At 38.5% G+C, this 111,375-nt stretch overlaps 7 protein-coding genes and 3 long non-coding RNA genes across 15 annotated transcripts; 5 read left to right on the top strand and 5 right to left on the bottom strand.

Moving 5' to 3' along the window:
• Window positions 1-7,384: 7,384 nt before the first annotated feature.
• LOC143860286 (uncharacterized) lies at window positions 7,385-16,620 on the bottom strand. Of its 2 annotated transcripts, none has more exons than XR_013239660.1 (2): window positions 16,388-16,620; window positions 7,385-14,292 (listed from the first exon to the last, which is right to left on the bottom strand). It is a non-coding gene; the product is annotated as an uncharacterized LOC143860286 (long non-coding RNA). The 2 variants fall into 2 exon arrangements; XR_013239661.1 differs by lacking the exon at window positions 16,388-16,620 and adding an exon at window positions 14,429-16,378.
• Window positions 16,621-18,918: 2,298 nt separating this feature from the next.
• On the top strand, window positions 18,919-24,537 carry LOC143861971 (uncharacterized). Of its 2 annotated transcripts, none has more exons than XR_013240103.1 (3): window positions 18,919-19,136; window positions 19,274-19,365; window positions 24,013-24,534. It is a non-coding gene; the product is annotated as an uncharacterized LOC143861971 (long non-coding RNA). The 2 variants fall into 2 exon arrangements; XR_013240104.1 differs by having other exon boundaries at window positions 18,926-19,136; window positions 24,041-24,537.
• A 795-nt stretch (window positions 24,538-25,332) lies between these two features.
• Window positions 25,333-27,660, bottom strand: LOC143861970 (CBL-interacting protein kinase 5-like). Its single transcript, XM_077372955.1, has 2 exons — window positions 27,505-27,660; window positions 25,333-27,047 (listed from the first exon to the last, which is right to left on the bottom strand). Exon 2 carries the CDS (start codon window positions 26,951-26,953, stop codon window positions 25,586-25,588), a length of 1,368 nt encoding a protein of 455 aa, XP_077229070.1. The 5' UTR covers window positions 26,954-27,047; window positions 27,505-27,660; the 3' UTR covers window positions 25,333-25,585.
• A 2,950-nt stretch (window positions 27,661-30,610) lies between these two features.
• On the bottom strand, window positions 30,611-32,972 carry LOC143860242 (CBL-interacting protein kinase 5-like). Its single transcript, XM_077370808.1, has 2 exons — window positions 32,781-32,972; window positions 30,611-32,323 (listed from the first exon to the last, which is right to left on the bottom strand). The coding sequence occupies exon 2, from the start codon at window positions 32,227-32,229 to the stop codon at window positions 30,868-30,870; it is 1,362 nt and encodes a 453-aa protein (XP_077226923.1). The 5' UTR covers window positions 32,230-32,323; window positions 32,781-32,972; the 3' UTR covers window positions 30,611-30,867.
• Window positions 32,973-41,658: 8,686 nt separating this feature from the next.
• Window positions 41,659-42,294, bottom strand: LOC143860261 (uncharacterized). The gene is made up of 2 exons (XR_013239652.1): window positions 41,997-42,294; window positions 41,659-41,909 (listed from the first exon to the last, which is right to left on the bottom strand). It is a non-coding gene; the product is annotated as an uncharacterized LOC143860261 (long non-coding RNA).
• A 2,724-nt stretch (window positions 42,295-45,018) lies between these two features.
• On the top strand, window positions 45,019-46,066 carry LOC143861838 (delay of germination protein). Its single transcript, XM_077372778.1, has one exon. The coding sequence runs from the start codon at window positions 45,105-45,107 to the stop codon at window positions 45,843-45,845; it is 741 nt and encodes a 246-aa protein (XP_077228893.1). The 5' UTR covers window positions 45,019-45,104; the 3' UTR covers window positions 45,846-46,066.
• Window positions 46,067-50,669: 4,603 nt separating this feature from the next.
• On the top strand, window positions 50,670-56,783 carry LOC143861207 (tubby-like F-box protein 10). Its single transcript, XM_077372143.1, has 4 exons — window positions 50,670-51,110; window positions 52,311-52,398; window positions 55,652-55,781; window positions 56,088-56,783. Exons 1-4 carry the CDS (start codon window positions 50,754-50,756, stop codon window positions 56,641-56,643), a joined length of 1,131 nt encoding a protein of 376 aa, XP_077228258.1. The 5' UTR covers window positions 50,670-50,753; the 3' UTR covers window positions 56,644-56,783.
• Window positions 56,784-58,536: 1,753 nt separating this feature from the next.
• LOC143860970 (multiprotein-bridging factor 1a-like) lies at window positions 58,537-65,455 on the bottom strand. Its single transcript, XM_077371844.1, has 4 exons — window positions 65,193-65,455; window positions 63,288-63,371; window positions 58,909-58,991; window positions 58,537-58,823 (listed from the first exon to the last, which is right to left on the bottom strand). The coding sequence occupies exons 1-4, from the start codon at window positions 65,332-65,334 to the stop codon at window positions 58,704-58,706; spliced, it is 429 nt and encodes a 142-aa protein (XP_077227959.1). The 5' UTR covers window positions 65,335-65,455; the 3' UTR covers window positions 58,537-58,703.
• A 4,612-nt stretch (window positions 65,456-70,067) lies between these two features.
• Window positions 70,068-87,394, top strand: LOC143861077 (plant cysteine oxidase 4-like). Of its 4 annotated transcripts, XM_077371970.1 has the most exons (7): window positions 70,079-70,235; window positions 71,190-71,325; window positions 71,441-71,574; window positions 81,460-81,623; window positions 82,064-82,211; window positions 86,784-86,987; window positions 87,083-87,394. In XM_077371970.1, the coding sequence occupies exons 3-7, from the start codon at window positions 71,475-71,477 to the stop codon at window positions 87,199-87,201; spliced, it is 735 nt and encodes a 244-aa protein (XP_077228085.1). In that variant the 5' UTR covers window positions 70,079-70,235; window positions 71,190-71,325; window positions 71,441-71,474; the 3' UTR covers window positions 87,202-87,394. The 4 variants fall into 4 exon arrangements, with proteins under 4 accessions (XP_077228083.1, XP_077228085.1, XP_077228084.1 ...); XM_077371969.1 differs by having other exon boundaries at window positions 71,190-71,574; XM_077371971.1 differs by lacking the exon at window positions 71,190-71,325 and having other exon boundaries at window positions 70,123-70,235.
• A 15,351-nt stretch (window positions 87,395-102,745) lies between these two features.
• On the top strand, window positions 102,746-105,908 carry LOC143862269 (uncharacterized). The gene is made up of 6 exons (XM_077373277.1): window positions 102,746-103,276; window positions 103,546-103,622; window positions 103,782-103,818; window positions 104,190-104,382; window positions 104,534-104,990; window positions 105,323-105,908. Exons 1-6 carry the CDS (start codon window positions 103,009-103,011, stop codon window positions 105,656-105,658), a joined length of 1,368 nt encoding a protein of 455 aa, XP_077229392.1. The 5' UTR covers window positions 102,746-103,008; the 3' UTR covers window positions 105,659-105,908.
• Window positions 105,909-111,375: the final 5,467 nt, after the last annotated feature.

The following is a 111,375-nucleotide window of genomic DNA, read 5'->3' as shown; positions in this document are numbered from 1 at the left end:
TGCCTTTCTAAAGTGGTAATGACATAGGAAGTCTCAACTCCCAAATCAATCCCTTTGGTGTTATTAGATATGCTCCCCATCCAAATCCAATTTGTAATCTTTGGGCCTACTGGGAATTGGTTAGATGCAAAGGAAGGTGCTAGTTGTTGCGTTAGAGAGCTCTCAGTTCTCACAAATCAGTCACCTCTCGAACATAGCCTGTTTTAATCCGAAAGGTTTTTTTTTTTTTTTTTTTTTGGGGAAAAGTAACGATTTTATTGATAACTGGAAGCATATTACAAGCAAGGCGACAATGCATCCCACCTATGTAACACTTTTACAGGAAAACACCCAGCCGAAAATATCCCAACCTTTTTCTTGCCCCTCCTGAAGGATATTAAGCCTAGCTAAACACATTATTAAGGAGCAGAAATTGTCGAAAGAAACTAGAAAACAGCAATGAAATATAAACCCCATCCGACCAGACCCTAAGGAGCCGTTTGGATACACGGATTTTAGAATCTTGGATTTTCTCAAAATCGTAGATGGGAGACAAGAGATGAAGGAGACCGACCGTTTCGTCTCTTTAGAATCTTGGATTATAAGTGAGAAATCCAGGTTTTAGAAATCTCCCCCATCCTGAGATTTCTAAAACCTGGGGAGATTTCTAAAACCTGGAAACAATGAAACATGGGATGATCTTCTGTACATAAAAAATTTGTCCGTGCAAAATTACAAATTTGCCTCATTTTCTTAAGTGGGCCCTACACCCTTAAAAAGGGGTCAAAATGTGAATGGTCCTACTTGAGCCCGAATGGGAGGCCCACTAAGTTGCAAGCCCGAGGGTTACCATTTCAAGTACAACCCATCACTACCAAATCTAAAAGAGGTAGTGAGACCCATAACCACTCACACGACTATGCAAAGTGGTTGTGGGTAGTTATCGATTAAGGAAGGAGTATATAAAGGCATTTCTTGTCATTTCTAAGGGGGATAGCAAAAAAAAAAGGCAAGCAAGGAAAGAAAGCAACATAAGGAAAAGCAAAGCAAGAGAACGCAAGAAGCAAAAAAAAAAAAAGAAGATCCAGAGAGGACATAAATCAAGAGAAGAAAAGCTCTCCATCGAACGAAGCAATCAAGTACTTGAAGAATTCTCTCCCACGAAGAACAAGTCACTACAAAAGGCCCTTCACCAAGATCTTCACAACCAATAAAGCACGAAGCCCGGGGTGAAGTTCGCACATCTTCAAACATCGAAGAACGAGAATCACTCCGCAAAAGCTTTCGTATTCAACACCGATCTTTGTTTTCAGCAATTTGATCATTAATCAGAGGATTGTAGAAAGTTGTACCATTTTTCATTTAATTACAAAAGGACAAATTCCTTTGTAATTTGTCCTCAAATTTTGTGTTAGTGAATTTATGCGAAATTTGCTGTCGACAGATCTCCTACTCTCTTGCTGACGGAAAGAAGGGCGAGAAATCAGAAAACAATAGCTGGTCTCCTTCTTCTCGTCTCCCATCTATGGTTGTGAGGAAATCCAAGATTCTAAAATCTGCGTATCCAAACGGCCCCTAAATCTGAAAGGATTTATACTTGCACTTGCACAGATAGTCCAGGTTTCAGGAGATGCAAGAATTTATGAGAAATCACATATGCCTATTCTCATCGACTTAAAGTTAAAAATTCTACTTAAGCTAGAACCATTCAAAAAGGTAATCCTCCAAAGTTGGGCTGCTGTTGAAACCCATTCTGAGACAACATAAACTGCAGCTATGGTAGCATGCTTTGCAAGGATGTGTTTGGATAAGCCCTTTTGATAGTATGATTATAATTCTTGGAGGTAGATTCTCATCTTCCAGGCATCTTCTCGCTCGTCAACTTCATAGCCCCACCAATGGTAAGCCTTGCGTGTTCAATACTAGCTTGTTGATCTGGCTATGCCTAAACTATTGATACCCCTGGTGTTATTCCAGTGGTCCACCCAAGTTGATTGCTTTGGCATGGAGGAAAAAAGATTGAAATCTTAAACAAGTCTGCAAGAAGTCTATCGTAAGAAGCAGTGCAGCCCAATCCTGATGTGTTTTTACAGTTAATCAGTGGCACATCAATATTATAAGAGATGTGCATGTCCTGGTTGCTTTTAATGAGCAACCATGTGAACTGTAACCAGTTGCACCCGAGTTCGTCTGGGGTTGTGTCCAGAACATGTGTCCAGAAAACCTTGGGGCTGGGTCCTCATAGCATTTCTTCTTCTTTACAAACTCGATCCAAGTCCTATTTATCGGCATCACCTCATTTTTGTCTGATTTATGCTCTTTTACCTTTTATTTTATGATGGTTACTGTTTGTGTTTATTTTAGACAACCGAAAGCCCCCTTTTATTTGATTTTATTTGCTATCTGTTCTCCAGACATTGGAGACAAGGAAAAGCTTATTTTTCCAACATTTTCAAACTTGAAGTAAGAAAAATTTATTATTCGCCATCCAAACTTCTAAAACAAATCAGCTGACCAACTGGAAACTTGCAGATAATTACTTTAGTATTGGAGATGAGAAGCTTGAGGAGAGTACATGCCAATGGAATCCCATGCTCATGAGAGAGAAAAGGCATGACCACGATGGTAGCAGTTTTGGAGCTATCTTGCAAACCATGCTCAACTACTAAAACACATGCTTAAGCTATGAAATTCAACAATAATAAAATTTCTTCGAGGAAATTTATGGAGAAAACGCTTGCAACATCGGTAGTCATTTCAATTCACTAATTTGCTGCTCACAGTATTTACTTAGCTGGAACAATTGTTCTGTGAAATGTTTTTGGCCTTACTAGAACATTCTCGAAAAAATGGAAAAAAAAAACATAGGGTTGGATAACTGATGGAGTTAAAAATCTACACTAAATGTCACCAAAAATCTACACGAATGGTTTACTCAAACTCGAACAAACCATAAAACTCTAAACACTGTTGAAATTCAAATAACTGTCAAAATGGAAAGCTTCCGATCTTGAGATTACTCCAATGTTGAGGAATCACGGAGAAAAAAAGCATGTGTGAAAAAATACAAAAACCACTTCCAATTAAGAATAGTAGAAGCAAAGAACAGAAAAACACCAAAAGAACAGAGGAAAAGAAAAGCAACTAGATTTATAGAATGGAAAATCTTGATAAAAGGATGAATGACCATAAACAGCAGTGTTTGCCACTGAGCTTATTACAACGGGAAGAATGGATATGATACATCTTCTCTGGAATGTTACACATTCTCATTATCTTAGAGATAGTCTTATCCCATACTGGAAACTCACTCAAATCTATAACCAATTCTTCTATCCCATTTCTGAACACATGAATAGACTCACAACAGACTGATTTCTGCCGTAATGTACCCTGTTTTGAACATCTGGGTTGCTGTTTTTGGAAGCTTTAAGAAGACGACATAACCAAAATTCTTGTAGTCCAAACTGATTCCTCCAGGAGTTTCAGTCTTGTTAAGCAAAGTTATCCTTAAAAAAAGCTGCAGTTGATTCGAATTATCAAAAGTTGATTGGCTTGCCTCCCTTTTGTTGGTTACTATTTTTTTTTTGCCTGGTAAAATCTATCATAAGGAAATAAGACATGGAGAGCTGCTGATTGAAAGACCAAGCAGCACGAATAAGAGATAGCAGAGAAAGGCTAGCCCAGAAGTACCCTCACATGAAGGTAAAGAAAATCTGAAGAGCACAGATTGACGTTGGTGCCAGTCGGTTAATCTTGAGATCTATAACATTACTCTCACATATGGATTGAACTAGAACCGGATTCCTTCTAGAACTGGTATGTATTTTTTTTTTGGAATGGTTCAGGATATGGAAATTTATGCTTATAGGATGAGAAATCCTTCTTGATTGAAGTGTGTGTTAGAACTGAATTCCTTTTAAGGAGGGGACGAGGCTGACACATCAGCGACCATGCAATGAATTAGGCCCTGTTCGTTTCAGATTGTGACAACTGACGGGGAGGGCCTCCCTATCAGTTGTCACAGTTGTGAAACGAACAGGGCCTAAACTAGGAGACATCCCTGGGAGTCTACAGGGATTTCAATTCTATATTGGCAACCAAACAATCGGTTGTCAAATTTGAATCGAACAGGGCCTTAACTTGGAGACATCGTTGGAGTCTACAGGGATTTCAATTCTATATTGGCAACCGAACAAGGAATTTTGCTGATGTGGCACCTAAATGCCAAGCAAAATCCCTAAGCCGAGGCTTTTGTGCAACCAACCACACCCTTGTGTATTTCAAATGGAAAATATGACAAATGGTTAAAGTGACTAAGGCCCTATTTGTTTTGGGTGTTGAGAACCGATTGTGAGTTCAAAACTGGTTATGCTACTCAAATTAGGCACTGTTTGTTCTGGATTGTGAGAGCCTATTGTGAGTCCAAAACCGATTATTGTAGTCCAATTATCAGTTTTGGACTAATAATCAGTTTCTCAAAATCCAAAACAAGCAAGGCCTAAATGTAATTTTGAGTCCAGCAACCAGTTTTGGTAGTCTTTGTACTTTGTAGGGAATTAGGAGGTGACATGGGGAAGAAAAGAGGGCGAATATATCTTTTCCCTTCCCTTCCTGAAAATAAAGTCTTTTTTAGGAAAGGATAAGCAGAAGGGGTGTAAATGCTGGGAGGGGGATTAACTTTGCACATTCGAAGATACCAAAACCCTCATGAAATTTCTTTAGTCGTGAGATTTTGTCTCGCTGTTTGGGTCCACAAAAGGCATTTTTTTTTTGGGAAAATTCTCAAAAAAATATGATTTTTATCTTAAAATCTCAAAAAAGGGTAAAGTTGGCTAATTTTTGGGGAAACGCATTCCTGGGAGTGTTTTTGGACGAAAATGACCTTTGCGTTGGTTTTTCCTCCAAGAAAGTAAGCAACAGTTCCCAATGCTTAACACCTAACATTTTTAACTTTTTATCTTCTTCTTACCTTCTTCTTCCCCACGCCCAAACAAAACTCCATTGTCTGTTTTAAAATTCCATTGCAGAGAAGTGAAACTCCCCTCTCCTAAAATCTAGCATTGGATCTCTTTATCTTTCTTTGGCTATCAAACCCATAAGCTTTTCTGGTAGGTCCATTGTGATACATTTGCATAGGTTTAACATGTTCCTTACAATGCTATGGTGTATTGTCATCATCTTGTTTATTTGTTAGGGATTTGTTATGGTTTTGTTTGGCATTTGTTATTGTCATCATCCTCTTTACAATGCTAAGATGTATTGTCATAATCACTCTATCTCTCTATTGCCCTCTATATTTCTATGTAGAGTAAACCCTGATGAAACTCATGTCTATACAATTACAACCACTATTTAAATTTGTAGAAGCAATATTTTGTTCTTGGAACCACTGTTGATATTTAGGAACTAATATTTAAACACTCACAAGCAACAATTATACATAGGAACCACTATTTACCATTATGTAGTGGTTCCGATGTATAAATAGTGGTTCCAAGGTATAAATGGTGGTTCCATAGTAGAAATATCGCTTCACACAATCTAATTGGGTGTCAATGTTGCAATAAACTTATGAACAATGAGTTAAATAGTTTTCTAAACACTCAGATGATATGGTGATTCATAGTTTAGATGGCCTAATACTTGTGAGAATGACTGTATTTATAGGGTTTTAGACACTCAGAAGCACTAATTATACCTAGGAACCACTAATTATACCTAGGAAGCACTATTTGCCATTATGTAGTGGTTCTAAGCTATAAATAGAGGTTCCAAGGTATAAATAGTGGTTCCAGAGTAGAAATATTGCTTCACACAATCTAATAATACTTCATTGGGTGTCAATGTTTTAATGAATTTATGAACAATGGGTTAAATAGTTTTCTAAACACTCGGATGTTATGATGGTTCATAGTTTAGATAGCCTAATACTTGTGAGAATGATTGTATTTATAGGGTTTTAAACACTCAGAAGCACTCATTATACCTAGGAACCACTAATTATACCTAGGAACCACTAATTATACTTAGGAACTACTATTTACCACTAGTAAAAGTGCACGTGCGTTACACGTGGGACTAAGGTATTTTACATGACAAACTGCTATTCATCATTTTTCAGAAAACATGCAAACTTCCCCAAATGAAAAGCCACAAAAGATGAATGAGAAGTCATGCTACCATTAAAACATCATCCAAATCAAATTCCAACCAACCAAGATGACGAACTAAAGCCATGTTGAAGAAGGAAAAAAAACCCATCCTATTCAACTTCTGTGTGTCTTAATGAAAAAAATCCTAATAGAACTTGGATCCGCCTAGAATCCAATGCTCTATGTGAGCTTTCTTTCTCAAGCATCAAGCATGTAATGCTTGAGTTACCTCATAGGCTCAGACAATGGCCCATAATAATTAAGAGGGAAGCCAATACAATAAAAGATATTTTGCAGCACATTTGCACTTCATGTCCCTGATTAGTTTGGTCTGGATCATTAGACGAGTGTTATTTATGTGCTATTTCATCTTCGTGGTAGAGCCCACAATTTTAATCGCTCCAATCATGCTGATATAATGCAATTAACCTAAACATGCACAAGTCTCTTAAAAAAGTCTCATCTCATAAAAAGAAAATGATTCTGCAAAACCCTTTATTTGCACACAATCTAGAAGAAGATATCTGAGGAATGCAATTCCATTAAAGTGAAAATATAAAAGATTTATTGGAGGCAGACCAAAAATAGAAGAGCTTTATGTCGTGTAAAACTTTGACAACTCAATATGATGGCCATTCACAAGGATCACTCTTCATAGGACCTGATTATAGGGATGTTACAGCCTTGTTTTAAAACACAATTTTTCTCAAAAAACCTTTGTTGTAGATCCAGGAAGAATCGATTCTAATTTTACAAATACAATGATGGTCATTCACAAAAAATGGCATTTCTTAAACCGGTCCCGATGGAGGAAATGAAACCAATATCCTCTATATAATTGTGTCCCACGACAATAATGTGTTGGTGTGATGTATACCGCCACAAAAATACTTAGCAGTTATGAAAAACATATGGGCAGTAAGGAATTCAATAAGGAAAAGAAACATCAAAAGTAAAACAAAAAGAAAGAAATTTCCAACGTTTACCGGCCATTCATGAGACAAAATGTGTCTTTAAAGAACTTTCCAACGTTTACCGGCCATTCATGAGACAAAATGTGTCTTTACACTAACCCTGCTTAGAGAAGTACAACTTCATTTCTATCACACCATTAGAGTAACCACTGAAATTACTGCCTGAAAAGTGCACAGAAGAATATTACGAATATTATTGTAAGCATGAGAGTTGGGGGTAGATCATTGGTTACACTTAATGAACACTCTCATCAAGTACAAGCAAGTAACATCAACTACAAGCAAAAAAACCTTCTCTTTAAACCAACAACATTTGAAATGTATTAATAAAATAGTTGAAATACATCAACAAAATAGAGAGCAGTTACAAGTTGTAAGCCATTTCTTTTGAAAGTTCCCTCTTCCTTCAATGCCGACCCCTACTCATTTCTGGGTTTAGAATACCTCTCCCTCTAACTTCACAGGAGTTAGAGGTTGTAAGCAATTTCTTTTGAAAGTTCCCTCTTCCTTCAATGCCAACCCCTACTCATTTCTGGGGTTAGAATACCTCTCCCTCTTAACTTCAGAGCTTGATGTTCACAAGACGGAAAAATAAGCAAATGATAGAAAGATGCAATAGAGCTATTAAAAAAAAGTGATATGCCATCATCATTAGTAAATTCCCTTTCTCACTTGCAATAAGCAACACACTAATGGAAATGCCCCCATGTAGCCTTCCTCAAATCGGCAAGCCTGATTAAAACCCACTTCACGATCACGCCTTTGACAATCTTTCGTCCAAAAAATATAGTGCATCTGAATCAGTGGATCAGATACGTTTCTTGGTAACCAAACACATCTTGATGGAAAGCATTTTCCACATCAGGCCATCCTAGTGGTTTTTCCAATTGGTGGTTTATTGGTTTCAAACTTCACCTAGAAAGCGCAGGGATCAGTAGGGGCCAAATCTCAGTGTGCCATCCTGGTGAACACAAAATTCTGATTCCATTCCCTCATCTAGTTTATTCTGATCTTACACAACTCAGGATGGACTCTTGAGCAATTCTAATCCTCTCGCAATGTGGATTGAAGTTGAAGTGCAGCAATCTGAATCCCAAAACTCTGCCCACGAATCTCAATTTCTGCTCTTCCCAGATCTTCTAAAATATTTTTTTGAGACGTGATCAAAGTTGCCAAATTATCTAACTCCAAATCGGGTTGAAGTTGAAGTTCAGCAATCTGAACCCCAAAACTCTGCCCACGAATCTCAATTCCTGCTCTTCCCAGATCTTCTAAAATATTTTTCTGAGATGTGATCAAAGTTGCCAAATTATCTAACTTCAAATCATGAGTTCGATAATTTTCTTCATACGGCCTCAATTGACGGGAGGCGTGGCTATAACCTTCTCGTTTTGCGTCAATACACAACCGAGTTCTTTCTTTGAAGCATCACTATAAATAGTGAATCATACTCCGTTAACAGGCAGTGTTAGGATGGGAGCTATAACTAAGCCTTGCCCTAGTTGCATTTAGTAAAACTTGTGGTATGAACTTGCATTGTGATATGAGTAACATGAGACTTTAAAGATGGGCTGAAAGACAAAGTACATTTCAATGGTAATAGATGGATCCCTAAAAGTAGATGAGGAAAAGACCAAGGATTGCGATTAGCTTCCATCTCCAAAAAAGAAAATCATGCAACACTTAGGCTAAAAAACTAATGTTGTTGAATTTAAGATATAAAATTCTTTAAAAAAAAAAATATCTAAAACTACCCGACCATATTTCGCTGGGAAAAAACTAAAGTTGTTCCTAAAACTTGAAATTAGGTGAAATCAAGAACATTTGCATTTGGCAAATGATAATTGATATTTTATCGGGCGGATGAAGAATGGTTGTGGAAATTAAGAGTATTTGAAGCAAAAATTGCAGAGGCTCTCCGCAGATGCCATATTTTGGAAGGTAAAATGAACATATAGAAAAATAGAAAAATATGCAGAATCAATTAATGATTTTTTGGTAACTTTGAAATATATCAATTGCATTTCCAATTATAAGGTAAGAGACCATGAACATGTTTTCAGTTACCATTGCTCCATTTGCATGTGTGGACCCCGATCCGAGGACGGTGCCGAGGGACGCGAGATCCCTCCTGCGATCCTCTAAGATCTCCACAACGTGAAGGAGAGCTCTACCAGGGAATTCTCGAAAGTGGTGCCACCCTCACAGCATAGCATGAGTGGCGATATAAAAGGAAAGAGATACATCCTGATCCGGAGCCAGAGCTCGAAACCAAGATATATCTGAAAATAACTCAGAGTCGCCATCCATGGACACGCCATGGAACCAAAACAAATGCTCTGTTTGCAATGGATAACCAGAGATACAAAAGGTCCGTGCCTGATGACGAATGGAGAAGGTCCGAAGAGCGCCCCCAATTCGCCCGAGTGCGAACAGTTGGTCTCTTATGCCATTTATTATTAACCTCGAAGAGTTTTGGGCAAAAATCATGTGAAATGGGAACAATCCTCAAGAGTCGTCTATCTAAACATGCATTTCCTGAGAATAGAAATAATAAACACATAAAAAATAAATGAAAGAGGTGCCACCTAAATATTGCTAGGTTGTGAGTGACATACCTAACTGGTGTCTAAGTTCTGGTGAACAAACACATGCATGTTACTGCTACAGGTATAAGGTTTGCACAAGAAAGTAAGAAAACACAACAAAATATACAATATAATAACACCACAAATCCTAAGACTCTAAACGATTTAGCCCGAGTCCTCGGATGGTCTGATATTCATCCAAAGAAGCCTACGTATCCCCGCCTCCACGAGAATCAAGGCAACGTAGTTCTTCGCACCTATTCTAAACTATGATGCCTAAGACACCTAGACCTCTATCTTAGACTCGATCTAAAAGACCGGACTAGTTCTTAAAGCTTATTGTACGATTATTTAAATTCCAGTGAATTATAGATTTTAGGACACCCTATATGCCCTAACTAAATGCATGTTAGCCCTAAGCTAATGCAGGTGGTTCCTACAACCTATGTGTAACTAGGCTGTGCGTCCTAAGGAAAACAATGGGATCGCTAACGTATCCAAGACCTAGTCATCAGTCGGCGATGTGAATCGCCAACTGACCGGACGGAGGCGCTCCTAGCTAGGACAAACTCCTAACTCTAACACAAACACACAACAAGCACACAACAAAAGACAAACTCCTAACTCTAAAACTCTCTATCTAGGACAAAGTCCTAACTCTAGAGGAAGATCTTTTTGAAAACCAGGTTTTAAAGTTGTTTATTCAAAAAAAGGTTTAAAATGCTATTTGCAAAAGTTTGGCTGGACTTGGGATAAAAATCCCGAGCTGCACTACGTACCTCGTGAGAGAGGATCAAGCCAACGTAGTTCGAAAGCAAACTTTCTTAACTACGCACAAAATGTTTTAAATTTTCAAATGTTGTTAATGCTTTCAGATTTTAAAAATGAGTTAACACCCTTTCAGTTAGAGGGGATCCAATAGAAGAGCCTCAATCCCCATCATATCGCGGTAGAGTATTACAGAGGGAAACGGGATCCCTAAAGCCTAAGGGGGGAAGAAATCAAAACGGGGGAACTAAAGTCCCAAGGAAAAGAACAATCTCAAAGAGACGAAAATAAAACTAACGAGCTCTAATCAATCTCCAAAGGAGACGATATCTAACCCGCGAGAGAAAACCCTAAACAAACGATAGATGAAAAAGCTTCCTAAACAAAAGGGGACCGACAAGAACTCTATAAGAAAATCTATTAAACGACCAGTCACTTAGAAAGGGTCCTAACTGGCTAAACACTCTAAGAGGAGAGAATCCCTTAATCTACGAAAACTCTAAGCCAGGAAGGGAAGAGATTGGCTCAAGAAACGTTCCATCGTCGCCACCTGAACCCGAGAGAGGTGTTCCCAAAATCGATGAGATCCTGAAATGCAAAGGGAATCCCGAGGAACGCGTAAAGAGTAAACCCGAAGAACTGAGGTAGATCTCGAATGATAAAGATGATCCTGAAAAACCTAAGAAACCGCGAGTAGGGGATGGTCACACAAACCTTACAAAGATCCTGAACGCTAAGGCAAAATCTATATGAGAGAAGAAAGAGAATTGGCCAGGGGCTTGTTGCTGACTTGTTCCATATGAAACGAAGTCGACTCAACAAGAAACACCACGATTGCAACCAATGCAAGGGACCTGCCGACAGCCGACTTGTTCCAAATAAAGTTAACTCGGCCTAAGCAATGGGATGTAGCTTGCGAATGAAATCAAAAGACTCAAGTCATGCATCCTCTTAAGGTGGGAGAGAAACAAAACCCTACACAAGTAATGTAACATCTCCAAAATAATACCGACAATTGGGTTGAGCCAAGCAAATGAGAATTTGATTCCTATATAAAAGGGTGCTATACAAGATTTGATATTCACAACACAAGTAGAATATATCCAACACTCATCCGCCCATCAGCCCAATCGAGAACTTGTCATTCAAGTACACCTAAAGCCCTTCGAATGACACTTACCACATGCGGGGTTCAGGAACACAGGCTATTCTTTCTATACAAGTCCTTTTTTGATAAAAGTCAATACTTTGAGAATTCAACTACCATGCAAACAAGATTAGACAATCAATATGCGAACAACATGGAGAACATGTTTAGCATAGCAGGCCGTTGGCATTACTCAAACAATTAGGCCACTTCCCACTGGATATTCAAATGTCACCCAAACAAGAAAATTTTGTCTCTGAAATGATTTACTTAAATGAACTCCTGATGGTCTGAAATGCCATCATTGACTCAACCATGGATACATTCTTGACTCGGTAAGCATAAAAACTACCAGCTGCATTGGAATTCAATAAGAGACATACACTCTAGAACTTCCAAATTCAGGGACATAATCATCACAATTAACACAAGACAAAAAAAAGAGGAGCGCTTTAGTAACCCAAAATACCAAACTACAAGCCTCTTCTAGAAATCCAGACACACATTCACAGATATCCACATCCAGAATCTACTAAAAAAAATAAAATTAAAGAAATTGGTAAGAACAATTTACCTTTGATTCTTGCAGTATCTTGATTTAAAATCACAGATTCAACCCACGCTTCATCGAAATAAATGAAATCTGCTGGTCGATGAATAGAGGATTGCAGATCGGAGTCGGATTTTCGCAAAAAATTGACAGAGGTTAGCGACGGAGAACGAAGATGGCACCGATAACCGGAGAAAATGGAAACGTGGTCTGTGGAAAGGATGGTGTACGGTGGGAAGATGGGGATTTTAAAAAAACAGGGGAATAGGTCAGATAAGTAATGGGTAATGGTGATGAGAAATTGAGATGGTGGAGGTGGGAAATGAGAAGGGAAATGAGGTCCGTTAATGGGTTTGAGATGGTTGAGAAGAGGATGGGTTTCTATCGGGGTTTTGAAGTGGGTTTCAATGGAGGTGGAAGATGGTGATGGTGGGGGTTGGTTGCAATGGAAGCAAGGGCGGAGGCGCGGCCGGATTCCGGTTGGAGGCGTGGCCGGAGAAGATGCGAAGAATAAAAATGGTCGGTGCCTCTTTCTCTCTCTCTCTGTGATTTTCCAGAAAATGGGTTTTTGCTAAAAACAAAAAAATGGTGGTGGAAGGAGAAGAAGAAGATTAAGAAGAAGGAGAAGGATGGTGGTGGTGGAGGGGAGTTGATGGTGGCCGGAGATGGGTTTGGGAGAAGAGAAGGGGTTTCGCCGGATTAATGGAGGGGAAATGAGGAGAGGGTTTAGATGATGGCCGGTTTTAATGGTGAAGAGGGTGGCGTTCGGAGGTGGCACGGCCGGAGTAGATGGAGGACCGGGGTTTAGATCTAGGGCTGAGATTGGTGGAGATGGTGGGAGTAGGGGGCTGCTATGGTGGTGGTGGAGTGAATATGGTAGAGGGAAATAAGAGGTATGATTGGAGGTGGGCGGCAATGACGGAGGTGGAAAGCCGGCACCGGCAACAATGAGGTTGGGGTATACAAACCCCAAACCTCTCTTCTCTGCAAATGCTCTCCTCCCTTTTCTTTTCAACGAAAATGGGATCACCCCCCACCTTTTTTCCACCCTAGTTCGGTTCCTTCTAATAAAAAGGGAAATGACATATTTTGCCCCCCATCTTCCTTGGACAGCCCCTACACTAGTGCATCTATGATTACTCTTTTTCCTATAGGGAGTGGCTTGAGGTAGAAAAAGGGGTTCACCAAAAGAGCATCATACATTATACCCCTTTTCTTCCCCTTCAACAGCCCCTATCTAAATATTTATAACTATTCTTTTAGTAAAAAATGGGGGTAAAAAAAATGGGGCCCACGCAAGAGTAGAGGTGGGGCAAATGCTCTTTTCCTTCTTGAAATATTATCGGCACAACCATGTTTTGATAAGTACACCAACCCAACTGTCTTTTCGTCTTTTGTTAGCTTGTGCGAGCTATTTTAGGCAATGTAATAACCTCTTAACAGCTCTTCAAATACTAAGACATAGCGAATTAGTGTAGATATCAAAAAGGTGGTGCGCGGATAAACATTAGAACTCGGGGAATTCAAATATGGGAGTGCCAATATTGAAACTCGGGGGATCTCGTAACTTTTTTCAAATTTTGGGAAAATGCAAGGGAAGCTTAGGGCTATCAAACAAAGGGTATGACTAGGGCCCAAGGATCATCTAAGCTATCCGGGTTTTCAAAAATTGCTTTGCAAACGAGGGAATTTTGGATTTTTCAGGTTTTTCCGCAGTTAATGCTCGATTCTTTGGGAATTTCGGGACTCGGATTTCAGGATTTATTCATTTTTGGTAAATTGGGGTCAGGTCAAAATGGGGTGTCTACAGCATGGTTTTAAGATCACTGTTCATTTGTATGATCCCATCGCTAGTATGAGAATCAATTGAGATGAAATGGGACTGGCTTTGAGTCTTGCTTAAGCTCTACACAAGTACCTCCTCCCTTTTAAAGCATGTATTATGCTTCAGTTTACACAAAAGGAAGAACATTATGAAGAGTCCATATATTCTGAAAAAGAAATTGACTCTCTACGGTATAAACCACAAAGGTAAAGTAAAAGTTGCAAACCTCTCGCCTTATACAGCAAGAACACCTACCATGACCTCACTATATCCAGCATTAAACTTTGTAGCAGTGGATCACATTATCTGCAGAAATAAATGAAACATTCAGAACTAAATACTAACTGTTGAAGTAGGTCATATTTTTAGTTTTAGAATTCAGTAATTTTATACATGACAAAGTAATATATAAGCATTGAAGCACTGAGCATCTAATACTCACCGTTCTCATCTCATCAAAGGTGGCACAAAATATATTGAGAAACAAAAGAATAACACATGCGAACTGGTGTTGATAATAACCCCACTTAAAGCCCATTATGTGAGTATACAAAAATCAATTAATCACCTAGTAGATTTATTGCTATATTATCTCTAAATTCAAAATAACGAAAGCATAAATTCGGATATCAAATGCCTCAAAATATAAAAGTAAAAACCAATTTTGAATTTTCTTAGATGATAAATCAGTCACCCAAAACCATTTCAATATGTTGATACATGGGGACATTCAAACCGGCGAGGGAGAAAGAGGGTTGTGTTAAGGGTTAGAAAAGGGAGCCCCGCAACGACGAGCAACCTTTCACATTACCTGTGATAATAATCCAACCAAAATTACCATAACACTTGGTAGATATTTAAGTACGGCAACATGCTTTTAGTGTCAGAGAGATTCTTCCTACAAAGAAATCTGCTCAGCAATATGGATACATAGTGCAGGAAAATGTGTAGGCCTAAAACTCATTTGGTCAGTACATTCTTTCATCAATTGAAATCTGTACATAGAATCAATAAATCAGATTTGAAAGTTTGAGTTATATGGGAGAATTGCATATGCATGATTCTTTATCTATGCAATCCCAAGTTGATCCCGATCATCTTAACCGCACAAATAAAAAGATGAAATAAGAGAATCCAAAACCTAAAAGATGTTCATTAAACATTAACCTTAATTAAATAAGAAGAGAATCTAATATCTGAAAGAGGTTCATTCAACATGTCTATAAACATTAAGTCGCCTAAATATATTAAATCTTAAGAGGAAAATGATTGTTTTGCTTGAGTACTTAACATCTGTAAAGCCTCATTAATAAAAGAATGATAACTTTCGGAACAAAAACACGTTGAAAGTTTCTCATGAGAATCGAAAACAAAGATGTTGCACATCATAGAATTGCATGAATGCCTATATCATCCCACAACTGAGTGTAGCTACAAAACTTCCAAACATGCCTAATTTCGTACGATATCTACATCTTATAATTAGAAGGGAACCCATGGAAAAGAAAGATTAATAGAAAAGATAACGGGGTTGCATATTGCATTGGCTTTGATGATAGGATAAAGGGTGGTAATATCAAATTGTAGCCTTTTCAATTTACATCTCATATGTTTCATGGAAGAAAGAAGACATAGATGGAAAGGAAAGTAGCATATGATGATGAGTATTCTTTTGACTCAGATGAAGAACTGGGGCCTAATCATCTTTTATATTTTGCTGAAACAGAGGAAAAAAAGAGAGGAATTATAATTTTCTATACAATTCACCTTATACAACCGTTAAAACAAATCCAAGAAAGTTCTTGCAACAAGAGGGGAAAAAAGAATATATCATTTTCCTAAAAGAACAAAATATAGTGGATATTGGATTGAAATTTCAAAAACTAAAGTAATTTCCCTTGCAATTTTAATTTTAAAACTGTTGAAAGAAACCCAATCTTTTCTCTACTGATTCCATCCAAGAAAGAACAGAGCTCAAGTACTCAAATAAAGGAGCCAAATATATCAAAAACCCACCACCCCGTATACATCTGGAATGAAAATTCAAAAACCAAAGTAATTTCTTTTTTTTACCCAACTTCTAAAAAATCTAAAACAAACCAACGCTATAAATATTATGCAGCAAAAGAAAGTAAATAAATAATGAAAAAGAATTGTAGATGATATCCTGTGCTACAAGTTAAACAGAGTCGGGTGTAATAAAACATCATTACATGTTTTGATGGAAGAAAGACAAAAGGGATTTCAAAGCATCTATTTTGAAACCAAAAAAACCCTAGAGAGGGAGAGAGACCAAGAGAGAAAGAGAGACAGAGAGACCGAGACAGAGAGGGAGAGAGATTGAGCGAGAGGGAGGGATTGAAAAGAAAAAAAATCGGAGAGAGAGAGAGAGAGAGCATACCTGGAAAAATATGTGGGAAAATTGCAGAACCCATGATATAGGAGAAACCCGGAAGGGAATGAGAAAGTAAAGAGGAATGATATTTTGAAATAATGAAATGAAACGATGATATTGAAGGCAGGCTAAAATACGCATGCTAGACAGTTGGCGAGATATAGATTAAAATTATAGACACGTATTGGATGACAGAGAAACCAAGAGCAAGCACAGGGAAACAACAGACCATGATAACACCTGGCTTACATGCCGCAAGTTTTTCGCACATGGCTTCCCAGGCAAAGCAACAACAAAAATGGCGAAATTGCCCTACAAAGATCGGGACATATGAGGAAGATTTACAAAACAAGGGCGGGGAATTAATGCAAAAGTTGGTTGACGAACTTATGTTGGTTTACGCTTTTAGAATAGTAAGGATTATGTAATGGTTCCAAGGTATAAATAGTGGTTCTAGTATTGCTTCACACAATCTAATAGTACTTCATTGTGTGTCAATGTTGCAATGAATTTATGAACAATGGGTTAAATAGTTGTCTAAAGACTCAGATCTTATGGTGGTTCATAGTTTAGATGGCCTAATACTTGTTTAAAAAGTTTAAATTGTGATTACAAAAAGTTATGCACTAAAAAACATTATAAAAAAGTGAAAATGAGTTTATTTATAGGGTTTTAAACTCTCAGAACCACTAATTATAGTGGTTCCAAGGTAGGGTTTTGTCGAGGGTGGGGAGTGGGAGGATTTAGGAGGGTTTTAGGGTTTTAGATGTAATTGATCTTAAGGTGATGGTGGAGGGAGGGGAGTGGAGGGATTTAGGGTCTGGGGAGGAAACACACGGTTGTAATTGGGGAGGGGGGGGGGGGGGGGGGGAGGTGTGGAAGTGGTCTTTATGGGGAGTGGTTTCCACAAACGACATTTGGTTTAAAAAAAAAATTGCAAAAAAACGGTCGACCTGCATATGTTTTTAACATGTCTGACGGGATGGTGGAAAGGTCGACCTGCAGGTTGATCCATAAATGCTTTTCCTACCTGTTTGGTCATATGGTGAAAAGATCGACCTACAGGTCAACCCATTAAGGCAAATTCACACCTGTTTGTGAATAAGGTAAAAAGGTCGACTTTCAGGTCGACCCATTAAGGCAAATTCGCACCTGTTTGTGAAGAAGGTAAAAAGATCGAATTAAGCCTTTGGTAAAATTCCATTGTATAGCCCCCTTCTAGAATGAATTCAACCTATTTTTTTCAAAATGGACTATACAGCCCATACCATAGGATGATCCAAACTGCCCAATTGATGAGCCACAATGTACATAGGTTGTGCCCCAAAAATCATTTTCATAGGATGATTCTAACCATCCAATCTAAAAAGGGACTTAGATTATGGAAACTTTTATAGATCAGACGGTTGGGATCATCTATGGAAATAATTTTTGGGGCAGAACCTATTTATGTTGTGGCCCATAAATTGGGGGGTTTGGATCATCCTATGGTGTGGGATGTATAGTCAATTTTGAAAAATATGAGGTGAATTTATCCATTTTGAAGTTTCCATAATCTAAGTCCATCTTTAGATCGGATGGTTAGAATCATCCTATGGAAATGAATTTTGGGGCACAACCTATTTACGTTGTGGCCCATCAATTGGGCGGTTTGGATCATCCTATGGTATGTGTCAATTTTGAAAAAAATGGGTTGAATTCTTCCTAGAAGGGGGCTATACAATGGAGTTTTACCAAAGGCAGTGAACTTTCAACACTTGGCGTGGGAAAGAAGAAGCTAAAAAAGGTGAAAAATAGTGTTTGTGAAATGCATTGGGATCCGTTTCTAAAAAAGGTGGTGGGAAAAGCAACTCAGGGGCATTCTTGTCTTAAAACATGCCGCGGGATGTGTTTCACCTTTTTTTGAGAATTTAGCCAACTGACCCTTTAAAAATCTCATTTTTTTTTTCAGAATTTTCCCTTTTTTTTTATCAAAAAAATCCACCAAAAAAATTCCATGGAAAGAGAAATTCCAGGGTCTAGCAAATTTTGAATTATGGAATCCAAGCATATTCAGAGCAAAAGGGTCCAGGGACTAGAGGTGGGGCCATCAATCGGTGGTTTATGTCATTAATGGCAGATCAGAGGGCTCTGCTTTGTTTGATTGGTAAAGATCTATAATTATATGTGGCGCCCTCCTCTTAAGCGGTCAGGACTCAGGAATTTTCAGCTCATAGGCCCAATTATCAATTAGGCCATTTTAGTTGGACTATTCTAATCCTCCGATTTACCGAAGACTTCACAAAAAATTATGAACAGTTGTCTTCCAATTTTCAGCCGTCCATTTAAAATTGCACAGATTGAATGCCAAGAATACAACGCGGTCCAAACTCCAAACAGGTAGATGGTTCGATCAATCTTGTCCTCAACATCTGCTCTTTAAATGGACGGCTGAAAATTGGAGATGGTTCGATCATCGAGCAAATGGCCCCACTTATTTGGCCCCCAGAAATGGTATATTCTTACCCTTTTCTTCCCTGGGCCAGTGGGCCACCACCTCTTAGTTTAAAAAGAGTAGACGTGAGAATTCGCTCGATGGGGGTGGCCGGGAAATAAAAGGGACAAGTATAACACTTCCGTAAAACAGCAGTGAGCGTCAAACCACCTCTTGTGGGCTAAAAACAATAGGGAAAATTAGTATTGGCAGTGAAAGTCATGGCAGGAGAAGAAATAGGGTGGAAGTTCGTTCGCTTATTCTCCTTCGTTGGTGCCGGAGGTATAATTTTTCTAATCTTTATCTTCTCATTTCCAATTTTCATATTAATCAAATCGTTCTCAATATTCATGTTTCTTCTTTCCATTTCTTATTCCTTTTAATGCAATCTCTACTCCGAACCTTCAATTATCTTTCAGTCATCTGCACCGCTGCGATCAATCTCTGGCGTGATCTCGAACGAAAGGCCGCTAATCAGGCTATCCAGGCGCCTGAAAAGCCTTCGGAAATGGTAAAGGAAGCAATCGAATCATAGTTAGGGTTTCGTTTTTTTGGAATGATATGGTTAGGGTTTTGTTTTTGTTCCTATATGTTTTTTTTTAATCCAACGTTGCTGTAATTCCTTTTAAATGTTGGAATTTGTGGTTTTCCTTCCATTATATTGTTATTGGAAAATTATTATGTGTATTTATTGATTTATGTGTTCTTATCATTAGAGAATCTGTCCTTCTGAGATTCCTCTAAGAGGCCGAGGGAAGAATTATTCTTTACATGGTTTCTTATTAGTTATAATTGATTTCATTATGGCATTCATTTCTAGGGATGAGAGTGTTATATCTGTCTATAACCTAGAGATTGGGCTATGCTAACTAGTAGAAGAAGTCCATTCGCTTGTAATTACTCGATATGGACACTTTTGAGGAACTGTTAGTCGTATATCTGAGACAATTCTTTCTATTTTTATTTCATTCTTCTGGTTCAACTCTGGTTCTATCGTTTACGATTTCAGTTTTCTTGTGTTTCGTGTCTTGTTTTCAAAACATTTACAAATCTGTTTCCACAACCATATTGCGTTCAAACATGATGTGGAGAGAATTTTGAATTTCAAAATTAAGGCATGGCTACTCTCTTAAGAAAAATAGAGAGAGAATGAAGGAGATGAAGTGACAAGTCTCATCTCTTGCAAAAAATATGATGAAGAAGAAGCACACGGTTGTTCGATTTTCTTCTTGCATAGAGAAGGAAGAAGGTGAGAGGTTCTTGATTTTCTCTCTTGTTGTTTCCTTTTGTAGAAAAAGGGGTTTTTGACTTTTTCCTTTCTTATATATAGAGAGAGAGAGAGATTTGAGAGAAAAGTATCTCCATGGAAGAGCAAACGAAAAGTTACGTGTACGGAATTGTGTTAACTAACCCCTTTTCTAATCTCTGTCTTTTCTCTAATAGTAGAAAAAGTTATCTCGCCCGTGGATGTAGGCCATTGTGCCGAACCATGTAAATTCGTGTGTGTTCTTTGTGTATGGTTGCTCTTTTTTTATTCTTATGGTCGCTTTCCATTTTGCCTTTGATTGTGTTCTTTGATCTTATTTTTTGTCCGACGGGATTTTACCGCACAAGTTTCATCTCCAGACGGTCTTATTTGCAATATGGAAGGCCAAGGCCAATGCTAGAACGTTCAGTTATTTCAAATTTTCAACTGGGTCTTCCTCTACTTCCTTAGAGTCCGTTGCCTTGCTGCTTATCAAATCTAGATGAGCGATATTTGAGTCTGGAAAACATTAGTGGAGAGATCCTTGCTTCTATGAATTCCGCCATTAAGTAAAGAAACATGTACTATTCACATTAAAGTTGGCCTTTCATTACCCCTGTTGACGAGAAACTAGAATTGTGAACAATGCCCTTTTCTTATCTGCTTGCACATGCATTTATGGAAACTTTTCGCAGAGGTTAATGGCCTTTTACAAAACATCTTGCACAAAGAATCTGAATGTGTTGCCATTCAAAATAAAAAAATAAAATAAAGAATGACTGCATGATAACCTGAAGGTCTCCAAAAGTATAAAGTACATATAGATTCTGTGTACTTACAAGGCATCTAGTGTTGTTGGTAATTAGAACTGTTTTTTCTTAAATGGGTATTTTTAATAGGCTTGAAAGGCGGTACTTTTGGAGAAGTATTTAAAAAGGTCAATTTTAGACTTCCATTAAAAATATCCTAGAATCTTCAAGGGATAATACAAATTGAAGGTTATGAACAGCGGCTGTGAGGAAGAAAAATTGAAAGGGCAAAACATTTATAATCCAGAAAGTTTCGACCTCATGCGTGATAATTATTATAAGTAGCTGATGTATGATAGTTTTCTAATTAGAATTGTTTCTGTGTTTTAAAAGGTAAGTAACATGAGTAGCTAGATAACATGGTTTGAGGCTCTTCCTCCAACAAGTGACATCTGAGTGCTAGGTTTCTCAGATAGTTTTGAGGGACTTGCTTTAGCCCCAACTTTTTTATCAAGAACAATCCCGAAAATTAGTGTATTTGAATGAAATTGCTGCTAGGCTTTTTTGATTTTGTATTGTACGGTTGGGAATTCCACAAGAAGCTATTTTTGCTCCATTTTGAAATTCAAGGAAAAGAGATAGAATAACTATTTACTAAATCTAAGATAGGTATGCATGAAACCACTTTTGAGAGATTAAAGCCACAACTTCTTTGAAGTATCAAGAATTCTCTATATTACAAAATACAGAATGGAGGAAATAAGGAAGTTCACATTATATATAATGGGTCATTTTGACGAATGTCTTTCAGTTTGAATCAGCATTTTTTGCTATAGAACTTGTACTTTTAATTCCATTATGTTGAGTTTCTTTGTTAGGGTTCAACGAGGGTCGAGGGTGATGAGGAAGGGTCTGATGGCGACGAGGATGGAGATGGGCGATGGCGGCCAACTTGTGGGTCTGTCATGATAGCAAGGGTGGAGGCATGAGAGACGCAGTGGGAGAAGGGAAGGGGGTGTTGGTTAGGGACAGAATTCCATTTCAAAATCCATGGACAAAATTTCCATGAAAAATGAGGCAGGTAAAACCTTGTAAACTCATTTGTTAGGAAATGACTCTTAAGAGTCGAGTTTGCGACATTGTATAGGTGTATCTAAATTGATTTTAGATAAGTTCTTATTAATTTCCATAAACCAATAGAGTAGGAAAGGAAGTTTTTGATGTCACTCGGATGGTGGAGAATGTGTAGGCTGTTACATTTTTTCTATATTATTTCAGCTATAAAAGAGTCAATGATTTATATACGATGACCATTGACCAACTATTGGATCCTTTTAAGCCCTTGAACATAGGTTTACCAATAGGGGAGAACTCTTTTCAACATGCTCTCCAAACCATGCTTATTGAATTTGACTAGCAAAACTAAGCTAAAGAGCATTTGGTTATGAAAAAAGGGAAAACATTAGCTGGAATGGCTTTTAGCCTTTGATAATGGCAGTTAAAGAAGGTAAATCTTGTGTCAAGAATCAAATCAGTGTTTAAAAAAGTGGATGCGGCGTTGAAAGCGACCAAAGAGAATCCTAATTGACTTGGCACAATGGGGTCAAGTACTCGGTTGATGTGGTCATAACTCAATAGTGTCAAAGGAGTTTTTATTGACTATGTAGGGCAAAACGTGGAACGTGGATGTGACACAATGCGGAACGTGGCCAATGTAAAAGGGAGTCGACTCATGCGAGTTGACGCGGACGCGGTGGAGTTTTAAAACTATATTCAAAAGAAATGGAGCTTGGGCCAAAATCGTCTAGATTTAAGTTGGTGTGGCTCGAGTTGTCAGGGAAAGAGGTTAAAGGGCGATGGTGTCAGTTGCATTTTGAGGGGGAAAGGGATTACAATTTATCTAAATTGTAATTATTATCTTTATTTATAAATCTAATAGGCACCTGACTTGGCAAGATGATCAGCCACCTAGTTAGTACTTCTAGGAATGTGAAGAAAAGAAAAAATCTCTCAGTAATCGAGTTGATAGTGCCATCAATGTACTTAGACAATTTGCAGGACCCTCCCCCCTTTACCCTTAAACCCAGGAAATAGCTTTGGAAGAGTCACATTCCAGAAATAAAAGTCCCTGCTGCCAAAAAGTTGATGCAAATGCAAATTCCCATGTGGAACGCCCATATTTCCACCTTCATCGAGTCAATGATTACCAATGAGGCCTAATAAACAGTGCACGATGGGACCGCTACCATTCCTGAAAACTCCCAAAATGCCAGCCATACCCGGTTTGCCAAGAGAGCAACCGTCGACAGTAATTTTAATAACACCCGATGGAGGGTTTACCAACGGGGGTAAAGCTTTCAAAGAGCAACTTGGCTGTCAGGTTTGGGATGGAAGGTTGACTGAGAAAAGAATCAAACGCCTTATAGATTCGAAAGAGATCTAATGTTCAAGAAGAATGGAGATCTAATGTTCAAGAAGAATGGTGGTTTGGGGATTGTCAACATTAGGGTTAATAAGCAAGACATTTGGAGGTTCAAAGAGGGAAAGAGATGCTCATTGAAGAAAAAACATATCGGACAAGCAGTGTTGGTTGGGGGTGGTGGTTGATGCGAGAGGGGGGGTGTGGTAAGCTCCCTATGGATTCATGTTCAGGTGCATGGCAATCTGTAGTTTTGGTCGTTGAGAAAATTTTAAAGCGTCTTTTCAATGCCCTGAGACATTCAAAATCCATTGATAAATACTTAGTTTAATGGCCTCTTTGGTTGCTGCCAAAATAGGTCCTTATCTACAAACAAAATTATTTGAAGTTTATCTTATTTGAAAACTTTAATCCCTCTTTCGATGCCATAAACTATATCATTGCTCACAGTATTACAACCATTCTTTGCACATAATCATATTTTAACTTCAAAACCATTTTATAGAAAGATAATATGCAAATAATTTCAGAGGTATCCACAAGGGGCCTAAGCTTTCCTCCCCAAATGTTGTCCGTGTATCTGATGTCGAGGATATCGATCATCTCGTCTACAACATGCTCCTCTTGCTACAAGATGCCTACCTAACCATTATTTGGATTCAACTTTTCCAACTTTTCTTGTTCACTCTAACATTAACTTTTCTAAATGCTACTGCTTTTTTCTTTTCTTTTTTAATCTCAAAGGGCCCTAACAAGGTGGTCATACTTGAAGATGCAACTGGAATCTGGATTACCTTGTTCAATGGAGAACCATATTTGGGTTCAATACATTGGAGCTAAGGATAGAGGGCAAGCCTTGGCGCAACGGTAAGTTTGCTCCATTGTGACCTGGTGGTCATGGGTTCGAGTAACGGACACAGCCTCTCTGTAAAGCACGCGTAAGGCTGCGTACATCTAGCCCTCCCCAGACCCCGCAATGTTGGGAGCCTCGTGCACTGGGCCGCCCTTATTTTTACATTGAAGCTAAGGATGAGGCATATCAATGACGTAAGATATTAAGGATCTTTTAATGTGCCAAGGATTTAACATATTATGCTGTGATGCTATAGCAGAATTATGTCTACTAATATTAGGGTCATAAATCAAGGATTTGCTTCGTTTTAGTGGAAGTATCATTTGTGCAGTGTCCTAGTGGGTTCCTGTAAAATTTGAAAGTTTTTTTATGAAATTAGCATGTGTTGTAGCCATTCAAAAAAAAAAAAACTGTATTGTCGTCTATGATATCAGAAATTTTCTATATGATAACCTCACTAATTGACTATTATTCAAGAGAAGAGAAAGGCAAGAAGTATGTGCTTCTTTTGATTGAGTTAGCGTCCTTGCATCCTTATTGGTGGAAGCTGATGGGTTCAAATGAAATAATATGAACACCCCGTTGTTTTGGTACGGGTCCCATGACGCACATCAATAGGAATGCACATTTGTTTTGATTCTCAGAACAAGTGGGTACCTACCATGAAGAAACACACGAGCAAATTCGAGAAACATGTACTTAATACCTGCTCTTGAGAGTTCTAGTTATATCTGCTCAAATTTTGTTGCTCTGGTATTCCATCTTCTTTCTAGTTACATTTTCTTCGTGCTCTGATCTTTGAAATTGTTTCATGGCTGTTTCTTGCCAAGAAATAAGTTGGTAGTTGATTTTTTGAGGGGATTCTATTCTCCCTGCCATCTACACCTTGAGATACAAGTTATGCCTCAATAGATATAAATGAAGATCTGCCTCAATAGATATAAATGAAGATCAATCAACAAAGATGGGGAAACATTTGTATTGAACTGAAACCTACAAAACCTCACTTATATTGTCATACAAGTAGCATGACTTTCTCTTGAGTTTGATGGATCTATGCTAAATTTCAGCAGACCAATAAAATATGATCTAGGAAAGGAGTGGTAGTGATGGTGGTTGTTTGAATGCATGCAAAATCCTGGGTGAGTTGCACTTTTTGTTAACAAATTGAGCTTTTTTTCTTTGCGTGTTTGGCAACAAGAGAACAAGTCTTTTCTCCCAAATGTCGAGATATCTGCTTATGCCAATATCTTGTTCTTCCCATATTTATACAAAGCATTTAGTTGTGTACAAGGTTGAAAAACAGAACAAAAATGGGAAATTACATTGAATCAAAAGAGGAAAAGGAAAACAAGAAAGCAGAGATACAATGCTATCTGTAGATTTCGCGTGATCACATCTAGACCACTCATTTAGATAAGAGGAGAGAAAAGCATCACCAACTTGTGGTAATCCAAAACCAACCTAATCATTTCTTGGTTGAGGCTGTTGCTGTTGCTGTTGCTGTTGATCACCTCCTTGCCATGTCCATACAATGTCCTTAAGAGAAGGCTTGAGGCCTTGGTTACAGAAATCCTGGTACTCTATTGTATCCCCAGATGATTTCTTCACTTCTACTATGTATAACGAAGGTGTAACCTCAAAAATCTCTGCGTCTATACCTAGCTGCCCTTTCCTCCCTTCCTTGTTCCCTTGCAATGTCACCAATCCATCCTTCTTTTTCACATTATAATTCCCATTCTCTGCAATCTCCTCAAGCTTTGACACAATCGCCGATGCTGGTTTCTGAGTTGAGAATCGGGATTCTGCCTTCTGATTGCTTGAGTTCTCAAACAGACCGGAAAGATCGAATCCCTGAGATAGAGATATAATATCAAATGCATTCATACAATGAGGTTTCATGGGTTTTGCTACATCGCCCTTCTTATCTGTCTGATCGTTGCAATCGGATGTGAAGGCTGCAGCAATGTCTTGTAGGTTACATGCAGACTCTTCTCGTCGGGGCCGAGTCTCCACTGGTTTGAATCCCTTCTTAAACCATGGATTTTCCATGAGCTTAGCAATTGTAACTCGCGTATTTGGATTTGGGTCAAGGACCCTGGAGAGAAGCTTGCGTACCTCAGGAGAAAACCAGTTGGGGCACTTGAATTCTCCTCTGCTTATCTTCTTATACATCTCCATAAGATTTGAGTCATGAAATGGAAGATAACCCGCCATTAGAACGAAGAGAATGACCCCACAAGACCATATATCGGCCTTGGCCCCATCATAGCCCTTCTTGTTGATGATCTCTGGTGCAACATATGCCGGTGTTCCACACGTTGTGTGGAGGAGACCATCATTCCTCCGTGACTCTCCGAGAGCGCTCAGGCCAAAATCTGACACCTTGAGATTCCCATTCTCGTCCAGGAGGAGGTTCTCTGGCTTGAGATCCCGGTGGTAAACACCTCGACTGTGGCAATAATCGACGGCTCCGATCAATTGTTGGAAATACTTTCGAGCAGCATCTTCCTTGAGCTTCCCTTTGGCAACCTTGTTGAAGAGCTCACCCCCCTTTACATACTCCATGGCAAAGTAGATTTTGGTCTTGCTGGCCATGACCTCATAGAGCTGGACAGCATTTGGGTGGCGAACGAGCCTCATGACAGAGATCTCCCTTTTGATCTGCTCGATTAACCCGACCTTGAGCACCTTCTCTTTGTCAATGACTTTAATGGCAACGCTCTCACCGGAGGCCAGGTTCCTTGCGTGGTACACCTTTGCAAAGGTCCCTTGGCCGAGCATCCGACCCAGGTCGTATCTTTGCATCAAGATTGTCCCTTTCTTCTCCATTTGTTAACCTTCTTCCTGAGAGACCCAACTGGTAAAAACTTGAATTAATGGCGCATAACCTCATCATCTTTCTGCATTCTTTCCACCTCCAAATCTGAAGTACAAACAAAACGAATTACACAGATGGATTGGCTTGTAGAAACCCGGGAGAAATCCGAAATTCCCAGGAGAAAAGAGAGATTTTGAAGCAGGTCTTAATGTAGGAGATCTATCTTGGGTTCCAGCTAAACGGGAAATGAAGCCTCTGGGATAGAGAATTCCCTTCTATAAAAATAGTAAAAGTTGGGTGAATTTTACTGGAGATTTATGCAGTCTCTCCTCAACGTTTAGCGATTAGAGGCTATTTTTGGCATCCTATTTATAGTGACCTGAGAGGGAAAATAGGAAAATCTTAACAACTTTCTATATCTCCATGCAAGCTCCTCCTCCTCCTCCTCCTCCTGCTGCTGCTGCTGCTGCTGCTGCTGCTAGATGTTATTTATTTTTTGGATCATCTATGAGTGTTATGATTGGTTTTCTTGGAAGATGGAAAAAATGAGGAAATTACTAACCTCTACCAAGGTACCCAAGATCAGATCTCAATCCGTGTGAGCAGGCGAAGGATTGATGAGAAAGAAGCTAAGGGAGGAAGAGCCTTGCACTACAGAAGTATCATTTTTATAGGGAGAGAAAAAAGGGAGGTGGGGACTGGGAAGGTGTATTTTGGAAGAAAAATCAACAACTGTATGCATCCAACGAACAACTGTTGGTTTTTCTTTATTTTCTTCTGCTATAAATAATGATAAAAACGTGTTACTTAATTAATTCACACCTAATAGCAATAATAAAGAAAGGGAAATAATTTCACTGTGCTCTATGTTTGTCCTGTAGTGTTGTTTAAAGGGCTCTAAGAGTTTTTTGAGAACCATAATATTTTTCTGACAGCCCTTTAAATACTACACGACAAACCCATAAATTAAGTTGCGTTTGAGGTGAATTGACTGAATAAGACAAAATCTGCCGAAAAGTGAGCCTGTGTGACTGCTCTCACATGCAACAGCCCCACCGCGAAATGCCTTTTTGCGATGGCCCTTAGCAAATCCTATATAGTAATTGTACTAGTACATTAAAGCTTGCTGTATAAACCATTTCTATTTGACAATATGTGCACACCCATATCAATCAGGACCGTCTAAACAACGGTACCATGGCTTGGATTAGGCTTTGCCACAAAACTAGGCCAATTAGATGTTCCCATCCAACCATTGATGGGATATGTTATGGACTTTTGGTGACCCCACCAATATAAACGGCTAGGAAAGCCTGATCTTTGCGATTTCTAGGGAATTTCCATCTAAGAGCCGGTCCTCCAATTGTACGATCTGGATAGATGATCATATGCCCTGTTTAGATTGTAAAGATGGTATTTAAGCTGAGTTTCATTGCATTGTTATGAAATTATGGCTTCATGACAAGTGCATAGATTGTAGAATGATCTCTGTTGATCACAGAGATGGGTGTGCCTCACGACCTGGTGTATTCCTTTCTGTCAACCTATGATTTGGCCGACACTTCGAATTTATTGCCGACTCACGGGTCCTGTCGTGTCGGACACGACACGCGTGTCGACACTCCTTTGGACACTATTACTTGTATTGCTAGACTTAATGTGGGTGTGTGGACATGTTTTTGTACCGTGTCAAGTGTGATATTTTACTTTTTTTATTGAACATTGTGTTTACCTCATTTAGACAACTCATATCAATGTCGAAACTGGACACATGAATCCATATCCACAAATCATTATTACATATACTCTCTTTTTTAGCCGTGTCCCCATTTCTAAAGTTTGGGGTTCGTCGTGTCCGACGTTCCGTGTCCGTATCGACATGCGACACTCGTGTGTCCGCGTCCACAAATCATAGCTATCAACCCATTTCATTTAAAACGTATGGATCACACTGAATATAATGGTTTGGTTTGGTCGACAAGAAATTAGGCGTGCAATTTGCCCACGTTCTGAGGTGAGCCCAGAACCGCGTGTCAAAATGTAAGAGATTCCCTATTGGGTTGGAGACTTTCGTAAGCCACATGTAGCTGATGATACTATCCACACCCTTATAAAGACAAAGAGAGGGGCCCAGAAATGCTGGGCCACAGGATGCCAGGTGTCATTCCACGAGACTGCATGTGAGTGGTTGGGCCCACAATTTCCACAAGAACCACACACATGAACGTTGAATATGAAATTGTAGTGTTGTAGCTTATCAACGTGTCTTTGGATAAGATTCAGCTTATACATGTTACATGTATGTGCGATAGATAATTCAGCTAATAAATGTGTCGCTTGATGTGTATTGGTTCCTAGTAGAAGCTAGAAAGTGAGGTGAGGTGGCCTGAATTTGTGCCAACATGGCCCACACAACACATTATCTTGTCTCGGAGCTGGTTTTGATTATAGGATTATAATTAACAACAAATCGAGACTTATACATTGATTATAAAGGAAAATTTAATCAAATTTAACGTGAAAAGTCGGATTAACTATTTCGTACCATGAAAAAATTTGAGGGAACTTTCTCCTCAAATCTGATTCTTCATACACTCCTGGGCTGATCTGTACTTGTTCAAAGCTCCTTCGCAGGTTCCTTTGGGATGGATCCATATGGAGGAGAGGGTGCCAATATCACTGTCTATGGATGAAGGGAGATGCAGGCTTATTTAGAATCTTAGCTTTATGATAAATTTAAGGGTAGGTTTAAGATACTAATAGGGATTGGGAATGATAATTAGATTAGGATTATTTAAGGGGGTTTTCTTCTAATGAAAGGTCCAGAGCTCAATGTCTCACTCAAATTCCACAAACTAGCACTCTTCACATGAGATGCCCATTGTGTTTTGATTAGCTAATTTCTTGAGGATACCCTTGGAAAGTCCAAGTGTCCACCTAGAAACAACCCTCATCAAGGGCAAAGAGGTCATTATCTCTCGATGAGGCGTAACTGTTGATCACATTTGTCATCAAAGGACAGGATTCAATCTCCCACATGAGGGGCTTATCTCCTATGATATCAGCATGATCTCAAGTGCAGTTGCTTTTGAGACTGGTCATTCCTAAGGGAAATTCAGTCATTTTATATGATGGATTACCCAACGTTGGTCAAAACTTAAGTCAGTGATTGGGAATTAAGGCATCAAAATACAATAATTTGATTAAGATGAAGATACACTTGGATCTAATCCATTTCACTGATGCATGTCACCTGTGTAAACATGAGGAATTCTCATGTGGGTATTTTTGGAAAAATAAAAGTTTCTACAAGAATTTTTGGGATTTTAAAGATTTGGTGTAGGGTTGACCTAAAAAATTGATTTCTGACATCCCTATGCTCAAATTTGACAAATTTGGACGTCTTTTGAGGCAATTGTACAATTCTAATCCCATGTTTGGCAACTTAAAAAAAGATTTCATGGAATTTTTATAGGGCCAGTTATAGGAGATGGGCAGGAGAGGAACAGATTTAGAGGGTGGGACTGAGCATGAAAAGCTCTTAAACGGAAATAAAAAAACTAATTTTAAGTTGGTATTTTTTTTTAGGAATTTCTGGTGCTCTCTCCACTCCCTTTAATTCAAGTCTCTCCCGCTCCTTCCTTTCCTACCCTTCCAAAACAATTAGGTCCACCAATATTCCATGTGATAATGTTTCATTCTTCCCAAACATGGCCTAAGTGTACTGACGTGGTCTGAGTTTTTGTTTGATATATAATACCTAGAAATTATACCCTTAGATGACCCCACAAAAAAAAAAAAAAAAAAAAATTCATGGCCGCCAAACATGACCTTGTGGTAATCCAAAAAAAAAAAATCATGGCCGCCACTCATTTAGATAAGAGGAGAGAAAAGCATCACCAACTTGTGGTAATCCAAAACCAACCTAATCATTTCTTGGTTGAGGCTGTTGCTGTTGCTGTTGATCACCGCCTTGCCATGTCCATACAATGTCCTTAAGAGAAGGCTTGAGGCCTTGGTTACAGAAATCCTGGTACTCTATTGTATCCCCAGATGATTTCTTCACTTCTACTATGTATAACGAAGGTGTAACCTCAAAAATCTCTGCGTCTATACCTAGCTGCCCTTTCCTCCCTTCCTTGTTCCCTTGCAATGTCACCAATCCATCCTTCTTTTTCACATTATAATTCCCATTCTCTGCAATCTCCTCAAGCTTTGACACAATCGCCGATGCTGGTTTCTGAGTTGAGAATCGGGATTCTGCCTTCTGATTGCTTGAGTTCTCGAACAGACCGGAAAGATCGAATCCCTGAGATAGAGATATAATTTCAAATGCATTCATACAATGAGGTTTCATGGGTTTTGCTACACCGCCCTTCTTATCTGTCTGATCGTTGCAATCGGATGTGAAGGCTGCAGCAATGTCTTGTAGGTTACATGCAGACTCTTCTCGTCGGGGCCGAGTCTCCACTGGTTTGAATCCCTTCTTAAACCATGGATTTTCCATGAGCTTAGCAATTGTAACTCGCGTATTTGGATTTGGGTCAAGGACCCTGGAGAGAAGCTTGCGTACTTCAGGAGAAAACCAGTTGGGGCACTTGAATTCTCCTCTGCTTATCTTCTTATACATCTCCATAAGATTTGAGTCATGAAATGGAAGATAACCCGCCATTAGAACAAAGAGAATGACCCCACAAGACCATATATCGGCCTTGGCCCCATCATAGCCCTTCTTGTTGATGATCTCTGGTGCAACATATGCCGGTGTTCCACACGTTGTGTGGAGGAGACCATCATTCCTCCGTGACTCTCCGAGAGCGCTCAGGCCAAAATCTGACACCTTGAGATTTTCATTCTCGTCCAGGAGGAGGTTCTCTGGCTTGAGATCCCGGTGGTAAACACCTCGACTGTGGCAATAATCGACGGCTCCGATCAATTGTTGGAAATACTTTCGAGCAGCATCTTCCTTGAGCTTCCCTTTGGCAACCTTGTTGAAGAGCTCACCCCCCTTTACATACTCCATGGCAAAGTAGATTTTGGTCTTGCTGGCCATGACCTCATAGAGCTGGACAGCATTTGGGTGGCGAACGAGCCTCATGACAGAGATCTCCCTTTTGATCTGCTCGATTAACCCGACCTTGAGCACCTTCTCTTTGTCAATGACTTTAATGGCAACGCTCTCACCGGAGGCCAGGTTCCTTGCGTGGTACACCTTTGCAAAGGTCCCTTGGCCGAGCATCCGTCCCAGGTCGTATCTTTGCATCAAGATTGTCCCTTTCTTCTCCATTTGTTAACCTTCTTCCTGAGAGACCCAACTGGTAAAAACTTGAATTAATGGCGCATAACCTCATCATCTTTCTGCATTCTTTCCACCTCCAAATCTGAAGTACAAACAAAACGAATTACACAGATGGATTGGCTTGTAGAAACCCGGGAGAAATCCAACCTTCCCTGAAAGGCAGGAAGACCAAAATTCCCCGGAGAAAAGAGAGATTTTGAAGCAGGTCTTAATGGAGATCTATCTTGGGTTCCAGCTAAACGGGAAATGAAGCCTCGGGGATAGAGAATTCCCTTCTATAAAAATAGTAAAAGTTGGGTGAATTTTACTGGAGATTTATGCAGTCTCTCATCAACGTTTAGCGATTAGAGGCTATTTTTGGCATCCTATTTATAGTGACCTGAGGGAAAATAGGAAAATCTTAACAGCTTTCTATATCTCCATGCAAGCTCCTCCTCCTGCTGCTGCTGCTATTGCTAGATGTTATTTATTTTTTGGATCATTTATGAGTGTTATGATTGGTTTTCTTGGAAGATGGAAAAAATGAGGAAATTACTAACCTCTACCAAGGTACCCAAGATCAGATCTCAATCCGTGTGAGCAGGCGAAGGATTGATAAGAAAGAAGCTAAGGGAGGAAGAGCCTTGCACTACAGAAGTATCATTTTTATAGGGAGAGAAAAAAAGGGAGGTGGGGACTGGGAAGGTGTATTTTGGAAGAAAAATCAACAACTGTATGCATCCAACGAACAACTGTTGGTTTTTCTTTATTTTCTTCTGCTATAAATAATGATAAAAACGTGTTACTTAATTAATTCACACCTAATAGCAATAATAAAGAAAGGGAAATGATTTCACTGTGCTCCCATGTTTGTCGTGTAGTGTTTAAAGCTTTAAGATCTTTTTGAGAACCATAATATTCCTGTGACAGCCCTTTAAATACTGCACGACAAACCCATAAATTAAGTTACATTTGAGGTGAATTGACTGAATAAGACAAAATCTGCCTAAAAGTGAGCCTGTGTGACTGCTTCACATGCAACAGCCCCACCGCAGAATGCCTTTCTGCGATGGTCCTTAGCAAATCCTATATAGTAATTGTACTGGTACATTAAAGCTTGCTGTATAAACCATTTCTGTTTGACAATATGTGCACACCCATATCAATCAGGACCGTCTAAACAACGGTACGAAAACCATGGCTTGGATTAGGCTTTGCCACAAAACTAGGCCAATTAGATGTTCCCACACAACCATTGATGGGACTTTTGGTGACCCCACCAATATAAACGGCTAGGAAAGTCTGATCTTTGTGATTTCTAGGGGATTTCCATCTAAGAGCCGGTCTTCCAATTGTACGATCTGGATAGATGGTCATATGCCCTGTTTAGATTGTAAAGATGGTATTTAAGCTGAGTTTCATTGCATTGTTATGAAATTATGGCTTCATGACAGAAGTGCATACACGCTACAATCCATGTATTGTAGAATGATCTATGTTGATCACAGAGATGGGTGTGCCTTACGACCTGGTGTATTTCTTTCTATCAACCTATGATTTGGCCGACACTCCGAATTTATTGCCGACTCACGTGTCCTGTCGTGTCGGACACGACACGCGTGTCCACACGTGTCGACACTCATTTGGACACATGTTTTTGTACCGTGTCAAGCGTGACATTCTGTTTTTTTATTGAATATTGTGTTTACCTCATTTAGACAACTCATATCAATGTCGAAACTGGACACATGAATCCATATCCACAAATCATTATTACATATACTCTCTTTTTTAGCCGTGTCCACATTTCTAAAGTTTGGGGGTTTGCCGTGTCCGACGCTCCGTGTCCGTGTCGACATGCGACACTCGTGTGTCTGTGTCTGTGTCCACAAATCATAGCTATCAACCCATTTCATTTAAAACGTATGGATCACACTGAATATAATGGTTTGGTTTGGTCGACAAGAAATTAGGCGTGCAATTTGCCCACGTTCTGAGGTGGGCCCAGAACCGCGTGTCAAAATGTAAGAGATTCCCTATTGGGTTGGAGACTTTCGTAACCCACATGTAGCTGATGATACTATCCACACCCTCATAAAGACAAAGAGAGGGGCCCACAAATGCTGGGCCACAGGATGCAGGTGTCATTCCACGAGACTGCATGTGAGTGGTTGGGCCCACAATTTCCACAAGAACCACACACATGAACGTTGAATATGAAATTGTAGTGTTGTAGCTTATCAACGTGTCTTTGGATAAGATTCAGCTCATACATGTTACATGTATGTGTGATAGATAATTCAGCTAATAAATGTGTCGCTTGATGTGTATTGGTTCCTAGTAGAAGCTAGAAAGTGAGGTGAGGTGGCCTGAATTTGTGCCAACATGGCCCACATAACACATTATCTTGTCTGGAGCTGGTTTTGATTATAGGATTATAATTAACAACAAATCGAGACTTATACATTGATTATAAAGGAAAATTTAATCAAATTTAACGTGAAAAGTCGGATTAACTATTTCGTACCATGAAAAAATTTGAGGGAACTTTCTCCTCAAATCTGATTCTTCATACACTCCTGGTCTGATCTGTATTTGTTCAAAGCTCCTTCGCAGGTTCCTTTGGGATGGATCCACACGGAGGAGAGGGTGCCAATATCACTGTCTATGGATGAAGGGAGATGCAGGCTTATTTAGAATCTTAGCTTTATGATAAATTTAAGGGTAGGTTTAAGATACTAATAGGGATTGGGAATGATAATTAGATTAGGGTTATTTAAGGGGGTTTTCTTCTAATGAAAGGTCCAGAGCTCAATGTCTCACTCAAATTTCCCAAACTAGCCCTCTTCACATGAGATGCCCAGTGATTGGGAATTAAGGCATCAAAATACAATAATTTGATTTAAGATGAAGATACACTTCGATCTAATTCATTTCACAAATGCATGTCACCTGTGCAAACATGAGGAATTCTCATGTGGGTATTTTTGGAAAAATAAAAGTTTCTACAAGAATTTTTGGGATTTTTTCATATTAAATTTTAAAGATTTGGTGTAGGGTTGACCTAAAAAATTGATTTCTGACATCCCTCAGATGCTCAAATTTGACAGATTTGGACGTCTTTTGAGGCAATTGTACAATTCTAATCCCATGTTTGGCAACTTAAAAAAAGATTCCATGGAATTTTTACAGGGCCAGTTATAGGAGATGGGCAAGAGAGGAACAGACTTAGAGGGTGGGACTGAGCATGAAAAGCTCTTAAACGGAAATAAAAAAACTAATTTTAAGTTGGTATTTTTTTTAGGAATTTCTGTTGCTCTCTCCACTCCCTTTAATTCAAGTCTCTCCCTCTCCTTCCTTTCCTACCCTTCCAAAACAATTAGGTCCACCAATATTCCATGTGATAATGTTTCATTCTTTCCAAACATGGCCTAAGTGTACTGACGTGGTCTGAGTTTTTGTTTCATATATAATGCCTAGAAATTAGACCCTTAGATGACCCCCAAAAAAAAAAAAAAAAAAAAATAATAAAAAATTCATGGCCGCCAAACATGACCTTGCTGGTGATTTCTGCCTACGAGCATGTAAATTCACCCCCTTCTATGATTAATTCACCCACTTTTACCAGTTGGGGGCTTGGGGCTTACAATTGGTGGGGCCTAACAACTAAATTATTTAGATCGTTGAAAGAGGTAGGCTTCATCCATACTTATTCTCACAACCATTACTCTCTCCTCTCTTTGATCGAAAATTTAGTGGGGCCTACAACGATGAATGGTTTAGATCTTTGCATAAGGTGGACACTAATTTTTTTTTTAAAAAAAACACTTGGGCTCACTTTATTCGAAGATCCAGACCGTTCAATTGTTCCGAGACATGCTCCCAAAATCATCTCCCTAGGATCATACTAACTCTTTGTTTCATAGAGATTTTTGAAGCCCACCTTGTTTCATAATCCAGATTGAGGGCTTAGGATCATCTTAGAAATGATTTTCAGGACACGGCCTAGTTATGAATTTATGATGGCCACAATAATAAATGTTGGGATCAACTATATTTTGTTAAAAATACGTGCCTGTAAGAGTGGACACAGGGGGCTGGGCCACTAGCTCAATGGTCGAGGTTTTGTCTCATCCTTGAGGTGGCAGGTTCGATCCTATCTTACTTTAAAAAAATTAGTGGACATGGTGAGATTATTTTTATAGAACAAAGACCATGTGGGCCCACGTGATGTTGTACAAGATTATTTGTCTTAACTTTTTTTTTATGTTGTACAAGAATATTTGTCTTAACTTCACACTAGTAAAAAACCCGTGCGATGAACGGGCCGATAAAGAACTGTACGGACCACGTCATAGGTTGATCCAAACCGTCCATGTGATGGAACACAACATAAATAGGTTGTACCCCAAAAACCATTTCCATAGGCTGATCATAGCCCTCCAATCTATAGATGTCTCCATAATTCCTCTTAAATCGGATGGTTAAGATCACCCTATAGATTTTTTATTAAAAAACCATAAAGGAGAGGCGTAAGATTGAAATTATATGGCTTTAATGGGTCCCTTTGTTAAAAGCATAAAGGAGATGGTAGGATTGAAAATATGTGAGTTGAATGGGTGCATTTGTTAAAAAATGTAAAAAACAGTTATGTGTAATTCTCATATAATTTTCAAAAAAATCAAAAAATTCTCTTCTTTTTCTCCCAGCTTATAGTAGTAAATACGTCTAAGAGGCACATTTATCGTACAAGTTGGCGTCCCACGTCATAGAGACAGCTGACTCATCTTTACGTCCACACGTGTTATATTTAAGCCACGCCAGCCTTATTGCCACGTAATCAGTCCTTGCCCGGAAAAGGAGGTGGGGTCACGACAATAAATCTAAGCCGTTCACGTGAAACGGACGTTGGGACGTGCGTAAAAAACCCAATCAGCTCTTTTTGACGTGGCTGAGTCCGAATGGACCCTATGGCCCAGACGACTTCCCCCGGGCTGCTTCCGCTAGCGCCGAGGAGCCGTTGTTTTGTTTTCCTGGTATCGAAGACGCGTGCGCGTCTTGTTCCTTTGATGGCCCTAACTAATGCTGCCGTTTTGCAAGGAACGAGATGGTTCGTTATCTAAAACTACATTAATTCTGCGTAGCGCCGATTTCAAACCTTTTTCACCGGTTAAAAAAAAGTAGCCAGTTACACATAACAAGTCTTTTTGAAAATGACAAAAATACCCATAAAAGAATCTAAATCGGTAACTATCATTTCCATCTCTCCCACGCCTCTCGCCCAAATCGAGAGCGCCCAAATCCATATTCCAAGCTGAGCCGGAAAAAGATTTCTGTCGAGGGTTTAGATTAGATGCCTATTTATTTACTTTTGTGTTGTATGGCAGAGCTTGTAGTAGTTATTACAGGATTTGTGTTTCTAAAATAAAACCGAGGAGAGAGAGAAAGAGAGAGATGGATTTGGGCGTTGTAAGCTCAATTTTGCCTAGAAGCGGCTGGATTTGGACGAGAGACAGATGTGTGGGAATGAGAGGAAGGAGGTTGTAAGGGTTGGGAGAGGGATGGGATAGGAATCACTATTATGGGTATTTTGGGGATTTCCAAAAGCGCTTTTGTGTTACATATATATGGCGGCCTTCTTTAGCCCTTTTTGTGAGGTGAAAACAGGTGTCCGCAGAATTAAAAGGGGCCTAAAAATCAGCTCCTAAGAAAAAAAAAAAAGATGCAATCCTTTGAATAAAAAAGGGCGATGATTTATTGGCACCCACTTTAGGATGTTTGGACCCATTTCAACGTGAAAAGGGTTAAAGTCTGCCCAAAATTTACGTTAAAAGGGCTGCGTATTATTTGCTTCCCTAATGTGTGTGAGAGAGAAGTGCAAAGAGGGCTGGGGAAGAGAGACTTGAGAGGGCGAGGAGTAAAATGAGCATATAATGGAGTTCTTGGCTCTGGTCCAAGATAAGCTTTTCCCGAAAAACGAACTAGATTCTGTCCGAACCCTACCCGATTTTATGGTAATCGCCTAACACAAATTCCCCAAATCATACCTAAGTTGCACCTCAAATTCGATCCACATGTACCGGGACTGTTAAAAATGAAACGTTAAAAGGAATAATAAATGCAGTTGGGTGGGATGGATCCAATGAGGCATCTTTGGTTCAGCACTTCGCCTAATAAAAGGAACGAACAAATGTTTCTGGTCCAGGTCTAAGTTGTTTGGTGAAGCAAACCATTCATTTGATGGGCCCTGACATAGATAGGTAGATAGGTTGTGCCCAAAAAATCATCTCCATAGGAACATCCTAACTGTTCTTTTGGAGGTTTAAAGGGTTAGGATGACCCTACGTAGATGATTTTTTTGGGCACACCCTATCTATGTCAGGGCCCATCAAATGAACAGTTTGGATCACCCAAACAACGTGGGCCCACTCTGTTTCTAGTCGACGGAGCGGATAAGTTATCCGGTCTGACAGCCCAAAAACACTTCATTTAAGAAGGCTACTGATATCAGCACGACCTTGTTTGGATAATGGGATTGTTGGGAAAGTTGCCTTGTATCCCACCATATATTTCCTAATATGTCTAGGATTGTGTGGTGTGGTGTGGTGAGAAGGCAAAATGATAGAAAGTTTCCTAATATTATTAGAAATGAGGAAAGCGAGGAAACGTTAGATAATATAAGTGAAGGCTTGGGTGTTAGTCTGCGCGTGTGAGAGAGAGTGGAGAGAGAGAGATTTTGGGTTTTGACTCGGGCTTTTTCTCTTGGGAAATCTGATTTTTTCCATAGCATATTTGGAAATATGATTTTTCCCACTGTGAGTCGCTGATTAGGAAATCCAAGGATTTGATCCAAATCCAAATCACAATGCAAAAAAGGCTGCAAATGTGAGAAATCCAAATCAAAATCTTCACAGTATCCAAACAGGCCCTTTAAAAAAAATAAAAATAAATTTAAATAACCACCCATACACCTTGCTTTTCCTTAATAATTCACCTTGCATTTCCCTAAGGGCCTGATCAGTTGCGTGCAACAAACAGAAAGGAAAAGGAAATGACGTGGCAGAAGGAAACGGAAAGGAAAAGAAACTGCTAAGAAAGCAGTAAGAGTGCGCATTCAGTTGCCAGGAAACGAAAAAGAAACAGTAAAAAAACAACAGGAATGTGCATTCAGTTGCTAGGGAAACGGAAAAGAAACATCACAGAATATGTTCTTTACCACATATTAAGCAAGTTATGCCCCCTAAGCCTACCAAATAGTCCACTAATACAAAAAAATACTCAAAAAAATAATTAAGAAGCAGATTTTAAAAGCAATATAATGGAACCAACAAGAAAGAGGGAAACCCATGGTAACACCCTCTGTGGCACCACCTCTGCCCTTTCATTTTGCAACTCCTCTACCTCCTCAACCCTTTCGCTGCTCCGATACCTGGCTCTCTCCAAATATGCGTCTAGCTGTGACTGAGCCTCCGCCAACATCCCAATTGGGCGGTAGCATGCTCCGCTAAATTTGTCAACTTGCTTATGGCACTCTGGCCAAGTGTAGTAAATCCCACGCCTCCTGCCATTAAAGACAGCATAGTACTTCTGCTTCCCCATACTCACCTAACAAAAAGACAACATATTTTCGATGAAAAGATATCAAAGCATCATCCAAATGTCAAAATAGAAAATATGCACCGTTTGCCATACCGCCATCCAAATGTCAAAGATCCCATACAGATAAAAATAACTACCGCCATAACTACTAACATCCAAAATAAAAGCTACCACCATAGCTACCAACATCCAAAATAAATAACCACCATCCAAAATAAAACAAAGACTGTAAAGTTCATATAACAGTAACTACCACTATAACCATCACCCAAAAAGTGTCATAAAAGCATTGTTCATATAACAGTAACTACCACCATAACCACTCTCAATCATCCATCTGTTGCCTGATGAAACGAGCTATCTTCCTTCGGATGTACGACATCCTCTCATCCTCCTCGTACATGATGAAAAGATGCGCCTGAGATGGATTTATTGTGAGGTACTCTGTAGTCCTCAACAAGATATCCTGTGAAAAACCCCCAACCCCTCTAACAGCTTCGCGAAGCTGTGCAAGGTAAGCAGGGGCACGATCACCTGTGAGGGCATCGGCAACCTTGTCCATGCTTGTTGAGAGACGCGACATACTATCCAAATGTGCCCCACTCTGGCGAGTCCTCTGTCGTCTGGTACCATCCCGTCTTAAGGGAGATGTCTCACTACCACCATTAGTAGGATATGCTTCTGGAGATGGTGGGTGGTGAGACATGGGGGTATGGTCATCTGCAAAGTCATCCCCAATGTCATCAAGACTGACTGGCTGCGAACTTGCTATACTTGGATTCTCACGCATCCTAGACCCGGCCCCTTTCGCGAACTCATCTCCAAAGATTTTGCACATATCGTCATGCAAATCATAATGGGTAGTGAAGTGTTTCTTATGTTTTGGATGAGCCTGTGAAGGAGCATAAAAAATAAGAAGATATTGGATATGGTATTACTATAAGAAGATTGTATCTTGAGAGGAAGTGTTTTTTACAGCGACGTAGTCATCGTAGACCTCTTTCTCGCAGGTGACCATTTGGTGTCATTGTCCCAACCAAAACCGCTTCTACTGAGGATGATGCAAACACTCTTGTATGTTTCTTTCATAGTCTTGGTGCGATTTTTTATGTGCTCCTTATTGAGTTGGAGGTTGAAAAATACATTCATTGCAGTGGCTACAGCTACATAAGCATGATCCTTAAAACCATTTGGGATTTTGTACCCCTCTGCGATTTGAACTAGAAGGGTATCTACGAGCACCTTGTTCATTTGGTCATGACATTCTCCCCCCTCTTCTGCGAGGTTTGTGGCGCATTTGTCATTCTGATTTAATATACACATATATGTTCGTTAGGAGTCATACATCCATATAACAACCTGAGATGTATAACAACTTGAATAAATACACATACAACCATCAAAAGATACAGCATACATCATCCAAAACAACTAGCTACTATCTTCCTTCAAAATTTTAATCCATCACACTGATAACAACAGAGTTACTTGAATAAACACACATACAACCATCAGAACATAATAAAGTTACTTGAAACAGTAAAAGAGTCATATATCCATGAAAACATAACAAATTTACTCCAACCATATACAGAGTGAAACTATAATCCCCTAACGTCAATGACGTCTACTGAAATCATTCCACATCTGTGTGGTAAGCGTGTTTCTAATTTTCTCTCCTGCTCTTTTGTCATCATCCCTTGATTGAGGAGGATCTCGTGGTATGTCCTCATCTTCCACAGTTTGTAGCAAGAGTTGTCTAGCTAGAAAGTTGTCCACATCTTCTAGAATTGAATCATTAAGCATGAAACGCTGAATATGATTATGGATGCAACAACATGCTAAGAAGATGTCAATCTGCTTCTCGATATTGTACATTGGTTCTTCATTAAGAATATTGAAACGCTTCTTCAAGACGCCAAATGTGCGCTCAATGACATTTCGACAGGACGAGTGTCTATGATTGAACAACTCATTACTAGTCCGTGGACGCCGCCCACTCCACTCACTTAGGTGGTATGCGGTCTTACGATGCGGGGTAATGAAATGTCGTAAGAGAGGGTACCCGCCATCGGCGAGGTAAAACTTTCCTACAAATAAAAAAAGATTATATATCAGCAACTAGTAATAAGTGGGAACTTGTTTACTAGAATGTAACTATGTCATATACAATGTACCTGGAATAAGTGGAATCTTGTCAGCCCTTGTTAATGCATCCGCTAACACTCTCGAGTCGGAAGCCGAACCCTCCCATCCGGCTAGGATATACGTGAATTTAAAGTCAAAGTCACAGGCCGCCAAAACATTTTGAGCTATAAAATGCTTACGACAAAAGTAGGCAGGTTTGTCTTCAATACGTACTTTAGCACGTATGTATGTCCCGTCTATTGCACCGATGCAATCCTTGAAATATGGCATTCACCTTGGATTCCCCTCAATCTGCGATGGTGTCTCACCTGTCGGTGGTTTGATGAAGAAATCTTGCATACCCAAAATTGCCTTCAGTACTTTGTTGAAATACGTCGAAACAGTTGCCCCTGAACGTCTAGCACATGCTCTAATAGTCCTAACCCTCTGATTATGTGCCGCAATATGCAAGAAGATGGCAACTTGCTCCTCCACCTTCCAATGGATTGTATCTTGTAGGGTTCCCGCACGTTTAAATATTTCAACAAATTGACGAAAGCAGCTGACGTTCATCCGTAGCAAGTTATGACAATGTTCATCTGAATCGATGATAAAAGAAATGAACATACGATGCGTTAAGTAATTGCTTTCATAGGGAGCTCTGAAAAGATACTTTTCGTAGTACTCTTTCTAAAATACTAACATAGCAGCAGCACCAGCCATTAGTAGTGCGACTGCTTGCCCAACTAGCTCATTCCTACGCTTCAACTCATCTCTTCGCATCAACTCTTTCTTCCTCCTCCTTGTAGGACGACGGGGCATCTTACTCTAAAGAAGAACTCAGTAACTCAATGAAAAATACAACACAATCACAAATAAGGTATCTTAAACACAATCACAAACAAGACAATCACAAACAATCCATCCATCCATAAACCCTCCCTCCATAAACAATCCATCCCTCCTAAACCATCCATCCATAACCATCCATAACACAATCACAAACAAGACACACACAAACAATCCATCCATCCATAACTATCCATAACACAATCACAAACAAGACACACACAAACAATCCATCCATCCATAAACCCTACACCCATAAACATTCCATCCATCCACAACCCATCCCTCCAAAACCATCCATCCATCCATAACCATCCATAACACAATCACAAACAAGACAAACACAAACAATCCATACATCCACAAATCCTCTCTCCATAAACAATCCATCCATCCATAACACAATCACAAACAAGACAAAGACAAACAATCCATCCATCCGTAAACCCTCCCTCCATAAACAATCCACCCTCCCTCCATAAACAATCCATCGATCCACAACCCATCCATCCATAACCATCCTCCAAACACATACAAGCACATCTACCTAAATATATTTAACAGAAATGCAAGGGAAAAAAAATTAAGTGTGAGTATTGATTACCTTGCAAAAAATGAGAAAGTTATTGAAAAGGAAGCTCAGATGAGGACACCAACAATCTGCAAGACAAATAAGAGCAAAAATAAATGAAAGGATTAACATGAAAAAGAGCGTGTTTATGGATCCACCCCCACAAAATATAAATAGATCCAAGCCATTTCAGTGAAACCCTAAAATAGTTTCAATGAAACCCTAAAAAACAAAAATTAGAGTTGAATGGCACTTTAATCTAACAAAGAAATGGCAGAGAAAGAGAAAGGTAGAGAGAGATGGACAGTGAGAGAGATAAAAAAAAAACAGAGTTCGATCTCTGCATTGTAGGAGAAGATAGAAATGCAAAATATAAACAAAAAAAACAAAACAGTGCTACTATTGAAACCCACATCTGAAAGAGAGAAATAACCCTGTTCAAGATAAAACAAAGAACTCCAAGATCTCCAATGCAAAGCAATCATGAAAAAAAATAACAGGAAAGGAAACACCTCCAAAAACGAGGAGGAGAAGGAGACGAGGCATACCTTGTTGGGGAAAGGGGATGAGTGGAGGAGCTCTTAGCCAAACGGAGGAGTGGAGATCGCACCTTGATCTCCTTTTTGCAGATGAACAGAAAATGGGTTTAGGGCTGCTAAGTTGAAGACGAAAGTCGCATGTGGGTTTAGGACGATAGAAAATGGGTTTAACGCTATTCTCGTGACGGAAGTCTCGGAAAATAACCAAAATCCGACTATATCTCACGTATTGAAATGGCCTTCACAGGTGGGATAAGTGGGATTCCAAGTCGGACTTGCGCTTTCTGAGCGCTTTCCTTATCCTGCCAACAAAACGAGCATTTTAGCTCATTTCCACAGAAAATACCCTCTTTTTCCGTTTCCTTTCCATTTCCAAGGCGCAACTGAACAGGCCCTAAGAAATTTTATAAATAGATATATGCATTATACGTGTAAATGATTAAATAACAGGGATGATTGGAGTGATTGGTTGTTTCGGTAACATAATTCAGAACTACTGCCTCAGGTAGGTCAGGCCGCATGTGTCACTTCAGCTTAAGCTTTTGGAGTAAATGACTAATTAATTGTTCCACAATAGGGACCATATAATTTGCCTTTTGGCATCCGATTGTGTAACAATATAAAGGGATTATTAACTTACAAAGCTATTTAATAGCTATTTGATTGGCGGCTTAAGCCTGTCTTTGAAACCTCCTGTACCGTCTTAGATAGCCACCGACTTGATCAATGGTCCAGATTTCCCGAATGTTACACCTCGTAGTTAACGATCACATGCCTAAAAAGGGAATACAGGAGACAAAAACTAAAAAAAAAAACGTTTCGCCCCGACTGTAGGATAATGCGCCCCTCTGTTAACGTGATTTGACGTAAAAAAGCGTTAAAGTCTGCCACAATTCACGTGAACAGCTGAGCGCATTATCCTACATTGGGGGCGAAAACATATTCTCCCAAATAAAAAAATAACCTACGCCTGCTGGTTAGGTAGCTGCCGATACAAAATACTGATAACTCTGGTTCTCGTGTCAAAAGCAGCTGACGCAAAGAGGATTATTTTTCTGCCCCCAAAACGCCAAAATAGCAAAACCCTCAACAGGCAAAATATCTCCACCTCCTTTGTACTTATCATGAACCTCGATCTTTATATATAATACATTCTCGTTGAAAAGAAAGAACATCTCATTCTTCTTTTAAAAACTTCAATGGCTCCGAGCGTGCAAGACCATCGTTTCAGAATGTGTTACGAAAACTGGCTCGACCAACAACAACAAGACCTAAACGAACTCTTAATAGCACGAAACACTAACCCACAAAACGAGGAGGAACTCTCTCGACTCGTCTCTAAAACCATGCAACACTACCAAGACTACATAGACAAAAGAACTCGACTCAGTCACGAAGACCCACCTTGTTTTTTCGCCCCGAAATGGTGTTCTTCTTTAGAAAATTCCTTCATGTGGAATGCAGGGTGCAGACCCTCTATAGCGATTCGACTCTTGTACTCGCTTTGTGGGTCAGAGATGGAGGCCCAACTCGTTGAGTACCTACAAGGGGTGAGAAAAGGGAACCTGGCTGAGTTGTCACCGAGGCAGATGGGACTCGTGAACGAGTTGAGGGGTAAAACGGTGAGAGAAGAGGAGAAGATTTCGGAGAGGAGGGCGAGTTTAGAGGAAGGAGTGGCTGATGATCCATTGGATATGATGGCGAGTGAGAGAGGGCAAGGGTGGAGTGAGGATGATGTGGACCGTGCGATCGATGCTCAAGCTGAGCCTCTGAGGTTTCTTTTAGAAGACGCGGACAAGCTTAGGGTGAGTACTCTTAGGGAGATTATTGATATTCTCACTCCTTTACAGGCTGCTGATCTTTTGATTGCAGCTAAGCAGCTTCATCTTTCATTTCATGAGTGGGGTGTTAGGAGGGATAATCAGCACGAAAGGCCTTAGGAACAAAATCTAAGCTTCTCTCTTGACTCTTTCTCAATAGTTTTGTGTATATATGTTGTGTTGTAATGGTTGTGTGTGCGAGCAGTGGGACTGTGAACTGCTTATGCGTGCGGGAAAATAGTGTGCGAGTAGGCAGTATAAGTGTGACGCACCCTTTCCTGTTTTGTTGTTTTGTGTGGCTTGAATGTGAATAGAATGTGTTGACTGTTTTGTTAGAGAAAGTTGATGGATTTGTGAGGGGTGGATCTGCATGGGAGGCACGCCCTGCTTTGACTGCTACGTGTGTAATAAATCGGTGCCACTTTTCTGTCTTTAATTTTGTGAAGAAGAGTGTTGCCCTTCATTATTATTATTATTAGAGAATGAAATCAAATCAGAAGATTTGATCTTACTCTAAACTGATTTGATTTCAATCTCTAATATGTGAAGCAACTTACTCCAAAAGCTTAAGCTGTTGGAAATCACGTTATTTAATCTTTTATACTTTAACACTCCCCCTCACCTGTGCCCCATTAAAATACACTAAAAGCAGGGCGTGTGGCAATATTAATTCCATGGTATGATATTTTTGCACCCCATGTTTGATATTTCCATACCCCCTGTTTCCTTTTTATTTTAGGGCATTGCTTGCGCAGCCAAGTTTTGTTCCCCTTTATGGGTTTGCCAACAACTGGCCCCTCTTTTGGGTTTGGCCATTGCATGAAGATTTTTGCTATCCAGGAGGTTTGAACTTAGGACGTTTAGGACGTTTAACTCTGATACCATGTGAAGCAACCAGTTACTCCAAAAGCTTAAGCTCTCCGAGATGGCGTTATTTAATCTTATATACTTTAAAAATTATCGATTACATATGCTTCAAAATATCCAAACAAAAAATGTCTGTGGTTTTGACCATATTTAGCAAACATGATTCGGCAATAGAATGGGATGGCGGAAATTCGGGTTTAATATGGTTTTGGTTCAAAAAAATGTAGCCAAAAAAACGGAAACACAGAAAAAATGCATTTAAAATTTTGTAATTTACAGAATATAGTAAGGGTAAAGTTGACCAAAAAACGTGTCTAAATAAAATATCTTCATAAAAAAATGGAGTTTTTTTTAGTGTAAAAGTTTTAAACGGCAAACCATTAAAACGAGTTTTAAGCGGCATTTTTTCTAAAAAGACATCGTTTTTGCTAACTATGGTTTTGACATGCATTTTCTCAGCTTCAACACCAAGTAAAGATTTTTAATGTTAGTCCCCAAGACGGTGTGATAGTTAAATAGTGTGATATATGACTTGCTTCCCTTATACTTTCTTTTCATAAGTTTCTGATTAATTCTGTCAACCCATACTAGATGTGCATACTTCAGTTCTGCAAAGATTTCTTCAAATTGTATACAGTGACCTCTGTGTACATTTTCAAATTCCTCTGGTTGCTCTGTGACCGACGTTTATAAAATATAAGAGGAAAAGGATTGTACACTCGAGCGTACCAATCTTATGGAACGCTTATCCCAATCACATGGGTCCCACATTTTTTGTGGTGATCCAAAGCATTCATTTGCAAGGCCCTATCAGAGATATGGTGTGTACCAAAAATCAACTCCATTGAATCATTCTAACCCCTCCAAAAGTGGAGGGCAAAAATGAGCAGATTTGTGGTCTGTCCATTTTGCCATCCACAAATGGATGGGTTAGGATGATCCTATGGAACTGATTTTTGGTACACACCCTATCTATGATAGGACCTTTCAAATGAATGCTTTGGATCATTCTAACAAAGTGGGCCCATATGTGATTGGGCACTCGAGCATACCATATGTTTACATATATTTGGTAAAATTCGACCAAAAGTTAAAATTATGTTAGAGAATATCATAACCATTCATATTCATTCAGATCTGATCGTTAAATTAAAGTAGGATAGATTGGAATTCTTAATTTTATTTCATTCTTATGTTTATCTTTTCTTGATTATCCCTTACGTACGTGCTCTTTAATTATAAGCACTGTTAGGGTTGATTTTCTATAGAATATTATTTTCCATGGAATTTTTTACACCTCAGCATGGGTGTGGCCTACGATCTCCACCCATACACCCATGCATAAGATCGGACCAACCATTTTACAACCATGCATAAATGCTAGTGGGTAATAAGTATTTGACTGACCTTTCTTAGTAAATTCTCGTCCTTTAGAAAGACAAATGTTGGGGTTGTTTGGATGAATAGAAATGTTTTCCATGGAAATTAAATGAACTTTCCCTCGTTGCCTCATTGGGATGTGTTGGCAACCATGAAAATAAAGGGACTTGCTAGGCAATTTTCGGAAAGCCATTTCACCACTGACTTATGCACGAGAGAGGAGCCACCTTATGAATAAAATGAATAAGACAAAATCTCCTAAAAGTAGGCCTCGAAATGGCTTTCCAAGAATTAGCCTAGCAAATCCCGAAAATAAAATTCATGAAATATTTGTTTATCCAAGGTGAAAATGGGTATCGAGGACTGATGAGAGACAGGCTTGGGACAGCGGTGAGTGAGGGAGAGCATACCAGGGGTTGGAAAAAATAGAAAAAATTCCTATTTAATTTTTTTCCCCTGTTTTCCAGGCCTAGCTCATGCTCTCCTCACTCACCACTCTTCAAATCTATCTTCTCTCACAATGCTCTGCCTCTCTCTCACCAGGTGAACAAATATTCCATTAAATATATTTTTCATGGCAACAAGAGATGCCCGTACAAAACGTATTTTTCATGAAATTTTTTTCACTATTGAAAATTCCTATGAAAATTGCAAACCCACTCAACATTGGAGCTTTTGTCCATTGAATAATAATTTCCATCTTTTAGTATTTTTTTTCAAATTCGAAAATTTTCCCAGAAATTTTCCAAACTACTAGACCTTGGAACTTTTTCCCATGGAATATTGTTTTCCATGAAATTTTTTTTCCTGAACGTTTTCTCTTGATACAAGCCATTCTATTGTTTTCCTCACTATTGATTTTACGTAGGGAGAAATCCTTCAGAAGAGTCAGAGAGTGATAACATGAAAATGTCTACAAATTGAACAGTAAGGATTTTCCTTTGTACGAGATTTTTCAGGGTCTATCCATTATGGGCCCTCTTGATCCCAAAATTGGCAGGGCCGCACAATTTTTTGGGTCATACATGATTCATTTGGATGGTTCAGATCAATCAAAGGTGGGACCCACTAGGAAGTCGCACCGTACATGGGCATTGGGCAGTATTGCATGCTTAAGTAGGGCAAGTGGGTGTGTCATTCGTCTTTTATAATTGGAAGTTGTATCCAAACTTCCTTCTTTTGATAATAGCACTCCTCAGACTACTAAACTTGCCTTTGACTAGCTATTGCCACCGGGATAAAAATCCTTGGATAACTTATCACTGTAGTATGGGTTGGGCATCTGTTTGATTAGATAGTTTGGAGAGGGGTAATAAACAGCTACGGTTCTAAGAGATTTGATATGGTGCTTGGCAGTGAAGTCGTGTGGGATGCACCACCCTTGATATTTGATCCAACAGCAGACCACTTTTTAAGAGTCTGCTGTTGGATCAATTATCAAGGGTGGTACTTTCATCATACCAACTAGATTCACGGTCCGGCACTGTATAATTTCTCAGGTTGTATCTTCCATTTTCCAAGGAATTGTATGGTGGAAGGTCGTGCATGCACAGTGTGGCCCAAATTATTTGAGAGATCCAAACCATTCATTTGATGGGCCCTGGCACAGATAAGGTGTGCCCCAAAAATGATGTCAATAGGATCATCCTAACCCTTCGATCAGGTTTCTATAATGCACCATCCATTTTAAGCCTCTGCAAATCGGAGGATTAGGATGATCTATTAGGAAACAAAATCTTCTAATTTAGAGCGGTATCTACATGGTTAATAAACTTGGCAAGCTAGGAAGTATAGTTTGCAATAAACTTGGAAACAATCCGAATGATATGCAATTGCCTTGCTATTTTCCTCATTTCTATTATCTTTGTAAATTGCAATATATACACCTTGTATACCATTGTAAATATAGAAGCACAGAAATAAGAAATCCCCACATTTTCTCCAGCTCTTTTGTTATGAGAGAGTGTTTCCATTTTCTCCATCTCTTTTATTATGATCCTATTGAAATGATTTTTTCGGCACACTCTATCTATGTCAGGGCCCACCAAATGAATGGTTTGGATCGCACAAATAATATCTGCCCCACCGTAATTATGGGGTGCATGCACGGCCTTCCATCATATAATTTTTTTCAATTTAAGACAATTCAATCCTGGCACACCGAGGCATTTGGCACTTCGGCATAAACACGCCAACTTCGGCATAAAGACACGGGTATGCTCCTGTTAACGAGTGTTCGAATCCCGCCTCCGACTTACCTGATACACGTGGTGTGTGTTGTTGCGTGTATCCGTAGGGACTAGTCATACTCCTAAAGGGGTGTATCCGTAGGGACTAGTCTCACTCCTGAAAGGGGGTGGGGGTGACATCCTACCTTAAAAAAAAAAAAAAAAAAAACCTTCGTACGGACATTTTGGTTTGCATTCCAGGGGAGAACCCCAGGGAGCACATCCGTAATATACGGGCGAAGGTGAAAAGATTTTGAGATGATTTTCTTCGCCTCCCCTCTAGGATAATGCGCGCCCTTGAACCTGATTTGACGTCAAAAAGCGTAAAAGTCTGGTCTGCCCACAATTCACATTAAAAGGGTGGCGCATTATCCTACTGAGGGGGGGAGAAAAAATCATCTCCCAAATTGTTTAATATTTTGCACCCCATTGATTAGAATGACAGGACTTTCCCAAAATTTCAGACAAGTAAAGAGTTAAGACTCGGACATAGGTTAGAAACGAAAATCCCATCTCTCTCTCTCTCTCTCTCTCTATCTGTCTGTTTGATAGAATGTCTCTGAGAAAAACATTCCTCTCTCGAAAGGGCTCGACCTCTAGGGTTCGCTCCTCGTACGGAAGCACATCTAATTCCTCGAGAGAGCTGGGGGATTTGCAGAGAGAAGAAGAGAAGAATGTCCGTGAGAAAGATGATGCCTTTCTATTTCAGGAGGATCGCTGGCCGAAAATACCCCCCGATCTTCTCGCAGAGATCATCCAAAAAGTCAAATCTACCGAAGACCAATGGCCTCTTCGCAAGAACATCGTTGCCCTCGCCGGAGTCTGCAAAAGATGGAGAGAAATCACCAGAGGTGTCGTCAAGCCCCCGTACGTGACTGGCCAGATCACCTTTCCTTCTTCCCTCAAACAGGTAGGGTTTCTCTCTTTAAATCTCTCTGTAATTTATTGTTTTGCCCGAAAATTGCCAGAATTGTACAACTTGATTGATAATCGATGCTGCTTTGGACCGATTCTTTCAGAAATTTCAGTCGGTTTCCTCGTTTGGATACATGGAATTTAAAATCCTTGATTTTAGAAGCTAAAACCTAGATTTTAAATCGTAAAAGCTAGATTTTGAATGAGGAGAAATTATATGATGTGGCCGTACGGACCCGTGATTTTTAAAAAGTAGAGTACGGTCCACTCCATACGATGATCCAAACCGTCCATTTGTTTGTTCGGCAACAACGTAAATAGGTTGTGTCCCAAAATTCATTTCCGAAGGATGATGCTAACCCTCCGATCTATAGATGTACTGCACATTGAGGAATCTTCTATAGATCGGAGGGTTAGGATCATCCTATGGAAATGATTTTTGGGGCACAACCTATTTATGTAGTGTCCCAACAAATGGACGGTTTGGATCATCGTACGGAGTGGGCCTTACACTACTTTTTTTTTAATCACGGGTTTGCGCGGCCACCGATCATACAATTTCTCATGAATGCGTAAATAAGGTGTGTTACCACTCAGTCTGGTAAAATAAAGATTTTAGCTTAAAAAATGTTAGTTACGGAGCGTTTGCAATCTATAATTATCTACATTATTATTTTGACATTTATCTTTAACAGCCCATCTATTTATCTTAAGTTCTTAACTAACCGGGATTTGCTAGCGTCCATCTCAGAAGGCATTTTGCAGATGGTGTGTTGCATACTTGCATCTAACAGCAGCCACCTCGTTAATGAAGACAAAATCTGTTGAAGAGTGAGCCTCTGTGGCTACTGTCAGATGCAACAGACCATCCCTGAAATGCCTTCTGCCATGGATGCTAGCTAATCCCCAACCAATAAGATAATAACAAACCACTAGGGATTTATTCTCATCTTCAGTTTAAATCTCTAATGGGAGAGATTTCACGTGAACCAAGTCTGGAGGATCACACCTTGGTTTTGGCATGTTAACACAGTTACAATGTACTCATTGGATATTGCCGTTTAGCCAAGGTGTTCTACATCTGATATGGTGAGTTTATTTAACTTTAATTTACTCCATTTATTTGTATTTTATATAAAGAAAACCCAACAAAAAATCTTCCTATTCAATGATTTATTTTTGTTGTTGAGTGCAGTCGGGGCCTCCGGATCTTCCTATTAAATGTTTTGTAAAGAGGAACAAGAAGAATTCAATGTTCTACCTGTATCTTGGACTGAATGAGAGTAAGTAAATTTCATGATGCATCTTTACTTGCCCTGTTTGTCTTTTATCTATTTGTTCTGATCTATTCCTAGACTTATACACGCAAGTTGGTGTGTATGTGTTGAATATGTGCTGTTAGTTGTAACTTGGTATCCCTACTTGAAATCAACCAAGGTAGCCTAAGAAAAGTGTTCAGTATGATCCAAAACTGCAGCAGGTTGAATCTTAAGACGATCATTGCTTTATTGGACCATATCCTTTGGAACACACCAATGAACTTCGAATTTCAGATGCATTAGATTGTGTTTTAAGACTGAATCAACTTTTCGAATCTAAAGCCTTTATTAATTAGAATCACATAATGGAAATAGCGGCTGCGTTAATATTTTGTTTCAATGGACCATTTTTTATGTGAGTTCAAGTAAATATGACTTTTCTTTCACATGACGCAATTATCTTTGAAGGCATGATATCAAGATCGGCTATCCAATTGGTTGTCAAACCATAATTTTGCTTTGTCTATATATGCCTAGAGCGAAGACATTTCTTGCATGTAATTTGCAGCATAGGAATGTAAACAATCTTAAATTATATTCAGCTGGGTAAATTAACTTCGCTCCACGAATTCTCCACAGCTTGGATCAGATTCTTTAACCACTCGCTAGTCCCAAGTTGTCCTGATTCAGTCAGCTTATACAGTTGTTTCTTATTCTTCATGACATCTTCTCTATTTTAGTTACTTAAGGCCAGTTTCGTACATCAATGACTTCAACTGGCTCGTGCTCACATCTTGTTACTACTTTCTACATGTGAGTGTGTGTATTCAAAACTCGAACTGGGGCAAATCAATTGTTGGCATGCTCTCTCTCTCTCTCTCTCTCTCTCTCTCTCTCTCTCTCTATTAACTTGGGAATTCCAAGAGTTTTGATTTACCTGGTAGAGAGGAACTCATAATTGGACAAGAACTTAGCCAATATAAAAGAGAGTTTGGGAGTTTTTAAACAGTGATATCTATAGTTCACCAACCTGCTTCATGCATCCAACACATTGGAGCTAAGTGCAAGCCCCTAGGAGGGATTTATTGCAGCTTGGTGGCGAGTCACATGTCTATCGCATGTATTGGTGCAACTATCGATTTTATAACCTTCATGTTTTGTCAAGTTGTTCATGTAATTCTAATTCCCTTTTCAGCTTTGATATTTCCAAAGTTAAGCAAGTTTCACTGCAATCGGATGGAAAACCTTAGAGTTTCTATTGCTCCGTGGATCAAACCAAGGACTGCGATTTGGGTTCCATTGTCTCTCGAGCCTCCATTGTCCAAAAATTCTCCCAACAGCTATCTGCCTCGGCCACCCGATCCTGGTAGATCAATTGTAAGCCTCTGAACGCCTCTATCTCATAGTGCAGCCTGCCCTTTCTTATCTTCTCCTCTGAAAAATCATGTTCTTGACAATGGTGATCCTTGGTTACAAGATGAGATCACCCGAAGCCCTGGCCTCACTTCCGGGACAGAATCCACTCGTTCTGACTCTGGAAATGAATCTATCACTGGGTCTTGTTTCTGTATGAACCTATAGTCAGGTGGGCCTCGCAATGAAGTTTCCCTGGTAAACAAACAACAGCATGACATTTTATGGCCTTCATTTTTTTGTCAAGTTGTTTATGAAATTCTGATTCCATTTCCAGATTTTTGATATTTCCAAAGTGAAGCAAGTTTGACTGCAATTGGATGGAAAACCTTAGACTTGGAAGAGATAGCTTCTGCAAAGGGAACTTGTTACCGTAGTTTTATTAGTGGGGGCTTGCTTTTCTTTTCTTTTCTGTTCTGTTCTTTTTTTAATGATATAGGGGGCTTGCTTTTCTTGGTCTAGATTTTCCAGTACTTTTATTTAAGTAGTTCCTTTAATGAATTTTATGTGGGGGTCTTTACAAGGTTATGACTTGATTTTTGTGCAGTAGAGATTAGGACATAATGATCAGCATATTAAGGTCACAGGTTGTTTGTTATCATCAGTAAAGTTCATAGTATACAATTATTTTCTGAATTTAAAATTCTCGCTCTGTCTACCTGATAATAGAGATTATAAATTCTTAGGTTTTTTATGCATGGGTGACATAATTCTTTGGAGTGGTATGTCACTTTCTGTTGGGTTTTTTTTTATGTCTTGTTTTCACTCATGTGGAGTAGGCCTATCCTAGAGAGAGATCTAAGTCTATAAAGTATATTTAGGGAGAGGAAAACCAATGACCATGTGAGTGGTGGGTGGTGCGAGAAAAAAATGTGAGAGTTTCTTCTTAAGAATTTCTCATGTGGTGAAATTGACTGGGTTTTTTTTTTTTCTATTGTGTCGCTTTTGTGTACGGACTTGGTTGAGAAGAAAACGAATGGGTTGCTTTCTCACAGTGAAGAACTCACCCGTGGATGCAGTCATAAAAACTCGGTGTGCGCATGTTATGGTTTGCTTCTTTCTACTATTTCGTTTCTTTGCACACTATGGGATCGGATTTTTCCTGGCAGATTTCTCAAAACTCTCTACTCAAGGAGTCACCCTTTTCTTATCAATATGCCCATTTTATATAGATTTGATGTCCAATTTCGTTTCAGGTTTACACTTTTTCCTTCAATTTCATTTCTAGAACTCTTTGTGACCCGATTATCTCATGACCAATAGCATCTCACGACACTTTATCCTTTTAAGATATGATGTTTCTTACTTGTACGGCTCTGAAAATGATGGATTCCTATTCTGCTGGGTGTGAAATTCTAAATGCACGAGTAGCGATGCGAGGAAGAAATAGTTTGTCTCTTTGTATTTAGTAATCTGCACCGGAGAAATCAATTTCTATCATAGAATTTGCTGAAGCTAAGAAAATTCACGCAATGGGCACACTCGTATGTTCATGAATAACTGAACCTGAAACAACTAAGATTCCAGGCTTCTTGGAGTCTAAACTATAAAGGCCAACATATGACTGAGAATTTGGAAAACGAGTCAGATTTAGAGGAATGTTCCGGACTGGTGGCATCAGCTTTGATATAAAATTCATGAATGCAACAAAAGTTATTTCCTGGTCTTTATGTTTTCTTGATGTTTAATGCAGACTAGCCGTTTTTAACTCTTGGAGCAATTTTCCCCATCTGTAAATTGTGCCTTCATTTTTCTATATTTTTCACAAGATCTTCATTCCAAGTGTTCATATTCTTTTGTTCTCAGTATTGTTCTCTTCTTATTGAGTGTGCAAAGTTTCAACTCATATGAGTTGTTCTTACAGCAATTGCAGATAAAGGGAAATTACTCTTAGCTGCCCGAAAATTCAGGCATTTTTCTCATACTGAGTATATCATATCTCTTAATGCTGATGACTTGTCTCAAGGAAGTAATGCATATGTGGGAAAGTTGAGGTAAGCCTTCACAATTGTTTGAGCTCCTTTCCGCCTTTTACGTGCTTAAGAAATCACCTACCTGTTTGATTTTAGAGGTCTTGTTTTAGCTGGTGCCTAGTTTGTGTAGAATAGTAGAATGTACTATCAAAATATTTCACGTGTACAGATGCCTGCAAAAAAGTTGTATATTGTATATAAGCATGCTAACAGAGAGAGAGAGAGAGAGAGAGAGAGAGAGAGAGAGAGAGAGAGAGAGAGAGAGAGAGAGAGAGAGAGAGAGCATTTTGAAGTTTTTTCTTTCCAATGAGCAGGTCTGTTTTGCAGTTCCGATTTCCTAGGCGCCAAATACACAATCTATGACAACCAGCCACCCTACGATGGTGCAAAGCCCTCAAGCAGCCGGCACTTTGCCAGTAAGCAAATCTCCCCACAAGTTCCAGCCGGTAGCTTTGAGATTGGACACATCTCTTACAAAGTCAACCTTTTGGAATCAAGAGGACCCAGAAGGATGGTTTGCACGCTGCAATGCCCTTCAACAAGAGAAACCCTTGATGAAGGCCAGAAAGACTGCAAGACAAAAATGCTTGAGGTTAATAAGGGTTATGCGATTATGAGGAACAAACCTCCAAGGTGGCACTTGCGCCTACAGTGCTGGTGCTTGAATTTCCATGGACGGGTTACAGAGGCGTCGGTCAAGAATTTTCAGCTTTTAACTGTTGATCCCAGCCAACCAAGTGTGAGTGGGGATGAAGATATGGTGCTTCAATTTGGAAAAATAGGGGATGATATTTATACCATGGATTACAGGCAGCCATTGTCGGCCTTTCAGGCATTCGCCATTTGCCTCACCACCTTTGGTTCGAAACTCGTCTGTGAATAAATCCCTCGTATTTACTATTTATTCACCCATGATGTTGCTTATCAACAGTTTCTTTGATAACCATTTGAACAGCTTCCGGTACAAGTTGGAGCAATTTTTTCTGTTTTTATGAATGATTACAAGTTTGAGAATGTTTTAAATTTGTTTTTTATAGGGCGGTGATTTTTGCTCCCCCACGCGGATTATGCGGCCCCCTTGTCAAGTGATTTGGCGCCAAAAGGCGTTAAAAGTCTGCCACAATTCATGTGACAAGGGGGGTGAAAAAATCATCTCCCTTTTTATATGGAGCTTTCCTTGGAACTTGTCTCTGTAATTGGCATACTGTAGCGCTAGAGGAATGAATCATGGCAGGAAGTTCCATATTATGTAACTCACGAGGTTTCTGTCAGGATTTTTTTTTTCATGATAAATTGATGTCTCAAGTGTTGAGAGAGGGGTAGGGCAGTGGGAGAAGGCGAGAGATTTGAGAGGGCACAATTGAGATGAGAAAAATTCGATCCGATTTTAAGTAGAGTTTCTTGTTTTCTGATTGTTTTGTCTTCCTACTTCTCATCACTTGGAGACACTAGTTTCCTGTTTTTTGCTTTCTAAAATTTAGCCACTTCACCCTCATCTCCACTTGGAGGCACCCATTTATCATTGGAGAAAAAAACATGGTAGCAAATCGTACCCATAGATTTAGTGTTCATCCATCTCGAGTTTTGGATCTCTATCTCCTATTGTACTTCCTTCAGATGTGAAGTACATCAGCACATTCTCAGTCATAGATACATGTGTCATAGATACATGTGTGGCTGAGTCTCCCCAGTAATGAAAAGGGGCGCATTTATCATTTTCCTAAATTTAACATCTTCCTCTTTATCATACTCTTTATCTAATAAACCAGTAGGCCATAGGGTCCCTTGCCAAAGCCTAGCTTACCCATAACTTTATCAAGAAGTTTTAAAGGCAAAGAAAGACATTAAAGGGGGTGAATTTATCCTCAAGCAATGCCCTTAGGCTCGGTTCACTTGCCTTCTTGAGAAAGGAAAGGAGAAGAAAGTAAGCCAAATTTTCCCGTGATTGGACATGATTTGACATTTTCCGCTGTTCACTTGTTTTCTCGCGAAAGCATAATTACACAGGTGGAAAATATAAATAATGGCGTGGAAAACCAACTTTCTTGCACTTTCCCTCAAAATTTTCTCACCAAAAGGGTGAGAAAATCACTTTCCTGAGAAAACCACTTTGCCTGCATACTTTCTTTTCTTTTCTTGGCCAAGTGAACAACGGAATTTTCTCACAAAAGGAATTTTCTCACAGATTCTTTTCCTTTCTTTTCCAGTTTTCCACGTCAGATTCGTTTCCTTTCTTTTCTTTTTCTGCAGCTAGAAAACAAGTGAACAGAGCCTTAGAGGGTGGGTGGGTGTGGATTTTATCCGTTTCCCCGGGGGGGGTTACCATTTACGTAACTTTTTAAAAAAGGAAAAGGAAAAAAAAGGTGAAAAAAATCTCTACCGCTAGTTCATGACGAACATTTGAACTCTTTTAGGCCCATGTTATGAGCAAAGTAGAAGCTCTTTAATAGGCTACTGTTGCAATATGAGATAATCAAAGTGGTGCTGGCCTGTTGGGCACTTTCAGATGGCATGTGATTGGATAAAATAGGCAGGGCCACTAAAAGAGAACAGAAACAAGGGCAATGATGATAAATCCGCTACAGGTGATGGAGGGGGGCTTCCCTTGTAATCACAATGGTAGTAGTTTTAAGTTTTAACAACAGTAGTAATAACAAGGATGGTAAACATCGCCTAAATAATCAAACAGCAAGGCCCAACTCGACAGCCCTGTTTCTCCCAGGCCGATCCAAATAGAAAAGATTAAATCACCATAACACAGGACGAAACAATCCTCAATAACAACTGAAACACTTGGATTTCACAAAGCAAGACACAAACAAGTCCAGCAAGGAGTAGTTTCTCACAAAGTTTTAAAGCAGTCATTTCATGGACACACCGATCTAAAATGTAGCTTCCCTGCTACAGCTGCAATTATATAGCTAGCTTCCCTGTCCTAACTCATTACTTTTTCCCTCGGAGCTTCACGCCAAGAACCCTCTCCAATTTGCCGATAATCTGTTGATTCGGAATGGCTTTTCCAGACTCGTACTCTTGTATGATTTGGGGCTTCTCATTGATCATCTGCCACAGGTTTATCATGTTCCCGTGCATGTCAAAATCAGAAACTCAAACTAACGAACAAGAGTCCAAGCAAGCAAGAAAATACCTGTGCAAGTTGAGACTGAGTGAATTTCTTATCCATTCGAGCTTGCATGATGTTCTTCTTCAGTTCAGTTGGTACTCGTTCATCTGGTGTGACATAAGTATTAACATTTAAATAAGGATTACCCATTATTGGCAAGAAACCCATGGTGGAATATTCTACCAAATAATTAACAGTTATAAACGATGTGCCATTGTCCCGCAGTTACTCAAGGAAACCTTATATTAAATCACTGCCGATTAGAAGTAACGGCTAATCAAGACAAATGAATTTTCAGAGAACATATGAAAGCTAGTGTTCATACTCGCTGTAAAGAAGGCAAAATGAAAACTTCGAATTTTTTTATTTTTTATTTTTTTGAAAATTGGAAACTTTGAATTATAAACCTGCCTTCTTGGCTTCTCTTCCCATCATCAATGTCAAAAGGACACATCAGAATGACTAACTCTTTTAACTTTTTTCTTCCATATTTTCCTACATCTTAGAGATGACTCAGAGCCTTCCAGAATTTCAAAAGACTAAAGAAAGGAATCTCCATCAGGATCCTTCATGTTGCTGGGCAAATTTACTAAGGAGAACAGCCTCCTCATGCATATCCTCCTGTTTAAGATTTGGCTACCACGGGCATCTAGATTGTCACGCTAAGGCCCTGTTCGTTTAAGATTGTGACAACCGATTGTGAGCCTATACCAATCATTTGACCCAAACTTAAACGTAATTTCGTGTCCAATAATCGGTATGGAGCTCACAATTGGTTATCACAATCTAAAATGAACAGGGCCTAAATAAAGGAAATCTTCTTACCTACATTCCTAACTCCACGCTGACCAGCTCTACCCAGATTAACATTGCAACACCTTCAAAAGGGTAGCTTCAAGACAACCAATCTAATGAGGGAGAATGGTGGCTAACAGGAAAATTAAACATTCACATTTACCCTCTCATCTTGCTTAGCTGTCCAAACTACCATCATTTTGTAAATTGCGGAGCGTGCTTATCAGCTTATCTCAAAATGGGAAAATCAGGGTGCTGCAATAAAAAGGGTGGCCCAGTGCATGAGGCTCCCACCATTGTGGGGTCTGAGGAGGGCTAGATGTACGCAGCCTTACCCCTGCTTTGCAGAGAGGCTGTTCCCGTGACCACCAGGTCACAATGGAGCACTTACCTTTGGGAAAATCAAGGTGTTGCAATGGACTTCTTATTTAAAAGTTAATCGCAAGGAGTACTGAGGAGCAGAAAAGGCAAGTTTATAGCTCTCAATTTTTATGACATCATTTTGCAGAAGTTGATGAAACTTACTCCTTCAAGATCAATATGCCAACACTAAGGCATTAAGTTTCTCCCGTGGTTCAATTGAACAAAATGTATCAGATCACCCGACTCGTATTGGACTTTTGGGGGTCTGTTACAGTTCGGAACCCCCACTCCCACTCTCCCCCCTTATCAGAATCTCCAAAGAATCATGTTTGTAATTGCTCTACATCGGCCGAAGCGACTCTCCGTAGCAGCTTAAGCCCACATGATTTTCCTAGGACATTGAGTTTACGTAAAGACACAATTGAAACCTCATGTTTTTTCCATTTCTTCTTATTTTCTACTAGCTTTATTGTCAACATAACCTGGATCACTAGAATCAACCATCGAAAACAAGATTTGAAGCACGGGTTGACAAACCAAAACCGGATTCAAAAAATTTGGAGATTTTGTTCAAGGTAAGATACCTAATTCTTTTTTATGGATATGCTGTAATACATAAAAAAAAATGCATGATTTAGGAATATGAATGTCTTTTACATGAATTGATGAGATTTGGTGGTTATTTGTGCAATGTTTCTCATTTTTTAAAAAAAAATTTCTCTAAGAACATTCTATCTATTAATGCATGCTTTCTTTGTTTATATATTTATGTTATGAAGTTATGTATGTTTTTTTTTATTGGTTCTTCATTTTATTTACTTTTTATTTTATTGGAAATGTTCCTTTCTTATAATGAGAAATTTTTGTTCAAGTTTAAATACGTAATTCTTTTTTATTTTTTTTATGAAATCATTGTAATACATAAAAAAACATATATGATTCATGAATATGCATGTTTTTAACATGATTTGATTAGATTTGGTGGTTATTTAGGTAATTTTTCTCATCTTAAATTATGCATTCCTTTCTGATTTAACTTTTTTTTTTGGTACTATTGCTTGATGATCCTGTACATTTATTGTGCTTTTTATTCTATTTTAACATATGCTATTTATTAAGAGAGAACAATTCCTACACACTTGTGTAGGTAAGTTACCTACACACTACCTTAAAATACAGTGGGGGCCCACATTGTTTGGGTGATCCAAACCATTCATTTGAATGGTCCTCACATAGATAGGGTGTCCACAAAAAATCAGATCCATAGGATCATCCTAACCATTCAAACTATGGAGGCAAAAAATGGACTAATTTGTGAAGGTTTATACACGTCCATTTTACCTCCACAAATCGTAGGGTTGGGATGATCCTATGGATCTGATTTTTTGTGGACACCCTATCTATGTGAGGACCATTCAAATGAATTGTTTGGATCACCCAAACAATGTGGGCCCCCACTGTATTTTAAGGTAGTGTGTAGGTAACTTACCTACACAAGTGTGTAGGAAATGTTCTCTCATTTATTAATTGTTATTGACGTAGATCTACATGTTTTGAGCAACACATATGTACGGGTCTATGTGCCCATTTTTTATTACCTTTTTTTTTGCATATGTTCACAGTTTTTAATAGCAATAACCCTTTTTTTGTGTTTATCTTCTTTGCATAGCTCCCCAAAAAAAAAAATCTTTTATGTTTAACGTGTACATTCTTCGATCTAGATCTACGCATGTAGGCTTGCGCTGGTTCAATTTCAATTTTTTCCTATTTTGACTTTATTTCTTATTTTTGTTCTTTTTTGCATGAATTTCTTGTTTTTAGTAAGAAATATGTATGGTGTTAATTACTTTATAATGCATTATTTCTTGCATTTTGAGGTGTTTCTTTTGTTAGTGCTTTACCTTATTCATTGTTCATTTTGATCATTTCTTTAGTTGACAGAATTGTTTCGATACTTTTTGTTCAGTAGTCGCAAAAGAACTTTACAAACAAGCAGACAGACAGAGCTTGACAGGCTCATTCACACTACAAACCTAATAAACCACACTAAAACTACCAAATTAAAATTTTCAATGGAACAAGAAGATATGCCAAAAATCAAAAGAATTAAAAGTGAAAAAAAAAACTAGACAAAAGATAGAGTTTAGCTCTTTTTCAAGGACCATAAGCAAGTGTACCATCCTATTTGAAAATTAACGATTCCATTCCAGAAACCAAGTTTTTACAGCAGTTTAGGGACAAGACGTCCCCATATTACAATCCCATTTAAAAGTGAAAAAATAAAAAATAAAAAAAATTAGACAAAACATAGAGTTTCGCTCTGTTTCAAGGACCATAAGCAAGTGTACCATCCTATTCACATGCAATCGTTCTAGCCTCCAATTAATACATGAGGAGATACTATTATTCTGAATTATGGTGTCACCTTTTCCTCTCTCTCTCTAAGCAACTTAGAGTGACCACAGACAAAATGGTCAAGCTAGCAGAGCATAGACAAAATGTTTGGTCATTTACGATGGTGATCTAAAATGGATCCATTCATATCTCATAATGTATTTATTTTCAATGACCAAAGCTATGATTATCTTTTCTTGTCTAATGTAGAGTGCCCACCTCTTTAATATGACAATCTGTGTTTTCTCCTGCACCGAGGTCTTTGGTTCTGTTTCTGGATTTGCATTTGTGTACATGCAATGTCTCCATAGTTTATGGAATCTATCTGTTGTGTGATGGCTTAATTTGAAACCTAGCGATAAGCCACCAAGTCATTCTTACAACAAGTAGATATACAAATACATGTCCCAACACATACTAGCAAACCACTTATAGCTGCTCATTCTAGAAATAGTTATAAAAAAAAAGTGTGACAAATCAAATATCAATTTTGATTTTGAACAAACTATGCCAAAAAGTTGCATATATGTCGTGTGGTGAAGGAGAACTTTCTCACACTGATGATTTTTGTCATGGAAGTATACATAGCTAAAGTAAATAGAAATGCAAGGCATATATAATCATCAACTACAATCATCAAACATGATGAAAAAACATTTGGCAAAATCTTAACAATGATGCTCATGACATTGTACAAATTATAGGATGGAACAACATATAACTCCAAATTACATTTCACAACAATAAGATTTAGTAACATGTAAAGTTTTAAGCTGCACATAAAAGTAAAAAAGACAAGCATGTACGAGGAATCCAAGGTTCATAATTACTAGCAAGCCACAGTTACTTACGAGCAAGATTCTCAGTTTCATCATCAAGCTTTCTTGTATTCAAAGTGGTGCTGCTTGAGGCAGCTTTGTTTGTACCAGCGGTTGCTGCAAAAGATAAAAACATTAAACATAAACATTCTACTGGGTAATTGGGAAAAAAAAAAGACACTATCAAATGCAATTTGCTGGTTGGCTATATAAACTATAACAAATGCAGCCACTTATTTACAGATACAGGGTGAAAGCCAGCAAGAAATAAAAATGAAGATAAATACCTTCGCAAGACATTGAAAAAGTGTTTGCCGATTAATTAGTTATGCTCTAGTGTCATATAAAATTATAAATTATTTTGTAATAGAGCAAAATTCTATGATTCTATTTTGTCGATAAAGTAATTCAAATTATTTAGGAAACTAATGTGTAACAACAGTAGGCATCTATATGCTTATTTCATTCTTTTTCTTTTTGAATGGTTATGCTTATTTCATTCTTGGACAGGCAATTGACAAAGTCCCAAACTATGAGACACAACTGCATTTGACATCACAAGGCATTGGTTCCAAATGAACTCAATTCTACAGTATAAAAGGGGCGGCCCAGTGCACGAGGCTCCCGCCATTGCGGGGACTGGGGAGGGCTAGATGTACTTTTATTATGATATACATTTCACAGTACAAGTTTCTACCAAGTACCCAATATCATTACTTACATTCTGATTGAAGACTAACTCCTCCAGTCTAAATAGGCTGTGTTACCTTGTTGCATCTATATTAATCATTTATCATTTACATAAAACTATGCAACGTAAATGTATCAAGATAATCATTTTAGGGCAGAAAAATACCATAAAGCAGTCAATGCTATATACTTCAAGGTTCAATATGGCATAACCTTACACAATGCCAAAGGTAAACAATCTAAACTGAATTCCACGCATGTTTTGTGCCTCTTACTTAAAGAACCCCCTGGTGTCGTTGATGTTAGGGGGGAAAAGAAAAGAGTAAAAAAAAACAGAGAGGATGCAATAACTGCCAATTGTAGGTGTCACTTTTCCACGCCAGTCACATTCAAAGAGTGAAAATGATGAGTTATTCATAGAACCCATTCCTCTTTCTATCTAATCTAAAAGTACATTGGAGGAGCATCCACATGATGGATTGAGGAATCAGAGAAAGCCATAGTAAATAATGCCTTGTGACAAGGTAAGTATTTCGATTAACCCTGTATCACGAGGATTAAACATTTAGGGAAACAAATGTTTCAATCAGTTCCCCCCCCCCCCCAAAAAAAAAAAAAAAAAAACAACGCTCATTTGATGCAGTCCTTGTTGTTGTTCACCTTCTAATCGATTGCTTCCTTTTGTAGAAATCCTTATTTTCTAAATTCACTGCTATCCCAAGGACTTTAGTTACGAGTATCGATCAACAACCAAACATGAACTGATTTTATATAATAAAAAAAAACCTCAAATCAAACCACTAAAATGACATCCAGGCATCCACAACCAAACCTGCAATTCCATATAGGGTTTGGATAACCTTTCTATCAGTCTAACCCAATTAGAAGTCCAAGAATCCATAAAGAGCTCGACGATACAATTCAATAACAGACTTGATTCTCACTGTCTATATTTACATGAGAAAAATCGATTAAGAACGCCAAAACCCATATATTTTACCTGAGAGAGAGATATTAACACATCATACGAAATAAATAAATGAATCATCAGAAAGGGGGAAATAAGAAGGAAGAACATAGCATCATAAGCCTAGAAATAGGGAAAACCAAGTTTCTCAAATAGAGAAAGCGAAAAGAGAGAGAGAGAGAGAGAGAGAGAGAGAGAGAGAGAGAGAGAGAGATCATGAAGAAGAAACCCTAATTTCAGAGGAAGCAAAGTGGAAGAAGGGAAAGAAATCAAGACCGTACATTTTCGGATGGTTTCGATCTCGGCACCGCTCCGGCGAGCGGCGTTGACGGCTTTCTCGTCTTTCTTAGCGGCAGAGTTCGGAGCCTTCTTTCGGATCACCACGGGCTCCCAATCTTGCGTCACGGGTCCGATTCCAGCCATTTTTTCCTTTTTTCCTCCTTTTACTTCCGATCAGATAAAAGCTCTGCTAAGAAATGAAGAGGCTTTTCTTCTTTCTTTCTTTCCTTTGCCTTCTTGTTTCCCAAGTTCCTTTTTCTGTTTCGATTCTCAGTCTCTGGATAAAGCAGAAGTCAAATTACGAAAACATTTTCGCTCATTGGCAAAATTACCGGTCTTATCCCTGAGCCGTAAGGATAAACATGCCACACGTGTACGATAATGATTCCATCTTTGCATTTCGTATTGAATTTGGGAAGTGGTATATCAGTCCCCTTTTTTACTTGGGACAGCCACCTCTGGCGTATTTAAAATTTTGACCGAAATTTCGGATTTCAGTGGGGACCGAAACCGAAATTTTCCGAAATTCAATTTTTCGCCATTTACCAAATTTCGGACAGTGACATTATTTATTTTAAAAAAATGTGTTACAAAATTTCAGCCGAAATTTCAAAATTTGGGTCTGGAATTTGGAACCAAATTACCAAATTTCGGACCGAAATCCGAAATTTCAGTTTTTGGTGGGGTCCGAAACGGTTACCGAAACCGAAATTTCAAAACCATGTAGAGGAGCTGATTTACTTCCCTGATTTGGTGGACTCCCTCTTCTTGGGTCTTATGAATGTTTCATCCTTGTGATAGGAATTGTACTTCCCTGATTTTATGGTTATTTGTATGTCTTTACTGCCCTTGTGGCCCCCTATGTAATCCTGTTTTCTTTTCAATGTATCTGGTCGGGATTTGCCTAATCCCAGCTTGCCCATAAAAAACAAAAAAAAGGAGCTGATTTTCTTCGCGTGGGAATGATTCACCGGGCCTGATTGCCACGTATATTGGTTTTGGTTGTCCCATGTAAAGAAAAGCGGTGAATTTATCATTTCCAAATTTTAAATACATTGGTCTTGGATATTTTAGGGAATGATTTTTTCGCCCCCCATAGGATAATGCGCCCAACTGTTAAATTGAATTGTGGCCTGACTTAACGCTTTTGACGTCAAATCACATTTAAAAGGAGGCCGCATTATCCTAAAGCAGGGCGAAAAACCCATTGCCCATATTTTATTTTGCTTTGTCACAAACCTCTTGTCTTCTAGTATTTAAAGGGCTGTCAAAATGTTATTACATTTCCCTACATGCTCTCACGAGCCTGTTAAAGAAGAAAAGACAGCTGGGTTTATGCAAAATATGGCTGTGCGTGCTATAACATTTCCAAAACTGAATAGCATTGTTCAGGTTATATTTTTAATAATATTATCATAAATCGAAGGCCTAAGTAAAACCTGAATAGAATTGGTTCAAGTTATATATTTCTCCATGCGTAAAAAGGTAAGAACTTTATTTATTTATTTTTAAATTCCTTTCCAAAGTGTTCCAAAAATTCCAACAATCCAAATAGGGGCTTAGTTCTTCTTTGTTTTGTTTGAGAACTTTATTTATTTATTTTTAAATTCCTTTCCAAAGTGTTCCAAAAATTCCAACAATCCAAATAGAAGCTTAGTTCTTCTTTGTTTTGTTTGAGAACTTTATTTATTTATTTTTAAATTCCTTTCCAAAGTGTTCCAAAAATTCCAACAATCCAAATAGAAGCTTAGTTCTTCTTTGTTTTGTTTGAGAAATTATGATAAGTTTGTGAGGGTTTTATAATAAGCTAATAGTGAATCCTTATTTGATATATAGAAGAATTTATATGTGATGTTGATTGTTCATTTGTAAGGCTCGGTTGCACAAACGCTCGACAAGCATTGGAATTTCAAATGCCAATAAATGTCTATTCTTTATTTGGTTGCCATAATTACAATGGAATTCCACTTGACTCTCCATCATGTTTGAGACATCATTATTGCTTTCTCACATGTGGTGCTCATGTGGCACTAATGTCCCCCATGCTCATCTTCTAACCAAATCCTATCAAAATGGTAAAATTTTGGTAGAAGAATAATGGAAAAGGTTTTGTCTTTCCTCTCTCTTTCCTATCTTTCTCTCTTCACTCTCTATATTGATAATAGCACACATTACCCTTTCCACTACTTTCCGAGAGGATTCCCACACAACCAAACACTACTTACCACTATTCCACTATTCTCCAAGTGGTAATTCTAAACCTCTTCTATGCTTGTCTCGTCCCTTCTGACTTCTTATTCCACTACTCTCCGAGCCAACCCCGAGCAACCAAACTTATCCATGTCTCAAATCATATTGTTGACCTTTGACTCAATGACTTCTCATATGTCATCCTTCATCTTCTTGGACTTTTTTAACCTTTTCATTCAACATTTTAGTTAGGCCTACTGAGTGGATCTACTGTTTTTTATCAATTTTCTTGATATAAAATTAAGTATTTGACTCATTTTTACTCCCATTTTGAATGTCCACGCATATTAATTAGGTCAATTGAGAAAAAACAACCGTCCACGCATATTAATTAGGACAATTGAGAAAAAAACAACCTCAGTCATGTATTGCGGCCAATACAAAGAACACTTTGCCTACAATCAAACTCCACCTATTGATCGAATCCCCTATAAGTATCTAGGTCTTCTACCAGTTACTCCAAAATCTCAAGGTGTTAAGAGTTTATGGTATTTAATTATTGTGTACATGTGAATTTTTAATATCAAGAAGTTTTTAGGTTTTGAACTCAGGACCTGTCGTGAGACAATAGCCATACCATGTGAAACAACCAAGTGATTCAAAAGCTTAAGCTGCCATAGCTGGTGTTATATAATCATTTACTTCAACCCTTCTTACTTTGTCAAAGCCACCAACCTCAGTTTGATACCAAATTTTGTGATGCGTAGGAAATTTAACCGGCTAGAACTCACCCCTAAATGCTAGCCATTACAGGGAGGGTGCCCATTCCCTTATAACCCATCAACACATCCACTCCGGTGCGGGATCTTGCTTTTGCATTGAACCCTAACAATCTCCCCCTCCATGCGGAAGCAACGTGGACAATCTCGCCCTTCCACAAGGAGGCAACATGGGAACCACGAGATACAACACCATGGTTTCTGAGATCTTCCCCGAGGAACATTCTCCGCCCTCGGGAGGCAAATTCTGGTTACCATGCCCTGAGCTCTGATACCATTTGTAGGAAATTTGGGTGGAACTCACCACTAGAAGCTAGCCATTAGAGGGAGGGCGCCCATTCCCTTATAACCCATCCACATCCACTCATTCTTTCCGATGTGGGATCTTGCTTCTGTGTGGAATCCCAATAATAAGGTCAAAATCCACACCTGCAACAAATAAAATTTTAAAAAAAATATGAAAATGTACAAAAAATGTGAAAGGTGTAAAAGGCGAGATGCAGAAGGTAGATCTTTTGGTTGGGAGGATGGGAGAGTGGAAAGTCAACATGACTCACTCGACTCGCTTAGGTGAGGTCATGAGGGGCAAAGTTCAGCCCTCTCCGATGCTATTGTGCATCTGATGGACCCTGCCACCACACACTTGTTTTATTGGCTCCCATCATTTCTTCGAATATGTTTGGATTGATTTTTTTTTTTTTCGGAAAGTGGAAAATAAAATATTTTCCACTTTTTCATACTTTTCCATGTTTAGATTAATTAAAAGAAAGTGACGTGGGCCATGTGGGCTCAACTCTTATTTAGGCAATAACTATATGCTCTGTTTGGATGCTGGTAGATCTTGGGAGGATTTGGAGAAGAAGAAGTCTAAGGGATATTAAAAGCAAATCAAAAGGAAATCAATTAACGGGAAGATTGAGAGCAAATCTAAAAGATGTTGTTTGATTTGGCCAAGATTTGCAAAGATTTGCCACTTCCTAATAAAACTCAATAGATAAGAATTGCTCGAGAATTTCTCCCATTTTTTCTTCGATTTGGAGAAATTCATAAAGCGAATTTTGAGGGTTCCACGTCACCGACAAGTGCCCGACATCTCCGGTGGTCAAACTCCCCAATTTTGCTAAATTCCTTACCAAACACCCTTCAGCGAATCAGTAGAATTACATTCCCTGCTATTTTTCTCAACCAAAGGCAACCAAACAGAGCAATCAGGAAATAATATTAGCACAAACCTAACTGTCTTTTTTTCCTTAATCGGCTTGTGAGTGCTTTTTGGGAAATGTAATAAACCTTCTGAAATCTCTTTAAATACAAAATGACAAGATAGTCTGTGAAAAATATCAAGATATGGTTGTGCTGATGTCATTTCCTAAACTAAATCATTTATGTTTAAGTTGTCGAGATGATAAAATTTTCATAGGAAACACTTATCCACGAGAAATATTTTTCGTGCAATCCAAATAAAGCTCAGGAGTAGACGTGGAAAATGGGCGGGGAGGGGCCGGATGTTGCATTCCCCGCCCCGTCCCCCTCCTTGTCTCAAGGAATATTCTCCGTCCTCACATTGTCCTCGTTTCAGGGATGGCAGGGGATCCCAGTCCTCACCCCGAGGGGAAAATCTAATCCCCATCCCCGCCCCACTTCTAGAGGAAAATTCCCCGCCCCATCTCCGCCTTGCTATAATAATAATTTCGACTTTTTTTTAATCTAATCAAACAAATATTAAATAAGAATTCAAAACTAAAAAATAACACCCCGTCCCCCGTCCCCGCTTAAATCGGGGAATCCTCGTGATCCCCTTTTTTGCATGTTTAAATCGGTGAATCCTCATGGGAAATGAGGCGTCCCTTTCGTTATTCTTTACTATGCCGAGAGCAGTTTCGTAATTTCATCCGTAACCACGGCCCAAACTGAGAAAAGGGGTCTATATACAGACAGAGCAAAACGCCAGAGTTGCAATGGCATTTCGAAGATCGCCTCAATTACCTTCCCTTGCGACCATATTTTTCACTCCCAATTTCTCAGCTTCTATACCTCCATCTCAAAACCCTACCCTCCTTTCTCTTGCGCACCTAGGTACGTTAAATCCCTTCTATTTTTCCTCTCTTTCCTCTCAATTTTATTTCTATTCCCTCTTTTCTTCAATTTCGTTTCATTTTCTGCTCTATGATTTTCTTCTTCGTATTTTCTTTTATCGCACGAACCGTTTCCTTACGAAATTCAGATAGGGTTTCTTTCGTTTTTTTTTTTTTTTTTTTCGACTGTAATTGTCGTTTCCAAATGCTTTCTCTGAAACTTACTATGTTTGTTTCAGTTTTAAATCGGAAAAAATGAGGAATCCTCCTTCTTATCTGTTTCTCATCTAATCCACGTTTAGTTTCCCCTCGTAATCTATTACAATAGAAGTTAGGGATTTATGGTAAACTGCATAATTCACCTTCTGCCAAATTCAAGCTGTAGAATTAAGTTAGGGCCCGTTTGGATGCTGAGAAGATTTTGATTTTGATTTCTCACATTTGCAGCCCTTTTTGTGTAGTGATTTGGATAGGGATCAAATCCTTGGATTTCCAAATCAGCGACTGACAGTGAAAAAAAAATCAGATTTCCAAATATGCTGTGGAAATAAGTAATTGGAAATCCGTATATATCTGGCAGTTTCCTTCCCCCTCTTTGCTCCTCTATCTCTCCCCCCTCCAATAGGAAGCACCCCCTTCCCTCTCTGTCTCCCTCAACATGAACTGGCGGATCTGCTCATTTTGTATTCAAAACTCAATTCCAAATCCAAATACAAAATATGAGGTATCCAAATGGGCCCTTAGGGATTTGATTTCCAACAATTTGCATGCATCCCTTAAATTTCTTTCTTATCTTTCGTATATTATATTTATATGGAACAGTAAAAATGCTGTGTTTATGTTTTACTCAATGACAGCGATTGATGTTCTATATATAGGAAAAATGCTGTGTTTTGCCCAATGACAGCTATTGATGTTTTATATTTTCCCTTTTTATTTTTTTTGACTTCAACAGGTCTTTACTTCTGACGAGTCTAATAAAAAGGGATCAAATAAGGTGCCATGGGTAGTAGCAATTTAGTTCAGATAATGAGATTCGAATTTGCCCTAATTGTATTTTGAGATTGGTAGAGAGAACAATTGCAGTGTTGGTTTGTCTCCAGTGTATTTGAACATTTTGACAAGCTATTTTTAGTCTGAATGGTCAGGAACTATACGTTCCTGACAGAGCCATTCTACTGTACTTATACTACTACTATTGGACAGAATCTGTTGATTTAATTGATATCATCCTTACATTATGCCGGCTATACAGAAGCTGTATGAGGTTTGCAAAGCATCATTCTCTACTAATGGACCAGTTTCTGAAGAAGCTCTTGAAAAAGTTCGTGCAAAATTAGGTATGAATTACTTTTACTTTTTTCTTCCTTTTTTAGTTTTTAACTAAGTTAGTATCTACGATTTGTGGACGTATGTGTCGACATGGACACGGAGTGTCAGACACGGCAAACACCCAAAATTTAGTAATGGGGACACGGCTAAAATAGAAAGTATATATAATCATGATTTGTGGATTCAAATTCGTGTGTTGTGTTGAGTTTCGGCTCGGATACGAGGTGTCTTATATGGTTGCCCCTAAAAATACCGAAATGGTGACATGCCCATACACATACATACATACAAAACTATTGATTACTATCATAATTTGCAACAATTGTAAATACGGTATTCGTTTAACAAACTAATAAATGTTAGGATTAATTAGCTATAATCTTAAACAAACATGAGATAATCAAATAGGAGCTTGTTTAGCATTTTAGGTTTAGGGGAGGGGATATATGTTTAGGATTTTAGGGGGGAGGGGATATGAGCTAAAAGAAGAGTCTATGATAAAATAATAGTTAATAATAAGGGATCTGCTAGGGACCAACGCAGAAGGCATTTTACGGGCCGGCTGTTGCATGAGAGAGCAGCCACATAGGCTCACTTTTTATCTTATTCATTTAATTCATCTGAGGTGGCTGCTCTCTCATGCAACAGCTGGCCTGTGAAGTGCCTTTTGCAATGGCCCCTAGCAAATCCCTATTAAAAGAGGTAAACACAATGTTCAATAATAAAACAGAATGTCACACTTGACACGGTATAAAACCGTGTCGATAGGCTCACATTAAGTATGACACTTCTAGCAGTATGTTTAAAAGTGTCGACACATGTGGACACTCGTGTCATGCACTGCGTGTCAGCAGTAAATTCAAAGTGTCGGCTAAATCATAGGTCAGTCTACACAGCATATATTTGTAGATGCTATGCTTTAGCCAATCAATGCAGTACTGCATATATCATATGTCCACCAGTATGCTTATATATGTTTTATATTATTTTCTAATTACACTATTTGATGCTCTCCCAACTAGCATAATCGATTAAGTTGCTTTCCAAATGAATGTAATTGCGCCTAATGGTAAAATTTAGCTAGGGCTTCTGTCCAGTTATGGTTAATTTGCATCACTAAGGGGCCGTTTGGATACACATATTTTAGAATCCTGGATTTCCTCAAACTTGTAGTTGGGAGACGAGAAGAAAGAGAGCAGCCGTCGTTTTCTGATTTATAGCCTTTCTTTCCGACAGCAAGAGAGCTGGCGATCGTCCCATGTTTTCAGGTTTTAGAAATCGCAGGATGCGGGAGAGATTTCTAAAACCTGGTTTTCTTACATAAAATCCAAGAAACGCTGCCAGGACAGCATACCAGCAGCTTGATCATGGCCCTCTTTTACACCGTTTTCAAACTAAAACTTGGATTCTAAAATCCGCGTATCCAAACGGCCCCTAAATGTTTTTCGTTCAGCATACCCACTCCAGGATATAGAAGACACAACATTTGAATATAGGCATTATGACCTATTGCTTAGCATAATGGTCCTGGCGTGATGCAGCTTATAATGTAAGATGTGACGATATCTACAGCTTATAATTTAAGATGTGATGATATCTAAAACTAATAATTTAAGATGTGTTGATGTCTACAGCTAAAAATTTAAATGTCAATCTTTTAATGTTTCCATGTTCAAGTGGTTTGTCATTTTTAACAGATGTATGCCCAACTGCTCTCGCCTGGGTTCTCATTGTGATGGGCCCCTTCGTTTCATTATTGTATACCTGTTAGCATTGCAATCATCTCAGCTCATGTATTAGAGCTATATGTATGGCAGACAAGAAGTCACTTATTCCAAGGAAATGTATAGTAGCATATACTTGGAGCATTGGGCTATATTAATAGATCCCCCCTCCTGATGTAGGAGCATTTCATCAACCCAAGAAGATCGAAAGTCAGAAACATCCATGATCGAGCCGTCGAAATTGCTCAACTTGATGATCCGCCCCCTAATCGGCGACTGACCCATTGAAATGACATCGGCACGTCACCTGCCATTTTAGGAGCTATCCATCTTTACTACTTTCTAATTTTGTCACTTTCTAATTTTACCCGTTTCTCATTTTGTGTCAAGTTTCCAAATTTGTTGGTCTAAATTTCGAAACCCTTCCAAAACCTGAATTTTGGTTCAATTTGGTAGTTTCCATTTTTTAGTTTTTTCAAAAATAGTTTGTTTCCAATTTTTGTTTTGCCTAAATTAGTTATCTCGTTTTCCTAGTCACTAAGTTTCCATTTGAGTCTTAGCTCTTAGTCAAAATAGTAATTTTCATTTCAAGTTAATTTCTTTAGATACCCTTTTTCCCATTATTAGTATGCTAATATTAGATTTGCAACTCTCCCATTATTCCATTATTGGTCCCTATCACTTTGTGATGCAGTTTGAAAACCTGGGCGCTCTTCGTGGCGCAGCAGCGGATGCAAGATTGATAAAATAAATGAAAAAGGGGCCCTTCGAACACCGTCGTAGGGAATAGGATACTTCGAGCACCGTCGAAGGGGATGAGATTTACTTCGATCCCGTCGAAGTCGAGTTTCTCAGAGCGAGACTAGAAAATACTCCTGCAGGTGTTAATCCAAGCAACCAAAAGTTCTCAAAGAACTCAAAAGCTTAAAGGCAAAATTTTCATTCAATAATCAAAGTCCATTACAATGCTTATATAACATATATTTATAAGAAAAGAAACCCTAAAAACTAAGTTCATACCCAAGCAACTAATTGCAGCCGTCCCTTTAAAATAACATAAATAAAACTTAAAACTCGACTAAAACTTACCTAAAATAGTAATCCCATAATATACATATACCATATTCGTAAAACGCCTATAACTTTGTCAAATCAAGTCCAAATCGCCTAATCTTGGGCTCTTTAGATAGGTAATCGGAAAACCGAACAAGCTTTGATGCCCAAAAAAATACTACAAATAAAATGACGAAAATAGAAAATAAAAAAATAAAAGAATTGTTCCAGACCAATGAACCGAACATTCTTGGTGATTCTTGTCCGCATCACTTTGGCAACCCACGAATGGCTCTCCTTGTATTTATTTATTTTTTAAATGAGGGCTATTTATGAATTTAGGAACTTGCCTTTGCTTTCCAACAAAAGGAGGCGCAGGTGGTTGGTGAGAACAACAACTTGCCATTTCATCACAAAATAAAAGTGGCACATGCACATTGGAGCTCATCTTTCTTAGGAAACTTTAATGTCCTAAATATCTCACGTGGAGGCCAAGCTTGCAAGAATATAATTTGCTTTAAAAAGTAGACAATTTGCTGAATTTATCATAGATATTCTAGAAGCATGGCAAGAAGGAAAAAGATGCAAGGACAAGTAGGATGTCAAATTTAACCTTTTTTCATGAAAAAGGAAAATCAGATGGACGTTGAAAGGCTTGGATTTTCTTTTTGAATATTGCCCATTTTTATTTGTTATTTGTAAGAGTAGATAATTCCTTTATATATATATATATATGAGGAAAATGATTCTGAGCTTGAAGCTCATATAGCTTATATGAGCTTGAGGGCCCAAACACATGGGTCCCACATTTTTTGTGGTGATCCAAACCATTCATTTGCAAGGCCCCATCATAGATAGGGTGTGTACAAAAAATCAGCTCCATAGGATCATCCTAACCCATCCAAAAGTGGAGGGCAAAAATGGGCAGATATGGTGTCTGTCCATTTTGCCCTCCACTTTTGGATGGGTTAGGATGATCGTATGGAGCTGATTTTTTGTGCGCACCCTATCTATGTAAGGGCCTTTCAAATGAATGCTTTGGATCATCCTAACAATGTGGGCCCACATGTGTTTGGGCCTTCAAGCTCATATAAGCTATATGAGCTTCAAGCACACAATCATTTTCCTATATATATATATATATATATATATATATATATATATATATATGAGAAAACTGTTGGTGAGCTTAAGCGCACCAAACCTATGGTGCGCTTAAGCTCCCCAATCACATGGGGGCCCACTTTGTTAGGTGATCCAAAGCATTCATTTTAAAGGCCTTATGATAGATAGGGGGTGTACCAAAAATCAGCTCCATAGGATCATCCTAACCCCTTCATTTGTGGAGGACAAAAATGGGCAGATTCATGTATGGGACTTTAAAATGAATGCTTTGGATCACCTAACAAAGTGGGCCCCCATGTGATTGGGGCGCTTAAGCTCACCAAAAGTTTGGTGAGCTTAAGCGCACCAACAGTTTCCTCTCTCCCTCTCTCTCTCTCTCTCTCTCTCTATATATATATATATATATATATATATATATATATATATATATATGGAGGAAAGTGTTGGTGAGCTTAAGCGCCCAATCACATTGGGGCCTACTTTGTTAGGATGATCCAAAGCATTCATTTGAAAGGCCCTTACATAGATGGGGTGTGTACCAATAATCAGCTCCATAGGATCATTCTAACCCATCCATTTGTGGAGGTCAAAATGGACAGACATTATTTGTCCACAAATCTTCCCATTTTTGTCCTCCACAAAATGGAGGGGTTAGGATGATCCTATGGAGCTGATTTTTGGTACACACCCTATCTATGATAGGGCCTTGCAAATGAATGGTTTGGATCACCACAGAAAATGTGGGACCCATGTGATTGGGGCGCTTAAGCTCACCAACACTTTGCTCATATATATATATATATATATATATATATATATATATATATATATATATATATATCTGTGTGTGTGTGGAATATGATGAAGAGGCTGATTTTGGGAATTAGAATTTCTGTTTTAGTTTATTCGTGAATGAGTTTTTATTTCATTTTCTTTCTTGGATTATGGTTGTAAACCTGAATCAGTTTTCGTCTCAACCTTGATTCCCATCCCATTCCCTTATTTAATGCAAGAGATATATGCCAGAGGAACTGATCATCTCCACGACCAGTCCACTTTCTTGTTCAACTTCTGCGCGTTCCAATTCTCATAATTTTTTAGAGCTTCCACTAACTGCGTGCGCCCCTAAATCAAAAGCAGTGCTTCCGCATCCGCCCACCTACATCAAAGTGGTATCAGAGCTAAGTCTTGCAGAAATTCTGATCTTCAGCAGTTCTGGACTGATGTGTCAAAGTAGAGCTTATTTTCCACCTATAGAGCTACCATTCGTCCCACGCTTCTCCGGATATGGCGCGATTGCAAGGCCGAGTGCATGTATTGGCTCAATGGCCTTGAAATGTGTTATGTGTGTTACAGTCTCAACCACCGACAGACAATCCATGTGGAAATGCATGGAGATGGAGCGACGCGAGTTGGGAGAACTTCCTTTCAACAGATAGGAGGAAATACGTTACTAGGAGGAAATACGTTACTGATTCATGAAAAAATTCGCACCGGCAGCATACCAGCGAAGACGTGAGGAGAAAGCCCGAAACGCCACAAGCTCGACAATCTAACTCACATGTGTCTCCTCATCGAGCACTTCGGTGCCATCAAATGATGAAACCCAAACCCGTACGGGTGTGGCTCTTTGGCTTAACGTCCTGGCTCCCCAGTGACGCGAGTTCGAATCCCCCCGGGCTTACCCAATGGGCGTGGTTTACGGGTGATTGCGCGCATCCGTAGGGAATCGTCCAGCCCTAAAAATTGGGGTGTGGATGCCCTATATCATAAAAAAATGATGAAACCCTTGATGATTTCTTTGAAGAATCTCAACTTTAAGAGGAAGAAGAGTCCCTCAATATCATTGAACCTCAGAGTGAGGATGCCGACGATGATCACCTGATCGACGAGGTAACACATGCACTAGATGAAGCTAAAGACAGAAGATGCAATTGAGGCTATGTTCACTCCGAGGGCGTACCGAGATCTCCTCCACTTTGACAATTGCCCTGTCCTTAATTTTGAGAGTGATGAGAGCTACATTTTGCCTCCACTACCACTGCTCTTAGAGCATCTTGAGGGCATATTTTCCAGTCAAGTCCCACTGCCCAACCAAAATTGCCAAGATAGTATCTCAATGGAAATACTTGGTTCGGTGGAAAGGACTTCCGTTTGAGGTAGGTGTGAGCTGCACGTCGGTCTCGACCATCATTCCCATACTCGCCACATTGGAAACAACGCGAAACTGAACTCGTGGGCGAGTTGCTTTCAAGACGAGGGGAATGTTGCAGGAGCATCTCGTCAACCCAAGTAGATCGACGGTCAGAAACATCATATCCACGATCGAGCTGTCAAATTAGCTCAACTCGATGATCCGTTCCCGAATCATCGATTGGTCCATTGAAATGACATTGTCGCGTCACCTGCCATTTTGGGAACTTTTCATTTTTACTACTTTCTAATTTTGTCACTTTCTAATTTTGCCCGTTTCCTGTTTCGTGTCTAGTTTCCTAATTTGTTGGTCTAGATTTAGAAACCCTTCCAAAACCTGAATTTTGGGTTTCAATTTGGTAATTTCCAATTTTTAGTTTTCAAAAAATAGTAAGTTTCCAATTTTGATTTTGCCTAAATTATTAATCTCGTTTTCCTTGTCATTGTGTTTCCATCTCAGTCATAATTCTTAGCTGTAATTTTCATTTCAAGACAATTTCTTTAAATATCCTTTTCCCATTCTTTAGTATGCTAATATTAGATTAGCAACTCTCCCACTATTCCATTATTGGTCCCTATCACTTTGGCAACCCAAGAATGGCTCTCCTTGTATTTACCTTTTTATTAAATGAGAGTTAATGAGGAATTTAGGAACTTGCCTTTGCTTTCCAACCTATGTTGCATGGATTCTTTGCCCCCTATGCCGAATCCGTATCGACACGTCTCTGCATCCGAATTGGACATGGATTCACGTGGGACACACCTGGATTCTTGTCGCAGCCGTGTCCTGCACGAATCCTTTTTTTCCGGGCGAATCCAATTCATCGTTGTCTCTTTTGAAATGCAAATCCTGTATATTTTCCCTTTAAACGTATTTTCTTCGTAACTTTTTTTTTATATGAAAGCACAACCCGTACTCTTTTAATAAAAAAATAGCGCCTCGACCCTCGAACATCGACCCCCTTCCTCCTTCAACTCTCTTAATACAAAACTCGCCTCAACCCTCTAGCCTCAAAATTTTCATGAATATATATGCACACACACACTTGCACACACACAATCACGCGCGCGCACACACAATATATATATATATATATATATATATATATATATATTTAAATTTTAAATTTTAAATTTAGAAATTTTTATTTTATTTAAAAATTACCAAATCCGAATCCTACTTTTGGGAGTTTGCCAAATCCGACACCTCGAATCCATGTCGGATCCCGACACGCGAATCCGAATCCATGCAACACTGTTTCCAACAAAAGGTGACAGGTGGTAGGTGAGATGGAAACACTTGCCATTTCATCACAAAAAAAAAAATGGCACATGCACATTGGAGCTCATCTTTCTTAGGAAACTTTGATGTCCAAATATCTCACATGGAGGTAATTTTCATTTCAATACAATTTCTTTAGATACCTTTTCCCATTATTTAGTATGCTAATGCTAGATTATCAACTCTCCCATTATTCCATTATTGGTCCCTATCACCTTGGCAACCCACTAATGGCTCTCCTTATATTTACCTTTTTATTAAATGAGAGTTAATTAGGAATTTAGGAACTTGCCTTTGCTTTCCAACAAAAGGAAACATGTGGTTGGTGAGAACAACAAATTGCCATTTCATCACAAAATAAAAGTGGCACATGCACATTGGAGCTCATCTTTCGTAGGAAACTTTGATGTCTTAAATATCTCACGTGGAGGCCAAGCTTGCAAGAATACAATTTGCTTTAAAAAGTACACAATTTGCTGAATCTATCATAGATATTCTAGAAGCATGACAAGAAAGAAAAAGATGCAACGACAAGTTGGATGTCAAATTCAACCTTTTTTCACGGGGAAGGAAAATCAGAAGTTGCTCACTGGACGTTGAAGGCTTGGATTTTCTTTTAGAATGTTGCTCATTTTTATTTGTTATTTGTAAGATGGGATAATTCCTCTATACCTATGTGGAATATGATGAAGAAAGGGGCTGATTTTTGGAATTATAATTTGTGTTTTAGTTTATTCGTGACTGAGTTTTTATTTCATTTTCTTTCTTGGATTATGGTTGTAAACATGGATCAGTTTTTTTCTCAATCTTGATTCCCATCCCCTTCCCTCTTTTAATGCAAGAGATATATGCCAGAGGAACTCATCTTCCCCCGACAACCAGTCCACTTTCTTGTTCAACGTCCGCTTGCACCACTTATCATTTTTTAGAGCTTTCGCTAACCGCGTGCGCCACTAAATCAAAAGCAGAGCTTCTGCCCCCCCCCCCCCCCCCCCCCCAAACACACACACACACACACACACACACAAAAACAATAATAATAAATTAGGAAAAAGGAGGGAATGTCCCCAAATTAGTAGATCTAACATGATGGGGTCCTTCTTTTGTCTTATTCTCCATTTACTGAGTTTAGACACAATCCTGCATTGGTAGATGGGAGAGATAAGGACGTTAAGGTGTCCATTGTAGATGTATGATGAGTGGTCGCCTAATCACTAGATGTAGGGGTTGGGCCTGTAGCTGAACGGTTGAGGCTTTGTTTCTCAACCTTGAGGTCTCAGTCTCGATCCCAGCTTACCTACCCAAAAAAAAATCACTGAATCTTTTCTTATTTTCTTCTTGTACATGGGTCTCGGTTTTTATAGTTACTGCTTAATTCTAGTAGAAAACTATTTGATCTAGTATTATTTTGATCAATGCCTCTAGAAAATTGAACCGGAGTTGGAACAAGAACCATTCGGAATTTATCAGGTCCTCATTCCCATCCTTGTAATGCTCACTTTGGAAGTTGAATGCAATTTCTGGAAGAGGTCACTCAATTAGCCCTAGTAGGGACACTTAAGCATGATCTAGCTCATTAGTAGTAGAGGTGACATGGGCCTCATGTGTGGGTTGGCAGATCATCGTGCGGATCCCAACATGTCTCTTTTGTCTGATTTTATTTTCTATGGTGACCTGTCTCATGACTGTGATCTTATTCTTCAGAATTCCTTTCCTCAAAAGCCAAAGCATACACGATTGGAGTGAAGGTTACATCATGGGATTCCTCAGTGGTGTTTCTTGAAAACTTTCTTCCTCTTAATTGGAGAATGCTACTTTAGCCATTTTCTGGTTCCTCTATATCGTGTTTCCAACATCCAACCATTACATTGCGTGAACTGAAATTGCTAGTTTCTTGCTATAGACTTATCTAATGGTCCATGGTGCAAATTAATTGTGCTCTGTAGCAATTCTTGAGTATGGATGTTGGAAAAATGTATAACTGGACATAAGATTTTTGTGTCCGTAAGACTAATTCGTGACTTTGAAGAACATTAGAATTTGGCAGTGGAATTTGGTTTCTCTTGTATTATTATGCATGGCAGAATATCAAAGGAGTTGGTAACATGTTATGTTAGATACCGTGGTAGATTTACATCCACAATAATTTTAGTTGAAAAGTAGCTCTTGAGAATATCCACAAACATAGATTTATCTTTTTCAGCAACATGTATGGCAATCTATTTCTGTTTGTATTCTTGGAGTATTGAAAACCTTTTGGTTTGAATGTGTATTCTGTAGTGTCATTCTGTTTTAAGAAGAGAAATACTTCAGTTTCACTCACGAAGTCCAGAAATGGTCCTCCACCCATTCTTATTTGAACCTACGATGGGACCTATAGTAAAACAATGGCATGACCTCATATCATGTCAGTTGGCTCCTATTGATTGCTCACTGAAAAGGGTGGAGGACATTCTCCACGTAGGACTGAATTAAGGATTTCTAATAAAACATTTTTAACTCTTTTGCTATTTCAGATAACATCAGGGCTTCTGATGTGGGTCTCGAGCAGGATGCACAGTTAGTTCGTGGATGGAAAGGTTCCTTACATGGTATAAATGGAAAGAAAGGTCGTAATGGGAGCAACCAGTATCTCCCTCCAATCAAATATCTGCATTTGCACGAGTGTGACAGCTTTTCTGTACGTCCCAAACTTATGTTGTAAGACTTTAGGAATTTTGTGGTTGTTTTGATCTTCAATTGATGAAACTAGTAAAGTTGTACTTGATTGCGAGTCTTTCTCTCTCTCTATCTCTCTTCAATTTATTTATTTACTGGTATAGCGTAGGATGTGATGCAGTTGATCTTCTGGATTTTTTTTTTGTGGAGTGTATTATTAGAGGAATGATAGAATGAAGGGAGCCCTTGCAAAAATCAGCTACAAGGGTACTCCTATTGGTTTGTTCAGCAAACCGCATTTTATGGCAAAGTTGTTCCATATTTTCACTGCAATAAAGATGGGCTTTTGCTGAAAATGACCAATGAGGATGCCCTTTTAGTTGGTTTTTTTGAGGGCTCCCTTCATTCTACCATTCCTCATAATATTAACATGTTTTAAGGGTTTTTTAAATGTTCCTGCAGATAGGAATATTCTGCATGCCACCTTCATCTATTATACCCCTTCACAATCATCCTGGAATGACCGTATTGAGCAAGCTTCTATTTGGTTCATTGCATGTGACTTCTTATGACTGGCTAGATTTACCTGGGTCTGTTGATCCATCAAAAGGTGAGCTTCTTCTATCATGCCATGCCTTTCATTTATTCTTTGATTACTGAACCATATTTATCTGAAGATAGACATTCAAAATGCCGTAGGCATTCCTTCGAAATTGTGACCATTTACAGAAATTATAGTTCCCTTTAAATATTACAATGGAGTTTTCTGTAAAGGAAACCTTTCTCCATTGTAATTTTATTTTGCTTTAGGGTTTTCTCATCCAGGAAATTATTTTTTCACTTTTATTTTAGACTTGATTTTGTATTACTTGTTTGAGACATTAGTATCAACCTTCAAGCAATTGACATCCCTGAAGCTTCTAATGTGATAACTGTTGTGCAATCCACTTCTGCAATCCATCTAATTTTATCTTGAAAGGAATGCTTATATTATACTTCTCAACTTTATTTGAAAATGTTATCTTTTGTAGAAATAAATATAATTAAAAGTATTTGGCAGGGGAAATATTTATGTCTCTTCCCAGTCTTAAAGAATTTAATATAAATAACAAGGAATAGCCCATCATGGGATATATTCCTTTTTTTTTTGAATGATTAACTGTTTTCCTGGGATCTATTCCCTTTTCTCCAATATTCATCTCTCTCTCTCTCTCTCTCTCTCTCTCTCTCTCTCTCTCTCTCTCTCTCTCTCTCTTCTTTATTTCTCTTTTTATGTTGTTGCGTCATAAGGCTTGGGATTTTTCCCCACAAAAATACATCTTTTGAACTGGGCACCCCCTTGGTGACGTCATTAGGCCATATGGCTGGTGTCTATAGTCGTACAGCCTTGGCACAAGTTTGAAAACCTGTATGGCTTGGATACACATCCCTTTCCCTTAATTATGGTGAGGTTTTAGAATTTTTTGGGGGGGCCTCTATGTTAAAAAAAACTAGTTTTTGGGTTGATGCGGGTAAACTCTTAGCCCGGGACTTATTAAGAAGGGGAGCTGACCTTTTTGGATAGTTTTTGGGAGAATATGTTGGTGGTGTTGTTTCTATCTGAGCTCATGAGAGGGAGTTCTCCATTTTCGTGGACTTTTTTTGGGGTTCATCCCTCAATTTTGGACTATTATTTGAAATCTGGTTTGTTAGTCAATTTCTTCCTTTTTTTTTATGAAAAAATCAGTTATCTGTCATACAAAGGTTGAGAATCTTCCTCTAAGGTTGTTTTAATATTTTAATGGCTTCTTCTGATGGATCTGAAGTGAGCTCCACTGCTACTGAGACTCCAGACATTGGATCTGCTACGGCAATAGGTTCCTACAGTTACATTCCCAACGTACAAATTACAACAATAAAATTTGATGGAAACAACTTCATGGAGTGGGTTTGGTCTGCACGGATATATATATATATATATATATATATATATATATATATATATATATATATATATATATATATATATATATATATATAAGGAAACTGTTGGTGAGCTTAAGCTCACCAAACTTATGGTGAGCTAGCTTGCCCAATCACATGGGGGCCCACTTTGTTAGGATGATCCAAACCATTCATTTGAAAGTCCCTTACATAGATGGGGGGTGTACAAAAAATCAGCTCCATAGGATCATCCTAACCCCTCCATTTGTGGAGGACAAAAATGGACAGACACAAATCTGCCCCATTTTTGTCCTCCACAAATGGAGGGGTTAGGATGATCCTACGGAGCTGATTTTTGGTACACTCCCTATCTATGATATATACTGGTGGATGAGGTAAGTTGGGCTTGAAATGGGATACAAAGTCTGATAGAGAAAGATGTCTGAAACAGGTGGAAGAAAATCACCTTTTTGAGTTCTTAGCAAGTCTGAAACCGGCATTTGACGTTACTAGGGGTCAAATCGTAGGCCTTAATATGCTTCCTACTTTGGAGCAGGTGTACTCTCTAGTTCAGAGTGAGAGAAGCATAAGGAAGGCTATGATTCCGCTGCCATCCCAGGCACATGGTTTTAAATTTCGACCGAAATCCGAAATCACACATACCCGAAACAGTCTTTTATTTTGACCGAAATTTGAAATTTTGGTCATTTAAGGGATTTCACGCAAAAATCTCGATTTTTATTAATTATTTAATATCTTCCCGAAATTTCAGCTGTAGTTACGACTGAAATTTCAAAATTTGGGCCGAAATTCTGTATGACATAAAAGATTATTTTATTCGATTTCGTCCGAAATTTTGAATTTCAAAATTTCGGTTTTCGGTGACGACCGAAACGCATTCTGAAACCGAAATTTGAAACCATGCCCAGGCATACTATTCTTCATTAGTTACTGCATGAGGTAGTTCCAATGACCGAGTGGCAATCAGAAGTTCTTTGATGACAAAGACAACGGCAAATTGAAATGTCCTTGTCATAAGGAGACTGAAGGGGGTTAACAAAGCAGATGTACAGAGAGGAGGGTCACCAGCGGCCAGACACAGAAAATAAATACGGATCCTCCCCGGCCCATCTGACGATAGGTATAACTCAAGAAGACAACAGTATAGAGGGACATCCTGAGACAGAAACATCAGTTTAGCGAGGGGATTCAATTCAGAGTTTAGATCTATTCTCGAATTTTTAGATCTATGCAATGTGATCAATCCGTTCCTGCATCATCATTTGAGTTTCTACTTTCAGAAACCTATCTTTTAAGAAGATTTTTTTTTTATAAAAAAAATCCCAAGTTTGTGATACAATTATAAGCAAATAGTTATGGAATTGCGCCCGTGCGCGTGTGGTTCTAAGTTCTAAACCTAATTTTCATCTGTTTTGGAAAGAAAATAAGAATACTTGTGACATGTTACACTTGGATAAGTATTTTATAATGTTGTTCTGGACATTGAGAAATCAAGACTACTCAAGAAGCTAGGTTTGACAATAATATGATGTTTTCTTTTGGATGGTATATTTGTGGGGCCAGTTTTGAGATAATAATATGATGTTGTAATACGATGTGTGTATTAAACTTTTCATGCACGTACCTACTCCCCATGCCCCGTTGGATTTCCTCTTCCATTACTATAGCTTTGCGTGCGTATGATCATTTTCCTATAACGATTCATTCGGCCTGATTTTGTAGTTGCAAGTGGTTTATTATATTTTATGCCTTTCATGTTAAGGTTAGTTGGAGACGTAGGCTATGTGGAATTACTTGGCAATACTGTTTATTTGAAGGTCACAGGTTTTAACTTGCCACAAAAATGAGAGACTTTGTGAACAGATGACTGGACATACAGGTCCTCCTAAATACATTTTGTTGGCATGGTGGGATTTGCGTCGACCGACTGTATGCTCTGGCAATCTCATGTTTGCATGTGCACGCATATTTTCTCTAAGTGCATGCATGCTAAGGGTGCATGTTCTTTTTTTTTTTCAATAAAAATCTCTTATACAATTAAATTTTTGTTTGTTTTGTAATTGATTTTGTTCGTAGTTTTAAATTTCCACAGAAAATGATACGAAATGACTGAATTTTTTTCATTTCCACCCCCATTGAAACAGATACCGAAACCGAAATACATAGCAAAATCAAAACTGCTAGTGTATTATGGATATACCATTACTATATAAGTATTTGTTATATAGTTATATGTCTATGAATTGTATGAAAAATGGTGTATGTATTATGCATAAATATTTATATGAATTACATGTGAAATGTGGTATGTATTGAATCATCAGACTTGTGTGGCACTGCTTGTCACTTGACGTTCGATGTTATTAAATCATTATGGATTTTTTTTTTGTGATGATTCTTAGTGTATTTATGCAGGTTCTAGCATTTTCAAGAGTTTTATCTTAAATGTCCATCGTTTACACATCTTTCTATCTGAAACTTACATGTTTCCATTTTCATCACAACAGAAACAGATGCCAAAACCGAAATCCTTAGTTTTATTCTTTACAACCTTATTGAAGGAAACAGTATCCACACTCCCTTGTTTTGGTAAACACTTTTATGTTTGGTTCTTGATAGCTGTTCTGGAGTTGTGACAGCCTTCAGCCTTTAAAAAAGGGCTGCCCAGTGCACAAGGATCCCGCCATCGCGGGGTCTGGGGAGGGCTAGATGTACACAGCCTTACCCCTGCTTTTCAGGGAGGCTGTTTCCTAGTAGTAAATAAAGAGGGGAGTGCCATTATAAAACAAGGGTGTGGAAATTGTTCCCCTTTTAGGGCATGTCTGGCAACCATGAAATATTTTTCATGATAAATTAGCTTCTCCAAGTGGTGAGAGAGGGGGAGAAGGAGAGACTTGAGAGGGCACGACTGAGTGGAGGGTGGGAAGTGGCCAAAAACCAAGAAAAAAGTTGATCATATTTTGGTGTCAGATTTTTGCTTCATGGTTTTCCAGGCTTCCCTCCACCCATACACACAGAGACAGAGTCCTGTTGTACCTATCCCTCTCCCACTACCCCCGCCACTTGGAGAAGCTAATTTATCATGAAAGCATATCTGTGGTAGCCAAACGTGTCCTTATTAAACCCAAGTCTTGGGCAACTATTATGCTTTTTGTGTAATTTTCACTATATCTCTTCTAAGACATAGACGCCTTTAAATTTTCCTTATCTCAGATTATATTTTGGTGGCAATTTGCAGCTAGACCAGCAAAGCTTGTCAAGAATACTGAGATGTCTGCACCCTGTGGTACGACAATTCTTTATCCAGCAAGTGGCGGGAACATTCATTCATTCAAAGCCTTAACTCCCTGTGCTCTCTTTGACATTCTATCACCCCCTTATGCGTCTGAGGATGGAAGGCATTGCTCTTACTTCCGGAAATCTCCAAGAAAGGATCTACCCAGTAAGTTTTTGCTCCCTTATCCATAACTTTCTCGATTTGCTTACACTCAGCATAAAAAACTCACTCAATTATTGCTTCAACTGACTTTTTTAAAGGTATTACTGAATCAAGTGAAATAAACGCCTCAGAAGTGGCTTGGCTAGAAGAGTTTCAGCTCCCTGATAACTTTGTGATTCGGAGGGATTTGTACAAGGGCCCTGTTATTAGGATTTGAGGTTTTGTTGGAAAATTGGCTCTAATTCCTTGAGCTGAATTGCCTGGTGGAATGGGTTGTCAATAGTTAGATGGCAATAATTATTATTATCAATATGTTAGGCATTTGGGATGTTCATATAGTGGTAGAATTCTCAGATTTAATTACATCACCTTTAATTAGTGGAACATATACTGCAACAACTTGGACTTCATATCTGCATTTTACATTTCTTGAATAGATAGCTGCGGATGGCTAAATTTTTTCCCTCTGCATCTATTTTTCTTCATTGAGTGATGGCTTTAAGGCTCTCTCAAAAAAGAGTTATGGCTTTAAGGGGCCGTTCAGGCAATCAAACGGGCGAAACGTATTGCTTCAGATGACTTGAATTGAGCTTACGCCAATTAGGGGTGCAATTCTGAGTCCAATAATCAGTTTTGGACTCAAAATCAACTCTCAAATTCCAAAACTAATGAGGGCCTCACTTCAGAGGATGATCCAAACCGTTCATTTGTCGGGGCAGAACATAAATAGGTTGTACTCTCTAGATTATCTCCACAGGATGATTTTAACCCTTCACAACATAAACAGGTTGCAGTCCCTCTGCAGATCGGAGGGTTAGGATCATCTTGCGGAGATTATCATAGGGTAGAGCCAATTTATTTTGATTTTTTCTTCTTTTATGTTCTTGTTTTGTTATTTTTAAGTGTAGTTTGGGAGAAATTTTCATCCCTGTTGCAGCATTTCCACACCTTTTACCCTTTCCCCTGTAAATAATGACTTCATATTTCTCGAAAAATGTCAAACAAAAGGGGTAGAAATTTAGTCATTTTCAAGGAAAGACAAACGAAAAAAAGGCGGTGGAAGTTCGTATTTACATTTGTTTTTGGGGTGAGTGACCCACCAGCGTCTCCGGTCGTGTTTGAGGAAGCCACGTGTACCAAAAATCAAAGTAATAGGCATATTTATCTTTTTCTATCTATTTGTGTGGTTGGCAGTTACTAGTCACTTCCTAAAGTTTTCAAAAGCAATCTATTTTCTACTGTTTTGACTTTCCACCCAGATGATGGGAAAAAGGAAAGGAAGGAAAAATAACACGTTTTGCCTTTCCTTATACTTGTATATTACGTGCATCCAAACAGACCCTTTTTTAGATTGGTGGTTGATTCGCTCATCAATACATCCAATTATCATGTCTACTATGTGGTGTAAGACATTGGGTCCCTCTGGTAGAACTTTTTTCAAGCACAGATCAAACGTTATTCAGCAATCCAATCAACATTTCCATTGTCTAATCCGAAATTTAAGTAATGATTTGGCAGGACTTATACCGATTGTGGACCTTTGTGGGAGATTCTACTTCTAGCACCCCTTGTAAATTCCTTCCAAAACCAACCTATGTTTCTTAGTCGTACATTCCTAAAAAGTCTTCTTCTTCTTCTTCTTCTCCACAATTCAAAAATCTGAGGTCCTGTCTTTCTACATCTAAATATAAGTTAAGAGGCGAAGCTACAACGTCCTATCTTTCTAAATATAAACATCAGGAGATTTGCTAGGCAATTTCATGGAAAGCTATTTGGAGGCTCACTTTTGTGGGAGAGAAGTCACACAGGCTCACTTAATTTAAAGTGAGCCACGAGATTAACTGCCTAAATATAAGTTTATAGAGAACTGGAATGATTGATTGAGATTAATCAAAAGGTGGGACCCACTTTACTGTAGAGGTGAACCTCATTTTGTGACGTTGGGCATTCCTCCAGTCTCAAAATGGGGCATACAGCACATGATCGAGAGATATTCCAGCTACTTAGTTTTATTGTCAAAAGGTTCAAATCACGAAAGAAGATAAGATGAGAGGAGGTTGTATGTTGCACACTACTATCCCTCCATGTGCATTACTGTGGTGCTTTTGGAAGGTAATGTGAAATAGGGTGTTTAGGGATGAGCTGGCTTGGGATGGAAAAGACTGTGGACTTTAAAAGGTTTTGAAAAGTTTCGTGATTTGGTGAGAGATTAGAAGAAGATAACAGATAGTGATGTTTGGATGACGGGGTGAGGGGGAAATAACGCCTTTGGTAGGTTTCATGTTACGAGTCATTGAAGATGAGTTGTGGAGATTGGATCTTCTCTTTTGGGTCTTTACTTATTGGCATCCACCACTCTAATAATAAAGCAAGAGTTCGATCCCATTCTGATTCTTCATGCGACTAGGATTATCTGATTGGAACCTTTGGATTAGACCAACTGACTTGACATTGGCATAATCTGAACCGTTCATCCCCTGGCCTTACCGTGAAAGTTCCATAGCGGAAAAATCAATGCAATCAGATAATCTTAGCCATTCAGATGGTAGCTTGCAATTGGATGGTTATTAAAAAACTAGCCACTTTCCATATGGAAGCCCACTGATCCGATGGTTAATACACTGGGGTTCCTTAGATGATCGGTTTGGACCATGCTAATATCACGTCGGTGGGCCCATTCACAGGTATCAGGAGGTACTCAAATTGAGATTTCTCCCAACACTCGCGCGCAACCCCGCCCCATTATGTTATGGAAGAATTGAGCTTATTGCTGGGCTATGTAATTAAGACTGGAATTTTTTGTCAAATCGGGGCATTAAATTGGGTAAGAATTTATTGAAATTCTCAACAATTATTTAATCAGTTAATATTAGTAAATTAACAATAATTAAGCAAAGATTACTTTATTATAAACGAGGAGATAGAGTCGAGGTTTAAAATTTCAGTTTCGGTACCGGTTTCGGACCCTGAAATTTCGACATTTCGACCGAAATTTCAAATTTTCGGTAATTTTGGTGAAATATTAAATTAATTTTTTTTAAAAAAACAGATTTTTCAGGTCAAATTTCAGAAAAAAACGAAATTTCGACCGAAATTTCAAAATGTCGGCAGAAATAAAAGACCGTTTCAGTTTTTTGTGGTTTCGGTGTCGGTCTCCTCCGAAATCCAAAATTTCAGTCAAAATTTAAAACCATGGATAGAGTAAAGAGTAGCAGTATTAGTAGTAAGACACCTAACAGTAGTAGATGAAAACAAGACCCCGGAAAACATGGCATGTTAGAGTGTGATATTCTGGTGGTAGTCGCATTAAATGCCTATGTTTGCGGCGGCTCTTTTGCCAACAAGCTTCAACCATGGAGTTTGTCTGTATCTATTCCACAAGTAGTACATTACGTTGAAAAATAAAATAAATAAGAATACTAGAGTCACTTGGACTTCTCTCAATGCTCTTCATCTTTCCTACTGTAATTTGTTCATAATTTATTATTTGGCACGCTATAATCCGTTTTTTAAACTGGGAATCTGTTTATTTAATCCATGCAAGAGAAAGAGTCAGATACCCATCAATAAGATTGATTGTAGACGCTTGGTGAAAGCCTTCTTTCTTACATGATAAATGCCAAAACATCCTTAATAATTGAGTATTATTCAAAGAGTCCCGCTTTTAAAAAATTACTGCCAAGTCCCTAAAACAAACCGATGTCAATTTAAAGTGTTAAAATTTATAAAATGAATAAACCACCCTAGCTTCTCAATCGTTTTAATTACTTTATCCCAATATATTTGGTAAAGGGATTTGCTGGTGTCCATTGCAAAAGGCATTTTGCGGAGGGTCTGTTGCATGTGAGACCAGCCACCTCGTGAATGAAAACAAAAGCTGCTGAAAAGTGAGCATTTGTAGGGATTTGATAGCATCCATCGCAAAAGGCATTTCGCAGATGGTCTGTTGCATGTGAGACTAGCCACACAGGCTCACTTTTCAGTAGCTTTTGTCTTCATTCACGAGGTGGCTGGTCTCACATGCAACAGACCATCTGTGATGGACACTAGCAAGTTTGGATTTGCTAGTGTCCATTGCAAAAGGCATTTCACAAAAGCAGCTGAAAAATGAGCCTGTGTGACTGGTCTCACATGCAACAGACCATCTTCGAAAAGCCTTTTGCGATGGACATTGCTCTCGTCCAACGCAAAAGGCATTTAACAGATGGTCTGTTGCATGTGAGACCACCACATGGACAGGGCCCAACAAATGAATGATTTAGATCACCCAAACAATGTGGGCCAAATTCTATTTTTGGACTATAATTTCTCATCTTTAACTAGGATCTTAAATCTATGGTAAAACATGAAATTATATTTTTACTAAAAATGCAGAAAATAAAACGTTTAGGGAGAGTTTTGAAGAATATATTGGGAGAGAGTAATTAAAACGATTGAGAAGTTACGGTAGTTTTGTTATTTTATAAATATTAACACATTAAATTGACGTCTGTTTGTTTTAGGGACTTTTTGGCAATAATTTTCTAAAAAACAAGTCTCTTTGAATAACACACAATTCTTAAGGATGTTTTAGCTTTTATTTTTCTACGAAGGGACTAACTGGCAAAAGTCCCAAAAAAAAAAAAAAAAAATTTGACCGTTTCTTCCATGTATGTTCTGCCATTTACTCTTGAATATCAAATATTCTACATGATAATTTTCAAATTCAAAGTAGGGAAATGATACAAGGGGGCTAATATATCACCTCCCTTCCAAGAATTTTTCTCTATATGCACCTACTTCTAGCGACTCCAATTTGTATAGTAATAATGTAGAGGACGTGGCCATCATTGAAGGAATAAAATATGCATGCAATTCTTCGTAAGATTCTTTGGCTTGGCAATACAATAAAATAGTAAAATGTCAACTCATATGTACACAAGACAAAATAAAAAAGGGTTTTCTAAGCATGTCTTGGGGATTTAAAGATCGGGTGATTCCACATTTTCTTATGCACGAGACCCGATTTCCTTCTTCCTCACATTGTTTTTGTGTAGTTTACTCCTTCATATATTTGTCCTCACTGTTCTCAGAATCTCTTCAAGGGGAGGTAGGCCTTGTTTGTTGTTGGGCACTCTATTTTCTATGTACACACATTACAAGGAGGGAGTGTTTCTGAGCCTACCTTCTAATTAATCCCTAAAACCAATCCTCTCTTTGACCTCTTCTTCTCCCGATGATTTTAGTGTCTTTACTATGTGAAGGCATACACCCCAAATTCCCTCTAATGTCTTTCTATCAAGCCTCGGAAAGTAAATTGTTGGATGATAGGGAAAGAGACAACATCATGGAATAAGTTATAATGTCTCTCTCTCTCTCTCTCTCATCAAACTCTTGCTTTTAATTTTCTTCTCTTCTTTACCTAAGCATGTTGCCTATTTTTGTATGCTCTACTCTTTAGTATAAAATCCTCTAACAACATTTAGAGCCTGCCTTTCCTCCCTTTTGTTAAACCATGGTTGCACCACCAAACCGAAGATGACATGGATTTATTTGTTTATAATTTGGGAAGGACATTCAATCTCGGGGCTTTGAAGGGTGCATTACTGGTTAGAAATATGAGAGATATGATACAGAAATTTAATTAGGGCCTCTTTGAGTACCTATAAAAATTATTTGCATATCATATTATATGCAAGTGGTTTTGAAGTTAAATAAAATAGTTTTAGAAATGATATAGTTAAATGACTTCTAGATCGGCCTTAATATCTCATTTTCAAATAATAACTTAAAATATCTCACTTTTGGTTTCTGAAGAAACCTATGTTTTGGGGGTCCTAATGTTTCGGTAATTAGTTATGGGTTAAACAAATTTACGGTCAGGGTTCTCTCTCAAGGAGGGAAGGATCTCTATGTTGAGGTCAGGCTCGTCCACCAGGAAAAAGTAATATAAAGTTCATGTGGCTGTAGATCGAACCAGTAAATTAGTGATCTTTGTCATCTTTTAACATTTAAATATATTCCCTTTGTAATGGTGTAGGAAGGGCATATGCAAGTCTTCTAAAAGAGGATTAGAAGAGAGACAACGAAATGGGCACACAAGTTTACTACAAAGAAAAATGTGATGTGACATTTCATTACTCGTTGGGCATAGCAAGTCTCCCGCATGACAGTCTACTGAAAAGAGATGTACGAATATATAGGTGTGGATTTCCATAGTATAAAGGAATAAACCCTTCAGTGAAGCCATTAGAGCTTTTAATATGTTAATATTTTTTGTCCTGAATGTATTTCTTCATTGATTCTTATTCTCGTTTACTTGTGAATGTGTGATAACAGCTAGAATAGTGGGGTCTCTACACAGTTCTAACATAGCCCTTATTTAAGTCATTTAGGCAGGGAGAATTCCACCTTTCTGTCCTGAATTGAGAGCTTAATTGATTATCTTTCCTAATTGTTCTTAAATATCCATCCAGTTGGGTCACTACTTCCTATTGTTTTCTCCTTATAATATCAAACGTTTCCAGGTCTAGGCACTTGTCGTGATTCACTTGCCGGGGTCCAACTCTACCAACTCTCATGTTATGTTAATTTAATCGAATTCATTGACCATCCTCCATTGATTCTCTGGTGTCATATTATTTTTATTCTATTTCTACTGATATCAAGAGGACCATGGTGTTTATAATTGGTCAAAGAATTAGGCCATTTGGATCATAAAGTCTATATTATGCCATTAGCATGGTCCGTGGTGAAAACTTACAAGTATTTTTGTACCCAAACTAGTGTTGAAGTGTTTGGAAATGATTCCTATCACCCAACAAGTCAAGCACAAGCGGTAACTACAAATAAGGAAACTTCCTTATAACCAAGGAAAGGGATAAGAAATGTGTATACAACAAATAAATCAAAAAAATATGTTTCTTTATCCCCTCCTCACCCTACACCCAAGTTGAGTGGTGCCGTAGAGATCACCAGCAGATTGGACTGTAATGAAGCAAATCGAGCAGAAGTTGGTCCACACAAAAATCACCAAGAATATTTGGTTTGCGTTGACTACAAAGCATGGAACGAGTCTCATGTTCTTCAAGTTTTATTTTCGTCATCTTATTTTTAGCTGACATTTTAGGTATCAAATCTTATTCGTTTGGATTGATTTTGGTATCATTAGATAGGTTTTTTTATTACCTATCTAACGAGCCCAAGATTGATTTGCACGTAATTTGAAGAAGTCATGGACAATTTACAAATGTAGTACATGTATGATGAGATTTCTATTTTAGGGTTATATTTTGTCAAATGTTTAACTTTTATTTAGATATGGATGACCGAGATTAATTGTTTAAGTCTTATAGCATTTAGGATTTCTTTTATTATAAGTAGATGTTATCAAAGTATTGTAAGGGAATCATTGCATGAAAGTTGGCCTTATAAAACAGAGTTCAAAGCACAAAGCTCTGTTGCCACTTGTTGAATCAAGCGAGATCAAAGCACAAGAAGCATCTAAAAAGAAATTAAACACAAGGCACCAAAGGAAGGAGAGAAACTTTTATCTACTCAAAAGCTTTTTCACACAACACAAATCTCACGTTCTGACAATCTCTATAGACAAATCCAGTACATACCTAATAGGAGTCCAATTCCATCAGAACTGTAACACTCCTATGTAACCTCAAAGCCCACTAACTAATAGAAAACTCCATTCTGATTGCACTTCACGTTTTGTACTTTGCATCTTTTATATACCAAATCAAAAAAGACTCCAACTAACAACTGTCCTTGTAAAAATATCCTAATCTAACTATAATTCTAAGCATGGTTTTAAATTTCGACCGAAATCCGAAATTTTGGATTTCGGTAAAAACCTAAACGGTCATTTATTTCGGTCGAAATTTCGGTTTTTCCGAAATTTGCCCCAAAAAATCTGTTTTTTAATATTAATTTAATATTTCACCGAAATTTAATATTGAATAAAATATTAGTTTCCGGTTTTGTACCAGATCTCGACAGAAAATTCAAAATTTCGGTCGAAATTTCAAAATTTCAAAGTCCGAAACCGGTACCAAAACCAAAAATTTAAACCTTGATTCTAAGAACCCTAAACCACCACACAACTACTAACAAACCTTCAAATCCTAAAGCTATATACTAGGACTCCTAGATTAACTAGGATTCAAATAACCATCTGGGCCAACACCGTGCTGCGCCACGTCCACACCGGCCCATCCCCTTCGTCACCGTGGAGAGTCGGCGATGACTCTAAACACTCCCCCTTAACGGTGACTTTCTAAATGTCATGCCAAGCTCCTTTCGAAACTTCACAAACTTCTTTCAGGTCAACCCTTCGAAAGCAGCAAGAAACTCTACTATCTCAAGATATCATGATGTCGGAGCCTGTCTGAAGCCATATAAAGCATTCCGCAACTTGCGCACGTTGTGGATTCTTGGTACTCTCGAACCCCCTGGGTTGATTTATGAAAACTTTTCGATCCAATTCACCATGTAAGAATGCATTCTTATCATCTATCTGCTATAACTTCTACCCTTTACAAGCAACAAGGGAAATGGGCACAGGTACCGTCATAATTTTGGCTACTAGATTGAATGTCTCATCATAGTCAAGCCTGTATTTCTAACAGAATTTTTGTGCAACAAGTCTCGCATGAAACCTCTCTATAGATCCATCTGCTTTGGTCTATTCCTTATACACCCACTTATTCTATGCTTTGTACTATGGGCATCACCTCCTCCTGAGGTTTTCTTGATTCGACATCGTCTCCACTAGAGTCACTGTCAAGTGGAACGTCTGTCACATGATTCGAACATCTTGAATCAACTGTTTGGTCACCATTATTTGTGCCGTTAGAATTGGAGACATCCATGACTTCTGTATTCGTAAGAGCTACTTCACATGAATCATCATGTTCGTCTTCGATGGAGAGAAAAGCACTTCACTCATCATTGCTATCATAATTTTGGGGATCTTCAGATGTTGCAGAATTACCTTCCCCTCCTAGATTAACTAGGATTCAAATAACCATGTGGGCCCCAACCGGCCTGCACTGTGCTGTGCCGCGCCGTGTCCGCACCGGCCCGTCCCCTTCGGTGCCGTGGAGAGTCGGCAATGACTCTCAACAGGCCTTTAGGTTTTGAGTTCTTTGAGAACATTTTGATTTGCTAGATTTGCCTCCGCAGCAGTATTTTGCAGTTTCGCAAAGAAACTTGACTTCGACGAGATCGAAGTAAATATCAACCCCTTCGATGATGATTAAACTATTGTATTCCCTACAACAATGATCGAAGATCCCCCCCCCCCCCCCCCAACTATTTTATTTTATCCATTTGACTCCGCTGCTAGGCAAGTGGCATCTTCAATTTTTTCAACTAAATAAGAAGTGAACCCCCTCATCAAGAGATTGATAAGCCGAAGATGAATCATCATGTTCGTCTTCGATGGAGAGAAAAGCACTTCACTCATCATCGCTATCATAATTTTGGGGATCTTCAGATGTTGCAGAATTACCTTCCCCGTTCTCCTAGATTAACTAGGATTCAAATAACCATGTGGGCCCCAACCGGCCCGCACCGTGCTGTGCCGCGCCGCGTCCGCACCGGCCCGTCCCCTTCGACGCTGTGGAGAGTGGGCAATGACTCTCAACAAGCCTTCCTCATGAAGAGATTGATAAGCCGATCACATCAAGACTTAACATGAACAGACTAACGATTAACCCGTTCTAAAAAAATGGTAATCAATTTCTGTATGCTTCGTCATTGCTTGTAATATAGGACTTGATGCCAGATAAGTAGCACTAATATTTCAGAGCAAATCAAAGGGGGGCAGGCATAGGAACAGTTAAATTTGAGTCTTACCATCAGTTTTTTGGTCTCACAATCAGTTCTCAAATATCCAAACAAATTGGACCTAAGCCATGTTATAGCGTTCCTGCATAAGATAATAAGTGCCCATGTCCCCATAGATTTAAATGCACTCACATAAAGAAAGATAACTACTGTTAATAATGTTATATGGGATTAGCTAGAGTCCATCACAAAAGGTATTTCGCATATGGTCTGTCGCATGTCAGAGCAGTCACACGGGCTCCCTTTTCCACATATTGTCTTCATTCACGAGGTGGCTGCTCTGACATGCGACATACCATATGCGAAATGCCCTTTGCGTGGACTCTAGCAAATCCCTAATATTATATATATTATATGGGTTATCAAAAGAAAGTATTATAGAGATTATTAGAAGATGGATCTTGCTAGCGGCCATCGCAAAAGGCATTTTGCAGATGGTCTGTTGCATGTGAGACCATCCACACAGGCTCACTTTTCAACAGATTTTGTCTTCATTCACGAGGTGGCTGGTCTCACATGCAACAGACCATTCACGAATGCGTTCTGCAATGGACGCTAGCAAATCCCATTGATAAAGGTATACATCCAACATAAAGTCATAAATTAAAAGTATGCAGAATAATATTGAAGGGAATTGCTAGCGTCCATCGCAAACGGCTTTTCACGGCTGGTCTATCTCACCTCTGGCCAGCCACCTCGTGAATGGAGACAACAGCTTTTGTCTCCATTCATGAGGTGGCTGGTCTAACGTGAGACATACCAGCCGCGAAAAGCCTTTTGCATGGACCTTAGCAAATCCCAACATAGAAACTGGTGACAAAAAGGAAAGTCATGGAGGGATTCATAAATAGCTTGTTGTTTAGGAAAAATGGTCTTAACTTGATCACAGTAATTCGGTTGAGATTGTGCATGCGGACGTAAATCGATTAAAATAATTTTCATGGAATTGATTTATATATGTTTAAAAACGATCACTGGGGTCCCTAACAGAGGTCAACCAATAAAGTTAAACACGGAGAGAGAGAGAGAAGGAGAGAAGGAGAGAGAGAGCCAAAAAAGAAAGGAGAAAAAGGCTCGAGGGAGTCCCATAACCTTCAAAAGTCTAAGAAACCGGTCGCATAATTAAAAAGGGCATTGGAATTTCTGGGCAAGATGTGAGAATTATTTATTTCTTCTTAGGCCTCCCTTGACCTGTGAACAGTCTCTCTTTACAAACAATTAGGTAGTTGAGAGTTCGACCCACACACTTGGACTATGTTTTGCCACCATGAAATTTTTTTCATGGAATATAGGTTGCTAGCATTGTCCTTCTGTTCCACTCCATAACAAATTTTATTTGTTTTATCCATTTATTATCACTTTTGGGATATACTGAATTTATGTTTATCATCTTAAAATGCAAGAGGATGGAAAAATAAATGAAAAAGCAATCCACTAAGGGGTAAAGGTAATGAATTTCACTAATAATTTAAAATACTAATTTAATTTGCTTAATTTAAATGAAAAGACTAATATTTCAATCTCTTTTAATTGCTTGATTTAACCTAACTACCTCATCAACTTTAATCTAATTCAATGGTGAGATGTGAGATGTCATTTACTCTAACATGAGCAACATGCCATGGACCGCGCCATCGAATCATGATTTGAAGGTGATTTGAGTCTTTCATGGTAGGACTTTTTCTTCATTTTCATGATAAGACAAGCAAAAGGAGGTGGAAATATAATTTCCCTAGATTTATTTTTATAATTAAGGATGAAGTTTGAAACCTTAACTCTACATGCTTGAGGGCATTACCAATAGGCTAAGCCACGACCGAATCGGTTGTCCTCTGAAAAATGAGGTTGGTTGTGTTGTAATTAGGGCTAGGTCCAATCAACATGCTTTGATACCATGTTATAAACTAAGATTTTACTAATCTTGGATGATTACAAATAAACCTAATTAGTACTTATATATACTTAAGAGATAAACATAATATAACCTAACTACCTGATTTAATATATATAATTTCCTAGTATGGCATCCGATCGATCCAATGGTCAGATTTAGTGAGATCTGATATATTCTAAGAACTGTCATGTGGAAAGATCTAGTGGGATCTTTTATGAGGAAATGATATTTTCACTCTTTTTCCATAATTTTACTTCTCTTATGAGAGAAGCGTTCCTGTTCTGCAGGAATGATAAATTATACCCCGGAGATACATTTTCTAGGGAACTACATTTTCTACCCCGGAACTACTAGGAAACCACATTTTATACCCCGGAACTACTAGGGAACCACATTTTATACCCCGGAACCACTAGGGAACCATATTTTATACCTCAGAACCACTAGGGAACCACATTTTATACCCCGGAATCACTAGAGAACCACATTTTATACCTCAAAACCACTAGGGAACCACATTTTATACCCCGGAACCACTAGGGAACCACATCTTATACCACGGAACCACACTTTCTTCCCAGGAACCACTGGGGAACCACATTTTATACCTCGGAACCACTAGGGAACCACATTTTATACCCGAGAACCACTAGGGAACCACATTTTATACCCGAGAACCACTAGGGAACCACATTTTATACCTTGGAACCACTAGGGAACCACATTTTATAACCCAAAACCACTAGGGAACCGCATCTTATACCACAGAACCACTAGGGAACCATATTTTCTACCCCGGAACCATTAGGGAACCACATTTTATACCTCCGAACCACTAGGGAACCACATTTTATACCCCAAAACTTCTAGGGAACCACATCTTATACCACAGAACCACTAGGGAACCACATCTTATACCACGAAATCACTAGGGAATCACATTTTATACCCCGGAACCACTAGGGAACCACATTTTATACCCCAGAACCATTAGGGAACCACATCTTATACAGCAGAACCACTAGGGAACCACATTTTATACCCCGGAACCACTAGGGAACCGCATTTTATACCCCGGAACCACTAGGGAACCACATCTTATACTACAGAACCACTAGGGAACCAAATTTTATACCCCAGAACCACTGGGGAACCACATTTTCTACCCCAGAACAAATAGAATACCACATTTTCTACCCCGGAACCACTAGGGAACCACATTTTATACCCCGGAACCATTAGGGAATCCTGCGTTAAACTTCGAGTCTAAAGTCCGAACCAATGGCGGACTTCCGAATGGAAGCCACTAGAAATGGCAAATCTAATGGTTTCCGTCGGAAATCCGAAGGTTGGTTCAGACTTCCGAGTCGGAAGTCAGAAACAAACGTCAAAAATCCGACGGAAACCAGTAGAAATGGAGTTTTATCACGTTGCCAATAGAGTTTTTTTTTTTTTTTTTTCAAAACTACAATGGCAATGGAGCTTTATCATGTTGCAAATGGAGTTTTTTTTCAACACTTTAATGGCAATGAAGTTTTTTTTTTCAAAACTACAATGGCAATGGAGCTTGGAAATGCTGCTAATGAAGTTTCACGTCAGAAGGCTTGTGGAAGGCTTACGGAAGAAGAAAACAAAAAGGTGATATGGGTAGGTGAGAAACATAGGGATTAGAGCCTCTAAAAAGGGTGGGAAAAGCAAGGGGTATAGTTGTCTCAAAACCAAAATTTTCGTACCTGACAGCCCCTACTTTATGAATTTGAAATGTCTACCCTTGATCGGTAATAAAACTAAAACTTTGCATTTTTTTAAGAATTTTTGCTTTTTTCTCCTTTTCTTTTTGTTACCCGCCAAAAGGCCAATTTTTTTGGAAGTGTCTCTTGTTCTCCGCAACGGGTAATGATTTGATTCTTCTCCTCGCCAATGCATGCGAGAGATTACGTTGCCATTGAAAATCAGCTATAAAATGTCTAAATAAGGCGCAAACGTGAACGCCAAATAAATGTGTGTGTGTGAGAGAGAAGATAGGCTGACCCCACGTGAAAACAGGGCCCTACTAACGTCAGACAACGTCATAACTTTAATTTCGAGGCGGATTCCTTTTCCTAATTTTACCACGCATGTCAGAGGAAAGGAGCCGGATGGAGGGCGATTGCTGCTCCGCCAGCTCGACTCCTGCATAAGTTGAAAATTTAAAACATAATAAAAGAAAAGTCACTCGGCTCAAGCTTGTGTGGTTCAGCTACAATTTCGTAGTTCGTCTATCATTTTCACTTATAATTCCTTGAAGTTATGACTTGTATTAGCGGGCAAATATTGAAAAATCATAATTAAGTTTATCTAGTCATTCACTATTAGAACAACATCGGTCAGATGAATGGATATTTTTAAATTTTTTCATTGAAAGAAATATAAGCACATCATTAAATAATCATAAGTTTAAAATAGAAGAAATTAAAAAAGGGATTTGCCAGTGTCCATCGCAAAAGGCATTTTGCAGAAGCTATGTCGCACGTCAGAGCAGCCACAGCCATAGAGGCTTACTTTTCAGCACATTTTGTCATCATCCACGAGGTGGCTGCTCTGACATGCGACAGAGATCTGCGAAATGCCTTTGCGATGGACGTTAGCAAATCCCAATTAACAAATTAATAGTTGAAATTAGAGGAATGATAAATTATTGGTGCCCTTGTGAAACCCAACTTCAATGATAGTGAAAAATACGGAATTAAAGGAGTTATAAATGTGGTTGGGTGACGGGGATCCAATAGGGCAATAGGGCAACATTCCAGCTGGGTTTTTGAAAGGGCACCCTTCGGTTTAGCATTCTTCTTGAAATCGTATTTCTTACTCCAACATAGTTATTCGAATTAAGTACTCGATCTATCATTGGATTTCCCGTGTAAGAAATATCGGACAACATAGATACTCATTAAATTTTAAGATTGTGTATCTTTTGAAAGGGTGTTTTGAAATTTCCTTTCCTTTCATAGAATTCAAACAAAACCCTTGGTCGGAAAATACTATATACAAGCCGCACTACTCAAACCCAATATTAATTTTCGGCGTAATATCTTGCTCTAGTAATGAATTTTGGTCATTCTACATTGTTTTGTCAATCAAAATATCTAAACAAAGGTACTAATTTAATTTTTTGAAACAAGAATTTACTAATTGATAAAAATAGAGATTACATTGTAGATTATGTGTTGGTTCCTATTATAAAAAATATATATAAAACAAAAAAGTAACTACAATAGAAGTGAGGTTGAGTTTAATAGTCCACAAATCTTCACTACTCACATGGGGCACACAAACTTTGGTTGCAGCTGAACATATAGTGCCCACTATCCATCAATGGTCAATTTTAAAATTTTCTCATTGTCAGAAAATCGTCTACGTGGAAGAAAATGATCCACTTAGAAGAACCCAACAAGATCTAGGATTAGAACCTGGTAGATTCCTTTCACTTTCTTCATGGAATTTTTCTAGAGGATTCATTTAGCTGACCCCAACTAGTTTGGGACAAAGGCTTTGTTGAGTTTAGTTGAGCTGAGTTGAGTTGGTCGGAAAATCGTTGGCATCAAATTGGAGGCTTACAAATTAATATTTCAAAAAAGGAAGGGTGTGTGTGCCAATAATCTAGATTAAATAAGTAAAATTCTATCCATTGAAAGGCCAGGATTATATAGTTTAAGGCGACCCATCTAGGATAGACCAATCAAAGATAACCTAGTTCTTAAACTCCTATGTTCAAGGTAAAATAAAGCTTAGGTTGGAGTACAAATTCATGTAGTCTTCGGGCTAGTAAAATGAAAGAAGAGAGAGAAAGAGAAAGAAGCGAAAAAGCTCGGCTTAAAAGGTAAAGAGCCGAGCGAGTGTGTAAGGCTACATGCGAGAATAGCGTAGATATGCTCCACCTAAAAAAAGTCGCTCTCATGCGACAAATGTCGTAAATAGAACATTTTCCTTCTCCTACTTAACCCCTTCATCCTTCTTTCGCCATCTCCTACACTCATTTTCTTCTCATTTTTTTTATATAAACATTAGTCAATGCAGAGAATACTTGTTCATGGCCTCCTCTTATATTTAATTAATATACCTTTCTTTATTTCTACTATCTTCTCTTTATCCCATCACCGGAAGCAGCTTCGGCTGCCGAAGAAATTAAACCAGAAAAATCGATACAAAGAGAGAAACCCATTAACCCATTTATGGGTTGGTAAGATAGAGAAAAAAACTTGAAAAATCGATGCAAAGAGAGAAACCCATTACAGGGTAGGTAAGATAGAGATGGGTGATGAAGAGATCTTTGATGGAGAAAAGAGATCGCCAAAGAAGAGGGCGTCTTTTGATCTGAATGAAGAAATAGGGAACGAAGAAGAGGATGAGAGTATCAATTATGTGGCTACTAGAGGAAGTTCTAGCAACAGTACCCAGGAGAAGGACCGAGCAGCATCTGTTAGGCAGTATGTACGGTCCAAAATGCCTCGTCTCCGGTGGACCCCAGATCTTCATCTTTCTTTTGTTCATGCTGTTGATAGGCTTGGTGGACAAGAAAGTAAATATCTCTCTAATGGTGGATTTGATATTTTATTTCTTTTAGCTTCTTTTTGTTGTACTACTACTGGTATTTCTTCTGGGTTTTTTTGTCTATTTTTTTTTTTATTTTTCTGGAAAATATGTGGTTTTTTGTGTGTCTGTGGAAGTGTGTTTTTCTAATTCTTTTTTCTTTCAACAAAATAGATTTTCTTGAATTATGGTTAGAGGGGAGAAGAGGCTTTGTTTTTTTTTTTTGCTTGTTTTAATTTTAATTTTTGGGTGGTGCAGGAGCTACGCCAAAGTTAGTGCTTCAGATGATGAATGTAAGAGGGCTTAGTATTGCTCATGTGAAAAGTCACTTGCAGGTAAGAGGGAAAAAATGGGAAATGAAAAGCAGCTTTTTTGTTTTAGTTTTCTTAATTTTCTTTTCTTGGAAGTTTTAATTGAACTTTGGATTCCTTTTTATCTGATTCGTTTTTCTTTAATTTCTGTTTACTAATCTTATCATGCATGTGTTGAATCAGATGTATCGAAGCAAAAAGCTGGATGAAGCTGGACAAGGTAAATCTGTGTTTTCTTCAGATTTGTTGGCTTGTTGACTTGTTGGGTATCTGCCTATGTTTTCAGTCCAAAAATGAGTAGAAAAGTGACGGAATAGTATCACAATGTTTCCAAAAATACAGTCTCAAACAAGAGAGAAAAGAGAAAAGAGTGGAAAAGGAATGACTAAGTTGAGGGCCTTTTCTTTTCAATTTTGGAAAAAAAAATCTAACAAACCTATGTACTATTTTCAATAGTCAGATTTCAACTAGTAATATGAAAAAAAGAGAGATGAGTAGTGATTTTTTAGTTGACAGGATCTATTCTTAAATTGTTTTGTATTTCATTTTAGAGAAAAAAGCTCTTAACAAATTTGGGTATTGTTGTTACAGTTATAAATCAAAGAGATATGCCAATGCAAGGAGGAGCAGATATGCATTATCAAAGGCCATGTTCTTTTCAGCGTTTTAGAATGGACAACGAGGGCCTTTTTACAGCTAGGAATATTCACGAGCGTGACCGTCTTTATAGCCTTTTCCAACGCCCTCCTTCCCAACCATTTGACCCCAAAGCAGGCAATTTAAGGTACCCAACCAATCTCATCACGAGAAACTGAAAATTGCTTACATCATCCTCCAAACCCTAATCCCATCTAACCCTAATCTCATTTTTGAAACCCTAATCCCATCTAATCCCATCTAATCCTAATCTCGTCTAATGTTTCTCATCTTTGTAGACAGCAGGAGTGGGCTTTCAACCACCAAGCTATGCCCAGATTAAATCCTCAAACGTGCAATGATCAAGGACCGTGTGATGGTATAATTCATGACATGATCTTACGAAACAGCGGCAGGTCTATGGCATCGCATTTGTTCAATGTGCGGAACGCAATCACCGAAAATGGGGCTATTAAGCATTCCCATCAATTCCTAGAAGAAAATAGGTGCCATCCTCATGAAATGGCTGGAAATCGCGGAAAAGATAAGGAAATGTGTGCGAATTTCGAGTGGATTGGTAGTAGCTCCCAGCCTATAGCTCATGCGATTCCGATTGCACCAGTAAATGGGTATTGCATGCACCCATTTGGAGAGAACAATTACAACAGCAACAGGAACCAATTTAGGCCCAACTTGAACAATCAGTTAATCATCACTAATAGCCTGAAACAGTTCGAGCCGCCACTTCAGATTGAGGTAATCTCCTTACACCTTAAAGGAAAAAAAGCCCACAAAAAATTAAGGCCTAATTAGGCTAGCCAGGGAAGGAGCCTCCAGGGCGGCATTGGAAGTGTTTGATTTTCTCCCTCTGTGATGAGCATTTTCTCATATTTTTGGTTTTTTTTCTTCTCTCTATGTGGGTAGTACATTGTTCATCTTGCTGATCCCCCGGTTTTTATATCTTCAAAATTCAAATCTTTACCATTCAAACAATTAAGTCCTAATTAACACTTCATTATCTTTTCTTTTTATGTGTTTTTGAAATAAACTCATTAAATTCTAACTTCCTATTGCAATTCTTTTGACAGAGGCAGGCTGTGAATGAGCCCGTATCCATAATAGAAGGGGTTGACAGCATTGGGAGGAAGAAAATGAAAGAGATGGGATGGTTTCCCAGCTTGCAACTGAGTCTAAGCCACAACATGGAAGAAGAGGATGACATGGGGGGTTATGAAGATGAAAGTGAAATGGATAGCGGACTCTCTCTTTCCTTGTCACCCCCTTCTTCCAAGAAACAAGAACAGCCTAATGAAAACCAAATAGAGGCCGCCGAACTTCAGTATTTACAAACAAAAGGCAGCAAGAAGGCCGCTATGAGGCTGAGTACTTTAGATCTGACCATGTCGATTGGAGCATTGGAGTGAGATCTTTCAAGTACTTGGCTCAAGGGTCTGAGAAAAAAAAACATAGTCCGGCTGGTCATAATAAGGTATAGTCTAATGATTCCTTTTAGTTTGCATCTGGTGCATTTTTTGTATTTAGTTGTTAGATGCAGTCTTCTTAAATCTAGTGTTGACATATGACTCATTAGAAAACCAGCTTAGATTTTTTACAAAAAACTTTGGAATCAGCTTCAAACTTTCATGGATATGCAATGTTGGACTATGCTCATTATGTGCCGCAAGAGTTTTGCCAAAAAAAAAAAAAAAAAAAAAATTTTGAAACAACAAGGGGGATATAAGATAACATTTGCATTAATCCTTTTATTCTTTCCTGGACATGAAATAACTCTCATACTATGAAGGCTTAAGCTTTTAGGCAATAAAAATGTTTGCTCATGCAATGAAAGCATAGAGGTGGTCATGCGGCTATTATGAGGAAATTTTGCCTATAAATCTCTATTTCGCAAGAGATAGCCCAAATAGCTGTCCAAAATCATGAATTTCACTAAAATATCTATATTTTGAAAAAATACTTCTTAAGGGCACCTTAAATACTATTACCATTGTAATAAATTAGGCCACATTTTTCCTTTTTAATAACTTTCTTAAGCTTTAGTGCTTATTGTTGTAAAAGCATCCAAGTATAGAAGCATAAGTTCACTTAAAAAGGCATTTTCGTCAACCAAAGTTCGGTGCTAGCTAAAGTAGTAACCTTCCTGGAACTATTTTTGAATGAATAAATGTTTGCCAATTTGTTATTTCTGATGACTATTTAGGATATAATATGCAAATTAGGGATTTTTAGGCCAAAATTCAAATCATTAAAGCCATCACTCCAAAATGAGAAAAGCTCTTTGTAAGCTTGATGAGCAAAATGCTACTACTTGAAAAGGCAAGCGGCTGTGGTTGTGTTATTGTCTGTGAGATGACTTTGTACTTTTGGTTCCATAATTTCCCATAGAGTTTGATTTGCGCATAAAATGAAATATGATGAATTCAGATTGTAGTGGCAACACTAGCCAGTTAGCTGAAATAAATTCTCCATTGAGTCCAGTGTGGCTTTCCTGCATCCCCTTAATTTGATGTAGAATCCATGAGAACGCTGGCTAGAGCTTTGTCTTCGTTTTCTTGATAGAAAGAACTTTAAGATACTCTTCCTTCAACGGAACTTTTGCTCTTCATTGACAAACATTTGCTAGAAACAAATAATCCAATCTATGATTTCTACTCCATTAAAAATTTCTCGAGTTTATTATGTTGATATAATCATGATCATTGCCTTAAACAATATACAACAACTCAGAACACCTAGTTAGACTTTAAATTTATGTTGGTTTAAAGAGCTTGACATTCAAGTCTTAATATCTCTTTTGGTTAGTACATGTGACTATGAAATCATGTAGGACGGGAAAAAATACTGTTATCACCATTTCCATTTCCTTCAATTGATATAGATATTGATGGTCTCTATCTTTGGTGCTTTCCTACAATTCTATCTTTTGTTCTTGCAATGAAACCTTGAGGCTTTCATCTCGTGAATTTCCTTCCTGCAAGCTTTCCTGCATCTTTAATGGATTGGTCATTGTTATTTTGTTAGGTTCAAAATTTTAATTTTGTAATTAATTTGCTAAGATCAAATGTTAGAATATGTGAGATCTCACAGTCAGATTATGTTGAATTCACACCTTTGGAGCACCATGGTGCTAGATTAGGCAAGTGGGTTGAATTGGGTAAGTTTGCTAGATTAGGTAGCTAGCTTAAATTAGTAATTAGGCTAATCTTAGTAAGTAGGATTTCTAGAATTATCTCTTACCTTGGCTATGTTTATTTCTTTCTATGTTTATCTTGTATGTGTTCTATATAAGCACACCTTGAGATCCATTGTAATTCATCCAAGAATAATAGAAATTCTCTCAAAATTTTCATGGTATCAGAGCATAACGATCCTAGCTTGGCTTAATCGTGAAATTTGTTTTCCGGCGGACGGCTATATCGGCTGGCCGCCCGGCCCTGTTCAATTTTTTTTTCTTCTTAGTTGACTCATCTATCGCCTTGTTTAATTTGCTAAGTTTTTTTTTCATGCCCTCTGCATTCTCCGGCTGCACACATCCCTAGGCGTTTGCACTTCCTATCGGTGGCCTCAACTCTTCCCTTGCCTTTTATTGTCTTCATGAGGGCTGTTATCACCATAAAATTTTCTTGTCATGGATTGGCATAGGTATGATGACCTTATACTATTTGGTAAATGTCAAACATTCAATGACTTCTCTTGTCAGACAAGATGAGAGGGATGGACAGAGGTGGTGAAATGCATCCCCATTTTCATTCCAAAACCCCTAATTTTATAATGGTAGTGGAACATATACCCGTAGGATTGATCTTTATTAATCTCTGCTCTTCTTCTTGTTATTTCTATCCTACTTTTCCCAAAGTCTGTTACTGTTACTGTTACGACTCATAATGATGTATGAGTAGTCACATGCCAAAAATGTCTTTGTGCAATGGAGATGTGGGAGAAGGAACAATCCGTACCCCTCATTCTTATATTTAGCATTCATTTAATCCTCTCACCTCATCTTATGTGTTAAGACCCAAAAATTGACAACCACACCCCATTTTTACTATTTGCACCCTTTTATTAATGCCTTGTCCATTTTTTTGTCGATATTTGCTTCATCGTTTTAGCCGCTAATTGCCGCCCATCTCTTTGCCTTTTTTCTCTCTTCTTTGTTGCCCATTTAGGCATTGGCCCATAGTGACCCATTTCTTGCCCATTCCGGCATTGGTCCATAGTGACCCAATTCTTGGCCATTCCGGCATTGGTCCATAGCGACCCAATTCTTGCCTATTCCGGCATTGGTCCATAGTGACCCATTACTACTCACCCATCGAGGCTTGATTCTTGTCTAGCCCATTGAGGCTATGATTTATTCTCATCCATCTCTTCACGGCAAATCAACAAGCGGCATCTTCTTCAACAATATATGTTTGGCAACAACATTCATCATCAAACTTCGGCAGTGCACTTTAATCAAAAGATTCTATTTTCTTATGGGAAGAAAATTTTATTTTCTTATTGGGGAATTTCATTGTAATCAAACGTATGTTGATTTTTCAATCTACATATGTTTGAGGAGGCATGCTAGAATATGTGAGATCTCACAGTCAGATTATGTTGAATTTACACCGTTGGAGCACCATGGTGCTAAATTAGGCAACTGGGTTGAATGGGGTAGCCTGGCTAAATTAGGTAGCTAGCTTAAATTAGCAATTAGGCTAATCTTAGTAGGTAGGATTTCTAGAATTATCTCTTGCCTTGGTTGTGATTATTTCTTTCTATGTTTATCTTGTATGTGTTCTATATAAGCACACCTTGAGATCCATTGTAATTCATCCAAGAATAATACAAATTCTCTCAAATTTGTCATCAAACAAGAAGAGAATTACAAAAAGGACACAATCAAAGCAAGATAACTACAGCAATAACTTCATCCAAAGGCCATAAGATCAACCCCAATGGGGAATAAAACAGAAACAAAATTCCCAGCAAGACAGAAACTAGAGCCTAAAAGATGGATCTTAATTAGACAAGCTCACCCAACTCACCACTGCATAAAACCTCATAAATATGTTCTAGTTTCATAAGGGGGAAATCACCATTGTGTGACATCCATGGACAGATTGATAAGGCAATATAAATAAGATAAGGGAAATGATTTCAACACAAACATGTTTTGATACAAGACACTTATGTTTCTTGTCTTTTATATTTAACGAGCTGTAAAAGTGTTTTTACTGTCCCCAAAAAGCACTTACCAGACAATAAATTCTAAAAGACAAGAAACATGAGCGTCTTGTATCAAAACATGTTTGTGCTGAAGTCAGTTTCCTAAATAAATATTGATGTTTAAGGTTTTTTTTTTTTTTGAAAATGGAAGCCAATTTAATTAATAGTAGAGACCGAGATGGTCAAAGTACAAAATAGAGAAGAGGAAAAAAAGATAAGGACAACAAAAGCAAAACAATTAAGGGGAAAGAGAGTCGTAAAGCGCCAAATCTTCCTTGAAGTTGCCAACTCTTGCTAGACCATCAGTTACCGAGTTGGCGGATCGCCAAACATGATTAAACTGAAATGAAGAAGATCTCATCCAATCAAACATCTCGTCAAATTTTTAGGTGATCTTTGACCAACAAATTCATTCCTTGGTAAGCTGCACTCACCTCCACTTCCGAAGCATCCGCCATTCCTAAAGTTAATGCTGAAGTTTTTTACAATGAACCTAATTTATGCTTATATAGAGCACATAAAGGATTGACATAATAAGCCAAAAATAAAGTTGTAAGTAATAAGATAGAAGAGTAAAAAGGATGGAAGAATCCTAATCTAACATAGATATCTCATCTAATACATAGACAAATCAACGGTGAGATCTAGTGATCTGAGATACTTTAATATGCCCCCCTCAAATGTAGGTCGATTATATATAGACACACACACACACACATTTTATTACAATAAAATTCATTATAAGAAATGCAAGTAGATTTTGTTGATTTGATGTACATATTCGAATGTTGATGACTGATGTTTGCTGATGATTGTGACTGATATTGTCGATGAAGTTGAAAATGATGTCACTTGCAAGGTGAGTAGAGAAGTGATCTTACAAATAAGTTAAAGGGTGACTCGGAGTAGCGATGCAATGTGGAAGCTCTGATACTAATTGACGCAGGATATCGTAGTAGGGGAAGCTCTGGTTAAGGTTAATGGTGAATTAAAGGAAAATGGAAAGGAAAAATGAGGAAAACTAAGGAAAAGGAAAGGAAAAGGATGTGGAAATCTTGAAAAAGGTAGTTGTAATAGTTAGAAAAGGGAGTAAAGGGGATGAAACTAATGGAAATCTTTATTGAAGGAAGGTGGTTGTGTACCATCGATAAGTTAATGGAGGTTAATTAAGGTGAAAGGGAGGACAATAATGGAAGATATGATTTCTTCGCTTGGTTAATGGAATGCTTGTCTCAAGAACTAGGTAGTTAAAAGAATCAAGAATGTGAAAGGGGAAACTCAGGTTAAACAAGAATCAAGAACAATGGGTGACAATCTTGTACAAGAATGGTTGAGTTTAGGTGACTGACAGTGTAAAAATTTTCACGGTTGGGGTAGCTGGCGGTTGTAGGGCTGAAAACATGTGGCGGACATCGGAAATTCTTCGACAACGTCAAGCAACAGGCGGCGCTAGCAGACCAAGGACTTTGGTGGGACAACTCAAGGGACTGGGACTAAAACTTAAATTTAATTTCATTAATCAAAGGGCATCTAAAAATCGTTTTACTGGTGTCTATTTATAACTTTGCATGGCCATTAAAATTTACTTTGACGTCCAACCATCTCTCCTACCAAAACAAGGCCCCTTTTGATTGGCCAAAATAACTAAAACTCCTAAAATATCGAAAAAATCTCCTAAATCTTCTCTAATAAAATTTGTCCACAAAGAAAATAAAAATCCTAGTTTAAGTAAAACAAATGGCCTTTTAGCCAATAGGATAATTTCAAATAAAAACTAACTATAAATAATTAAATTTTGAACTCTTGGTTAAACAAGAGCCGTCGATTTGATCATTGTCCGATAACAGGATATATAATTTGGTCAGTGATCTGGCAATTACTCGAACTTGATCATCGACCTGGACAATTGGTT

Source organism: Tasmannia lanceolata, unplaced genomic scaffold (assembly GCF_043159265.1).
Source record: "Tasmannia lanceolata isolate RefF3 unplaced genomic scaffold, GAP_Taslan_0.1 ptg000037l, whole genome shotgun sequence".
Taxonomy (NCBI): domain Eukaryota; kingdom Viridiplantae; phylum Streptophyta; class Magnoliopsida; order Canellales; family Winteraceae; genus Tasmannia; species Tasmannia lanceolata.
This window is presented reverse-complemented; position numbering and strand designations above follow the sequence as displayed.

Coding starts and splice junctions, on each gene's coding strand:
- LOC143861838 (XM_077372778.1), top strand. CDS start 45,105: ATGGCTCCGAGCGTGCAAGACCATCGTTTCAGAATGTGTTACGAAAAC.
- LOC143861207 (XM_077372143.1), top strand. CDS start 50,754: ATGTCTCTGAGAAAAACATTCCTCTCTCGAAAGGGCTCGACCTCTAGG. Junction 52,399..55,651: donor GTATCTTGGACTGAATGAGA/GTAAGTAAATTT, acceptor TTGTTCTTACAG/CAATTGCAGATAAAGGGAAA. Junction 55,782..56,087: donor GCATATGTGGGAAAGTTGAG/GTAAGCCTTCAC, acceptor TCTGTTTTGCAG/TTCCGATTTCCTAGGCGCCA.
- LOC143862269 (XM_077373277.1), top strand. CDS start 103,009: ATGGGTGATGAAGAGATCTTTGATGGAGAAAAGAGATCGCCAAAGAAG. Junction 103,623..103,781: donor ATGTGAAAAGTCACTTGCAG/GTAAGAGGGAAA, acceptor GTGTTGAATCAG/ATGTATCGAAGCAAAAAGCT. Junction 103,819..104,189: donor GCTGGATGAAGCTGGACAAG/GTAAATCTGTGT, acceptor TTGTTGTTACAG/TTATAAATCAAAGAGATATG.
- LOC143860970 (XM_077371844.1), bottom strand. CDS start 65,334: ATGGCTGGAATCGGACCCGTGACGCAAGATTGGGAGCCCGTGGTGATC. Junction 63,372..65,192: donor GATCGAAACCATCCGAAAAT/GTACGGTCTTGA, acceptor TATCTTTTGCAG/CAACCGCTGGTACAAACAAA. Junction 58,992..63,287: donor TGAAACTGAGAATCTTGCTC/GTAAGTAACTGT, acceptor ATGTCACACCAG/ATGAACGAGTACCAACTGAA.
- LOC143861970 (XM_077372955.1), bottom strand. CDS start 26,953: ATGGAGAAGAAAGGGACAATCTTGATGCAAAGATACGACCTGGGTCGG.
- LOC143861077 (XM_077371968.1), top strand. CDS start 70,118: ATGGCATTTCGAAGATCGCCTCAATTACCTTCCCTTGCGACCATATTT. Junction 70,236..81,459: donor CCTTTCTCTTGCGCACCTAG/GTACGTTAAATC, acceptor TTGCTATTTCAG/ATAACATCAGGGCTTCTGAT. Junction 81,624..82,063: donor ACGAGTGTGACAGCTTTTCT/GTACGTCCCAAA, acceptor ATGTTCCTGCAG/ATAGGAATATTCTGCATGCC.
- LOC143860242 (XM_077370808.1), bottom strand. CDS start 32,229: ATGGAGAAGAAAGGGACAATCTTGATGCAAAGATACGACCTGGGACGG.